The sequence below is a fragment of the Uloborus diversus genome, chromosome 10 (genome assembly GCF_026930045.1).
Source record: "Uloborus diversus isolate 005 chromosome 10, Udiv.v.3.1, whole genome shotgun sequence".
In the NCBI taxonomy this organism is placed as follows: Eukaryota; Metazoa; Arthropoda; class Arachnida; order Araneae; family Uloboridae; genus Uloborus; species Uloborus diversus.
In genome coordinates this window covers 111563742-111707920 of record NC_072740.1, presented here as the reverse complement: position 1 = coordinate 111707920, position 144179 = coordinate 111563742, and the positions used below count along the sequence as shown (strand labels likewise).

At 32.6% G+C, this 144179-nt stretch overlaps 2 protein-coding genes across 2 annotated transcripts in view; both read right to left on the bottom strand.

Moving 5' to 3' along the window:
- Positions 1 to 53669: 53669 nt before the first annotated feature.
- On the bottom strand, positions 53670 to 120418 carry LOC129231463 (CD9 antigen-like). Its single transcript, XM_054865788.1, has 7 exons — positions 120244 to 120418; positions 66548 to 66745; positions 64607 to 64687; positions 64137 to 64235; positions 61408 to 61503; positions 60126 to 60209; positions 53670 to 54956 (listed from the first exon to the last, which is right to left on the bottom strand). The coding sequence occupies exons 1-7, from the start codon at positions 120310 to 120312 to the stop codon at positions 54888 to 54890; spliced, it is 696 nt and encodes a 231-aa protein (XP_054721763.1). The 5' UTR covers positions 120313 to 120418; the 3' UTR covers positions 53670 to 54887.
- A 13047-nt stretch (positions 120419 to 133465) lies between these two features.
- LOC129231132 (uncharacterized) overlaps positions 133466 to 144179 on the bottom strand; it is a 124820-nt gene continuing 114106 nt past the window's right edge. The window contains exons 3-4 of the mRNA XM_054865379.1: positions 142513 to 142665; positions 133466 to 133677 (exon numbers count right to left, since the gene is read on the bottom strand). Of these exons, the coding sequence (XP_054721354.1) occupies positions 133466 to 133677; positions 142513 to 142665 (365 nt within the window). The remainder of the gene's footprint in view (positions 133678 to 142512; positions 142666 to 144179) is intronic.

The window sequence follows — 144179 nt, the reverse complement described above, 5'->3', positions numbered from 1 at the left end:
AAAAAAAGAAAATCCTGAATTACTTCAAGTTGCATGAATGCAGACTCCTCGCTGGTGTAAAAAACGCTTTTGGCTACCAGTTTAATGATTAACTGAGTCTATTTATTAAGTGTATCGTCATTAATTCGGCTAAGGCTCGTCCGGGCTGACTAAACTCTCAGTGAAAGAGAGTGTATGTCTTTGGATCTTTGCAACAAAAGAATTTCATGCAAGGGAGATGTTTAGTTCTTACTTGCAATTCTGCCCTTGTGCATTGGCCATTGATGCTTCTGGAGCTTTCCAAGTAATCCTGGAAGGCTCTAATCAATTGAATTTCTACCGAATTTTCTTTGAAGGATCTAGACTGGCTTTAACCGGTGATATCTCCATTTTCTTCAGAAAGATTCAAGGCAGATTTTCCTAAGGTTATTGATTTTTAGCGGAAAACGTTACCGGTTTTTGCAAGATATGTTACTGACAGACATTGGGCACATCAGATGCCCATTTTTTTCCAAGAACATTTCTGTATAATTTTTTACAGTGCAGTAGGAACTGTACATAATGATTTTTGCAGTACAACCATGTCCGCTTATTGGAATGTCGGTTAAATGTATCGCTTTCTTATTCAGGTCTCCTATTTTCTCGGATCTTGTTAAACGATCCGAGAATTTTGTCATTTAGTCTAACTTAGTTAATGACTTAGATTTGAAACAATTTTAATTAAAAATTATGTTTTTACTATTTGCTTCTGTAAGCCTCGGGGAATATTTAGTGGAACACAAGGTTTTTTATTTTTAATAATAATAATAAAATATTCCGTTTAATATAAATAACTTTCAACGGACCAAACCGTTGCAATATGTGATTTTGATCATGGATAATGGCATATCTCGCTTATTAGAATAATTTTCATGGTGAAGAATTGGCTATTTCATTAAGCGAGTTCGCACTTTAAATTTGTTAAACTGAACATAATGACAGGGGCTGGTCATCTCATGAGAAAGGAAAGTGATAGAGCTGCTTTGAGAGTTTTCAATGCAGTCCCATTTAGACAACGACCAAAGGGTAGACCGGAAAAGAGATAGTTCGACTTTTTAGACTCCTATTTTAGTGTTATAAAGATTGAAGCTGGAGGTCCATGGCTAATAGGAGAACAACCTCGCTGAATCTTTTAGAAAAGGATAAAGCCAAGAACGGGCTGTCAAGCCAACGAAGGTCACTATCATCTGACCTGTCCGCGATTTTAGACTGTATTTATCTATGCAGTTATACATGTAAAATGGAGAGCTGTTGACGACAACAAAAAACATTTTATCTTTTTTTGTTGCTAACTTACAAAACTGCAACAGTTTTTTCTACATATTGTTTTCTGAGTATAAGTTAGTATATGTTACTTCTTTCTTGGCATTAATTCAATTCTGAAAATTTAGTTTGCTGATCGCGAAAATAATATGAATGTTACAATGACAAGTTTTTATCTTTTCTAAATATATCAACTTCAGCAATTTAAATACCAATACTTTCGAGATAAAATATTTTCTTGTCGGTTAAAGTAACTTTTTAGCATTATGTCTCAAACTGTTTTGTATTTTTACGAAACATCAGCGATTTAGCTTTCTTTCCACTAATTTAGAGCTTTATTGATGGTTCGAATAAGACCATTTCTAAGAAAAAAAGGAAAATTGATACTAAAAGCTTTCACGGGAATACTTCCTAAATTAAATTAAATGCGAGAAAACCGTTTAATAGTACTTTTCCGTAAGATTGCAATATATTATTAGGTTATAATTTATTGTTGAGTTTCTAATAAAGTGATTAATTTACCGGCAGTTCTGCTTTATTGAATCATGCCAAAACTTGAATTGACGAAACAAAAAATACTTGAAACGAGGAGAAATTTTATTTTTGATGTTATTCTAATAGAATATGATTTTTATTTTATCATATTTTGCATACTGATATGCGTTTATAATTATAAAAATTTGAGTCATCAGAATGAAACTAAATTTTATATATGTAAGCTATGATATTCGTAAAAGAAAAGGTTACAAAACCATAGCAAAATGATCATTTATTGAAGTAGAAATCACAGAAGAATGGAGGTTTTACCACCTTACTGAGTCAATTTTAGTTAAGTTGAGTTTCCTTTGTAGTGCTGCTGCAACGTCTCAGGCCAACTCAGGGCTTCCTTACGAGTACCAAACAATACTTTATATGCTTGTATGTTTGTGTGAGTGAAACAAATTGTTATTAACTAAATCGTAGTGCCACTCACCTACCTTCAATTTCCAAGTAACAACCTAGGACATTTTATAGGCCTGAATCATGTTAATGACCAGACAAAAGCTTTAACCTACTTCAGTATTTTCAAAGTTTCTTGTATCGCAAGCCCTTGAATGAAAGTTTTTGCATCAAGCTTTTTCTTTGTCAGTTCTTGTATCATTTATATTAAGTACGTATCAGCAAATAATACATTTGTGCAGTAGTTTCATAACATAAGGGAAAAATCACAATCAAAAATTCTTATCTTCCTTTGTTGTTGGGCGTGGATAATTGTATGGTATACTTTTAGTTGAAATGTAGAACAAAACTTTGCAAAATAATTATGATTTCATTGTTGATTACATCTTTCAGTTATTTCCTCTTCCTAGCCCTGAAGTAGCAATGTTATTTCGACAAGTTGAGAGATATTAAAATAAATAGGTGGTAGTAAAACAGAATGATATTAGACATAAAAGAGTCAATATCGACTTTTTTAGTAGAGCAAATAGGAAAGTTAAATTAAAGTAAATTAATTTATTTCGACCCAGTGAGTATGTTGATTACTCTTTGACAATTCGATTGGTGATCTAGTTGCCAAATCAACTGACAACGTCGATCAACTAGCAGCGTTGGTTATAATTGATAGGTGATAGTCATACACCGGCCGTTTTATAGTTGTTTCGATATCAGAAACATAAACGTTTTTATTTTAAATTAATTTTTAAATGGCGTATTTGTGAAAAAAAAATGGATTATTTGCCCCTTTTTGTTACTTTGAAAATTATTCTGCGCTTTTTGAAAATTCGTAAATAAAAACGTTTCTTAATACCTTTAATAAATATGTTGGGGAAAAGGGGGCACATGTGAACACAGGATGCTTTACTAAGATAACTTCAAGCAAAAATTCTCAGCAGTTTACCAGCCCAACTTGTTAGTCAGACCATTTGAGCAATTAGCCATTTTATTTTTCTGTGATCACAACTTCTTTGCTTTAGCTTGAGTTGTTTATAATTTTATCACTGTCATCGTCACTTTAAAACATATTTTAGACTAATTAATAAGTTAAATTTAATCGTGGCAAACCATTTTAAGAACATTTGAGTGTATATATGTCAATGTTTAAAATTTTTCATTAAACTATGAATTCTTCATGTTTGAAAGTCAGTTCTAAGGTAGATTTTGTGGCACTTGTGAACAAAACATCTGGGACACATATGAACCGGTCCTATATCCTATTCGTAATACATCCTATTCGTATAGGATATTATAAGTGCTGAAAAATATTTTTTTCTCTATAATCACTTTGTAAAAATATATAGTTCAATATTATTATTTTAAAAAATTATTTATTTACTTATTTTAAAAATTATTTTTTTATTTAGTAAGTGATCAACCATTTAGTATTATTTAAGAGTTACAGATAATATTAAAGACAAAATAATTATTTTCATTTAATTAAAAACGGAAATTCAAAATGGTTTTAAAGGTTTAATTATCATACTTTGCAAGAAGTTTAAAAGTAGTATATACTGTAAATGCATTTATTTTTGAGAGCAGCAATTTTTGCAATCACGACGAGCTCGTGAAAATCATGAAAATTAATGCCTGACGAAAATAAGTACTTAAACAGTAATAAGAGTAATCCTTACACAATAAAATATTCTTCGTACTATTTAGTCTTGCTGTTTTTCTTGTCTGTATGATCAGAGTCTGCAACGAAATTTCAAAGTTTGATAATGAGTAGGGTTATACACTTTGAAAAAAAAAATCTTTTTGACACAATTACTGTTGAAACTGACACAGCATAGATTACAAACCCTTCAATCTAATTGGTATGCACGAATATATTTCATAATGAAGATTTTTTCCTTTTAAATATTATGCTTGTCCTGCGATTTTTAATCCTGCTTATCTGTTGTGTCATGTGTACATGTGCCCCCTTATAAGAACACATGAACAATTGAAGACATTTTAAAATATATATATATAACGTATAAAAACTTTTTTTTTTGAAAATCTCAAAAAGAAAAAAAAATCATTGACACAAAGAAAAGACTATTCAATTATAGGGACGGTTTTGCTATGACAAATAGATTAATATTTGTTATAAAATAAGGAACTTCAAAAAAAAATAAAATAAAATAAAATAAATGAAATGAAATAAATAAAATCGCATGTGACCATACTTCAAAGCTTTTTTTTAATGCATGCAACGTTTACCAGAGGGACAGGCTAGATATTGTAACACTTGGATTTTTACGCAAAATCAGGATGAATGACATTCGAACGCAGGCGCGCAATTAGTTTAAATAACTCCTAGTAGTTCGCTATTGTATACAGCGAGGTGATATTTCTCCAATATCGTGAAAGATTAAATTAAAAAACGGCATCGCACACACAATCGAGTTTTGTTTTTAAAATATTTTCATTTTTCCTTCTTTCTCTCTTTCGAAAGTTTTCGAAAAACTAATGTGAAAAAACCCTTAATTTTATGCTAAATCTGTGTATAAAGTTCACTTAAAACCGACAGAAGAAAAAAATTAATTCACATGACGCGAATATTTCTTTTATTAATGATAGGACAAACTAAAATAATACGAGTACCAATGAAATGAGAGTTTTTCTTTAGTGCTAAATTAATCAATTCTTAATTTTATTACACAAGCAATACATAAATTTTTTGGAAAATATACAAGCTGATAGAACATTTAATCTAATTATCGCCACAAATTTTTAACTTTGAGACAGTCATTATAACGCATCATATTTGAACCATGATATAATTGAAATTTTTATTCAAGGATTTTTCAAACTGCAAATCATTTAAAATACATTGTTTATGGACTAACATTCAGAATATGACATTTTTTGAACTGAAAAAGAATAAAATCATCAGTTCTTCAAAAAGGCTTGAAAACGATTGAGAAACTAGTTCAGATTTTCGATTTTAAACTTGTATGTACAAGCACACGCTTTAATGCAACCCTTAACTAAGCATAAAATGCATGAAAAGTTACTTAACTTAAAAAACGTGATTCTTTGACTTTATGGTATTTGAAAACAGAAATTAAAACGATGAAGGATATTCCATATTGAGAAATTAAACATTGTAATGAATAATTATCAAAAGTAAGTTTTCAATAAACTACTATTGAAAAGTTATCTGACTAAAACCAAATAACTTAGAATAAAGTAATTTTAATGAAAATGTAAGACATATTGCCCTATTATAGCGTCTGAAGTTTTATCTCTGAGTCGGAGGATCATGATTAAATGTGTGCCATATTCCTTCGCGATTTAAAATCCACCTTTTAGGGACTGAAGGTGTATTAATGGAAGTAGAGTTACATTAATGACACTGCTTAAATCATTTGACACATTTAAAATTTAGTGCATCAGTCCTTTTATAACAGCTTTCAGGAAACGTAATGAAAAATCGATATTTCTCAGTGGATTCTGGTTTGAGTGCTCTACATAATTTTCTTCTGTACAGAAATTGAACACAAGCTAAATCCAAAGCAAAGTGTACTCGGCAGCGTAGCAATATTTTAGTCCATGAAATTATTTGGGCGTCCTACAGGTAAGTTGAATTGATATTTAGGACATTCTAACTTGAAATTTAGTATCAAACAATGAGTAGTAATTCAAAAATATGGCATCGTAGTTTTTGGTTATATGAGTTTTTTCTTAAACTTACACTTATCTGCAAAGTGCAGTTTTTTTAAAGATGAAATTTAACCAATATTGCATTGTAATTTTAAAATAGTAATTTGTGGCCAACTTTTGGAGAATAATGCTTCGAAATTTCATGGTGGATTCTGGCTTGAGTACTGTACATAATTTTCCTATGAACAGAAATTGAACTGGACTATAATTTGGAGCATAGTGTTTCAAAGGTGGCCCATTCTGTGTAGCACATTTTTACTAAAAGGGGAAAAAATGGTTCTTGTATGCTGCAAAGTTTCATAAAGATGGTTGTGCTTTGAACATCTCGAAACTGTACACGAAATGTGTCTCTGTCAATAATTATGTAAATGAACGGAAAGTGAGATGAGTTAAAGACGAACTTTAAATGATTTGACCGATTTAAAAATGAGCTAAATCGTGAGTCCAGCTATTGAGATCTCACATTTCACTTTGTGAACGGCTTAATGAAAGATCGATATTTGTCGATCGTTTCTGACCTTAGTGACCTAATACCGTTTACCTATATTCAACTTCTTTATTCTTTAATTTCAATAAAACATTATCTTGCCGAAAGTGACCTCCACTTCGCGAGTCCATTAAGATGCTAAAACAGGTTTCCTGCAAGCCATGAGTTCACTTTCACGCGTTCTTCTGCTAGTAGGTAATTCTGCAAGGATTAGGATGACGTGAAGAGGCTCATAACAATGCTGATGCGTGAACGAGGACGTTAATCTACGTTCAATGCTCGTGAAAATGAGTTGTTGAATGGAATGCCTTTTTTTTTGTACCTCTAGTGAAATCATTTATTCAGGGGTGCTCCGATAGGAGGTCACTGTGACCTCCTAAAAATTCCTTATTCACTAAATTTAGGAGATATTGTTGCAAGATTAGAATTTTTTAAATGCCCAAATGCCCTTTTTTATGAGATGTACTTAAGAACCATTCATTAATTACGTAAGGATGATTTTGGGAACGTTTGACTCCCCTCCCCCCATGCGTAAGTAAGATTTTTTGAACCCTTCCCCCCATTACGTAAGATTTCATTTTGTTTTTCAAAACAATAAAATGCTGTTAGGAAAAGATCAGTTACACTAAAACTCTCAGTTTGACGTAAATCAAAGATTTTTATACTTCAACAAATAAAAAGTACATTATTTTATTGCTCTCGCTGATGTCGTGGTTGGTCCGCGTTATCTAAGTACTTTAAGTACTGTTACACGTAACGTAATTAAATACGCCGCGCGTAACAAACAAACATCTCAATACAGTTCTTTGTCTGATGTGTACGAATTTTACGTCACTGGTATCGCTATTAAATGCTCAATAATTAAATTATTTTCAAAAACATTTTTTTTTGTAAATAAATACTTACTAAAGAGTTGGATTTTAGATTGAATGTTTTTCCGACATTTTTTTGTATATGATGCGCTACTAATTCAAAATAAACATGCCATAGCGCGATTCTTTTATTATACTTTACACTACTCATTCTTTGTGAAACAAGCAAAAAGCAGCTCATCCTAATGCGTTTTTTACCTTCCAGACGCAAATGATTTATGATATCTGCCAAACCACTCGACCTCGCGATTTCTAATGTAAAATATCGACTAGAAAAATATTACGTAAGAATGAGTTTACCCCCCCCCCCCTCCAAAGTAAGGGTATGTAGAGATTTTTCCAACCTTCCCTCCCCCTCGGGACCCTTATGTAATTAATGAACGGCCCCTTATGTGTGCATACCCATATTTAATCACTTGGCAAAGTTTGGAGTTAAAGTTTGGAAATTGAGAATTTACCCCTACCAAAAATTTACGTTCGGTACGTCCCTGGATTTATTTAATGTGATATCAGACTCTTTGTCTTGGATAATCTTGGAGACAGTATGACATCTCGGAAGAGTTATTGAGGGCAAAGGGGTAATCCCAAATAAGAGCGAGTGTATAAACGCGAAGTATTGATTTTACAACCTTACTTCTTTTCTCAGCTACTTTCTTTGCTATTGCTTGCGTAATTACGTAATGAATTTTTCTGAATTTTGAACGAACATTATTAGACGTGAATAGCTAGACATTACACCGAAGTATCAAAAAATGTTTTAGAAAATTTCCGCTATGAACTTGAGTTTAGGTTTTATTCAGAAAATTGCTTCTAAAATGCTTATAAAATAAGAACAAGGAATCGTGCATTTTAAAAAAAATTGCGGCTTTGAAGGTTACCTTTGTATTTATATGGTTATCAGCAAGGCTCTATATAAGAAAGTGCTGCTAATGAGAGGGTCAAAAAAGACATGATTAATTATCGGTTCTTTATTCTTTACTAAACTTTAGAACAAAATACTCTCATACAGTTTCCATGAAAATTCAAAGTTGCAACAAGGAATTGGTTAAATCTAGCAAAAGTTTAGCTGCAGCCATCAGGATAAGTTTCAGCAATTTAATGGTGATTTTACGAATAAAATTTTCTTGGCAAAATGTTGAACTAGTTTCGTGGAGGAAGGTTAAACCACTTTTTAAGCTTTTCTCTAGCAAAAAATGATTTTAAAAAATCTGCTCCGATGTGATATCGATATTATTACTAAAAACATAATACCACTTCGGATTTTTTAACAAGTGATTAAGCGCCTATCATTGTTCAGTGGAATTTCTCTGCAATCAAGGATGTTCCGGTTACTTTTGCAATGCTTATATCATTTACCTATCGTACAAAACTTCATTACGTTTGAAATTTCCAATGGAAGGTAAACATATGTATGGTTTTCTACTGCTGACAGACATAAATATACTAACGATGTACTTGCAATAATAAGTGTACTTGGATGACAGGTGTTCAGTCTAAATGTTCTTCAAAAATTCTGCTGGTAAAGCCATGTGAGAAAATTTTAATTCCCTTTCAACTTTTGCAAAATAAATATAATGCGTTTGGGCGTTAAACGGTAAGGATTTATATGAAGCGCTTAAGTACTGAGTTTTTTTTTTTTTTTTTTGTATTTTTGAGGGAACAATCGATACAATAGGAAACACTAAACTTACATAACGTATACGGTAAAATGTAAAAATCATAATTTGATAGGAAATAATTCTTTTTCTGTTAAATCTTGATAATTAACGGGTATGCTTATAACTCATACACGGAACAATCCTTATATATTATTTCTGTAGCCTGTTTTTGGTTTCTACGCCAGATTTTCCTCAATTCTTGATCGATTTCTTTGATTTACGGGTTAATTTAAAGCTTATTGTGCTGGCTACTGACGAAAAATAGACCCACGGTCTAAAAATTGTTTTTTTCAGCCGAAAAAACCTGTTTTAAAGAACCAGAATGAGGTTTTCGGTTAAACTTATAACTTTAATTTGCGCTATGACCGACAGAGCTGAATAGCTTGATCGGCAGAGCGTTCTCTTCATAACCAGGAGAATGCGTGTTCGGGCCCACGTCCGGACAATCTGCAACAAAAAATTAGAGAAATATCGCGCATTATATTAACACTTAATGAAGTAAATAACAACTGTGAAGGAAAAGAATAAATGAGAAGGAAACGCTCCTTGCTGATATGGAAACTTGAAGTGACTTTGTGGTAAATTACTTCGGAATTGTACGTTTTTTTTTTCTTCTTTTTAAGCTTTGGTTCTGGTAAGAAAATTAAAGCATAATGTAAGCGAAAATATAAGTAACAGGTTTAAGATTTCAGACTACAATAGAATTGTTTTTTGTTCAGAAAAAAATAATAAATCGTATGTTGAAATATATATTCTTCTAATGAGTTTTTGACTCTTTGTACAAATAAAAAAATTACTATCTCAATTTGGAGGGTAAAATATATATTTTTTCTTCTTTTTGCAAAAAAAAAACAGCTTATCACATTTTTACTACATTCGAAAAGCTACGCGTAAAAAAGAGCATAGTTCAATTTATTTTGTATTTTAACCGTGCTGTTGAAGGATGAACACGTGCTGCCATCTAAGTCATAACGGTTTAAGCAGCCTCCGGTAACAAATTGTAAAAATTTTCAAGAATAAAAAAATGTTTCTTCAATATCTTAACTTATATATTATTCCCTTCTCATTTTAAAACTTATCAGGCTGACTAATGAAGAAAAATAGACTTACGGTCGAAAAATCAAGTTTTCGGAAACGCCCCTTGCTGTTTCAAAACCTTGATGCTGCCTGTAGTTCTTATGCATTTTTTAAAAGCAAAGTTCTAAAGCAGTTTTCCATTTTTTACGTCGCTTTCGGCAAAAAAAAAAAAAAAAAAGCCTGTGTGTGTGTGTTTATATTTTAATAAAGCTTAAATGCACTGGACTTAGTTGTTCGGTTAAATTGATAAGTTTTTTTCGGTAGAGCGTTCGGCTGTAAACTATCCGAACTTCGGGCAAGTTTGGGCTGTCCGTGAGAATATCAAATTTATATTAGTATTACGCATTACATGTACTCATAACATACAAACGTAATAAAATAAATGCAGTGGGAATGCTACTGGTGTTTCGACTCCTTTATGCAGGCTACAGTTATCATTCAGATAAGTACTGTTAATCGAAGTGTTCTTCCTTTTTTTTAAGCTTTGACTACATCCAGACCACTCAGCATAATGTAAGCATAAAAAAGTATTAGATTTACCTAAAGGAAATCTTTTTTGTGCAGAAAAACATTTTCATTGTATGCTGAAATGTAGATGTTTCTAATAGTAGTGTTCGACCTTTTGTACAAATGAAAAAATACTACGCCAAATTAAAACTACGAGTTTCATCCAGTAAACCTTTAATTTTTTATTCGCGCGAATACGATATAAAGCATTAAAATTATTATCAACTTCATTAGCAAGAAATCATTTTCTACTCCTCTGCTTTCTGCTGAAAAAAAAAAACATTTTGTCTACGTTCGAAAAATTACACTTAAAAAACGGATTTAGTTCACCTGGTTTTGGTTTTGAATTTTAAGTGTTCGATTAAAAGAGAAACATGTGCGGGCATTTAAGCCGTAACTCATAAAGCAACCTTCTATGTGAAATAGTTCAATATTCAAAGATAAAAACACTTATTTTCAATCTAATTTATTACTTCTCTAGAATGTTCGTTACAATCGCTACGTGAGATCTTCGTCATTCTTTAATCAAATTCCATGCTTTTCGAATAATTTTAAATCGTATCATGCTGGTTAATGACAAAACATAGAAGCATGATCTTATTATTATTATTATTTTTTTTTTTTGGTAAAAAGCTTTTTTGCTGTTTTTTACTGCGCATTCCTTCAATGAGTAGCTTTCGAAAAGGAAGGTGCAATTGCTAGGTTTGTTGGAGTGTCGGGCTGTTAATCAGAATGGCGCCAATTCAAAACCGTGCCAATAAATATGTCTTTAATATTTCTTTTTTTCCCGTCAGATGCTCACATGGGCAGGACTGTATTTGCCACAACCTGTTTTATTTACATGCACAATTATTGCTTTTTCACGAGTCACTACTCAGCCACACTTTTAATGATATTTATGTTTGAATTGAAAATATGTACGACCAAAAGGTGAGCGATGATCAAATTATCACAACGTTGTACTTAACGAGGTTTTGTTACTGATGTCTTTAAATTACATGCCTTCTCTTCTGCGCTTACTTTTTTTTCGGTTCTTCTTCATAATGTTCTTCCTTTGAAATTCTGAAAGAGCGAAATACCTTATGAAACGATTCGAAGCACAGTGCGGAGTTCCGCACGGGTCGACTAGTACCTCTTAATAATACTTTTCCAACAACTGTCACTTATCGGTTAAAGCAGCAATAAGTCTATCATTACTATAGGAAATTATTAAGTTCCTGCTCTTAAAATAAGAATTAGGCATCACTCTTAGCTTCCTGGTTAAAGCCGCAATGCTTATCATAAGAGATAAATTGTACGTAACATAAATAAACTGCATTGTTAATATCACTTTTATCTTTGCTTGCATTACTTAAAAATAGACAAGAAAAACTATTGCATAATGTTTTTTTATTCAATGTAGGGGTTTAAGGGTTTATTTTTAATATCAATAATTATAATCAATATAAAATACTGCTTTCAAACCTCGACGAAAATAATACTTCTCATTCATTTATCAGTTCAATCTTTCAGAACTCATGGAATTATTACTATGATTGTTGTAAATATACACCAGATTTTGAAGATATAGTCGCTGTAGAAAAGTTAACTACCAGAAACTAAATATATTGTTAGTTTTTGTTACGCATGAAAGAGACAAATGTTATTTTAGTTTGATGAATTGTTCAACCTTTAGAATGAGCTGACTCCCTTTGTAGCATGCCTTTCAGTAGAGAAAGGAAGAACCATTATATTTTATCATTAGCTAACTTCTTGAAGAAGCTGTCGGAAGAAAGTGCTTTTCCATAAATTGAAGCCAAGGAACTAGTTTTCTTTTTCTTGTAAGTATTTTGTTTTATACTGACCCCGGCAGTGCCAAACAAAAGTAAAAGTCTTTTCATCTTTTTTCCTCTTCCTTATTTTTATTTTTTATTTTTGGTATAACTGATTGAAAGCGTGTTGAATTTGTCAGCATTTGTCTTGATACGGGTAATGCGGAAGCATTGTTGCCAATCAATTCGGTTCTGAAAAAGGTATTTTTTATCAATCAGAGATGCTCCGCTTGGAAAGAAATATATTTATGCGAAATTTATTATTATTATTTTAAATCTAGACTCTGATTTAAAAAAAAAAAAAAAACTTTGAGACCGCTTGGCTAATATTGGTTCTTCTAATGTTTCAGGAAATGTTAGATTTTCTCCGATCGAAAGCGTGTTGAGTTTGCCAGCATCGGTTTTGATACGAGTTAGGCGGAAGCATTGATGCCAATCGATTGGGCTCAGTAAAAATGACTTTTTACTAGCTTTACCTATACTTATTCCAACTATATTTATCCGAAATTTCATTTTATTTCTTATTTTTTTACTCTGAAAAAAAAGTTTTAAAAGAAATAATTCGAGCTTTTTAAAACTTTTGTCTCAATTATAGTCATTTAGGGTGACTTTGAGCTATGTCGATTACATCTACGAAACTTCAAATTTTTAGTCTATCTAACTTATTTAAATTAAAAAAAATAATAAAATAAATCCGAACAAAATGGAAATTAAAAAAGAAACAGAACAAAACAAGGAAAAAGTATCAAGAAAGCGACTGTTGTACACTCCTGTATTAGGATTTCTAACTCCTTATTTTAGAAAAAAAAAAGCTATGAATGTTGTAAGCAGCTACTGATATCATTCAACAAATCTGAAATTACTGTTGGAAACTTTTTTTGATGTAAAACGAAATATGCAATGTTATGAATGGTGCAAATCTTATAATGTTGTGAATAAGAGGGGATCAGGGAGGGGGGGGGGGGTATATATTTAGAAATTTTATTTTTCTGCTTTAAAGTTTCACTATATTTATTAAATTAACTTATTTTGCATCCCATTGCTGACATGGCTCAAAGTTACCCTAAATGGCTAGATCGCCAAAAACCAGACTAAAGATTTATTTTAAATCAATTAAATAATTATTGTCTCTACATTTTTCAAAACTAAACAATACTGTAGGAGTTTTTCGTCCGTTTTACACCGACAAATACAATAAAAATTCTTAAAGTATACGCAGGGCGTTCTTCACATTTTAGCTTGTTTACTGGGTAGTGCATGAAAAGAACTGTTTGTAAAAACTTTAAACATGCGTGGTTGACTAGTATTATTAGCATTTTTTCGTCCAGGACATGAAACTGCCCATTTATCTGAAAATGGCCCATATCCCAGGTAGCACACGTCAGTTCATAAACGTTTTAAAATGGTTGTCAACGTTGTGACAGCCATTTTAAAACGTTTAAACGTTACATGCACTACCTGGGTATATAACATTTTGGCATCGGTAAATTCCCAGCTCGTCGTCGGAGAAGCCAGAGTTAAAAGTCAACAAATCAGAGTACACACGTAAAGCTGAATGTCTAATAATAATTTCAAAGAATTGTCCAAACTACAATTGTTTAGTAATATTCAAGCTAATTACTCGTTTCGTCATTATAGGCAAAAGTCGAAAGCAAATGATTTATGGAAAATAGCAGTCATAAATCGAAAAGTTGCGATGTTTTCGAAATGAACGCAACAAAGTAGGTAACCCTTTCAAGTGACCTCCTCTCAGTAGTTGTGTTGCCAAAACATCTGCGAACAAAAAAACAACCTGGTCGTAAATTAGCAGCTTACAAGTAAGAAATATGCTCCATTCGAAAGAAATCAGTTGAAAGATGCTTTGAAGTAATGATGCAAATTCTGCTCACAGTACGCAGTTTTTGAAACTTAAAAAGAAAGTCTTGCGCGTAGAACGTGGATTACAGCCAACAAGTAGCATTAGCTTGAACTGGTGAATGATTTTGAAAACTGTGGACATTAATAATGGTGGAACTCCAAGGAATTATCTGTTCTCACAAAGAACATGAAGACCCAGGTTCTGTCACGGTCTTGCGGCTCATTTTATTGCTATTAGATAAGTTATGTCTTATGTGAACAGGAAAAGTATGGAGGAGCGGGGGATAGCCCACAAATGCTTGGCTTTTAAGTTATATTACCAATCTTAACATGACGACAGGTAAAGACTTGCATGAAACTAGGAGAAGACCAAATGTTGTGAAAACAATTATTTTATGCAAGAATGCTGATATTTAAACCTGTGAATTCATATCAGAGAGTAAGAGAGAAACATGTTATTTTGGAGTATCACAAAATTGAGTCGAAGTCATTTCTTAATACGCTAGACCGTGTTATTGATAATTATACTAAGGGGTCCCCTAAAAAGTGGTGCCTAGGTCATTTGTTGACGTGTCGAACCGAATATTAATGAAATATGCGCGATATTATTGGGTTTTCTTTTAAGAAGATGGGTTCAAAGTCATTTTGTCAAGCATGAGACCCCACAAACAGTTTTTGTTTTTTTTTTTGCAATTCAACAGATATTTTTTTAATGTCAAAATGTTTAACTAATTTAAATGCAAGATATTGTTGAGTTATTGAACCAAATTAATTATTTAATTTCTTAAAAAATATAATTTGAAAAAAAAAGTTCAGGTTATCTGACATTGGAATCCACTTCAGCTGCCCTCAAATAAAATGAAATGAAGGTACAATTTCCAGTTACTCTCAGCAGAAAAGGAGCAAGTGAGTACAACAGAACCAAAAACATTATATTTTGTGGCCACTTCTCGTTTGATTACAGTAGCCGCTTTTTTAGGTACAGAATCCGTAAGGTTTTGCAACACTTCTTTCGTTATTTTACGATGCCAAACGTCGCCGATAGTTTCCTTAAACTTTTTTCTGCAGTTTCACTTCAACAAATCAATTCAATTTCAAAAATACTATTTTTGGTGGTTTATCTTGAAAAAAATAATAGATTTCTCAAACTTGCATCATTTTTGACCAGTAGCGTCATATGAATTATCTCGGAGCATTAGGGGTTACATGAGATTTTTTTTTCTATTTAGGGCAGAAAAAGTTTATATGATGTATAATAACAGAAAACAATTCTAATTTATCAGTGCTGAAAGGTGCTCTCCTTAGGTACAATTAAAAAAATACGTAATACTTTAATAAATTCATAATCTCAATATTTCTCGCAAGACTCAGCGGTTTCTTCTGAGGTACAGTAGAACCTCATCCGGACTAATGAGGGAACCAGGTTGTCCAAATTAATGAAAATACGGATTAAACAAAATAACTTATAAATTGAACCAGGATACATAAACAAACTACTGTACATAGTAAAAATTGTATTTTTAATTCAAAAGGATGAAATAATATAAACTTGCTTCAGAGAAAATTATAAAAGTACATTACAAAAATACATTATTGCACTAACTCGCCTTTAAATGACTGTCCAGGTTAAGTGAAATCCGGTTTAACAGGGTCCGGATCAATGAGGGTTTATTGTACTTTCTTCTAATATAAAATAAAACATAACATACCTCAATTAAATACAACAAAAAAAAAAAACCCTCAGTTTTCTTCCTCTGATAGAACAGTGGAAAGAAAAGGTAAATAAACGTAAAATCTGTACATTTAAGAAGCTCTCTGCTAAAACAACTTATCAATTACTCAATGTTATTAAAATATTTTGACTTCTTTTTTCAAATTTACTTGTTACTTTCTTTTTCATGAGATTTTATTTTTATAAGCTTCTTTTTTCTTCTCTAAAACCAAGCAATCGTGTAAAGACGTTAAAAATGCAAATGAAGTTTGTCTAATAGGGACAAGTTTTTAATAGATTACATTAGGGAGAACCTGGGAATATTTTTAAGGGAAAGTTTTCTCGTAATAGGTTTCTTTTTTATCGGAGAAGGAACTGAAATCTCATAGAATGCGATATTGCCACATATGTGAGTGACTCGGTGTTACTCATTTCATTAAAAAATGATGAGAGTAATCGAGAATCGATTACCCCGATTGCAATACTAAAAATTGATAAACTCTATTAAAATGAAATTGGATGAAACACTGAATTTCAATTATTGGATTAATTAGCTTTAATACTTTTTTTAAAAAATCCTTTGAACAAATGAGAAATACACATTTTTTAAATTCTCAATTTTATGGCAAAATAATTCTTTTAGACTTAGTTGCATATTCAATTCGATTGTGTCCGATTCGATCGAGTTCTCTCTACCAGTAATAATGTGAGAAATTTCCTTCTGGGAAGGGCAAAATAAATTTCTGGCTGTGCTATTGGTAGGGTACAACTGATCGTAGATATTCGATCGAATTATATTAGAGTTGAATATGCCTCCTAAGTCCATTGCGATTATTATTTTTTTTTTTTCTGAACATCATTCTCACAGAGACATGTTATGTTCTTTTCACTACAGAGGACGTGATTATCTTGTTATTTATTTTTTCATCTTTTCTATTGTATGTAGTGTATAAATATCTTTTTACAAGACACGATGAAATTTAAATATGATGAGAAATTACAATTAAACGATTGGGGTGAAATATAAACCAGAATGATGATTTTAAACGTGCTTCGTTATTTAGCTTTTATAGTCATATGTACTATAATATAAAAATTATCAATTTGAATAAAGGTTAATGTACTTTATTAATGGTACATATACCATTAATGAGGTATATTAATGTCGAAGTCATATAACTCAATTTACATTAATTGATGTCGTAGTTGGAGTTAGAGAAAGAGTCGACAGAATGTGAAAAAGGTACTAATATTTTTAATTGCCCCACTTTTTAATTTAAGAAAGTCGGCGAGTGGCAGACCATTATTCTTGATATTTACTATGTCTATATTTCTAGATCTAAATTAATGCTTGTATTTAAGTCCAACTCTATCTATATCTGTATTAAACATTTTTGACTTGAGATCTTACGGCAGTCTGATTTCATTTTTTATAATCAATATTTTGAATAATATCGTAAAACAGCAACCAAATCACGTTGCAAATGTTTCAATACCCTTGACATGTCACACAACGGCAAGAAAAGTGACACAAGTCAATATTTTAGAAAAACGTACTAACTATTGACTTAAAATCTAAATTTAAAGCTCTTTCTTGCCGTAGTACTTTCAAAGGGAACTTAGATATTTGGTGTGTGTGGCGTAAAAACAATATAATCAACAGTGACACATCAATAGAAACTCATAATTTAAAAGAAAGCTTTTCGAACTTTAAGCAGGTATTGTTAATTTACACAGCAAAAACTATAACCATTAAACATCCCATCATAAACTATTTGCACGTATTATAACATTTGAGACTAAATCACTTAAAACTACTATTGCGTAAAACTTTGAATTTCTCCAATGTTTTTTTTTTCAGTTGTGTCACTTTTCTTGCCGGGGTGCGATGTGTCCATATTGACGAATCAGTAACTTTTAACTCAAGTTTCATGTTTACAACTAGTCCAGAGCTGCCAGCTTTTGAAAAGCTAAATTAGTAAAAAAGAGAAATAACAACGTAAAATTTCAGGTGACTACATTCATGTTTTTTTAATGTTACAAGAAATCTCTTTTTCAATGCAAAATAAGTGAGCTTATCGATGAAAAGACTCGTAACTCAAGACTTTTGTTCGTAGAAACTACGATTTTTTCGTAGCAGTTGGCTGCTCTGCCAATGTCTATCTCAATCAGTATTAAAATGTGAATTTTTGACTAGAGGTCATACCATGGTCTGATTTCCTCTTCTATCACCAATAGAGTGAATCAAGTCATATCAACTAACTCGCGTCATAAATGTCAAATAGCTTTGATCCACAGTATTTTTCCAGTCACGAAGGTTGCAGAACGAATTAGGAAACTCGGTAATCAAGAACATTAATTTTCTTCATCACATCTACCAGAACGAGACGGGAATTTCAGTAAAAGTTGATGATAGAATAAATGTGGATTATCTCCCGTTCTTCGGCAAGAAGTTTTCCTCCATAATGCATGGAAAGTGGCAGCTTTCGGACTTGGCCATTAGTGTAACATAATTAGTTCGCATTATATAAGTCATAAGACTAATTCACTAACTCAATTTGACTGTACTTACATAATTGTATTATTGCATATTTTAATCTATTTAACTTATATCATTATTGAAATGCTCGTAAAACGTTGTATGATTAGTTCTCAAAGTATTTCTTTATTAGTTCTGTTAAACAAGTGTGTTTAAATGGATTTTGTTTGATGTATCGCGCATGAAATCTCGAAATTGAGATTTATCTTGCTTGAAAATGCATTTACGTCTGTAATAAAGTTGAATAAAATGAATAAATTTTTAAAAATAACTTGGCGTTATTTGTTTAGTTTGAATTATGTATACATAAGTTCAAGAATGGTGAATTATGTAAGAAATATTAAAAAAAAAAAAAATCTGTTTAAAAAATAAAATAAAAAAATACTACTTCTGATTCATCTAAAGTAGGCAACTAGTAAGTTTTTTTTAAACATTCGTGGACACTTTAACCCTTTTGTAGTTTAACTGGTGCACACATATGTATGAAAAATTGAAAAACGGAAGCTTAGAAATAAAGGTTGATTAAATGAAGGTTGCTTCACTTAATTTAGGCTTAAATTAATTGAAGGTTGATTTAAATACTGCGAGTATTTAAAGTATCCAATAATGCGTTGTATACTGTTAATTGAGAGTGAGATTTTACTCATGTGTCAGCAACTAACGCAGCATAAATCAATATCTAACGTAACAATCATCAATATATTATATATTACGCATGAATACGTAACGCAAAATCTAACATCATCTGTCAGAACATGCGGCAGTCCCTCATAACATATTTAGCGCGGTTCTGGTAACTTGATGCATGACCTTGGACCAGTTTGCTTATAATTGGGTTGAAAGAGGCGAAATTCTTAGATTGGCACAACGCCAATAATCGTTATCGTAACGAAAACTGGCTTTTCACCCCCTTGGTTTAATAATGGAATTTTTTATGCTTCAACAGATCGGTAGTCAACTTATTAGAGGCATACTTACATACCTCAATTCCAATCGTAATACGCATGTGTGGAAAAAGAAACAACGTAAGAGTGAGAGGATGGTAAATGAGATTTTAATTGCATTAACATAACACCACATTGTAGTTGGAGTGAATGTTCAATAACAACTTTGAAATGGTTGTAACTAAGCAGAACCCAACTTGAGCAAAAATATACCATTTTACAACAATATCAACTTTGTATTTCTTGTATGCTTTATCACGTTTCTTTTATTTCAGTAAATTTAAAGGCAATTTGACTCTCCTTCAGTAACTTTTGTGACTCTCCTTCAGTAACTTTTGTGACCCCGCGTTTCATTGAAAATTAATTTTTTTAGACAATACCTTGCTTTTAAGCACGACCTTTAAAATACGCACTATCCTGCTGAATGTCGCGCTCTGTAATTCGCAAAAGCTCATTGCAAATAAATTCAAATGTTTAATTATCAAAATCATTATGTATAAATCTAAAGTTTTAATGCGTTTAATTACACTGTATTACGTTGAAAATAACTAAAAATGTTAAACAGAGCTTTCGTTTTGGACCAAAACATGATGTTTCTGTTTCAAGTCAAAGTTTTGTTAAACATTATGCAATAGCAAAATTGAAACATTATGCCACAACAAAACACACAATAAAAGCAATAACGTGGTTCAAAATGTTATGAGGAATTTATTATTTCTTCTCGATCTCATAGTTTATTTGACTATTTTTGGTAGCTTCCCCAATTTCTTTTTCTTGTTTGCTGTATAGCTGTACAACGTACTAATACTCAAAACAACTTTTCCTCTTCGATTGAAGCGAGTTCACAGGTTCGCTAAGATACACGTACGTAACTTGTAACTCAGGCAATGAACGTTGAACAACAAAACACAAAAACTTGTCTTCAACTGCAATTAACTTTAGAAAAACAAAATTTCTTTTATTTTACTCTTTGTTTTTGTGATCTAATTAAGTGTTTTAGTTAACGTATTTAGGTCAATAATCCAAAGCAAATAAGAGAAAATAACATTGATCGCGCAAAGAATTTTATTGCTCGGATAAAATATTTAATTTGTCCTCGGAAAAAAGCTTTAACTAGTTTTACACAACTATTTTGCTTTCTTTTTCATTTTCTGCAAAAAAGTGCATGTAAAAAATTTCTCACCGTTCTAACTATTCTTTTAAAATTTTAAGATTTCGTTTTCAAATCATGGTTTAAATTGATGTCAGCATTAATGAATGATTAATTAATACGTATGTGTAAAATTAGGAAGATTTTCATTAACTCATACATCTTTTAAATTCTTTACACAGGAAATGTCAAACGAGCATGACTAAATTTAATAAAAACAAATGAAAATGGATTTAACAGAGCAGAAAATTTATCTTGTCAAAAATTAACTGATGTTTTAAATTTACTCTTACATTGGTTCATGCAGACAAAAAATATCGTCATTTTTTATGATTTGTTATTTTACGGGTACACATATTAGATACGGGATTTCTGCTTGATCTTGATTATTCTAGTGTACTTGTAGATACATCTATTTGTTTTTACGCTCATTCAAATTAGAAATTTATTGCCTTTGGACTAAGACTTTGCTAAATATTTTTGCATGTATGCATAAATTTATAAAAGAAACTACGCATTTTTTTTTTTCATTTAGTAATTTGCATCATTTAAATTCTAGTTTTTATTCCTTTCTAAATTAATGTTTTGAATTGTTAATTCCTTATGCCTTCACAAAAATTATTTTTACTAAGAAGTAAGATTTCATAAAATCAATTTCAAAATTTATCATTCGTCAAAAAATTTCTAAAGCGGTTTTTATAAACTATACCATTTTACCGCATACCTATTTAAGTTATAATTTCATAACTTTTATGTTTGTTACTGAAATTATAAAATAATGACGAAAATTTAATAGTTTATTTCTATATTGTTACTTTCGTCTTTACATTATAACTTTTTTGATCAGCTGGGATGATGAAAATTATTCAAGGGACTTGTGATGCTGTGACCTGCACAATAAATAATGTTTCCTGCAGGAATCATTTTTGCCACGAGTTTTATTGTTAAACTACGGAATGTTTTAATTATTCAATTTTAATAAAATATCATTGAAATTTACTATTGACTCATTTACCAGGTTGTAATACTTCATAAAAAAATGTATTTAAATGAATGATTCCTCAAAAAAGTTTTTTAAGAGTAGTTGTTATAAAGTAATGTTTCAATCCGAAGAAATGACAAATTTAATTTTACATTTCTCTATTGTTACTTTTGTCTGTATTTTATCACTCTTTTTCTTTACCAGCTTGACTAAAATATTCATTGAACATGAGCTGCTGTGACCTGATTTTGAGCGACAAAACAATGCTTCCTGCTAGAATCTTTTTTTTTTCTGGTTTCGACCGGCATTCATTCATAACAAAACTCAAAAGTTTTCCTACTTTAAGTACGCTATTTTTGATTCTGACCTTGGATTAGCTGTCAATTCTGCATTAGAATTCTATTGACCTAAAAGGGCTCATTTTACTAAAGAAAAAAGTATATTTCGTTAAATAGTATTGCCGGTATATACAGGATACTTTAACACCTGATTACTTCAGAAATATTCAATTTATAAATAACAGGTTTATATTACAATTTCCCGAATTCAGTATGGTATTATCTGTTTTTAACTTATTAAATGTTCTTTTAACGTATACTTTGAACTTATTTAACGTATCATGCTAAGCAAAAGATTTGGTTTAATACTTAGGATATAAAAATGAATGCAACACAAACATTTACGTTGCATCGTAAGTTATATTGCATTGCACATAATTTTTTTGCAAAATGATTTGGAATTTGCGTGAAATACACCGCCAGCTCAGTCATTTCCAGCCGATGACTGCAGTTTCGTGCTTATTAGCACTCATCAGCCCGGCATAGGAAAGTGACTGAGCTGGAGATGGAAAACCTCCTAAGGAAGCCAAGACTGCCAAACAAACGAGTGACCGAAGCAATGGTTCGGTTCAACAACCGAACCATTGCTTCGGTCACTCGTCTGGTCAGTGCGTATTCTGTATTAGCTACCAGTTTGTTTGGCATTCTTGACTTCCTAAAGAGGTTTTTCCATCTCCAGCTCAGTCACTTTCCTATGCCGGGCTGATGAGTGCTAATAAGCACGAAAGTGCAGTCCTCGGCTGGAAATGACTGAGCTGGCGACGTATTTCTGCCTTAGCCCTGGCGATAGGGCGGTAATTTACTTGATTTGGGATTTGTTTGGCCCGGCTCCTGGAGTAAGCAACCTGTGTCACCGCCTAGGGCAGCAGATTTTAGGGGCGGCAAATTTCATGATGGAAGAATGTAAACTGGCAAAAAAAATAAATAAATAATAAATAAATAAAAACTCAAATTTGTTTTTTTGTTTTTTCCTTTGCTGCTCAACTTGCTGCAATACGTGACAATATGCTCGATGATTTAAAAAAACATACATATTAAGACAAGATGGTGGCACTTGTCAACATCTCTTGGGGCAGCGAAATTACTAGAGCCGGCCCTAAAAGAGATAGTTTCTTTTTCAATCTATGTATAGTATTATCATTATATTATGTCGATAGTTCTGAATAGTTTTCAATCATAGACACTAATCAATATCTATTTTTAGCATCAAATGCAAACCGAATTAGAAATGATGAATTATTGAAATTAAAATTTGTAGATCTTCACTTTCTTGTTATATTTCGTTTTTTATCCTCAATACACTTAAAGTTTTTTGTAGCTCATTTTAATCCTTAAAGGTCACTGCACAGAAAACGGTCATTCTGTCCCGCACGTGACGCATTATATATTTAATTAAAAAGTACAATTTAAAAGGGTAATGATCAACATTTTGTTGTTTAAGAAATTAAAAACTCATGTGTGATTTCTTAAGCAAAATATTTCGTCATTACCATTCAAATTTATTAGGTACTTTATGAAATGTATGAATCATCACGTGCGGGACAAAGTGACTACTTTTTTTGTGGAGCGGCCCAATACGCAGTTTTTTTTCCAGTGGTTCAAATTATTATTTCTCAACGAATGAGATATGTTTCTTTTACATTGTAACCTAAGCTTTAAAAATCTAGAATTTGTTTCGTCATTGCTATAATAGAGCAAAAATATTAACTAATTCATACAGCAAATTACAAGAAGTTGACTTTGGATGTCCCGCACATGGTGCATGCAAATAAATTAAATATTAAATAAAAAAAGTATTTAATAAAAATATAACTGCGTCAGAATTATCTTTGTATCAAATGTAAAGATTAAAAACTGTGCTTACTCCTGTTTAAGTAAAATGTTAAGAGTAATGACAAAATGTAGCTGTAATTAATGAATCATTATCCCGCATGTGATGGTTGAATGGCTCTTAATTGTATAGATTTTCCAGCAATTACAAAAATAAGATACGCTTAACAAAATATGTGACAGTATTTCATATTCAACAAACATGCTCCATGTTAAAAAATGTTAAATTTTTATAATAAGTAATTAAATTGAATTGAGTTAAGGTTACATTCAAACCTGTTTTTGTGCGTTAGATAGGGATCACATTAAAAAATCGCATACAAAAATCGCTCAAAATTACACTATTAAGCACCCGTCTTAAAGATAGGTTAGTCAATTGAGTCCTAATTTGTGCGAAGTTTTCATAGACCACACACACACACACACGCACACACACACACACACAAAAAAAAAAGGAAGGAAAAAAAAACAAGACCGTAAAAAAACAGGTTTGGGCGTACTTTTTTAATAACTAAGACATCAGACCCATTTCGCGATTGGCTAAGACATTTCAGAATCAAACGCAGTCAAGTAAGCATTTCTATTGGTGCTTCTGCTTAGCTTCAGCAATAGATCTTTTGGTGCTTTCTAATGCTTCTCAGCATTAAATCTTTTTAGAAAACACTTGCGACAGGCAAAGGAGTAGAAAACTATTGTTGAGATGATAAAGACTACCGTAAAGACGTTTTTCAGAAAAGCGCTAAAGTCATCAAAGAGGAAAGTCAGAGAAGACTCTTCTATATTGATTCAGATTACCCGTCTTTCGAGAGCAAACCGTTCCGATAATGATACGAAGATGAAGATGCAGAGAGTTGGTTCTGATAACAAATTGTTTTTCCGTTGATCAACATGGGGAGATCCTTATATATTATTTCTGTAGCCTGTTTTTGGTTTCTACGCCAAATTTCCCTCAATTCTTGATCGATTTCTTTGATTTACGGCTAATTTTATAGCTTAAGGTGCTGGCTACTGACGAAAAATAGACCCAAGGTCTAAAAATTGTTTCTTTTAGCCGAAAAACCTGTTTTAAAGAACCAGAATAAGGTTTTCGGTCAAAACTTATAACTTTAATTTGCGCTATGACCGACAGAGCTGAGTAGCTTGATTGGCAGAGCGTTCTCTTCGTAACCAGGAGATTACGTGTTCGGGCCCACGTCCGGACAATCTGCAAAAAAAAAATTAGAGAAATATCGCGCATTACATGAACATTGAATTAAATGAATAACAACTATGAGGGAATAGAATAGAATAAATGAGAAGGAAATGCTCATTGCTGATATGAAAACGCTTAGTGATTTTGTGCTAAATTGCACGTGTTTTTTTTTTTTAAGCTTTGGCATTGGAAAGAAAAATAGAGCATAATGTAAGCGAAAATATAAGTAACAGGTTTAAGATTTCAGACTACAATAGAATTGTTTTTTGTTCAGAAAAAAAAATAATAATAATCCTTATGTATTATTTCTGTAGCCTGTTTTTGGTTTCTACGCCAAATTTCCCTCAATTCTTGATCGATTTCTTTGATTTACGGCTAATTTTATAGCTTATGGTGCTGGCTACTGACGAAAAATAGACCCAAGGTCTAAAAATTGTTTCTTTTAGCCGAAAAACCTGTTTTAAAGAACCAGAATAAGGTTTTCGGTCAAACTTATAACTTTAATTTGCGCTATGACCGACAGAGCTGAGTAGCTTGATCGGCAGAGCGTTCTCTTCGTAACCAGGAGATTACGTGTTCGGGCCCACGTCCGGACAATCTGCAACAAAAAAATTAGAGAAATATCGCGCATTACATGAACACTGAATTAAATGAATAACAACTATGAGGAAATATAATAAATGAGAAGAAAATGCGCCTTGCTGATATGAAAACATTCAGTGATTTTGTGCTAAATTACTTCGAAATTGCACGTGTTTTTTTTTTTTTTTTTTTTTTTTTGAAGCTTTGGCTCTGGAAAGAAAATTAAAGCATAATGTAAGCGAAAATATAAGTAACAGGTTTAAGATTTCAGACTACAATAGAATTGTTTTTTGTTCAGAAAAAAAATAATAAATCGTATATTGAAATATATATTCTTCTAATGAGTTTTTGACTCTTTGTACAAATAAATAAAATACTACCTCAATTTGAAGGGTAAAATATATATTTTTTCTTCTTTTTGCTAAAAAAACAAATAGCTTATCACATTTTTACTACATTCGAAAAGCTACGCTTAAAAAAGAGCATAGTTCAATTTATTTTGTATTTTAACCGTGCTGTTAAATGATGAACACGTGCTGCCATCTAAGTTATAACGGCTTAAGCAGTCTGCGATAACAAATTGTAAAAATTTTCAAAAATAAAAACATTTTTCATCAATATCTTATCTTATATATTAATCCCCTCTCATTTTAAAACTTATCAGGCTGGCCAATGACGAAAAAAAGACTTACGGTCGAAAATTCAAGTTTTCGAAATCGCCTCTTGCTGTTTCAAAACCTTGATGCTGCCTGTAGTTCTTATGCATTTTTTAAAGCAAAGTTCTAATGCAGTTTTCTATTTTTTTACGGCGCTTTCGGCAAAAAAAAAAAAAAAATAAATAAATAAATAAAAAATAGCCTGTGTGTGTGTTCATATTTTAATAAAGCTTAACAGCACTGGACTTAGTTGTTCGGTTTAATTGATAAGTTTTTTTCGGTAGAGCGTTCGACTATAAACTATCTGAACTTCGGGCAAGCTTGGGCTGTCCGACATAATATCAAATTTATATTAGTATTACGCATTACATGTGCTCGTAACATACACACCTAATAAAATAAATGCCGTGGGAATGCTACTTGGTGTTTCGACTCCTTTATGCAGGCTACAGTTATCATTCGGATAAGTTGATTGTTAATCGAACTGTGTTCTTTGACTACATCCAGACCACTCAACATAATGTAAGCATAAAAAAGTATTAGATTTACCGAAAGAATTCCTTTTTGTGCAGAAAAACATTTTTATTGTATGCTAAAATGTAGATGTTTCTAATAGCAGTGTTCGACCTTTTGTACAAATGAAAAAATACTACGCCCGATTAAAACTACGAGTTTCACTCAGTAAACCTTTAATTTTTTATTCGCGCGAATACGATATAAAGCATTAAAAGTATTATCAACTTCATTAGCAAGAAATTATTTTCTACTCCTCTGCTTTCTGCTGGAAAAAAAAATACATTTTGTCTACGTTCGAAAAATTACACTTAAGAACGGACTCAGTTCAACTGGTTTTGGTTTTGAATTTTAAGTGTGCGATTAAAAGAGAAACATGTGAGGGCATTTAAGCCGTAACGGTTAAAGCAACCTTCTATGTGAAATAGTTCAATATTCAAAGATAAAAACAATTATTTTCAATCAAATTTATTACTTCTCTAGAATGTTTGTTTCAATCGCTACGTGAGATCTTCGTCATTCTTTAATCAAATTCCATCCTTCGCGAATAATTTTAAATCGTATCATGCTGGTTAATGACAAAACACAGATGCATGATCTTATTATTATTATTATTATTATTTTTTTTTTTTTTGGCAAAAAGCTTTTTTGCTGTTTTTTACTACGCATTCCTTCAATGAATAGCTTTCGAAAAGGAAGGCGCAATTGCTAGGTTTGTTGGGGTGTCGGGCTGTTAGTCAGAATGGCGCCAATTCGAATACGTGCCAATAAATATCTCTTTAATGTTTCTTTTTTTCCCGTCAGATGCTGACATGTGCAGGACTGTATTTGCCACAACCTGTTTTTTCACATGCACAATTATTTTTTCACGAGTCACCACTCAGCCACACTTTTAATGACATTTATGTTTGCATTGAAAATATGTACGATTAAAAGGGGAGCTATGATCAAATTATCACAACGTTGTATTTAACGAGGTTTTGGTACTGATGTCTTTAAATTACATGCCTTCTCTTCTGCGCTTACTTTTTTTTCGGTTCTTCGTCATAATGTTCTTCCTTTGAAATTCTTAAAGAGCGAAATGCCTTATGAAACGATTTGAAGCACAGTGCGGAGTTCCGCACGGGTCTACTAGTATTGAGATATTGGTGCAATATGTTCGGTGTTATCAATGGGTTAGGGAAAATTGTGGGGTTGGAGAAGGTAATTTTGCGCGTCTTAGCGTGAAATTGAAATGTATAAGAAAACTACTATATCGAATAAGTTAATAAACACCTATGTTTATTTTTTGCGAAGTGTTTACGATAAAAGTTTTAATACAACAATAAGGATTTACACATTAAACCCATATTGGTAACGTGGCTGTCAGGGCTTGGATTTTCCCACAAGATATTTTGGTTTCTCGGGTTTTTAGGATTCTGTTTGAAATTTTTTGGTTTTGGGATTATTCATGAAAAAGGTAAAATATAATATTTTTACAAAAAGAAAAACACATTTTTTTTTTTAAATTCAGTAACCTAGATATACATTCACACATGCTTATTTGTTTTTAAAAGTTGTGTTGGTATAATTGGGTTTTCTCTCTCGATCTTGGGAATTTTATGAGCTCAATATTGACTTTTTCAAAAAATCCCACTGGCAGCCTTGATTGATACTGCCTTTGTTTCCACATTAGGACACATTTCCTACATATTTTTAGATTTGTTAACATCTTAATTTTTCAAATAGTAAAACAGTGTATTTGAGATCTGAAAATTTGACAGGTCTCGAAGGATTTGCCCGTACCATATGCAAATTATATAAAATAATAATAAACATACTAATTACGCTTTAGTACTTAAGAAAAAGACTGACTATATATCTGGTTAGGAACTCTTCCACCATAGTTTGTAGTTTTGTAATTACCATTAGTAAAATTTGTAATTAGCTTCAAGAAGTACCTCTGCTTATTCAATGAACGTCTTTTTTTTCTCTCTATTTGCTTCGTTGGCATAGTTCTTCCTCGATGATTAATTTAAACCAGCAGTGATATTAAGAATACATCCAATTCAGTTCTCGTTTATCCCTCTACGTTAGCTTGTTTTTCAGTATCCAAAATTAAATTTTATACTGGAATCTATTCACAAATTGTTTCCCAATTTATTCCATCGCATTCAATTTCGTGAGCTTAAAAAAATTTTTGGGACCACTAAATTTTTAATTTTTTGACAACATTTGTTTCTATTTTAAGTTTTCTAATGCATATCGTTTTCATGGTATGCATTACTTAAACTTAAATGACAACTTAAAATATTATGAAGTAGAAAACATGCCCAACATCTATTTTGAAGCTTAAAAATGTATTACATAATTTTGGGGGACAACTCTTTTCATACAATACATTTTTCATAGCGTTCAATTTTATGCTTTTCATCACCGTCATCAATTTCTGTACTGTTTTTCTTTTATTTTTTAATCTATTTCTGCGTCCATTTTAAAATTTTCTTATTTGCAACGTCATATCAAACTTTACGCTTTTCTAGAATATATTTAACAGCACTCTAGTCAAAGTTAAATATTTTCATCTACCACATCAATTTCTCTTTGTATTTTCTCTTCATCTCTGCCGCCAGAGGGACTGAAATTTATCATTTTCCCTATCGTTTTCAGTTTTGCGTTTTCTCCACACTATCCCTGATATAGCTTTCAGTATAAAATTTCCACCACAATTTATTAATAACTTTTGAGCTGTTTTATATAAAAAAAAAAAACTGCTTTCTTCACTTTAGCTGCAAATAGTTTTTAATTTTATATGCATCGAATATATAAACGAAAAAATAAAATTATTAAATATATTGGAAAACTAAAATGAAATAAACAAAATAATTTTAAAAAAAAACAGTAAATAAGTAAAACACGTATTATAAACGAATGATTGACTAAAAAACATTATAGAAATTATAAATGAATTAAAATTTTTTATTCTCTTATAGGACTATATAACAGCGTAATGTATTCTGTAATATTATTTGGTGTTTAGAACTAGGATTTAATCTTGGTAAAATTTTTAATCATGTACTTGGTTCAACTTCACGTTTTGGCCCTAGGATAGCTTGAGGGAAAGTAAAGTTCAAAGTGCGATCTGTATGTTTTACAATAAATGCTTTTACGTCGTGAATACAAGCTTTCATCTGCTCTTTTTATTATTAGTTTTTCTCATTTGTAAGAATTTCTATGACGGCATTCATTTTTAGCGACAAAAATTTGAAAAATTTTAGCTATTGCTATTAATACGGTAAAATCTTCCATAAAATCTCTCAAATTTAATTGCGTAAATTAGGATATATATATATATATATATATATATATATATATATATATATATATATATAAATAGTTAACAATTTTTTTTTTCCTGTAAGGATATCGTACTAAATAATTTACGTATGCATGCCATGCTTTTACTAAAAATTCAGAAAATAATTCGAGATAAAAAAGCTTAAGTCCGGAATAATTTTCATTTAAAACAACAATGACAAACTTACCGTAAAAAACTCGACATCGTATCCTTATGAAAAACGTAGAAGGCAAGTATGACCCCATGATCAAATAAAGCCGTAAGGTTGAAGTTCTCCCAAAAATATTCACTCCAAAAAATCAAATCTTACAACTCAATAAAAACTCCCCTTGTCACATCACTCTGTAATGCAATAATCACCACGTGTATTTAGTAGTTCTAAGAGCATCAACATAAGTATCAACCACCGAGGCATCACTTTACTATCAATAAAGAGAAGAGATGAAAGCCACAAGTTGCTAGCGGTTAGATATGCGGAATGCAACTGAAGTCGGTAGGAAATGAAGTTTACCGCTTGAAAGTAAAACGCTTGAAAAAACAGGAATGAGAAAATTCCCTACGTCTCTGACCGGAAAAATCCCCAAATTATTTGTTTGGCCGAAGCATTCACTGGGCACATCTGTGATGTCCTTGTGAAGTTTTTTTTAATTTTTTTATTGGAGGTAATGGCACAAAACGGGACTTTTGCTTGCGCCGAATGTTCTACTTCAAGACAGTGGAGATTATCGGAGACTGTCATTGATTTGTTTATTCTCTTTCTTTTGTCAAGTTACTGAATATAATATCTCAACTATGACAATATCGGATATTGCTTTACAAAGCTATTTTTAATCGGACTAGTTTCACGGATTCTATGATATTTTTGGAACCTATAGTTTTTTATGTTTTTCCACATGATGAATGCTTTCATTTCTGACGGTCGTTTGCAGGTTTTGAAAAACTGTCACTTTTTATTAAATTAACTCTCTCAGGTCAATTCTCCTTTTTTATCTCAACTATAAACTTCTCGGATGTAATTTTAAAAAATTATTTTTAATCAGACTAAATTTACGGGTTGTATGATTTTTTGGAACCTCCGGTTTTCATTATATTTTTACATATGCTGAATGTTTAATGTTCTTAGAAACGTTTAAAGGTTTTGAATCAGAATTATTTTTTAATTAATTTTGCACTCTCAGACCAAATTTCATATCTCAACCATGAAAATTTCAGATATTCCTGTAGCTTTGCAAATATATTTTTAATCTGATTAGTTTTGAGGATTTTATAATATTTTTAGGACCTACTGTTTTTATTATGTTTTTCCTCATGCTGCATGATTTATGTTCTGACGGATGTTTGCAGGTTTCGAATAACTGTCACTTTTACTTAATTCTACTCTCTCAGGTCAAATCTCCGAACATTGTATCTCAACTATGAACTTTTTGGACCTACTTTAAAAAAGTTATTTGAAATCAGACAATTTTTAGGATTCTATGATATTTTCGGAACCTCTCTCGACTTTTTATTAAGGTTTGACTCATGCCGACTATTTTATATTCTGACGGACGTTTGAAGGTTTCAAATAATTGACACTTTTTATTAATTCTACTCTCTCAGGTCAAATATCCGAACATTGTATCTCAACCATGAACTTCTCGGATGTAATTTTAAAAAGTTATTTTTAATCAGACTATTTTTCGAATTCTATGATATTTCCGGAACCTACAGTTTTTATTATATTTTAGCACACACCGACTGTTTTATGTTCTGACGGATGTTTAAAGGCTTTGAATCAGAATTACTTTTTATTAATTCTGCTCTCTCAGGTGAAATTTCAGAATATTATGCCTAAATTAAGAAAATATCGGATATAGCTTTGCAAAGTTAATTTTAATGATATTAGGTAAACGAAGTCTATGATATGTTTGGAACCTGCAGTTTTTTTTTTTTTTTTTTTTTTTGTCGTTTTTACACATGCCTAATGTTTTAAGTTCTGACGGACTTTTGAAGGTTTCGAATCATTGTTGCTTTTTATTAATTCTACTCTCTCGGGTCAAATTTCCGAATATCATATCTTATCTATGATTTCTTTGGGTGTGATTTAAAAAAAGTTATTTTTAGTGAGACCAACTTAACGAGTTTTATGATATTTTTGGAACCTCCAGTTTATATTGTGTTTTTATTCATGCCGAATGTTTTATGTTCTGACAAACGTTTGAAGGTTTCGAATCACTGCTACTTTTTTAGTTCTACTCTCTCATGTCAAATTTCGGAATCTTTATCGCGACTATAAGCTTTTCGGATATGTTTTTACGCATGCCGACTGTTTTATGTTCTTCTTCAAACGTTTAAAGGTGTCGCATCAGAATTCATTGTTATTATTTCTGCTCACTCAAGTCAAATTTCGGAATATTGTGTCTCAACTCTGAAAAATATGCGAAGCAAGTTTTAATTGAACTATTTTTACGGGTTCTGATTTAATTTTGGAGCCGACAGATTCACCATAATTTTCAGTATGCTGAATGTTTCATGTTCTGCTAGACGCTTAATGGTTTCGAATCAATGTTACTTTTGATTAGCTTTGCTCTGAACTCTAACTTCTGAATATATATCTTGACTATAAACTTTTTGAATATAATTTTACAAAGTTCTATCTAATCGGACGAGCTTTATGAGTTGCATGATCGTTGCTTACAGTTTTACCGAATATTTAATGCTTTAACAGGTGTTTGAAAATATCGGATCCATGTAAATTTTTTTTCATTCTGCTCTGGCAAAATGTCTTAATTTTATTTTCCTATTTTATGAATTTAGAGCTATTATTTATTAGTTATAATTTTAAATGATTCAAATGCATACTAAATCAGATACATTAGTTAGGTTAAAGAGTTTTGTATTATTTTGAGAGCATTTGGCTACGCCTATGCAATTTATTTCATCATTCTTATATCGTCAAAGCTTAAAGTAAGTCCGCTAAATGCATTTGACGAATACTGCAGCCAATTAGTTTTCGAGATTTTTAGTTCATGATATAAAACAATTTTCAAGCTACATCAGTAAACGTACAGTTGAAATCAAGGAGTTTAGTTTGAAAAAAGTTTTCTATAATTATTCTAAAGTTTACATTGAAAATACCGCAAATCTAATTTTAAGCATTTTATAGTGATTTTGCTTGAACGTCGATGAAAAATTTCTGGTGAGACGTTCATGTTTTTAAATTTAAATTTACTTCTCTCATTAGATGAAAAAAACTGGTTTATACGATATTTAGAATTTTCGACTTAAAAAAAAAAGAACAAAAAGAAATATATATATATCGAGAGAAGAAGTGAACGAAAGTCGGATCCTTAATTCGTTTTCATCCGACAACTTCGTTAATGTGTAAAAATAAGATAGGTTGTCCAAAGATGCTATGCTTTATTTAGTTGCTCAAGAATTCTCTAGCTGCAAGCTTCTTGTAAATTATTTTATAAATAGCATTTTCTAATTTAGTAAAAAATGAGGAAAATGCTGTTTTTAGAAAAGTACTCCCAATTAAGAACCATCTACGTTTTGAAAAAAATAAATAATAATAGTCAGCAAAGTTCATAAATAAAACCAAATTATGGCATAGATCTAATTTTTTTGTTTATACTATAAAGATCTAGAAAATGGAAATATTTAAATAAGTACAATGCACTGAAAAACTAATTTTCAAAAATAAAAAAGAACTATTAGATTTTTTACCAGAAACATATATTTTTTCTTTCTATAAAACGGGTTTTTTCTTGTTATTGAAAAAACCTTACAGTTTGAATATATGTTTATTATTTATTTTTTGTTCTAGTCAAATCAAATTAATTCTGTAAATTAGAATAATGCGCGGAAAGTTTATATGAAAGATCAAATAATGGTTAAATTGTTACGCTGGTACCATATTTTCTTTTTTTTTCTCGTTGAGCTTTGTTTTATGACAATTAAATCACATTTCGAAAACGCGTTAATTGTTCTAACTTGATCAAATTTATTAATTTTGTCTATTTTCGTATTTCTGAATGGGAATTGAGAAACATTTTCCCTAGTGAGCCTGCTTAAAGAGCACTATCTCAAATTAATATGCATTAAAGTGTTGTATTCAAACCCTTATTTTCGTGTTTGAAATAATTGAGGATTTGAATAAGTTGATTGTCACGGGATTTAAATATACCTGTTTAAAATGGATTAAATGCAAGTAGTCGAAAACTTCAGTTTTATCAGGATAACGATTTTACAAACATTTTATGAGGTACCGAATTCGGAGTTAATTTATTTTAAATATTTTACAGTTTGAATATTTTTTGTAAATATTTAAATATAATTTAAATGTTTGAAATGCAACAGTTACGTCTCAGTGAAACTCATGCAAATTACGTGGTATCCACTTCTTGATAAGATGTGTTTGACATATCAATAGGATTAGATTGAAAGAGTGCAATCTAGAGTGGAAATGAAATATAATGTTCAAGCTAGAGATTTTTCATATGAACTGACGCTGTTGGGTGCTTGTATATTTCAAGTAAATTATACGAGTTAATTTTATCCAAGTTAGGTCAAATATAGTCTCACGTACAATTAGTAACCCCTCGTTATATCGCTCATTCGGATGTAACGCGCTTTTCCCTTGTCTCCCGAAAAATTACATTAAAAAATGCCGCTTTGCATTTGACGTCAAGGAAAAAAAAGTTATATTTTTCAGAAAAAATATTCTCTTTTTTTTTTTTCAAATTTTATTTCCATGAACAACATAGGTATGTTTCCTTTCATAATTCGTGGCAGTTTGAAATTCTTCTTTCAATTCGTAATCCACCATGCAACTAAAAAATATTTTAAATTATCTTTTCACTTTAAAAAAGCAGTAGGTGAGATGTTTTTGTTTTTATTAAGAAAATTGTTTTCGGATGCCTCACGCTTTTTTTTTTTTTTTGCCACCTGACAATCGCGCGGTAAGCACATTTACATATTATTTACTTGTGCGTAGTATGCATATATTTTAGACAATAATTTAAATTTACTTTTTAGCTCGGAGAAATAACTACTTCATCATAATTACTCAATTCCTCTATCCCTTTTTTCTTCAACTATTTTTGTATTGAATTAAAGAAAGAACTTTGGACAAAGTGTTTCTTTTAGATATTAAATTCAATGCCTTTTTAACGATTCGTACTTTAGAATTATTCGTTTTACCGGTAAGTTTCAGTTTCATATTTTGAAGTGGAATATCCTCTACAATATTATCCTTCAATTTAGAAACATAATCAGTACCCTCCTGTTCCATGGCGCAACTGGAGGGGTGTAGGGGTCCCCTTCAGAATCCTTAGTCGAATGTTTTTCAAAAATGTTTACTATTGAAGGAGGAAAAAACACGTGTTTGGAAAACAAAGCGGTTTTATTAAGGAAAAAATAATAATGGTGGGGTAAAACTTTAATTTCCTTAAAAAAGAAATCTTTGAGTTAAAAATTGTCAATAGTTTCAGCTAGTTGGTCAGCTACTCCCCTTCCGTCCTATTTATTTTATTTTTTCCTTATCATTTTTCTTTTTTCTAGTTCGCCTGAAAATAAAGTTTTCAGAATGCTACTCCGCCGAATCCCCCCCCCCCCGCCACCAAAAAAAATACGAAGCATCTCAAATTTCGTTTCCAAATTTTCAATTTTGCAAAATTTCACGAAAGAACTCGAATACGAAACAACATCGCATGAAATTCTGTTCGAAAATCACTTAAAATCACGTTTTTAGAGCTTCAATTTCGAAAGATTGCCGGCCCTAATGTTACCAAATATGATCTTACAATCACGTTTTTAAGACTTTAATTTCAGAAAATATGCGGGCGAGGGTCTCCGAACCTCTTTCCTTAAATATCATCAAAAGCTAGGTTTTTCAAACATGACTTACAAAAAATTTAAGTTTGAATAGCCTCTGAAATACTTCCTCCAATATCAAAGAACAATGCTTAGGTTTTGGGACCTTAATTTTATAAAAATTACCAGGAGGGAGCTCCAAAATTTGCTTGTAAAAATCTTCAAAATTGTCTACAATTGCGTTTTTGGAAGTTCAAATTCGAAAAATTGGAGGGGAGAAAAGGAATTGATTTCTATCTATTTCTTTAAAAAAAGAAAAAAAAAAATCGGGTATAATCCCAGAGTTCCATCCTTTATTCTAACGTCAATAAATATAGCCTAAAATCAGTATTTAAGGCTTCAACTTCTATAAATTTCCGCGGAGTCCCTTGTACCTTTTCCCCCACAACACCAAGAGAGACCGTCTAAAATTGCGTTTTTCAAACTACAAGTTTCAAGATTTTTCTGGGGAGAACCCCCGGACCTCTCTTATTAAAATATATTTTTTTTTCAATTTCTGCCCCCCTAAAACTATTTTCTAGTTGTGCCACTGCTCCTGTTGTCATGTTTTGTCAGGCATAAACGTTTTGTTAATTGTTCATCACATAGAGATTAGATAGATATTCAAATTGGCTTTAATTTAGACATCAAAACATTTTATTCTTCCAAAACACATTATTAGAGCATCAGAAGAGCTGCTGTACTCGGAATAATTTCGAGAAATGAAGTAAAAACGTACACCATATTGCGAAATTAAATATTAACACATTATTTTATGTATAAATTAAATGTCAAATTTTTTTTTCCATTTTATATTTGTCTACAAAACCTCCCTTTAGGTGTTAACTATATTTTCTTCGAAGGCCAGAGCATAAAGGCGCTCAAAAGACATTTGCACGATGGCGCTGATCAGGCTTGGCGTGGTCCTGCTTTTAAGCAATGAATTTTTTGGAGTTGAAACAACTAAATGTATTTTTGCTTACAGCATCATGGCTTAAGAATGATATTAGGATATTTATATTTTTAGACAACTTATTTATATAAAAAACAGCACACATTATAATTCTCATTCTCTTTCGTCATTTGAAACTAGTAATATCGTCATTTTAATTTTATAACTAACTTTTTTCTTTAACGGCCATTTTTTACAAGTAGGAAGTTTTTGCCTTTTAAAATTTTATAATGTAATTAGTTCAGTTTATTTCACAATTATTTTAAAGTTAAATGAACCAGAAAGTACAATACTTTTTATCATTCTTTTTTTCCCTGTGCAGAATTTCTTGAAAATGCTCCTGTCGTCAGTTGAATATGCTACCTCGTACTCGTTTTATAAATAGTTTCGTCAATAGAGTCCAATCTGATTGAAATTTTCTTGCACACCGCACAAAAAAAAAAAAAAAAAAAAAAAAAAAAAAACCAAGACCGCACAAAAACAGGTTTGTGTGTATTTAATTTCAAAATGTGCATTAAGTAATTTTTTTCCTAATATATCTTACGTGTATGTGTAGTTTCTAAAGCAAAAAACTTTTTTTTTTAAAATTTTTTAAAGATTACTTTTGACGAGAAAGATAGAGCTGTCACGTGAAGGACAAAATGTCTGATTTTCTATGGAATGGTTACTATTAGTTTACTATTGGAAGTTTATAATTAAGTGTGAACTAGACGTTCGTACATTCCGGATGTAGATTAAAAAAAATAAAAGAAGTATATCATTTTTTTAAAAAAAAAATTAGGATTAGAAGTATAAAAAAAAAGTGAGCGAAAATTCAAGCTACACACATTTTTTTTTTACAAAAGACATTTGTCATGTGTTTACATATTTCAATAATCGTTGTAGCGTGACTGCTGAAAAAACGCTACTGGTATTTAAAAACGGAGTAATCTCTGCATATAAAAACATGGATTTTGCCAAGCGTAGAATGCTTGCGATAACAATTACATATACCTAATGTATCATCCGGTTCTTGACAAAGAGTCAAATCGGTTGTCTTCGGGATGGCGTCGCTCCTCAAAGATGCTGTGTACCAAAAATAGGACAGTAATACTTGGTTTTCACAGCCCTAATTTCCCCGTACTAATAAAACTATCTTCAAAAAAATAATTAAATAAATAAATAAATAAATAAAATAAAACAAAATTAAATTAATATAATTTCTACACGAACAAACTTAATACTAGTTCTCATGCTCAGAACGTATACAGATCTAACAAATCCAGTTTTTTAAGGATATCAATTTCTGCCTGAAAAGAAAAAAAAAAAACATTAATAATATATTGTTGTTTTTGTGTGAGGAAGGGCCAAAAGAAACAATGAAAAGATCTACGATTTTTCTTCAGCGTTTAAATAGTTCATCGCTTAGTGTATTTAAGCCCATGTGAGAGAAAGTTGAAAGGTCGGTGTGGCAGATTGGTAAACGTGATGGGAATGTCAAATCTTGTACCTTGCTGTTAACACAATAACCAGAACACTTCCGCAACACAAATTGGGTGCAGTCTTATTGAAAATCGTTGACCACGATACTGAAGAGTAACCAGGCATGGGCTCTAATGTTGGAAACTGCACGCAAGCATGGTAAAACTAATTCAGTTTAATCCCCTTTATATCAATTTTTTGTCGCTTTTATTTCAGTTCAATAAACGTGAGTACTTTTCGCAGAAAGTGTTTTTTAAATACATAGGGTGTTTTGACAAAGAGGTTATACCATGCAAGGTGAACGTATTTAATTAGGAACCTTCGATGGTATTCTACTTTGAGTACATCAGTCTTCATACACAGCTACGGATTGTTAAATCTGTATCCAGGATTGTATAACGCGACACTCAGAACTTCTGCTTTTACTCTTTTTGACAAGTCAATAAATATGTATGTTCAATGAGTGATTTTATTATTTAACTTATTTCCACTGCTGACAGTCATTTTGATAATCGAATTTATTTTTATCTGCTATTAAGACTGAGTAAACATTGGTTGTCTAAAGAAGAGCGGTGTCGAAATAAGACAGATGTACTACAATCACCGCTCTTATTTTGCCATAACCGTTTTTAACATACTGTATGTTTGCATATGTATATTTATGTCTAAAATTTTTATATTACTTATTGAAATAACTTCGCTGCTTCACCTCTGTTTGCGAAATTAATATCAAAAAGTTGAGGTAATGTCTAATGTAAGTGACAATCAATCAGATTGTGCTGCCATGCAACAATTGCAGAACGATATAGATAATACTGGACCTCAAATTTCAGTTAAAGTTTTTCATTTTCAGTTCCATTGCAAGATTTAAAATTATTATAGTACTGAGAAATAACTAACAGGAGCGGAAAATCTCGCCTCAGTACCTAAAAGAGCAAATGAACATCTTTATCATCAGCATAATTGAAGGGTTTGCAGCAAGAAAGAGTTAACTCCGTTTTTTGGTCGTTTGGTTCAACAAGGAGTTATCCCCAGTTGATAGTTCTCAGGTTATTTGCTAGAATGAGTTAGCTGCTTTCTTTGCTTGGGGGAAAAATGCAGTTAACTCCAGGCGATTTCCCAACAATCAAAAAATGGAGTTAACTCTTTGTTGTTGCATACCTTTCAATTCTAAAAAAACGTAAGCAAAAAACGCGTTTTGAAGGAATATTTTTTAAACGAAAGCATCCATCCAAAATCCATGATTTGCTCTTTCGCATAATCGTTCAGAATCAACAAAAATTCTCACTTACAAATAATCTCTTTGATGCGGAGCATATTTTTTCCAAGGCCAAATTTCCAACCTTGCCTGCTACGAATGGCCTTCGAAACTTTTCCTTAGTGACTAAACGAATGGAATCTAGTTCTGGAGCAAAGCACAGATCAATACTTGAAATACGATTAAGAGCTCTATTTTTTTTTTTTTTTTTGAAAATCCATTTAGTTAACAATGAAGTAATCGTGCTCTAAGAAATTTCGAAACTAAACAAAACGGGATTCTTTATTTAGTAATTTAGAATTTAGATTCGTTAACTGAAATGTTGAGAAATCTTCCGAAGAAGAGTAGCATTGGTTTCTTGTTTGAGGGCACACCCAAAATAGCTTTTAAACTATTTTCAAGCAAAAGAAACGAGTTTTCTCTCTGACGCTGAAATGAAAACCAAAGAGATTCAGTTTTGCAAGCTTGAAAGATATGAAATAAATACATGCCTTTGAGCGAAAAAGTAAATGGGGATCAACAACGTTTTAACGCACAAAATTTGCAGATTACTGCATGCACGTGTTTTGAGGTTTCATGGAACCTCTTTCATCCAAAAACTCACTATTTGCATTGAAAAAGAGGTTCCCTGAAACCTCGAAACACGTGTATGCAGTAACCTTCTAATTTTGTGTGTCAAAACGTTGTTGATCACCATTTATTTGAAAGATATGTTTGAAGCATCAAGTGAAATATTAGGAACTATTGAAGAGTCTGATAAATTAGTAGGGAAATGTGAGGCAAAGTTTCAAATGTTATTTCAAAGTTATACTTATAAAGGCAACCGAAACCTTGGAACCTGAATTTTTAACACTTTTTACTGTTTTGGATTCGCGTTACTTACTTATTTTTAGTTTACACTATTAGTTAAAACTTGGTTTTTAGATATACGCTACTATTTGAAACCTGGTTATTAGATTTACACTATTTACTGCAATAGATCTACACTATGTACTGCATTAGATCTACACTACTTGCTGAATTTTAGATCCAAACTACTTTTGCGCTTACCCAGTTACCAGTTCGTAAAGCGTTCGTATTAACGTGTAATCCGTTTGAAATAATGAGCAATAATTTTCATCTTTTACATAAACGTTTTCATGTATTGTTATCGTTTTTAGCTATATTTTAATATTACGAGTAGTTTTTAATAATGATTTCAACAATAGTATCGTGGATTTATTTACTTATTTTGCGTCCGCAAAATTTGCTTATCCGAGGTTACCGTGCAACCATATTCCGCGGATATTCGGGAGTTTACTGTTAATAACTAAGTAAAAAAAAAAAAAAAAAACTATATTACCACCTAAAAATTCTTAGGTACCAAATCGTGCTGTCGAGTACTTAAAAGAAACAAATCCACGTTTTAAAAAGCTCAGTCAACAATTTTCAGTTTTTCCGAGCATACCATGCGTTACGTCTTGCTTCAACTCATTATTTTTAGCAAGTTGTTCGCGTAGTTCACGAAAAAAGAAAAATAATAAATAAATAAAATTAAATGAAAAAAAAAAACAAAATTCGCTGAGAAACATTGTTTGGTAAAATTCTTTTATTTGGAATTCATTGTAAATAATAGATATAAATTTTTATTTTAATCGCGCAAAAATGGAAAAAAAAACCCCTACAACAAACTCTTTTCATACTTTCTTAGCTGCCTTAGTTTAAACTTAATCCCAGCTAAAAACAACATTAAATCCCAGAGTCATGGAAATAGCGTCTTGTAATAAAATTCTAATTGAAGCAAGAGAGAGAGAACGCATTTTTACAGTTAGGTGATTATAGTTATACCACGGTAGATCTTCGTGTAAAGAATATGCTCTCGATATTAATAACATTAAAAAAAGGGCGTATCTACTGCATCTTGTTTTGTACTACCTACCAATATTATGAAATGTCGGATAACTGTCGGAGAATATAAAATATCATTAAATGTTCTATCACACTTTTAGTTTATTACGTAATGTTTTCGCTAATATTTCATTAATTTTGCATTTACTGATTTTTTTTTTTTTTTTTTTTTTTTTGAGTTGAGACAGTGAACTCTGAGGCATAAATGCGTGAAAGTTTATTATATACTACGATTTTAAAAAGGTTCATAAGGGCCTATCTTCTTACGTAGGGATTTTTCTTTCAATAGGGATAATGTTTTCCAACTTTCAACAACTTTTGCTCTGAAAGTAGAACGCGCAAGGTAAGCAGGTTTCTCTTAGCTTGTATCGGGTAAAAAAAATAAACAAACATTTCTTCTTTCTTCTGCCGATTTATGCTAAGATTAAGATGGATAATTGCGACCTTAAACGCCGTAAATACAGCTGAATACTTCTTCAGCATTTGAGAGAACTTGAGGAATTTGCATTTATATTTAGATTTTTCATATTAAGTTTACCAATTCATTCATATAAAAAACAACCACAGGATGGTGGTTTTGAATCAAACACTAAACTCTTGGTGCAAAAACTGCGATTACAATTTCTCTAGCAACAAACTCATATTTTTGAAGTATGGCGAAATGAAAGCTCGCAATCAAACTGCAATTTAGGGACGTTTTTGAACAATACAAAGTCATAATTTTCTGGAGTATTATTTCTTACAAAATGGGGGCTTATGTTTATTGAGACGTCAACTGAAAAATAAACCGTATAACTACCACTCTGAAAGTTTGCTCTTTTGCCAATTTAGTTCAAACCATTCTTGGCTTTAACGCGCTAAGCTTTCAGTTAATAGAGCTATGTATAGTTAATGTAGGTTTTATTCGACATAAATGTACTCTAAACCGGTAACTTCAATGAAAAACGTCTTATTTTGGCAGTCAACATTTTTTATTGCAGCTTTTTTCACAATTTTTGCATTAAATAGTTCTTAAATAAATGATGATTTGTATTAGTTATCTGATTCTATGTAATCTGGGACCTTAGTAATTTAATATTACCTGAAATAGACAGTTCTTGATTTACCATGCATTAATTTTTTTAAACTAACAAATATTTTTTATATCCGTTTAAATTTTATTTAACGGCTGTCTTCAAATTCCGAAAATTCTAAATTTCTGAGTTCTAGGTTTTGCACAAAATTTTTCTATAGAAACTACATCTCAAATCCATATATCTAACCATAAATTGGCGTACTAAGTATCGTTGATTTCTATAACATGTTAGAAAGCATTAATGAAATAACAAGTTAAGTAACGAAGTTTATTTTAAATCATTTGTAAATATTTATAGAAAGTTTTTATTTATTGTTTCAGAAGAATTTAAATTTTTCGCATGCAATAAAAACTGTTGATAAATCTATTTACTTATTGCTTACAAAAAGTGCTGAAAAATGACTCCTTTGCTTCCACATCCTATTGTCTTTGATTCACTACTCTATCTTGTAATTGCTTTACGAAATCTAGTCCATGCTTCTGTAGCGTTATGTACAGCACAATAGCAAACTTATATCATTTTGCAAAATGTGATGTAACTACAATGATGACTGCGTTTGATCAAACGGGAAAGTAAAGTTTATCTCACTAATTTAGGAAAATAACCTCAATCTTCGGAAGTTGCAGTGTCATAGGTTTCTGGGTCATGAAATTCGGTTTCATGTGTTAGCAACTCTTCGCACTTTCTCCTTATTTCACTTAAAGATGAAGACGCAGAGACTCTGTGTAAACTCATCTAGACAAAAAACAAAATGTGCTAAAGTTGTCCATCCTTTGGCACTGATAATAACTGATTTTGCTACTTTATGGCAATGGCTTTTAAACTTTTGACTCCTGAAAGCTTAAGGTTATAATATTTTATTCGGGAGCAGTGTTCAACCTTCAGAAAAATGTCGATAAAATTATACGTTTTTGACTCACGGAGCCTTTAAATCTATAAGGTTTTTAGAGTAACAGCATCCTGCACTTTGATAAATGTAGATAAAAATATATTTTTTTTTGGCTCATTGAACCCTTAAAATTATAAGGTTTTTTACTCTGGGATCATCATCCTACCCTTACACTGTAAAAAAATTCCGAAACATTACTGAGTATTTCCGTGTAACATTTCGTGTTTCAAATGGTTTTTATCCACTTCCTGGAAAAATAAAGTATCATTGTCAAAAAGTTTCCAGAATTGCTACAAAATGTCCGAATGCAGACTACTCTCTGTTGTGAAAAATAGCTTTAGCTCCCAGTTTAAAGATTAACTGAGAGTATTTATAAAGTGTACCCGCTTTCGAACGACTGCGGCCCGTCCAAGCTGATAAGGTATCCAAAGGGTGCAAACCAGTCTGTGGACAACGTAGCTTTGCGAGGAATTGCCAGGCAAGTAAAGTTCTTCATACTTCCTTGCAATTCTGACTTTGCTTTGGCCATGTTTGCAACACTGCTTTTGGAGCTCTCCTGGAAACGCAGGAAAGTGCCAAACTATTACAGTATGCCCACCTAAATTTACTCTAAAATTTCAGTGATATGAATGGCTTTAATCGGGAAATTTTCCTGAATATTTCGGGAAGCTTCCAGGATAATTTCAGGAAGGTTACTGAAGTCTAGCGGAAAACGTTCCTGGTTTTTGTAAGATATGTTACTGGAAGAAATCGGGCACATCAGCTGCCCATTATTTTCCAGGAACGTTTCTGAATCGTTTTTACAGTGTAGTAATGAAATAATACTTGAATTAGACCAAATGTTAAGGGCACCTTATGGAGAAACAAGTAACAACAACAAAAAAAAAAAAAAAAAAACGTATCTTTCGCCAACTTTTGCGATAATTTTTTTTTTCAAGTTTTTATTTCATTTGCACTTGTTTCGTATGATATCACAAAGGAATCAACCTGAAAAGATAGCCCGAAATGCATGCAAAATTTAAACTCTTAGAAACACGGAACAATATCACCTGACTAGTCACGCGTATCTCTCACACTATTCCATACGTATAAATTTTTGGCCTAATCTCACACATGACCCTTGCAAACCTAGCGATCCTATCGTTTCGGATTATGATTTGGGGTATTTTTACTTCCTTTTACAGAAAAGGAAATAGTAGTGCATTCGCGAAAAAAATTTCACTCAAAAATCGACCTTAATTTCCATTTTGCTCACTCCCGAATGAATGGTGATTTTTTTTTCGGCTCTACCACACGTGGATAAGTGCCTAAGAAGGTATATACACGCGAAATATCCATTTTGTGATTCCCGGGTTAATTACAACACGTTTTCTCATGATGTCTGTATGTACGTATGTATGTATGTATGTATGTATGTGTGGATGTGCGTATGTGCGTATGTATATCGCATAACTCAAGAACGGTATGTCCTAGAAAGTTGAAATTTGGTAAGTAGACTCCTAATTAGGTCTAGTTGTTCACCTCCCCTTTTGGTTGCATTCGGGTGTTTCTAAAGGGGTATTTTGCCCCTTTTTGGGGGGAAATCATTGTTAATTTCGATGTAAATTTAAGTGGGTTATAATTTGGCGAACATTTGGAGAGATATCGCCAGTCTTTTGGTCGTCAAGTTTTGTCGCCAACTTGGCGACAAATTTGGCGATTTTTTTTTTTTTTTTGGTTTCAATTTGGCCACTGTTGGTGATATTTAGAGAGTAAACTATTGAATCACATAAAAAATGCCAATAATGGGGAAATGACATTAAATTGGAGTAAAAGGAAGTCATGTGATGCACGCATCAGCTCGTTTTATTGAGTTTAGTGTTAGAACAGAAGTATTGTATATTTGAGAGGTAAAGAACGATTGTTTAAATAAGTTTTTGTTGCATTCGATTTCCTATGTTTTTACAGGAAGTTTTTATTACCGCAGAGCACCGTTTAACCGCATTTCTAGGGGCCATTCCCCCCCCCCCACTCCTCCAAAAAAAAAACGCATAATGTTTAAGCCTAAAATATTAAAATAAATAGAAAATCGAGTTCAAAAAAAAAAACTTACGTAAACAGGCACGCGTATTTTTTAAATACAAACAGCAGATGTGCGGATTGACTAAAAATGAGGCGCCAGACTAAAAATAAGGGAGGTGGAAGACTAGTTAAAGTCAGACATTCGTATCACTATGTGGCGTAAAGCTATTAAACGAAATTATCTCTTAGTGTATCTCTCAGATATGAGCTTGCTCTGAAAGGTTAATTACCTTTTTCTTTCTTTTTTCTTTGCAAGATTATGAAAGTTTATCTGAGATTTCATAACATGTGCGAACTATAGTAAAAATAATTATATAAAAAAAAGATCTCGGATAAATAATGAAAATTTTTTAATTAATATACAATTTGCGCTGAATAGTTAAAGATTGAAAAAGATCGCTAATTAAGAATCACAGTCGTGATTGGCACAATCCATGCCTTTATTGCCAAGCCTTAAAACATATTTGGAAAATGGCTCTCTTGTTATTCAATCGATATCCAAAGTTTGTTTCCTTAGATATCACTTCAGTTGTCTCAAATGCACAATGCGGGTTGGCTCATATTCTAACATCAATGATTTATAAACTGCTCCCGTATTTGAAATGATACGCAAATGAATTAATCCATACAGTTCAAAACTTGAAACCACTTGGTTTTATCTAATGGAGCTGTTTAATGTGATTCTCTGAAGTCTGGAGATTCGGTTTAATCTTGAGCTTCATTACACATATCTGAAATTTCTGAATATAATGAATGATATTCAAATCCATGAAAAGGCTAAAATAGTGTTTTACTGCTTAGTTTTTAGCGAACTTCTCGTTCAGGATTAAGGTTGTGTTCAGACTTATTTTTTATGTTATGTCAAAGCACTTGCTTTTAATTAAGAGCTTTTGATATATCATTAGTAAATTCCGCAAACAAAGCTCTGATCGTGAACTTAAAAAAACTATTAAGCAATTTCAAAATTATTCAGCATATTCTACTTAACACATTAAAAGAAAAAAAGAAAGAGAAAAGGAAAACTTAATTACGATTACTAAGCTTTTGAGTGACAACTTGTTTTATTGTTGTCGTCAAAGCAGAGATAAATAATTTAAAAAGAAATTTATCATACAAATTTTGAAGGTCAAGAAACGATCTTTGAAGTTAGCAGCTTAGATTTTTGAAATTGTAATGTAATTATACATGTAGATACTCGTATATCTTTGTAAAAGGAATTTTCTTTACAATGTGGAGATGAACTTGATTGATATTTCTTTAGCAATTATCTGGAAACATTTGTGATCTGAAATTTTTTTAACACCTATACAAGAGTGTTTTACTCATTGAAAATCGGAAATACATTCCAAAAATTTGGTCAAACGCATTTTCATGCCTTTTTTTTTTTAAACTTTCTTCCTTCGCTGCCATTCTCCATTTCATCCTTAGTTCTTTTATGGAATTGATCACTGTTATCATATTTACTGTTTCGTATTTCCTCCGAAAGGTATTTTACTTAAAATGTCAACGAGTGTTTTCAGGTCCTGAAAAGAAACCCTAGCTATATATCACATCCCCCCCCCCTTGCCAGTATCTCTGACTCAGGGGGTCATGGCACACTAACGAGGTACGGGGAGATATACCGTATCTTACGGTGAGCAAGACCCACACATTAAGGGGTAAACTACCAGCTGGGCTGACGCCCAGCACGGGGACCTTCCCCGGCGCAATAAGCACCAAGCGCGTCCGTAGCATGATACGACTATCGACCGCCACACTCAGCCGTGCGGGGGGCCCGCTACGCGGACCCCCCGGGCGGTGGAACCTAAGGCCCACGGCTAAGAGGTGGGGTGTGTGCGGAGAAAAGTATCTCTGACTCCAATACGTGTATAGTTGGTAAAAGGGAATATTAAAAGTTAATGGACGCGTGTTTAACGTCTTAAATTGATGTTAGTAAATTGGTTATATCACATGTTTATGTTAGCTTGTGTTCATAGGCGATTGGTGCACCAAAATGAGGAGGGGGTCAAAAGAAGAGTGAGAGTTAGAGAGCGGTGCTTTTGAAGCCGATTCCTTTTCTTCGATTGGACTTTAACAATGCTGATTAAATGAATTCCAAAAAAACAAAATGTGGAATATCGCCTCAAAAATCAGAACGAGTGGTCACCGTAGATTTCCTATTTCCAATTCAAAGTTCCATTCTTGTGAAATAACATGAGAAAAGTCCATTTCGTCGGAATTTTTAGTTTTTTTTCTTTTGTGAAATAAATCAATCCACTCAACATAAATTCATTTTTCTATCGATCTTTAACTTGTGAAAAGTGAGGGGGAAAATCCCTTTCTTTTGGAAGTTAGGGGTAGTTGCCTTCCTTCCCTTCGTACGAGTCGCCTATGGTTAGAATTGAGCAATTCCAAAACGTTTCTATGAATTTTTATAGTCAAACAGACTTCATTTTAATTTGATCTCAGATAATTGTTTCGGAATTCAGTTAGCATTCCTGTAAATGTTAAGGAACATCATACAAAGATACCATGCACACAAAAAATTTAAAATCAGTGAAAAAAATCAAAGTGGTAATAACCAAAGTTGATGAAAAAATTCAGAAAATGTCGTACATGATTAGTACTATTTTCGTGAGAGTAATAAAATCTAATTACCTGCTCTGCAACTTTTGCCAAATACCTAAAAATATTCTTTAAAAAAAATATTCGTAGCTTCTTTAATGAAGCTCACTATAAATGGGAACAGTTTTCCTATCCTATTTAAACCGAATAATTTAAAACAGCAAACAAAAAGACTATTTAAGCAAGCATATTTCGTTGTATTTATTAAAGCAGTTAAAATACCTTCAAAGAAAATAAAAGCATCTTTCATTATGAACAGTCTCATCTTGAAAACTGAAATATTTTCAAAACATTAAAATAAGAACTAATTTTAAATCTGAAACTAGGATTTCTTTAAAAATAGTTTTAATGTGCTTGAGCTGCACGAACTTTTGTCCGTGATTTCCTTTCATTTTTAAAGCAGTAAAAATATAAGTTTTCTTTGAGAAAAGTTTTTTACATATTCAGAAAAATATTTCTACCATTTACGGAAGAAAAAAGAAAACCTTCCGTGTCATACGGACGAAGCTTTTGTGTAATTTGAGAAACCATTTGATTCACAAAAACAGACTAAATAAACCTGAAATTGAGCTCATGCGTTTCTGGGGAATTAATTTTTTTTTTCACAATGTCTTTTTTTTAAAGTCATTAGCAATTGAAATACTATAGACTATAGAGACTAACCAAGAAAGAGGATATTTCAAGTAAAAACATAAAATAAAAAAAGCGCATTAAAACAAAATAAATTTGAATGGTAAAAATAAATCCATTGAACACAAGCCGATAAACGTTTAGAGCAGTTCTTGTCCGTCTTTATGTGGTTAATTTCTCTGTGATGACTCAAGTAAAATTTATCTTGTTGAGTATTTCTTGTACTAACTCTTAAATATATTTCCTTTTTCAAGTTTCTATTATTTCTTTGAGCTTCAAATAAGTGAATTGTTCTTTCAGTCCATGATTATTCAAGATAATTATGCATCTTTTCACATAACTTCTTTTTAAGAAGTAACTGAAGCATGTATAATCATATTATTGCTTTCAAAATGTCTAAACACATTCCATGAAAAAAAAATCAAAATATTGTTTTCGGTCATTATATTTAATTCTTCGAATGTTTTGTATGTTATTTTTAAAGTGTTTTATTAACTGGAGTAATAATGAAATATTCTAAACTAACCACGTACATATTATTACAAATACCAACCAAATAAATAAATCTCAACAAAGAAATCGCTTCAAAAATTATTTTTCTATAAGCACCAAACAAGCGCTGATATGAATTGGTCTGTGCATATTGGGATTTCTATAAGAACCTTTTCTGCAAGATTTTAAACTAAAGCTTACAATAAGTCGTGCAAGGAGTATGGCTTTATAAAGACCTGATCCAATGCAAGTTTAATACATTATATAACCGTAATTGTTACCTGAAATCAACATTTAGTCTCTTAACTTTGAGTTCAATGTGACCTATAGATAAGATCACAAATATATTACACCAAAACTATTTTACACAGCATTTTAGTTTTTAAGAAAGTTTTAAAGCAATTGCTGATATTTTGTGTCTGTAGCTATGTTACAAACGCTGCAATGACGACGCCTCGCCCTTTTGCCAAGACTTCACGATCGTTGAGTTGTTGCGACGCGTGTATTAGATCTGCAGACCGCAACCTTAAACAATCGCTTCAAACTTTTCTTAAAAACTAAAATGTTGTTTAAAGTTGTCGATAACTTGGTGACTTGTTTTACATTCAACAATTTCTGGCTATGTGTGCATGTAGAGCGTCAGCAGTGCGTTTGCGAGCATATCTCATCCCGGCAACGAAAATGAGGCAACTCTTAAAAAAACAGCTATAATAGTAATCAAGTTATTGCTCACCAGTAAGTTTGTTTAAGTGATTTAGTCTCAAATATTACAATAAATGCAAAAAAAAAAAAATAAATAAAAAACATGTCATGTTTACTAGTTTGTTTTTGATGTCTAAACTAATAACGCAAACTAAAAGTTCGAAGTTTTTTATTCAAAAGTATGAAATTTTAGTGGTTTAACTGATGTTTATATCATTTTTAAGCTACCACGCATCAATTATGTAAGCTACATAGCGATTTTTGTGGCAAGCAAGAGCATTAAATTTAGATTTTAAATCAATAATACGTTTCTTTGAAAATCTCGAGTTGTGTCCTTTCACTGTAAAAAAATTCCGAAACGTTACTGAGTATTTCCGAGTTACGTTTCGGGATTTTAATGGCTTTTACCCACTTCCTTGAAAAATCAAATATCCGTGTCAAAAAGTTTCCTGAATTGCTACAAGTCGCACGAATGCAGACTTTTCACTGTTGTTAAAAATATTTTTAGTTCCCAGTTTAAAGATTAACTTAACGTATTTATAAAGTACATCGGCTTCAGTTCATATACGGCCCGTCTATGCTAATTAAGCTTGCAAAGGGAGCGAAGAAGTGTGGACTACTTTGCTTTGCAAGAATTGCAGGCGGGTAAAATTCTCGTCATTTACTTGCAATTCTGGCTTACCTTTGGCCATGTTTCCAATAATGCTCTTGGAACCACCTTGGTAATTCAGGAAGATGCCGAGTTATTATATTATACATTCCTAAGTTTAATCTAAAGTTTCAGAGACACGACTGGCTTCTAACGGGAAGATTTCTGAATTTTTCAGGAAACTTCCGGAATAATTTCAGGAAGGTTACTGAATTTTAGCAGAAAACGTTCCTGGTTTTTGCAAGTTCCGTTACTGGCAGAAATTAGGCACATCAGCTGCCCATTATTTTCCAGGAACATTTCTGAATCGTTTTACAGTGTTTCGTTGGCGGAATGCGATATGTACTCTTGCTTAATTAGATGCTTTTTATTACCCAGTAAAGTTTTGACGCCTTGTTCATCTTGAGTAATAATTTCAAAATCAATTTTTTAGATGTCTTAGTGCTGCACTACAACAAAGATAAGTTTCTTTTGGAAAAATATATCAGTCAGCAATACGACAAATATGTTTCTAAATGTAATAAAACATAAAAACCACAACTGAAAGTGAAGGTCAAAAGGGTTAAGTTTAATGTCAATAAATTTCGTCGCTTCCTAGTTGAAAGAATCTGAAAGTGATATGTCGGAAACTGAAAGGAACTTCACACTTTCCTGATCTGCTGTAATCCGTAACGGAATGGAATGTTTCTTCAAATTGTTCCATTGCCATTATCTCCAGCAAGTAGAACACCCTGACAAGATAGCATATCATCCGGTTCCACCTACGATTTATTCGTGAGGAAGAGTACGTAAACCGGAAAAATTTTGCAGGTTCTTCAAGGTAGGGCCAAATAATAAACGATTTTCTCTTCGCTTTCCCTTTATTTTAAAGCCATATGAAGTTGGATGGTAACTATCATGTGTTTGGCCCACATATGCGAAGAGGAAAAGCCTTGTGCTATAGCGCAAGCCTTGAAGATAACAATGCAGATGAAATAATCTGTTAAGTTGATACTTTTGGAAACAAAAGAGCTATGATCATTTTTTTGTTCGGGACGAACATATTTTTTTTTTTGTAAGCGTTAAGAAATCGTTGTGTTGAGTTGCTGAATAGAAACATCATTTATCGACCATGTTGTTGCTATTGTAATTTTTTTTTTCTTTTGATAATATTACCGATTGCTTTATTTAGAAATATCCATTGTTTTGCAACTATGGATACGTGCATGTTACTTTTTTCTGGATGTCTTATGTTAATTTTCGTTCAGATAAAAATGTAAAAAAGGTCAAATTAATGATTAAATCCAAATTTATTAGCAATCTTATACCAAATTTCACACTAATACATTCCTGATGTAAGGATAAATGACTATTCTTATTCTTCTAAGAAATAAACTTTTTGATGTAATTGATTACACGTAAAATCATTGAGCTATAATACTGTTAAAGCTCAATATATAATATTTCGGTACTTACACATAGATTTTTACTCTTCGTGAAAGTTGCAGTATTATTTAATTAAATTATGTTTTGATAAGCAAATATTTTAAGGTTATTGAGAAGCTATTGTAATTTTCATCATTTCCAAATAAATTACTTGTAATTTTTCATAAAGCAGGTAATATTAGAATTAGTTGTGATTATTTTAAGTATAGTAAGAGTTTAATGAAAACTGTTTAAGATTCACTGAAACATTAGATTTTTACATGATGAGTTACTATGTAAATTACACAATTTTTTAGCAAACAGAAAAAGTAAATCGCAAATTTCAGATTATTGCGAAGTACGATGTCATGTGAAGTACGTAATGTTACTTCATTGTAAAAAGAATATTTTTCTAAACCTTTTTCTGAAAAAAATCTACACTTTAAGTCTTTCTATTCGCTTTTTGCATATTACCTCTTAGCATAATAATAAAATCACCTACAGTTAAAACTTAACAATAACTTTAACCTCCTAATATACAATGGCTTAAGAGAGATGTCATTTTTTCCACGGGCGATTGCAGTCTCCGAGATGTCATTCACTTCAAGTACCACTGCTGACTGACATCTTTCAGATGTCATTTATTTCATGTGTCATTAGTGACTCTTCGATGTTTCTGAGACGTCATTGTACGTCAAGGAGTTATGAGCAATACAGCAAAGAAAGCACCACTATTTTGCACCACCATAGCTCAGGACAAAAAGTTATTAATTGAAGTTTTTAAACGCTATCGGCCCATACATCGTCTTTCTAATATCGTTTTGCAATAACCGGGCTGGTATTGCTTGTCTTTGTGACGAAATATTTAAGGGAAAAACTGTTACTTCGTTGAAACCTATTATTTCGAAAACGTACAGTTGAAATATCTCAAATTTTTGGATGTGCTCCCTCGCCAACAGTATACAGATTTGGATTGATAGGTAATAGTTTGCTTTTAGTTCATTGCGCTTGTTTTATTGGATCCCGTGTTTACAGAAGTTTTTTTTTTTTTATTGAGGCAAGGCCAAAGACAGAAAATACTGGTAATCAGGAAGTTTCATTCAAAGTTTTCTTGGAAAAATGTTTTGGAAGTTAAATTCAGAAGAAGACGATTGGGAAATATTTTTTCTCTTTCATTTTTGTTAAACATTTAAAAACTTCGAAATTTGTTTTAGAAACGTAAAAGAAATATTTTAAGATCCATATGTACGTTTTTTTTAGTAAATAGATTATACATTTAATTATTAATTTATTACTTTTGCTTCTTTATCCCATATCACTTTTTTTTTTAGATTAAAAATAATTGCCTAATAATATCTTTTTCGGCTACTCGTACTTGTTATTCCTATTCAAAGTTCTATAATCTCTGGTTTGAAAAATCAAGCCTTTTTTTTTTTTTTTTTTTGAGAAACAAAAACTGGTTTTTTTCTGTCTCGTTTATACCACTACTATGCTCTAACTCGTTTATTTCTGACTATTTTATGCTGTTTAGATTTCACAAGTTTCTCCTTTCTGGGAAAAACATTGCTACCATAAATTTGCATAAGTCATATAACTTATTCCTCTCCGCAAGGGTTTCATATGCAGAAAATAACAATCGTGGCTTATCTTGTGTAATTTTTATTTAACATAGCCTATCTTAAAAGCAAATTTGCAATTCAATCTGTAAATTTTTGTAATATAGTTAAATTTCTTTGCATAAATTGAGTGAGTAAGCAAACAGTGAAGTTTGTATGACTTATTCCACATATAGACCAATAAACTTATTTTTACGAAAGAATAAAATATTTATTTTTCATACAGACATAATGATTGCATTAAATACACATTTGACAACAGTGAATTAAGAGAAAAACCTTCACAAAATAATACCATTGTTCGCATTCCTGTTTGGAATACAAAAAAATGAAGAAATAAAGGAATATTACGAGTCTTTAAATTTTTAAATACCTACGCTCTACTCAAAAATTTGTAATTCTCAAAATGCCTGTCAATACACTTCTGCTCTAAAAGTCATTGAAGATTGTTTCCATGCATGTTTTGAACATTGTTTAAGAATAAAATGAATATTAATCTATTTTAATGCAATAAAAACACATTTAAAATGGTAGAGAGGACATCCAAAAGTGTTACTTTCTCATGCAAAATGCCGTCATTAAAAACAGTTCATCGATTGGGAAACTAGGGTATGAGTTACATGAGAAAGAAAAGTGTGAAAACATAGACTAAAAAAAAAAAAAAACATTTGAACTCTCCGAAGAAATTATATTTTCCTTTCTCATACAATAGAGAAAATAGCATTGACTGCTAGTTTTTCAATAGGAGATAGTTGAGGAAGAATGCGACGGCTGCATTTATGCCGTAGTAAAATCTGAAAATTATTTCTAGTGTTTGTGCATTTAGCAAGAACTGACAGTGGAAGTAAACAAAGCGACTTGATACTTGGCGAAATTTTTTGGCGCTGGGATGATTGGAAACAGCGACAATCAGACAAGCGGAATGTTTGCCAACAGAATCGCCAATCTAACGAGTAGTTAATGAAAGTGGCAAATTTGGTGTCAAGCGGCAACCCTCTTTGTTTACTTCCTCTCTCACTCTAAGTGCAGTTAAGTCCAGTAGACGTAACTGATTTGAATCAAACAAGAGTCTAAAGCTGCTACGTCTACTGGACAAGCATGAAATATTTTTTCATATTTTATCTAGGCATAAATGCAGCTGTACCATTTTTCCTGAATCTAGCCAACATATGCTAAAAATGTCTACATTGCATGATTAATAATTTTCTCCAATAAAATGCAAATAACTTAACAATTGCTATTTTATTCATGTTATTTATCTTTTTAAACATGAATATGAAAAAAATCTTAATATTCATCCAATGAAAAACATGAAATCTTTGTCTGCCATGAAACAAACTAAAGTAATGACGAAGAATGAACACTGCGTTTTAAATGTAACGTTGGATGGATTTTTTTTTTTCATCTCTTTAGGTTTTATCTCAATAGGCTTGCGTGGCGTCTTCGCGTAATATGCAGAAAAGGCAACCCGTAAATATAAGACTCAGAATCTGGAAAAGAAAACAGGGAAGATTATAAACATGGAAAATAATTTCAAAATAAATGATGCTGTAAAAAGCAAAAAAAAAAAAAAAAAGGTTTGATAAGTTTTTTTACGGCAGTTTTTTATTCACTGTACCGAGGCAGAGTAAAACAATTTATTTAACTGAAGTTCTCTAGTATATTTAATGACTGAAAAATCAGTCAACAAATAAACGTCGTTACTTATAACAACAGATATCTTTGCACCAATCCCTATGTGCAAAACATTTCATATGTGCAAATACAACATTTCATTGAGTTAATAGGCAACTGTATTCTTCCGACATCACTTATAATAAATAGGATATTTTGGGGGCTTACTTGAGATTTGGAGTAAATGAGTCCTGAAATTATTATTTTTTTAACTACCGTAAACTGGGGCTACATGAACCCATGAAAAAGTGTTTAAAATCCTCCCTGGTCCTATAAAACTCAATGTATATCAACTAGAAAGAGGAAATTAAAAGATCGTTCACAAAGTAAGCGCGGGCGTCCTGTAGTATTTGTATCGAGGAAGAGCAAGTATTAAATAATATCAGAGAAAATAAATCCACCCAAGCCATTAAAGAGAGGAGTTTTCATTCTTTCTAATGTTTAAATAATGCGCATTTCAATTGGTTTTAGCTGTAGTTAGATTATATTTCTATTTGAGAAATTATGTTCGCCTAAAAATATGTTTTTATGAATGTACGTTGATTTTATATTAATTTATATAAATAATTTGCAATTTATATTAATAATTTGCTCACTAGAATGTATATTTTGAGTTTCCTTTCAAAATCATTGGTCCCTCTTGATACCACCACCTGTTTTAAAGCTTTTTCGCTGAGTGGGTTCAAGTAACCCCAGCGCGGGGCTACTTGAACCCAATTTTTAAAAATAGAAAAAAAATATATATAAAGAGGTGAAATTGTTGTTTAAAAAAGGCTTAAGGTGGTAGCAGAACGTCTGAAAAGTGGTAAAAACAAGGTTATCAGTGCACATAATGGGTTTAACCAAAAATTAGTGTAAAACTCGCAAAAAATATGAACTTTCGGGTCCAAGTAGCCCCAGTTTACGGTACATAATTTAATTCTGGGGCACAAACTGGATTTTAAAACACGAAAAAAGAAAGGTAATTGACTATATGTTAGCGTTGTTTGAAGCTCAGGTTTGATATTAACCTGAATTAATAAGATCAAGGTCTTTTTAAGATAGTACTCCGTCATCGATGGCTACAGCACAATTTCGATTTCTGATCCAATTGCGTAAGAACAAGAACGCCCAGTTGATAGTGAGATTCATAGCAAAAGAGGGTCACTGCCCAGTGTTTCAACACTGAGGCGTGTTACGTTGCGTCTGGAAATAATACGTAGTATGACATAATAAACAATAGTGATTTAGTCTGAAAGGAGGCTTGAGAAAATCGGATATTAATGTAAATATGAACTTCTGGTTGCATCATTTCTAGAAAATGATATAACCTTTTATTATAATTTGCCCAGCATGAGTCTAATTATAATATCTTGTGTTCTGTATAACTCCTATTGAAAGTATCTTCAATAGAAGTGATAATTAAAAAGCCATAGCATTTCTTTTAGGTTTTCATTATTCATTTTTTGAGCTCAGTGGTACAGGGTGAATCTAAATATAATACACATTCTTGAAGTTGTAATGAATTTATGTATTACAATATAAATAAATTTAAAAAAAAGACACAATTTTGTCAACGAAGGTGAATGGAGGGAAAAAATTGTTTAGCGTAGGTTCAAAGAATCATTATGGCTGTTTTGAATTATGTAAAACTAGTCGACCCGTGCGGAACTCCGCACTGTGCTTCGAATCGTTTCATAAGGTATTTCGCTCTTTAAGAATTTCAAAGGAAGAACATTATGAAGAAAAACCGAAAAAAAAAAAAGAAGCGCAGAAGAGAAGGCATGTAATTTAAATACATCAGTAACAAAACCTCGTTAAATACAACGTTGTAATAATTTGATCATCGCTCACCGTTTGGTCGTACATATTTTCAATTCAAACATAAATATCATTAAAAGTGTGGCTGAGTAGTGACTCGTGAAAAAGCAATAATTGTGCATGTAAAAAAACAGGTTGTGGCAAATACAGTCCTGCCCATGTGAGCATCTGACGGGAAAAAAAGAAATATTAAAAGAGATATTTATTGGCACAGATTCGAATTGGCGCCATTCTGATTAACAGCCCGGCACCCCAACAAACCTAGCAATTGCGCCTTCCTTTTCGAAAGCTATTCATTGAAAGAATGCGTAGTAAAAAACAGCAAAAAAGCTTTTTGGCAAAAAAAAATAATAATAATAATAAGATCATGCTTCTATGTTTTGTCATTAACCAGCATGATACGATTTAAAATTATTCGAAAAGCATGGAATTTGATTAAAGAATGACGAAGATCTCACGTAGCGATTGAAACGAACATTCTAGAGAAGTAATAAATTAGATTGAAAATAAGTGTTTTTATCTTTGAATATTAAACTATTTCACATAGAAGGTTGCTTTACCAGTTACGGCTTAAATGCCCGCACATATTTCTCTTTTAATCGAACACTTAAAATTCAAAAAAAAAAAAAAAAAACAGTTGAACTGAGTCCGTTTTTTAAGTGTAATTTTTCGAACGTAGACAAAATGTATTTTTTTTTCAGCAGAAAGCAGAGGAGTAGAAAATGATTTCTTGCTAATGAAGTTGATAATAATTTTAATGCTTTATATCGTATTCGCGCGAATAAAAAATTAAAGGTTTACTGGGTGAAACTTGTAGTTTTAATTTGACGTAGTATTTTTTCATTTGTACAAAATGTCGAACACTGCTATTAGAAACATCTACATTTCAGCATACAATGAAAATGTTTTTCTGCACAAAAAGGATTTATTTTAGATACATCTAATACTTTTTTATGCTTACATTATGCTGAGTGGTCTGGATGTAGTCAAAGCTTAAAAAAAAAGGAAGAACACTCTTCGATTAACAGTCAACTTATCCGAATGATAATTGTAGCCTGCATAAAGGAGTCGAAACACCAAGTAGCATTCCCACTGCATTTATTTTATTACGTTTGTTGTTATGAGTACATGTAATGCGTAATACTAATATAAATTTGGTATTCTTTCGGACAGCCCAAACTTGTCCGAAGTTCAGATAGTTTATAGCCGAACACTCTACGAAAAAAACTTATCAATTTAACCGAACAACCAAGTCCAGTGCTTTTAAGCTTTATTAAAATATGAACACACACACAGGTTTTTTTTATTTTGCCGAAAGCGACGTAAAAAAAGGAAAACTGCATTAGAACTTTGCTTTTGAAAAATGCATAAGAACTACAGGCAGCATCAAGGTTTTGATACAGCAAGAGGCGTTTTCGAAAACTTGATTTTTTGACCGCAAGTCTAGTTTTCTTCATTAGCCAGCCTGATAAGTTTTAAAATGAGAAGGGAATAATATATAAGATAAGATATTGAAGAAACGTTTTTTTATTCTTAAAAATTTTTACAATTTGGTACCGCAGGCTGCTTGAACCGTTATGACTTAGATGGCAGCACGTGTTCATCATTTAACAGCACGGTTAAAATACAAAATAAATTGAGCTATGCTCTTTTTTAAGCGTAGCTTTTCGAATGTAGTAAAAATGTGATAAGCTATTTGTTTTTTTCCAAAAAGAAGAAAAAATATAGATTTTACCCTTCAAATTGAGGTAGTAATTTTTTTATTTGAGCAAAGAGTCAAAAACTCATTAGAAGAATATATATTTCAATATACGATTTATTTTTTTTTCTGAACAAAAAACAATTCTATTGTAGTCTGAAATCTTAAACCTGTTACTTATATTTTCGCTTACATTATGCTTTAATTTTCTTACCAGAGTTAAAGCTTAAAAAGAAAAAAAAAAAAAAAAAAAAAAAAACGTACAATTCCGAAGTAAATTAGTACAAAGTCACTTCAAGATTTCATATCAGCAAGAAGCGTTTCCTTCTCATTTATTCTATTCCTTCATAGTTGTTATTCACTTAATTACGTGTTCATGAAATGCACGATATTTCTCTAATTTTTTGTTGCAGACTGTCCGGACATGGGCCCGAACACGCATTCTCCTGGTTACGAAGAGAACGCTCTGCCGATCAAGCTATTCAGCTCTGTCAGTCAAAGCGCAAATTAAAGTTATAAGTTTAACCGAAAACCTCATTCTGGTTCTTTAAAACAGTTTTTTTTGCCCGAAAAAACAATTTTAGATCGTGGGTCTATTTTTCGTCAGTAGCCAGCACCATAAGCTTTAAAATAAGGCGTAAATCAAAGAAATCGATGAAGAATTGAGGAAAATCTGGCGTAGAAACCAAAAACAGGCTACAGAAATAATATATAAGGATAAAACAGATTATGATTTCAAAAATAAGTTAAAAAAATTATCGTGATGCACATTAAACACTATAGCTATAATAACACCGAAACGTGTTCTCTCTACTTTTGGTTTACTATGCAAACAATTTGCAATCTAAAAAAAAAAAAGGAATTTTTAGTGACAGAAAAAAATCATGTTTATATGTTTAAAACTAATATTTAATCCATTTAACTCAGTACAACGCAAATATATTATACATTTTGGTTAGAATATTGTATGAATCATCCATTACAAAGCAATATTATAAAACAACTTTTTTGAAAGTACACTGATAAAAATTATAGTTTGTATAACAGTTTCGACTTTTACAAGTCTTTCTTGCCATAAATATTGTCACTGCATATATACGAGATACATGCAGTGTATATTATATATACAACATATAATTTCAGAATAAATTTATTCTTCGTGACGCCTAAAGCCGCTAATGATTGCACGTGTTTATTATGATTGAGAGCAATTTTTCTGGAATTCAGTTCCATGAGCAAAAAGTTATTCTGGTGTGAAGAAAATAAAAAAAAAACTGCATCAGATAACTGTTTTGAATAAAAGTCTCGCGGTACAAGTTCAGGGTTTTGCAGTTGTAAATAATTTTAGCAAGAACAAGTGTAACCATCTAATTGAATGGTATTTAGAAATATTGCTGGTAAATATGAACAATTAAAATGCAATCGGTATTGATAATGAGGATTTTATAAAGATTTATATCAATTTATGTAAAAAAAATGTTCGCACCTGTACTAGTACCAAACCGAGAGCTACACCGCCAATTGCGCCAGCTTTCTGCTCCAGATAACGTCTCAAATTCTCTCCACAACCCTTCAAATAAATAAATTAAAAAATAAATAAATACAATAAAAAATATATCACTATATTTCTTTAGAATTCAATGACATTAGCAACGTGACATAATATTCTTCAATTTTATTCATAATTCAGTCAAGTATATAATCAAGTAAGAATCAACTTTAGTTGCGTTCATTTATTCATGCAAAAATAAAATGACTTCAAGTGAGATTGCTTGACAAATAATAACACCTGATTTACCGCAAGGAAAAACATTATAAAGCTTCCTTGGAAAATATAACTATATCTATCTAGGTAATCATAATTTTATTTTTAATGCTGGATATAGGGCACCTGAAAAAGCATGTTTTTTTTTCCTACGTAGTTGCTAATTACATCAATACATATGATTCATCTTTATCTACGTTTCAATTATTGCTGAAGGCGAAAATTTTGCGACAGCAAAAATCAATTGACAATTTCAGCCGCTAAGCATGCAAAAGCTTTTGAGCATTATCTTGTAACATTGTAACAACAAGCAGTAACTAAAGCTAGACCTTAGGTATAAGTACATGCAAAATACCGACAGCCCGGTTATGACATCAAAATAGACTAGTTTCGTCCTAGTTATGGCCTCATTTCTCTGGAGTAGTCAAAAACCGAGAAGGAGGCAAAATTTCAATGGCATAACAGGGCAAGGGGTTTTGGTATTTTGCATCGTAACACTATTTTTCTCAACATGCAATGGTGATTGTGAACCTTAGAAGCGTACAGGGCACAATTTGCATAAGAGCTCACGGTACTGCAGTTCCCGTACTTCTTTTCAATTTTATGTGAATTTTCTCATCACAATGTATGCATAAAAAGAAGATTTAAAGAGCATAGAACTTCCTCACGTTTTTTGTTGGAAATTTAACCATACGCTCATAGAAGTACTAAACACATATTTCTAAGCGATGATATGGTGCTCTTTTAAACGTTGAGTACGCCGGTGGTAACTTACGACGTATCCAGTGAAGATCGTCGAATTTTCAAAGACGGGGCAAGTCTTAAAACTGCTGTCTTTACCCATCTTCCTCCAGGTTTTGATATCACGTTTCAACGAAAAGAACACATAAATAGGGTAAATTTTCCGCCCCTAGAAGTTGTCGCTCGAGGGAAGAACCCTGCTTTCTTCCCCCTAGAATCGGCAATGCAGGTACCGAAAATTTTTTCATAAAATTATACATACGTGAATGAAGATATTGTTCGTTCTGTCACTGCTGCAAGATTGGGGTATGTCATCTTCATGATAATCATCTTTATCTCTTCCTCCACAGCATTCCAACTAAAAAAGAAAGAATGTTGAAAATGATGTTTTTGGCTGATGAATTATTTACAACTAAAAATCTGTTTTTTTATGAAAATGGTCCAACAGGTTCTATCTCAGTTGGCACACTTTTCGCTTCCTAAACGGTTTGAAATGCTTGTTAACGTTGTGACAACCGTTTTAAAACGTTTATGAAACGTTTAAACAAATGTGCTATTTGGAAGGGTAATATTATTGCATCTATGATTCGCACCTAGTTTTAAAAACTAGCTCGCTCGTCATCCTAAGCCTCATATCTAATTCTTACTTCAAATATTAATGATTTGAGATAAATAAATACCTTTGTGCTGAACAGTAGAGTAAGAAAAAAACAACGTCAGAAAAGCACAAATTCGCAGATTACTGCAGACACGTGTTTCGGCGTTACAGAGAACGCCTTTTTCTACGTTTCCTGTAACGTCGAAACACGTGTCTGCAGTAATCTGCGAATTAGTGCTTTTCTGATGTTTTTTTCCCTTACTCTATTGATGATTTGGTTTCAAAACATCCACCATTTATTTATTTATTTATTTATGTATTTACTTTTTTTGCTGATTGACAGCATTCATTCATGAAAAATACATATGAAGTTCCAAAATGACTAGAAGTGTCATCTTTAAATGGCGTCACGGGCCACGCTGTCAATATGTTATGGTTGACGAATTTTTGCTCTTTATCTGAGTTGAAAAAATAACTCATTATTTGAAATGCTGTAAGAACTCCTCGTTTCTTTTCCTTTTTGAAGTGCTTAAATATTTTCTGATTCTTTCACCTTAACAATTTGTGCATGTTTCAAAAATTGTTTTAAACATAATAGATTCCATAAAAAATTAAAAAAATATATGTTGGACTTCATACGGAGCTCGTAAAAAAGGGAGAAAATAAAAATTTTGCGAAAATAGTAGTACCTAGTTTACAGTAGTTATTTGGCATTCATAGTTTGAAGGACAAAAATATATTTTTCGCTTTTTTCTTTCGCAATTCAGTCTCGAAAGGTCAAAATATGAAACATATGTAAGAGCGAAAGCCGAGAAAATAATATTGAAATAACTGGCAAATCATTCAGAAATTTCAATTTAATTATGTAAGTCATATCCGATTGTGGAGGTTTATTCCTCCGAGTTGCAGATAGAGTTATTGTGATTTTGCAGTATTGCTTATTAAACGAACTCTGAGTTTCTGCATTTAGAAACTACGAGTACAAAAATGTTCATTTTTTTTACCTACTGCGTAAATGAGAAAAAAAAGTTTTTGTATTTATTGTAATAAAAGCAGGGTACAAACGACATGATACCTAGTAATTCGTTTTGTTAACTTATTCAAGTTTCAACATTCTTCTCGTCTTGCTTTGAGAGCTTGCAAAAACCATTTAGATAAATCATAAAAAGGAAACTGTTTTTACTGCCATCTGTTGCCGAACATTAATATTAGTTAAGAAATGCTTTAATGCTTTTATTTCGTTCGAGGATCAATAATTTTCACCGACGTGCGGCTTATTTTAGCAAATTGCTGTCATTAATAAATACGTTTTTCTTTTTAGGCATTTTTGAATTTCTTTCTTTCTTTTTCTTTCTTTTTTTAACGTAACTGAAACAGTGAACGCACTCTATAAAAGTATTTAAGTTTTTAAACAAAATAAAAACAGAAGGGAATTTAATTTTTTGCTATTTTAAAAAACTTCTGTTTTCATTTTGTTCAAAACAAAATGGCATGAAAAATTGTTTTTTAAAAATTGAACTGTAACATGAAAGTTAATAAAGCTGTTTTACAGTTAAAAATTTTAAGTAGTGGTGGATTGTCACAATTGCGAGGGGCTTCCAAAATCAAAAGAGATGCAAAAATGCACAGGGTAATTGTTTTAATTAGTTTTGTTACGTATAAAAGGGCTCTAATAAAATGTAGTGCCACAAGCCCCCAAGCCTATATAAATCCACCCCTGATTTTAAGACTAACTATTAACCTAATTATTAAGTATATGTAAATTATTATTCACTGCCTGTTGTAGGATAAATATTTTGGGCTGTCAAAAATTACGAAATTTTGTTGAATGTTGAAAAAAAAAAATAAATAAATAAATAAATGTTTTAAGCAGAAATATTTACTAAATTAACTACCATTGGAAGATGAAATAAAGTTAAGAAGTGTTTTTCTTAATTGATAAATATTCAAGATGTATTTTTTACAGCGTGAAGTATTTTCGACATTATGCACTGCTGTGGGAAAAAAATGTTTTCCTTTTTCTATATTCCACAAGTTGCCAAGATTTAAAAAAAAAAGTTTAAAATTTTCGATTATGCTTGCTTTGGGCAATTATCAATTACTTCTAAAGACCCATTTTGAAGATGTAGACTTAGAAGTGAAAATACTTAAATGAGTTTATAGGAAAGGTTAAGAAACTACTTCGCCACTTTTTAAAGTGTTCAAATGAAATAGAAAAATTAATTAATGTAAAAGCTGAAGTAAATAAAATACACAATATTTTATTTTAGGCAAGCTTCTAATAATTTTTAAACATGAAGCTGGGATAAAGTTCGCATTCGCCAGTAGATTGTCGATGAATTCAACGACAATAATTCTAACAAATTTCTAAAAAAATGCCAATTTTTACGTACGTGTAGTTGCAAGAGCTCAATAAATCTGCCAGAATCTCCATCTCCTGCTATATATTTGTCAATTTGTTCTTTTATGGATGTCGTCAGGAAATCTTGAAACTAACAAAAGAGAAATGTAAAATGAGTAAAAGTTTAAAAAAAAGTAACTGTTTTTTGTTTGAACGCTCAAACAATTGAGAAGTTTAGAGCAAAAGGGATGTAAATCATTAAAACACGATATTAAGCTAGTGCATAGCATGGATTACTAAACTACTTTTGCACAAAACACCACGTGCTGCTCGATTTTGCGATTCCTATGTATGGGGTAATGATTGAATCTAGACTCAATCACTGTCACATGAAGTCGATGGGGTTAAGACAAATTTCTGATGGTGAGAACACAAATAAAGAAAAGTGACTTATATTGATCTCAACGGCTGAATTTAAAACATTGGATTTAGAATGAACATTTAAATGAAAAATAATAATACCTTCTCTCCATCTGCATGCTTCCACACCAATCCGGTAGCTGCTAGTTCCATAACTACGACCAGAACCATAATGACGAAATACTAAAGAAATTGCAATGAATAATTAAAATCAACTTAACATGAATTTTAATTATATTTTGGGTCAGTTGGCGTAAAAGGAAAGATGGGGTAAGCTGCTGAGGTATTTCACTCACATAAAACTATATTCCAAAGTTTTAAATTTGCAAGACACTAGTGATGCCTGTTTTAACTTATGCATCCGAAACTTGGACATTTATAAAATAGGAGGAAAGCAGAATTCAAATTTTTGAAAGAAAGATTCTGCGAAGCATTCTTGGTGCTATAAATGAAAATGGTACTAGGAGAAGACGATTCAGTTTTGAACTTATATACAAACAACTTAACACCACTAAATACACGGTGTCCTGAAAAAGACTGACTGTTTTCAAAAATTTATAACAGGAGAACGGTTAATGATAAAAAACAAATTCTTGCAGAAAATGTACGTGGTGGGCGCTAAATTTTTTCCCTCAGAGTTCCAAATTTTAGTTCAAAAATGTGTCAATAGATAGCGCTGCACATAGTAAGCCGGTAAGTCAAAAAAGAAGAATTGAAATTCACCGATTTTTCCTCCGATTGCGAAATGGGATTACAGCCAACGATTGTTTGAAAATATTCTTTTGTTCTTTTGTTCATTATTTTCGAAAAATTATGATGTAATTTTCTATATATATATTTTTTTAATTTATAGGCTTACTATTTGCAACGCCATCTATTGGAAATAATTTCAACTAAAATTTGGAACTCGGGGGGGGGGGGGGGATTTACGGCCCACCACAAGAAATTTTCTGCAAAAATTATTTTTTTATCATTTACCGTTTTCCTGTCATAAATTTTTAAAACAGCCAGTCTTTTTCAGGACTCCCTGTATATTCAAGTTAACACAATGTACTCGATGGCACATGTGATCCGAATGCATAATGTACACACAGTAAAAAAGGTATTGATTTTTAGACCAACTAGAACCAAAAGGTCATGAAAGCCACCGTTCAGATGAACCGATTCGATAGAATCTAAATTTCTCGCAATAAATGAAAGAAACTGTAAATCAAAGATTAATCAGTTGTCGCTATGGAAAAGTGTTAAAAGGAAGGCATTGACCCATAACTGGGCTATTTAGTCAGTTACAATGATGATGATAAGTTACAATTCACTGATCTTTCGTAATTTTATGAAAAATAGTATCTTAATATCAAATTGTCAATGTATTTATGAAGACTCAATGACAAAACATTTGCAGCATACAGAAGCAAAATTAATTTAAAACATTGAAGATGTTCAGGAGATAAAATATTTCAGATTATCAAACCGCATACAGCAAACTCAAGTCAATATTTGAAAGTGGTATCTGATATTAATTTTTATTATATTTTATGTTTCATGAGTCTCGCTTCCACCTCATGAGTCTTGCGAGAAATTTTAATTTCTGTTAAGCATTTCATATTTGATCATTGATGATGAAAACATTTTGTCTAATGCATCACAACATCACATATATGTGATACAGCGATATATATATATTTTTTTTTGTCTATGCGTTTAATATAATTTACTCTGATCTCCTTTATGCCCTCGGCTGTCTTGATCGTCAATATTTTGGATCAGAGCTAATTTCGTCAGTCATCGTAACATAGCATGTAAATCTATATATAGTTATTTCTGTAAGCCAAGGTTCGCATACGCGGATTAACGGACGTTCGGAACACAAAAGTATGGATAAATATTAAAAAGTCAATTGCGTGAGGGAAATATGAAAGTGGAAAACTATTAAAAGTAAAAACTGTTATTTTTATATTTCATTTCAAGTTATTTTAGATAAAATGCACAGTTCAAATTATTGGGGACCTAAAATAGTGCATACGTTCATAAGGTGTAACTTACCGTAAAAAGCATACAAGGACTGTCCAAAGCTGCTCCACAACATCCAAAGAATCCAATAATTAGGATAATGACACCAAGTGTAATTACAACGTAACAAGCTTGATAGTACTGTGGGATGTTCATACCATTATGGTACTCCCAAAAGTCAGAATCAGCCCTTATCCAGATTCCGATACCAAGAATTGCACCTCCCATTACCTATGAAAAAAAAACATTATTATTGCTGTACTTTCTAATCTTAATAAGTTTTCAACAACTATAACACTAAATTATGTAATTATACGAATGAACTGACATTATTGAAATACTGTCCAACCACGTTTGCGGTGGGAAATTGTAAGGCGACCAGGACGACTTTATTTGAATAAGTCTATCGGGGAGAGAAGAAAAAAATTGATGCTCGTGTTTCGTTCATTTCGAAGAGCCTTTGCTTCGAATTCTGCGAACTGGCATCTCTGCAAATGATGTGTCCGTTTTCAGCTGTAAGCCAAACATTTGCCTTTATATATCACTGGTGTGGTCGGAGTACATTTATTTATTTATTTACTTTATCATTTGACAATTGGCAAATTCATTCCACAAACCGCTATTTAGGGTTGGTTTGACCAATAAAGTTTCAAGTTAACCATGTTTCAGCGACGAAACGATGATATAGGCTAGTTAAAACCAGGCAGTTCCATTGGTTATAGACTAATCGTCGGAGTGCAAACTTGAGTCAATCCGATTAAATGTATTATCATACTCAAGTATACCAATTAAATTCCGATGCATAAACTTTGCATTTGCTCAAACCCTGAATAAAAGGTACACGTACACATGCTTAATCGTGAAAAATTAAATCATAAATATTGTGAAATGTTACTTAAATGCTGGCAATATTTAACCAAGCAGAAAGTCAGTCTGTGTGTATATGTCAGATTTTATTTTAGCTCAAGAATCTACTTAAGTTTATTGAAATGAAAAACCAACGTAACTGAAGCCCAAATAAGCAAAAACAACAACAATGGCTACAAATCTCTTAGCCTAAAAACTACGACCTACTTTGGCCCAGCATAAAAATTTGAGAAAAACTGCCAGGGAGACTTGGAAAGAATAGCTAAAATGAAGACTGTAAACAGGAAAAACACAAGGAAAAAACTGCAATTCTCTGCAACGGATAAGGAGATTGCCGACTCAATTCATCAGGGCTAAGTTAAATGGCTTTTATTTTGGAAGATGAAGAGGAATTGAAAGTTGCAGGAGGTTTAGAAAAAGGTTTACCCAGCTGCATCTACTTCTCACAAATATTGTAAAATTTGTTGGGAAGTTTACAGAATTGTATTATTGTATAATGGAATGAGCTCAGGTTTCCAAAAATAGCTGTTCATGCGGAGAAGGAGCGAATGTTGAGAGCATGGGATGAACGCAAACAAAAAGATTTGGAAGTGACCGAAAATTTAGGATCTTTTTTCTTACGTATGGTGATTCTTAATAAATTGTTTCCACCTACAAAACTAATAAAAAGATGACTGTTTTTCGTCGGTAATTTCTGAGACAATAACTAGGTATGCATACACATGTTAAAAAAAATAAATAATTTCCCTCAAAACAAATATGTTTGACACAAACTTCTTGCAAAATGTTTTTTTTTTTTCAAATAAATATTTTTCCCTGAGAGCACACGTCTTTCTTTGACTCTAGTTAGTTCTACAATGATTTTAAATGGAGAAAATCACTTTGGGTCAAAGTAACTCAAACGCAAGGGTAACATTGGCCCAAATAAAGAACAATAGTTAAGAGTAAAAATAGTGGAAATAAACTGATCACTATTCAAAATTTAAATTAAGAGATCTCTAGATGTGTAAAACAAGTTTCCACAGCTTGAAAATATGAATAGTTACAGAATTATTGAGAAAAGAATAAGAAAAGTTCCAGAATCTGTGCCAAAGTAGCCCACGTTTACGGTACTGGCAGAAATTGCGTTCATCAGCTGCCTTTTATTTTCTAGGAACGTTTCTAAATCGTTTTTACTGCAAAGAACTACACTGTAAAAAAATTCCGAAACGTTACTGAGTATTTCCGTGTAACGTCTCGGGATTTCAATGGTTTTTATCCATTTCCTGGAAAAATCAAATATCTTTGTCAAAAAGTTTCCTCAATTGCTACAAGTTACACGAATGTAGACTTCTCACTGTTGTGAAAAATATTTTTAGCTCCCAGTGTAAAGATTAACTGGGCGTACTTATAAAGTGTATCGACCTCTTCTTGCAAACCGCCCGTCCATGCTGGTTAAGCTCACAAAGAGAGCGAATAAGTATGGGCTGCGTTGGCTTTGCAAGAATTGCAGGAGGGTAAAATTTTGAATATTTTCCTGCAGTTCCTGCTTAGCTTTGGCCTTGTTTCCATTACTGCGTATGGAACTTCCTAAATAAATCAGGAAGGGGCCAAGCTATTGCATTATACTTACATCTATTTACCCCACAGTTCCTGAAACACGATTGGCTTCAAACGGAAAGATTTCTGAAATTTTCAGAAAGGTTACCGAATTTTAGCGGAAAACTTTCCGGGTTCTTCTAAGGTATCTTACTGGTAGGAATTAGGCACATCAGCTGCCCATTATTTTTCAGGAACGTTTCTGAACCGTTTTTACAGTGTAGTCGTTGCAACATTTTCTGTGAAAACAAGTTCGTTAATTATAAATATACACTGACCTCAAAAAGTTAAGGTACAACCCGTTTTTTGTGTCTAATTTGCAAATGAACGAGTGTAGAAACAAACAATTTGGAGGATATATGCATTAAATGCTTTTTATTGAATGCACCATAGAAATTTGTATAAGGGTATTGCAAAAACGATTTATAACGAAAAAAAAGCAATCTTTGTGGAAAAGTCCACTCTTGAAAAAAAACCGAACATCACAGTGCTATGTAGTAAAATGTCAGAGAAACACTACAAAAATGAGTTCTAATAAGAAGTGTGTCCCCCTCTAACTTGAATTCATTGTCTGCATCGATTTTTCATGCTGTTTATTAAGTTGTCTTACACCGGAATAAGAAGCGAAGACCAAACACAGAGTAAGCCTTGTTCCAGCTCATGTAACGATCTCGGAGGAGGATTTAAAGCATCAATCTGTCTGCCGAGATAGTCCCAAAGATGTTCTTTTGGATTCAGGTCTGGAGTTCTGGAGTTCGAGCTGGCTATTGCATTCGTCCCAAACCGTGATCCATAAGATACTCCTCAACAAGCCGAGCTCGCTGAGATAGTGCATTATAATCCATCAGAATGAAGCATTACCAATAGCACCAGTAAATGGGCGGACATATGAAGCAAGAATCTCATCCCGACATCTCAGACCAGTCAGAACTCCTCCATGGAACTCATGCAGGTCAGTGTGACCACCGAGCGAGATCCCTGCCCAAACCATGATTCCACCACTTCTATACCTGTGGTCTTTCAGCAGTTTTGGATTTATGGTATCTATTGCGCTGTTCCCTCCAGAACAGTAGCCGTCCTGAAGCACTCTCCAATGTAAATCTGGACTCGTCTGTGGACAGCACAGAAGCTCATTGCTGCCGGGTCCAGGAAACATGTTTTCTTGTCCATTATAAGCGGATCCTTCGCTGTAATCCTTTTAGGGGAACACACACCCAACTGGTCATCTTGCATACAGACCTGGATTGTGAAGACGGTTTCCAATGTGTTAGCCGAGATTCTTCTTCCTGTTGCTACAAAGTGGTCTGCAACGAGTTGCGACACAGTAGTGGTTCTTCTTCTTCGGGCCGAAAGAACTAGAAAACGGTCTTCTGCAGGTTTGTAGCTCGTGGTCGGCCTGGAACAGGTCTTCCGGACACAGAATCTTTGGATTGGTATCGATTCTAATGTCACTGAGCAACACTACGAGACACATTGAAACGTCTAGCAGCATCAGCCTCAGACAATCTCCTTTCCACTCATTTAACTGTTCTCCACCTTAACGAATCGGGTAAATGACGTCTCTGAGACATTTTCTAAACTCTATTGACTATTGTCACCGAAACTGCCAACAACAGTTGAAAATTAACACAATTTAAACACAAAACTACGAAAGCTCGATATTTGCATATTTTTTCTCACTCGTAAAAATATGTTCTTTTTTATAAAATGAAAGTGCTAGCAAATTTTTTTTTTATAAATGGATTTAAAGTTCGTTACTATCATTCATGCAAAGTATGCATTTTATTGTTACTGCCATTTTTTTAATAGTGAGCTTCGAAAAACATCTTATACCATAACTTCTTGAGGCCAGCGTATTTCTGGCAGTTATTAAGCTGCATAATATTCAAAGGCCTTACTGATGGATACAATGTTAATGCTTTCATATTTGTTCCTTACAAAATTTAACTGTAATTGTTTACTTCTTAAAAAATCATAATCTTTTTGCATAAAGCAAATCCAATTTTTTTTCAAAACCTGCTTTGTTCACTTCCGGCATTCGATAATATTATTTCAAATATACATTTAACTCAGCAGCTAAAATAATTCAATAAATGTCTAATAAATCAAGTGTATTTTGTCAAACAGTAAGGTATAGGGATTAAATAAAATACAGTAATTTTTTTAATTGAAAAATCACTAACTCATGCATTTTCTCTTCATTATTTAACTGAACAAGCGTAACAGAAATAAATTTGATCTTCCCGGTGAAGTTTGTTCGAAGTAAATCTAGGAGTGAGACCAATATTTGGACAAGGTTCTAGTTCCCCCGCAGAGACTAAAATTCTAGTTTTGCAATCAACGGGCCAAAAAACTGAAAAAAAGGGGGTGGGGGCTTTATGTTCAAAAAGTGGTGTGTAATGGTGGAAAACGGTGATCATATTTCGATTCACAGGATCTTATTTCATTGAAACCCACTGTCTCAGAGATATCTCTTCGCGCTTCTACGCCGCAGATCCGGGTTCGCTGTCCGGATTGGGCACTGTCGAATCCGCCTTTCACCACTTCAGCCTATAAAATGAGTGGCAAGCGATTTCAGAAACCCTGGGGGTTCCACGTTCGCTTGACCACCTAAACTTGCACCCCAGAGCCCTCGTAGTCATAAACTGAGATGGACACAGTAGACCTAATCCTTAAAACTAAGGCGTACCACTAAAAGATGACGTGAGGGGAGAAAAGTAGGCCCTGTCCTTCATGGACTGTTGCGTACCGAAGTTCAGTTTAGGATTCTTTCATAAAAGAATCAGTAAGAGTAGTATCAGAAAAATTGTTCATGCACCGCGGAGACGCTCTTAAGATACAGAGATCGTACAGAGTTCCTAAAATGAGATGACTTTAAACAGGCTTGAAGTATATGTGCACACGTTTATCAAGGGAACCACAGGAATAGTTTGATAAGAGTCACCGGGGGCAAATGCAAAGATGACACCTGTCATACTGTTGTCTTAATCTTTTAGTTCTTTTTGAGTTTTATTCACGCGACTTCTATATTCAAACAGTAGCTCATCGAACATCCGTCCGACTTTTTGAAGATGCTTTCCAAATGGCCCATTTTTTTCTTATGAAACGTACGAAGTCTTTCTGATGGGAGACATTGAAAATAGTTTAAATTATGGAGTGGTCAGTTTTTCCATTACTAAGTAAAATTGCTACAATTCAGTTTAAAAAAAAACCGCATGCTCATTCTCAGTTTGCCTGGTGATTATGGTTAAACTTATGAAACTTTTTTCAGTTCCACCGCTTTGTTCGGAACATATAAACATACAGAAAAGCCGCTCTATCTCTCTCATTCTTTATAATATCATTAGTAGTGATGCCACTGTGCATGTTGACAAAAAAGTTTTCATACAAAGAACTTTTTTGAATAGGTGCATTAGTTCTGGAACATATAAACATAAAAAATAAACCTCTCTTTGTAATACACTGCTCAAAACAATTAAAAGATATTGAGGTTTTGGGTTGATTTTGAACCTGGAGAACTTTTCGGAGGATTGATACATTATCGACAGACGTGGTAAACTATGTGAGACATAAAATACATTTGTATGGCAGAAAAAATACTTGTTTAAAAACTTTTGGGTACAAAAGGGAAAAAACGCACTTTGTGCGTGTGAGAAAGGCGAGAAAAAGTTAAGGGTCTTCTTAAAAGAAAATCCCTTTTAGTAGGGGGTATGGTAACCCCGGACGGCCTGCAGTTTAAAACACCTCTGAGGCATGGAATCAATGAGGCTATTAATGAGGGCTGGGGGTATTCTTCCCCACTCCTCCTGAAGAGCTCTTTCCAGTTCTTGGACAGTTTGTGGAGGTGGTAGGCTTCCGGAAACTTGTTGCCTAGAATGTCCCAAACTTTTCTATTGGGTTCATATCTCGAGAATACGCTGACCATTCCATTCGTATGATTCCTTCCTCCAAAAGAAAATCATTCATCAAGTTAGAATGATGTGGTCTGCAATTGTCGTCCATTAACATGAAGTCACCTGCAATTGCTGCAGGGTAAGGGACTACAATAGGTCTGAGGATCTCATCCCCACTTTGGCGACCGGTCAGAGTTCCATTCGGAAGGACATGCAGATCGGTACGCCCATCAATGGAGAAGCCAGCATGCACCATCGCACCAGCACCACCAAATCTCACACTTTCGGGCATGAACGCTGGATTTTTTCTAGTGCCACGTTTCCCTCAGATGAAAATACACCATTATCAGGATAAAGACAAGAACAGGTCTCGTCAGAGAAAAGAATATTGCTAAATTAATTTCTTCTCCAATTCACATGCTCTGTTACCCACTCCCTGTAGACCGACGCTGTCTCGCAGCTAATGTGACACACACCATTGGTCGACGAGAATACAGACCTACAGCGTGAAGGCAATTGTGGACAAAGAGCGAAGGTGTCGTTATAGTGGAGTGGCATTCATACTTCGGTACCTCCGAGCCGTTAAAGCTAAATAACGGTCTTTATTGAGCGTTATTGACCGTCTGAGACCTTGCTCTGATCTTCGGCCAGCATTTCCAGTCTCTAAAAAACGTTTCCATATCCTAGAAATTACACTTTGCAAAATTCCAATAGCTTCTGCTGCCTTGGCTTGTGTTTGGCTCCCCTCTAGCTTGCCAACCAACTTTAGAAGCTTCTCATTCCATTAAATGAGTTCGTTGAGGCATCTCACCCATCGAAACAACGCGCTTACTGAATGTCGATCATTCTTTTCTGCTTTGCCTTACAACAAGTTTAGAGCGAAGTCTCATTCGCCGACGCTAAAACGTCGTCTTCGGCGTCAAACTCAAAATTTGCATACTGCGGTGTTTGAAATTATGAAAAAATTGTATTTGTAACTCCCTTCTTCGATTCTATGCAAAAAAAAAATTGCTAATACCTTTTTTTGTACAAAGACTTACAATATCCTTTAATTGTTTTGAACAGTGTATTAGAAAAGAGAAAAAAACCTCAAAGGGGAGCACAAAATGCATGAAAAATTACAGCTTTTAAAAACAATTAATATCGTCTATCTGCTTGAACTTCAAAACTTGTTTGCTAGAAGCGAATCCCAGATATGATTCATTTGAATAAATTTTGATGTATTAACATTCTGCGACTCTTAATGGCTCGCAATATCCAAGGCTAATGGAATGCTACATACCGTATCCTCTGCAGCCTCAAATACACGTAGGGTTTTTGCGGATCTTATGCTGACATCGCGATTTTTTATTTATTTCCCATTCCTTGTTCCAATCCCCTAACGTTCAGCACAAGGGGAATCTTGAACTCTTTTAAAGTTATCAAGCGCCAAGCAGTGCTTGTGTTTACATGTATAAGAATATATCAGTACGAAACATTAACTGGTAGCGATGACAAACTATTGGTTTCACAAAACTAGAAGAAGTATATATATTAGGGTGGAGTGAAAAAAATGAAATTGAAAAATATGTAAAGCTTGTATGAGGAAAATTTGCCTCTTACCTAGTCTATTTATCATACAAAATTTCTGCTAAATCAAATAATATCTTTAGGTGCCCATTTGACTTTGAATTTTAAGTAATTAGCCTGATTTTTCACCAAACTGGCGAAAATGGAAGAATAAAATATAATTATCTATCATTTGAAACTTTGAGTATTTGAAATGAAACTCTTGATAAACAAATACTTAATATATAGTTAGTTGAATTACTTAGGCGATTGCGAAATCGCTTTCAAACGTGTATTAAGTGCGCTAATCGCACATGCTCTAACAGCGCCCTTTCTCATTTCGTTCACTGGTATTCACTGCGTTCTTCGTTCTAGTTGGTTGTCTCTTGCTCTTTTAAAGTAGTTTATTTAGTTTGAATTATTTCAAAGCATTAAATTATTACTTCAAATGTAAAGGAAGACGCTGTTTTTACATATAAACAACTTGAAAGGAAAAAAAAAAACAATTATAAGTCAAGATTTTTCTTTAGCATCATAAATAAGAATAAAACTTCCAAATGAAGTATAGGATGTACTCCGATAGATCAACGTCAATTCATATCAATGCTGCTTTAAAAGATAAATGAGTTTGGTAAGACCTCATCTTTAGTTCAATTTTAGTCTCCTTATCCGAAGAAAGCTATTTCTTCATTGCAGGGGAGGGTGGGGCAAGATGTGATACATAACCAAAAAACAGTTGTAGGGGCAAGTTAAACTCATTAGTCAATTAGAAAACTACGTCATTATTATCTCTCAAGTATTATAAAAGTATAAAATTTGACTCAATATCCTATTTCCAACAGAAAAATTTTGACGAAGGTTTAAATTAGATGAGTCAAAATCCCATCTTACCCTACCAGGTGGGGTAAGATGAGATTCAATGTTTGCATAAGTCATAAAGGTGAGCAGCTTCATCTTCCTCATCCTCTTGTCCTGCACACGATCAATGGGCCTATTTCTTGCATTCGCAGCACTTAGATTGGGAATATAAATGTCCACAGTAAAGGCATTCGACATCAAAAGGCTCAGACCACGATGAAGACTCGGATGGTTTCCCTTTAAGTACAGTTTTTTGTTTTTAATTTTCCAGTCTGGTATTCTTTTGTTTTTATCTTTTGACTAGCCAACTTTCGTTGCTGTACTAGTTGATGGGGTTAATGAAAAAATGTCTTTAAAATCCCTTTTTCACGTTTCGTTTCTTCTTTTTTTCCTCGGTCTTCTCCTCTTCCCTGCTTAGATTTTTATATTTTCTTCTCTTCTCTCTCCTTTAATTCTATTTTCTTCCGTTCCTTTTGAGCCTTCACCACAAAAAGTTCCGTTCTTTTAGTCCGCAAGAAGGTCTCCTTGTTTCAAAGAAAAAATAGTTTTCATGGAGCCCAAAGGCTTAACTAGATCTAAACTTGTGGTTTCATTATTCGTATAAATTTTTCCAGCTGTCGAAACCGTAAGAATACCTCTGTCCAATTGCTGCTTTTAGCTTCTTTCACTTTTCTATGAAGTGTAGCCCGTGGTACATTATAAGTTCAGGATGCTTTCTGAAATCCCATTTCTCCACTCATTATGCATTCAATAGCCTGTTGCATTGATTCTAGTTACCAAATTCCCATATTCGTCTTTCTTTTCACTATCTTAAGAAATCTGAAAATAAAAAACAAATCGCAATACATGTGGGGTAAGATTAGAGAGTATTCCATCATGCCCCTCGTATAATATCTCGTCTTGCCCCACTGACGCGATTTAGCGTGTTCACTGTCGACTCAAGTTCAGGTTAAAAATAAAATTACATTAAATCACTGTAAATTTATCCTTTAGAGTTGCGGATTACGATTATAGGAGAGTACAAACGATTAGTAAAATCGTACTCATCAAACTACACTTGGAAAGGTGTTCCAACAAAATAAGAGCATGGCGAAACGCAAGAAAATTGAGAGAAAAACTTTATGCACTACAAATGCAGCGCACAACCAGGTTGATTCGACCAACGTGGTTTCTGCTTCTCCCAACGCAACTACATGACTACTTTTCTGCTAGATATTAGCACCCACCTTGCTAAGAGCTTCAGTATCTCATCTTACCACCCCGCTATTCCATCTTGCCCCACCTTCCCCTAAAGAACTCAAAGAAAGGCTTCTAGGCTGCAAAGGAGAGTCAAATGGGACATGATTCAGTTGCTTAAACTTATCAATGGGAAAGATGTGGTTACATTTTTGCATAGAAAGCAGGACAAGGGGTCATTGTTTTTAGTTACTCAAATCTCAGACTAATCTGCAAATTAGGAAAAATTATGACTTTAGTAGGGCTGTGGGCACATGGAACAGCTTACCGGAAGCGGCTGTAATGAGTAAGGGATAGCTTTAATAGGACCATTGATCTTTATTGGGGCCTAATATACTCACTTAGGAGCAGCCTAACAGGGCCCAGAGCCTCTGGTCGTCACATTTGTATTTGTATTTTAATAATTGCCGAAGAAGATTCCTCCAAAGAAGTTGATCATTGCAAAATCATACAGAAAAGAAGAAAAATACCCATTGACATAAAAAGAAAAATGAGGAATAACACTTTTCATAAGAATATGCTGTACTTTGACAGTCGAAGGTGCACTGTTTTGATTCAAATTAAGGAATGAAAAAATAAAGATAGAAAGAAAACAGAATACCAAGTTGTTTCACTCTCATAATTAAATCGAAGAATGGTATCCGTGTCACTCCTATATGTCTGGTAGCTCGCATAACATTAAAATAAGCATATTAACTTTATGAAATAAAATATTAAAGTTTTTAAGTTACGTGATGTAGGTTAAGAGCGAACAGTGATCAACACAGGTTTTAACAGTGGAGTTATAAGGAAAATTTAGATTTTTATTGGGCGTTCTTTACAATGGTTTATTTATGAATCTCATACAAATGAGTTACAATTACCCTATCTACTGCAACATTTGAATGGAAATACTCGCTGGGACAAAAGAATATTGTTTATAAATTAAGAAAAAACTGGAGTCCTGTGAAAATATGACTATAGTTAACTTTTAAAAAGTAGATGTATCTTTGGCAGAGGTAGCGCCTTATGAACTTCGTACCGATCAATGGTATGTCTACAAAATGTGGAATGTAATTTCAAACTAAAATATTTCATTCTGCTTGTTAAGAAAGAATACAGTCATTGTAGAAGGTTAACGACAACAAATTGAACTTTTCGGTTATATATTTCGAGAAAATATCCGTCAGAGAACGTGAAAGTTTCAACAAAATATGTTGTTAGAATTCTATAATATTCAATCTAAATTATCACGTCGGATTGGAAGTAAATACTTTTACAATGCACAGTATAATAAAATAACGTAGTTATGCAAGAAAATATTCTATTGTCATTGCTGACCAATCAATATAAAACGCGAGAGGGAGCTGGGCCTTTAACAGCGTTAAAAGGGAAAAAAAATAGTTAAACTCGATAACTATGTTTAAGAATTCACGATTCCTACAATAAATTTCAATACAGACAACTATTTGACTTTAATTGACTTGAATTAAGTTGCATTTATAAACCTGACGCTGGTCTCACTTACAATGCTGAAGAAAAACCTTGACTTGTAATTGTGTTTTTTCTTATTTCTTCTCAAGTGGCCTATATGCAAAAACAGAGTTTTCATTTACATTTGAAATTATAACTCAATATTTTGAAATCATTCAAACTAAATAGGATGCTTGAAAAAAGAAAGACAACCAATTAGAAGAAAGAGCGCAGTTGATAGCAGTGAACGTAAGAAAAGGACGTTGGCAGAGCATGTGCGATTTACGCGCTTAATGCACGTTGGAAAGCAATTTCGCAATCGCTTAGTTCATTCAACTAACTATACATTAAGAATTAATTTTTCAAGAGTTTCATTTTATGCATTCAAAGTTTCAAATGAGAGGTAATTATATTTTATCATTCCATTTTCGCCGGTTTGGAGAAAAATCTGACTAATTACATAAAATTCAAAGTCAAATGGGCAGCTAAAGATAGGCGATTTAGCTGAAATTTTGTATGATAAATAGACTTAGTAAGAGACATTTTTTCTGCATACAAGCTTTATACATTTCTCAATTTCATTTTTTTTTTCACTCCATCGTAATAATTATGCATAATTTATAGCCTATGTCATTCAGTAAGAACGCACCTTTCATGTAGTGAAAGAATTTTTCAAATAGTTGCAGTGGTTCCGGAGATTACCTCGAACATATAAACATACACTGTAAAAAGATTCAGAAACGTTCATGGAAAATAATGGGCAGCTGATATGCCCAATTTCTACCAGTAACATATCTTGCAAAACCCAGGAACGTTTTCCGCCAAAGTTCAGTAACCTTCCTGACATTAACCTGGAAAATTCAGAAATCTTCTCGTTAAAAGCCAGTCGTGTCTCTGGAAAATTTGAGTAAACTTAGGGAGTATAATATAATAGCTTGTCATCTTCCTCACTTATCAAGGAAGTTCCAAGAGCATTATCGCAAACATGGCCGAAGCTATGCCAGGGTTGCAAGTAACGAGAATTTCACTCGGCTGCAATTCTGGCAAAGTAGAGCCCCTTGAAAAAGACAGGCTGACTTATCCGACATTTTGGTTCCAAGACAGAGTTGGATCCAACCTCGTTTCTAGTATTTATAAATACGTCATAATATTCGCTGGTTGCTAAGTCGTAAAATAATTGATGATAAGTTGAGTAAAATGTCACTTTAGGTAAATTTTGAAAGATAACTTCGTTTACAAATTCAGCTAAAATGTATCGGGAAATGTTTACGGTAATAAACCTCATTTTCATACCTTATTTGTTTTTAATTTGTATTAATTAAATTGTATTCATCCACAGAATAAAATAATCAAACATCAATCGGGCAACACACCTAAAGTTTAGACACCAGTTTTCCGCAATGAGGCTTTTGTACAAATGTTTATTTTTTTCGCCCGATAATTTTGGAAACAAAATGTCGGATAAGTCAGCTCCCCTTATATAGGAGCCTTATGGCAAAGCAACGCAGTCCATACGTAATCGCTCCCTTTGGGAGTTTAATTAGCATTGACAAGCCGTAATCAAACTGAAGCCGATTCACATTTTAAATATGCTCGGTTAATCTTAAAACTGGGAGCTAAAACTATTTTTCACAACAGTGAAAAGTCTGCATTCGTGCAACTTGTAGCCATTCAGGAAACTTTTTGACAATAATACTTGATTTTTTCAGAAATTGGATAAAAACGTTTAAAATCCTGAAACGTTACACGGAAATACTCAGTAACGTTTCGGAATTTTTTTTACAGTGCACAAAAATCCACCCTCTCTCTTTATTATTTTAGTATAAATATGTGTTTTAGTCAAAATGATTCAGGATTTTTTATAGTTATATAGTGTTTACTCTTTTTATCGTTCTTAATTCTTGAACATTTTTTGTCGAAATTTTAAAAATCAGCAGGAGATTAAAAGTGAGTTTAAAAAGATGTACTTTTCTACACTGTAAAAACGATTCAGAAACGTTCCTGGAAAACAATGGGCAGCTGATGTGCCCAATTTCTGCCAGTAACATATCTTGCAAATTCCAGGGACGTTTTCCGTTAAATTTCAGTAATCTTCCTGCTATTATCCTGGAAGCTTTCTGAAAAAATCAGAAATTTTCCCGTTAAAAACCTGTCGTGTCTCTGGAAAAATAGAGTAAACTTAGGAAAGTATAATAAATTAGCTTGGCATTTTCCTGTTTTATCAAGGAAGTTTTAACAATATTATTGCAAACATGGCCAAAGCTACGCCAGAATTGCAAGTAAGTAAAGAGACGCTCACTCGCCTACAATTCTTGCAAAGCTACGTAGTCCATACTTATTTGCTACTTTGGGTGCTTAATTAGCATGGACGAGCTGTGATTGAACTGAAGCGGATACATATTATGAATACTCTCAGTTAATCTTAAAACTGGGAGCTAAAAATATTTTTCACATCAATGCGAAGTCTGCATTCGTGCAACGTGTAGCAATTCAGGAAACTTTTGACGATGAAACTTGATTTTTCCAGGAAGTAGATAAAAACTATTAAAATCCCAAAACGTACGAAATACCCAATAATGTTTCGGAATTTTTTTACAGTGTAAGAAAAAAAAATCCTTAAAAAAAAAAAAAAAAAAAAAAAAAAAAAAAAAAAAAAAGCTCTTGCGCATGAGAAATTATTTGGAGTGGAGAAAAATGATGATTGATGAAGGGATTTATTAGCTTTACTTTCTTTATCCTTCCAACCCTATTTCCTATTTCGTTTTTATTTCTCGTAATGGAAAGTTAAGTAAGAATTATGTGTGCTTATAAGATAAAATATATTGGGAATTCGGGAAATAGCATTGTTGAACAGTAAAGATATTTATCAATTTTGAATTAAGTTTAAGATTGTGCTGTGAGCTTACCATCTAAAGTTCTGTGTGTCTACTACGGACAAAGCTGTTTTGGAACTTTCTAACCATCTAATAGTTCAGTTGACTTAGCGTTTATGATCCAAAAAAAAAAAAAAAATACCCCCATGACTCTTTAAAACTCTCAAACGTGTTATAATGCATCATCGTATTTACAAAATCCACAAACATTTTGTAATGAAACTAATAATGGTATCAAGATAAAACGTTTTTTATTTTTTGATCTTGATGAAATAATTAACACCAAAGCTTAAATGCTAGTTTACTATTTTTCAGAACTTTCTTAAAAGTCTAGATTATTATGTAACGCAGTATCGCATTCACAAAAACTGTAAAATATTTTTTTTCCAGTTTCTGTTGATGTAAGCTCATCCATAATAATAAATATTTATTTGTTTATTTATTTATTTGAGCAAGGTGAAACAATACAGTTAACATCAAAACTAAATGCCATTTTAATACTTTGAAGAACTTCTTTAAAACTCTAAAACACGACGTAACGCAACAACGTATTTAAAAAACCCACACTAAAAGAATCCGAAACGTTACTGATTATATCCGTGGAACATTTTGGGATTTCACAGGTTTTTATCAAATTCCTGAGAAAATTAAGTATCTTTGTCAAAAAGTTTCCTGAATCGCTAAAAGATGCACGAATGCAGACTTTTCACTGATGTGAAAAATGTTTTCGCTACCAGTTTAAAGATTGACTTAGCGTGTTTATTAAGTGTATCGGCTTCAGTTCGACTACGGTCCGTTTCGCTTGACTAATCTCCCTATCAGAGCAAATAAAGCAAGATTTGCAGGCAATTTTGCCTTGGTTGCCTTAATGCTTCTAGAGTTATTTTTGGCAACAGAAGTAGTTCTAATCAGTTAACTTAAACTTTCCTAGTTCGTCTTGAAGGTTCTCGAGACATGACTGGCTTTAACAGGGGAGTTTTCCCGATTCTTCAGGAAGTTTCTAGGATAATTTCAGACAGGCCACTGACTTTTAGTGGAAAACGCTTCTGGTTTTCGCAAGATATGCTACTGACAGAAATTGGGAATATCAGCTGCCTATTATTTTTCACGAACATTTCTGAATTGTTTTTACAGTGCATAAAAATTGTAATCATGCTTATATGATATCAATCTCACCCACGCTTAAAAATACAGTTGATATGAAAACTGAAATTGCAATTTACTTTTCGAGTCTTTATTTTTTTATAATTTGGAGCTGTGAATTACACACAATACTGCACCTAAAATACTTATAATTTTCTCGGTTATTTTGGGGCAAATTAGAGTTTGCTAACACACGTTTTGTCAATCCAAGGAAAAAATTAACCTTTCCCAAAATCTTACTAGTAGTAAACAAGTCTAAATAATATGTCTAATTAATCTAATTTTTACAGACACCAAAAATCTATTTGCTCTTGCCTTAAATGCTTTCAAGTAACTCTGATGCTCAAGTGTCATTTTCACTGTAAAAATGATTCAGAAACTTTCCTGGAAAATAATAGGCAGCTGTTGTGCCTAATATCTACCAGTAACGTATCTTGCATAAACCAGATACGTTTTCCGCAAAAAGCTAGTAATCTTTCTGAAATTTTCCTTGAAACTTTCTGAGGAATTGGGAAATATACCATGGTAAAGTCAGTTATGTCTCGAAAACAATTAGAAGGTTCAATTTAATTGATTTTTTTTTTCTTTCCAATGGGGCTGTATAAGAGACCGACCTCAAGAGGCGTCTGGGCCATAACCAGACCAAGTGCGCTCCCCAACAATGCATCAATCCTTCGTGTGTCACCATTAAGGCGCTGATGCATGACACAGTAGTGTTTTTGAGCCCAATCTCCACCAGATGGAGGCACCTGGGCTCTCATTTAATGCAAAATTGCACTAGGAGTTTAATTTAGTCGAGGGATATTCTAAGCCAAACGAATACCAAATTGATCTTTTACATGCCGCATAATCTCACAACATGGACGCTGAAGATTTTCTGCATCTCGAAAATCCACCGACTGGCCACCCAGGTCAGAACCTCGGTCCCCAGGCGTAGAAGGCCAGTGCCTATCCATCATGCCACCAGCCGGCTTTATGTAATTGATTATAACCTTCCTGATTTCCCAAGAAAGTTCCAGAAGCATTAGAGCAACCATGGCCAAGCTATGTGAAAATTTCAAGCATGAACCAAGCTTATTTTTTTGCCTGCATTTCCTGCCTTGCGAAGCTGCAGCTATCCGGGGACTTATTCGCTTCCGTTGGGAGCTCAATCCGATACACTAAGTAAATACACTCATTTAATCTTCAAACTGGTTGCTAAAAATATTTTTCACAACAGTGAAAAGTCTGCATTCGTGTAACTTGTAGCAGTTCAGGAAACACTTTTGCGAAGATACTTGATTTTACGTAGAAATAGGTGAAAGTCTGTGAAATCCCGAAACGTTCTACGGAAATAACCAGCAACGTTTCGGAGTTTTTTTACAGTGTTGCACATCTTTAAATTATTTTAAAATATCAAACTTTCTAATTTTTAAACTATAATAATTATTTTTCTCGGCATCAGTTTAAGAGGATGAAATGCGCCCTTCAATATTGGGTTCCTTAGAAGGTGCAATGCAGTTTTGTTTTAAATTTTAATTACAAAAGTTCAGTAATGAAAGTAAACTTTGAAGGAAAATATTTTAGAATAAGAAATCTAAAACTGATGTGCTTCAGGATTTTTCTGAAAAGACTATTTACAGGAGAAAATCACCTCCAGCACTCAACTTCTTCAAGTGAATATTAATTTTTCCCCCTTCATAACTAGTATCTGATTGAAGGAATTTTGTGTTGAAGAGGTTGTATGATAAATTTCGTAATTTTTCGTAAGCGGGTCAATTCTTTATCTTTAGTAACTCAGATTACCTTTTTCAAATCATGAATTTTTCCGAAAGACAAAACAACAGCAGAACTATAGTAATAAATTATATAAGTTTTTTGAGTCACTAAATCTAAATATGAATAATGTTCTCCTTATCAGTCCAGCTTTAAGTTTACTTCAAGATATGAAATTGAGAAAAAGTAGTGTAGCAAACGCAATCCTAGTATATTGAGGCTCTTGAGATCGGATAAGTTTTAATTTTTAAGTCACGAAATTCCAAACGTTAAGCTCCGAACCCTTGGTGAATCAACAACTGATTATATCATAGTCGTTTTTTTTTAACACACATCCTAATCTAATCTACTCCAAAATTTAACAATATGAAGAGGGTCGACAGTGTGGTGTAGTAGTTAGACGCTGTTTTTTTTACGATGAAAGGCGCAGGTTCGATCCTGGCTCCAGCGGGTGCATTTTTAAGATGTATGAAATCGACAGCGTCCTTGTTGTATGATTATGCGGCATGTAAAAGATCCCTCAATTACTCGCTTCACTTTGAGTACTCTTGGTAAATTTTAATTCGCAGTTAAGTTTCGTATCGAATAGAATGATGTGCTTCCATTTACATAGATCAAGCCATATAAGGTGCCCATACTAAAGAAATTTTTAAATTTAAGTAGCAATGGATATTTTTCCCCTATTTGGTATAAGTTATAATTTGAGTATCTTCGTACCACCATTTTGATTTTTTCTTTCCATTAATTCAATTTAATTGGTTAGCGATTGATTGTCAACAAATATGACACCCAAAACGATTCCTAATCTTTAGTATTCGACGATCTTAATTGTATCAAAAATGACAGTTATCATCCTAGGATAGTTTTTGTTAAGTTTATAGATAAAGAGATGCACCTTCTGTAATATTTTTTTCTATGCTCTCTTTATCTGTTTTAAAAGTAAAACCGATAAGAGTGGAAAAGTAGATTTCTTACATTTCAATTATCTGAACCCTATTCGGTATTTTCTTAAAGGACCGTAAGACAACATCTGCTAATAAAATAGCTGATTTTTAGAACATTTTTGACTATGTTTTTACGAATAAATGTTTAAATGAATGTAATTTTCGGCAACATATGTATCACATGTAGCATGAAAGTGTATTGCCTAAAATAAAGGCAAAACTGGAACTGTACGAAAAATGGAAATTAATTCTCACAGCTGACGTTCACGTAACACCATTATGAAGAATGAAATGCGGGTACTTGAAAATTGTAAGGCAAAAACAAGAGTATTTCAGGATTGTCAGGACATAAAAAAAGTCCTTAAACTTATTTCATTGTTTCACTTATCAGTTGATGTTTAACTGTTTCATGAGCATTCATTAAGGGTTTATTTTTAATACAAAAATTGATGGGTGAAGTATTATTAGTTTTGTTATTTTAATTTTTCTGTTTGGATTAAGTTTGAGTATTCTCAATGTTGCAACATGCTTTATATATCAATACTTTTATCGGCCCCTACTTCTAGCTTGGTGCTTTAAGATCACCTCATAATTTTCATAAAGAAAAAAAATTCTTGGATCAATTGGTAACTAATAACAAAAAAGGTAGCAACTAAGTTAAAAGCGTGTGCTGGATACAAGCAACTGGCTAAATATTTGAATTTTCATATCTAGTACACATAATGTATTTTTAACAACAATGATATAAAAATTTGCTCAGCAGAAATTAAAGAAATTTGTTGTTTTCTCTTTTTTTTTCGAAAAATCGTAATGCTGAAAAATCCTTAATCGGCCGATTATCAACAGCCGGTAAATAGGTAATTGGTAAACAGTCAATTTACTTATCGGCGTATCTTTAAACTTAATTAAACTGAAGAAATTTTATACCTTTAGTTAACTATAAATAGCTTTTCAACATCAGGAACTATTTGAGTTGTCTAACAGTTTTAAGTCTCTTAAATTAAGTTCCACTTAGAAAGAATCGTGAAGACTGTGACACTCCAGATCATAACCGTTCGCATCATTCATTTTTGACCACAAACCAGATAGATAAAATTACTAACATAATATCAAAAGATTAAATCAAAGTTATACTGAAATAATTTTAAATTAAAGAGAAAATTCAAGGGATGCACGAGTCCGCAGACGATTTCACTAAAGATTCGACAATTTCTTTTGGTCGCCAGTGGCAAGTAGAAACAGATTTACTATTCCCTACTCCTTTCTTTCTAATTTCCTTATTTTTGTAAATAAAAGAATAACTAAACAAAACATTTCAAATTGTTACTAACATATCTAAAACTAAAAACTTATCACTTTAAATGAAGACTTAAAAACTAATTAATGACATTAACTTGTGATAAAATAGGCAGAATTAGGAAAAGGGGCGAATAGGGGACGAATAATATCAATATTTTTTGTCGTCACGTTTATTTACTCAGTCGCCATGTGGCGAGTGACAACCACTCGGCTTGATATTTTGGGTTAATGCTATTTTTCTATTTTTCATGTTATGTCCGTTGCTAAAATCTCATTAGTATTGCTAAAAGTAAGCGATAAGGAAGACTGTTTTTAAGACGCAAAATAGGTTTTAAAAATAGATTCATATGCCGTGATAAAATTGGAATGCATCAATTGGAAATACATCTCAAAATAACGGTTGGAAATTAATTTCCAACAGTTTTAAGAATGCTTCAGGAAATTTAACCAACATTTTGTGAAACCTTCAGATGATTCCTCTTTCCATCAAAACTATTAATCCAGAGATTTGAGAAGTTTTTTATCTTTCTTTCAAGCAATGAGGGGGAGAGGGAGGGGGGGGGGCATGCTTCCCTTTCTCTGCGTTTGCCAGTACGTGAGATATCTTACGAATGAAGCGATTTGGGGTTTGACCATGAATATAGCGCAATGTGGTGTTTACAATTTTCGTTATTCTTGGGGCAATAACCACTTGTCCGTTGCGAGGCTAAAGAGATAAAAAAATATTTTATCTCGGTTTCACCTAAGCATTGCTCGCATTGCGCCTTATCTGGGTGACAGAACTGGAAGGTATGTGTAGATACATCCCATTATTCAGTTTGAACTAGAAGATAACAGACTGTTCTTGAGGGCTTTCTGTTAGAATCGGGAGTTTTTTCCTTCTGAGTCATTAAAGGTGCTTTGGAGTAGCTGCTGCTGTTTATTTTAACGTGCATTCAAATGAGCTTCGTAAATGCCGCTAATAAGTGCATTAATTACCGCTGCTTACTTGAACGTGCATTCAAATGAGATTCGTAAATGCTGCTAAGTGTGTAAATTACTAAGCATATCCTGCCGACAGCCAAAGTGGTAAATCACAAAAATTTGAAAGGAAAAAAAAAACTTATAGAATTAAATTCAAAATTTAATGATGTTTCTTACCACAAAACTCTGAATGTTTAGTTTACTGAAGTAATGCGTGGTGGTGTATAAATGATATAGCCAAAAGTGACACTTCAATAAAATTTCATAATTTGGAAGAAAATTTTTCAAACTTTATTTATATACATTTAATTTAGACTACAAAATCCACCAGTAAGTGTAGCAAATACTTTGCACCTACTGTAGCATTTAAGATGAACTCGGCTTAAAATTGCATTTCTAAAAAATTCCATTCTTTTCTTTCCCCTGAGATTTGCAAATATTTTTGCCGGTGAATCATATGTAGGGAAATGTGGGGCAAAGTGAAATGGTTAAGGTGAGTGATTTTTTTCAAAATGAACAACTTGAAAATGTTGTTTTGAAAATTACAGTGCATAAAGAAATAACATTGTATTTTATAATAAAACTTGCACTTGAAATAGCATTTTTCATTTTTGGCAGTAAAATTGAACCTAAAAAAAGTACAAATTTTTTCACTTAATTTTTTTTTATGGGGCAAAGAGAAAAATAAAATATTTTTTCTAAATGAAATATTTTCTATTCGGTTATAAAAAATATTTTTGATCAAATTAATCAGTAAGCAGAAGGTTGGATGAATAAATGGAAAGATAATGAAACAATAAACGATTAATTAAATTAATTAATTAATTAATATATGAAGGGAAAAATGATTCTGTAAAAGAGTGAATGAATAAGCAAATAAGTGAATGAAAGAATAAATAAAAGGGTTACCAAATGGAGTATTTTTTGTAAATGAGTTAATTAATAAATACGTAAGTGATTTATAAAATGATGGAATGTGTGAACGAAGTAAACTATTTCACTTTGCTCCGCATGTACTTGGTTAGTTCTACAAAATATTTAAAATACAAATAAGCTTAATATTGAATAAACAAATACTGAACCGAAAATTAGAAGTTCTCAATTAATATTTTAAATGCTAATATAACAAGAACTTTGTCACTTTATAATAATAAGAATATTATACAACTTACAGCAAAATATTAAAGTATGAGTATCAATTTTTGAAAAATTGCCTGCATCATCATATGCTTTAATCTTCGGTGGTATTCTTTTCTTGACTGGAATAGACTACACGTACGTCTACATAGTTAAAACATTACCAGATAGGTGGCGCTAAAAGCAAAGTTAAGAATTCAACATTTCCCTTAGCATCGCTATTTGACTTTGCCCCACATTCCCCTACGTAGAAAGATTTTTGACACTTTTCTGAATGCATCTTCAAATGTGAATTGATTTTATGGTACATAATCTTGGAACAATGATTTTATTTTTCAAAACAGCACATAAAAATTTTATGAAATGTTAATAGTAAAGGAAAATATTTTCGCCTCAAATATTTTTCGGTAATTTTTTCAGGAAAAATCATTGCGTTTAAATTATGAAAAAACGTTTAAATCCTATCCGCATTGATGGGATTCAAATCATTTAGAGACAGGAACATAATGTTTTCTAGATTTTTTTTTTCTCTGAAAGCGGATAATCTGTTGAATGAAAACGTAAACAACTCTTTAATTGAAAAATTCTTCACAAGAAATTTAATGCATTATAATACTTAATAAAAAATCTTATTCTCCAAAACATGTTTCGACACGATACTCCAAAAATGTTTACGCAAAAAATAACAATGAACATTGCATTAAAACGTACCATACAATAAATTTAATAAATAATACTTAATACTTGTGACATACTTATTCCCACTAACAATTAAGTTTTTTATCCGAGAAATTTTCATTATTAAACTTTAACTTTTTAATTCTTGTCTAGTTTCACTTTGCGAGAGGTCAATTTCTCATTTTAGCTCTATATTTTTAAACCCTGGTATGTGGAACTAGAAAAATTTTGAGAACTGGCACGTGGGCACCGATGCGTACCGGCTGAATACCAGTACTGAAGTACCAAGTGACCAGTACCAGTACCAGTACCAAATGAACCTAAGGCTCACAGCTAAGTGGTGGGGTGTGTGCGGAGAAAAGTACCAGTACCAAGTGGCATTTATTGTAGTATCATGTAGGAATCACGTTCGTTACTAGTTTTAAAAAACTGATATCTAGTTAAATGATATTTTGTCATTTTAAGCATAGTTATAAAAAAATATATATATGCATTGTTAAAGTAATGAAGTTCAACTCGGTATTTTTTCAATTTTTTAATATCAAAGAATGTTAAAAATGGAAATATCAAAAGATAGTTGATTTACAGTTAGCAATTTTTTATTTTAATCTAAATTGTGTTAAGATTCCATCGCAACGTGTTTTTAAGTGAAAATCAAAAATTCGCCCCGGTTGCTGGAAAAAAAATGCTTTAACAGTTATCGTTTCAGATTTATCATTAGCGCTTATCATTTGCATTATCTACTAAGAACTCTTCTTGATAAATACAAATCTTAAACTTTACAGGAATTTATATTATAGATGTGGCTAGAGAAAATCGTTTCAAAAAAAAAAAAAAACCTTTATTTTAACAAAAATAACATTTTTTATGTAAAATGAATATGAAAAAACGCATATTTTAAAGACTTTCCTGTTCAAAGAAAACTAAAAATTACTGGAAAAGTCATATTGCATGTAACTCTTCATTACAGGTGTTTCTACAGGTCCTCTTTTTAAGTAAAGCTACAGAAGATGCTCCTACTGCAAAGACTTAGACGATTAAGTCATGTAATAATTTCTAGATGTAATTCAGAGCTGTTAAACCCATTGAAAAAGTAAGCCAAAAACGTACAGTTTGTATCTCAAAATATGCAAAAATATCTTGTGCATTTAGTCTTGCCTTAGGAGTTGCAAATATTGCACATCTTGCAAAAAACAGGAACGTTTTCCGCTAAAAGTCAGAAATTTTTTTGAAGAATTGGGAAATATCCCCCGTGAAAGCCAGTCAGGTTTTGGGAACCTTCAAGAAAAATTAGGTAGGTGTAATTTCATCAATTAAAACCTTCCTGAACTACCAAGAAAGCTACAAAAGCATTTAAGCAACCATGGTTGAGGTAGAATTGCAAGGGACCAAGAATATCAATCGCCAGCAGTTCTTGCTCTGCAAAGTTGCAACTATCCAGTGACGTATGCGCTCTCAATATTGGGAGCTCAGGCAATCTGGACGAGCCATAGTAGAGCTAAATCGGATACACTTAATAAACACGCTCAGTCAGTCTTTAAAATAGCAGCTAAAAATATTTTTTACTACAGTGAAAAATCTGCATTCGTGTAACTTGTAGCAATTCATTGCAACTTTTTTGCATTGCAAAGACACTTGATTTTATGGGGAGAAAGATGAAAACTAATGAAATCCCGAAACGTTCTATTGAAATATTCAGTGACGTTTCGGAATTTTTTCAGTGTAACGTACATGCGACGGTAGCTAAAGCAGAATATTAAGCAAATGCCGAACAGTACATTTTCTTGTTATTCTGCGACAAAGATACAATATCGAGAGGCTGCATTCTCCCCTCGTGTGGGACCTAGTCAATCTGGAGGGATCGTTCTCATAAAAACTTGTTTTTTCACAGGAAACGCGTAAAATCCATTGAGAAGTTATAGATGGAGAGAGTGCAACCCTACTATCGCGATACGCCAACAGTATCGTGTGACCTGGGGAGCAATTTCGAGTTGACCGTAACCGCTGAAGAAGTTTTCAATAGCTGAAGCCATGCATGATAACAACCTTTAACTGTAGAAGGGAAAAATTAGATTTATAGTAATAGTGCAGTATTCTAGCATTGTAAACTGTGAGGAAAAAGCCACACCAGGAGGTCCAGTAACTTTTCCCTAGCATGTACGAATGTTTTTTACTTCTAAATAAAGAAAAAATAACATTTATATGCATTCAACGAGTACATATTCCACAGTTGCCTATAATTTTTAAATTTTTGTACTTATTTTACCTATAAAAGTTATAAAACATTATATATCTTGAGTGCAAATAACATTTCAGTTCGACAGAAGCAATTTTTACTTAACTAGTAATTATTTTAACGGCTCTTAAGCATTTTGTGTACATTTGCTTTGTTGGCGAGTATCTTCTCGCCAAGCTCCTGTGAACAGCAGATGCGCAAGAATCAAGATTTGCTATTTTTATGCTTCAATTTAAATACTAGTTTACCTGCGTATGAAATCATTTCAAAACATTGATTACAATACATATGAATCCATAAATTTTCAGGCAATAACAGAACACTTTTAACTATTTGTACATGCCCGTCATTTCAGGGAATAAACATCAAAATACATGAAAAATGCAATTACATTATATTTTAAAATCCGGTAAGAAGTGGGGAGAGGGAGTTTTAATGATAGGTCTGTATTTGTATCTGTTATTTGATTATTTATTTATTATTATGCGGTAAAGGAGTTGGAGCCAGAGTTGCTCTGATTTGTAGCCCCGACTTCATAATAAGCACCGTCTCGTCGTCTGAAAAATATTTAATGCCAAAAGAGCGATTGCGTGTCAAAACGCGACAACTTCCCAGCCAAACAAGTCACCTGACTTGGGAAACATTGGGTCCCAAGCTTACTTCACTGAGACATTTGCTATGGCTCCCTCCATTAGTATTCCTTCTCAATGGTAAAATCCCAGAACGTTGGCGGAAATAATCTATGACAGGTTTTAGTTTTCTTACAGTATACGGCATCACCAGCTAGGAAGCGAATTTTTTCAAGGAGTTGTGAAGTGCGGCTCTCTAGTTTTCCCACTTTCAATCCCTGCAACAACATTTGACGCTTTGCTTTTTAAAGGAATGTTGTCAATCTGTGTGTGTCATATTTTCCCATTTATTTTATTTATACAAAAAAAGTGGAAAAGCGAAAAAGTGGAAAAGTGTGAAAATATTATTTTTCATGTGATGTTTTGTGCATTGTTGGTATTGTCTCGAAAAAAAAATTGTAGAATTGATATCAATCACAATTTCTAAGAAATAATAAATTATTTCAAAACCAAACTAAAATGTGTGTGTACCACATAAACATAAGTTAACCTCTTCCGTGAGTTTACGAGAAGAAATTAAAACAGGAAAACATAAGAATAATTTAAATAGAAAGAAACGATGTTTCGCAAAGTCATTGAAAAGCTATGGGCATGATCACGAAGAAAATCCTGCTTTTGGCATCTTAATATTTATCAATATGATAGATGTATCTACCAAAACTGCTATATTTGTTGATACTTAGTAAGATCGTTATTTGTCAAAGCCCTGGACTAGCTACTTTAGTAAACACGCCCATCACTGAATTATCGAAGAAGTCGAATATAAGCTCTAAGTAGTATAGGGAACCGGTTATTCATTGGTAAAGGAACGTTTCAAATGCCAAGGTTTTATTTTAAGCATTAGCTTGCGTAAGATTTATTGATTTAATTCAATCATTTTTGATGCCTTTGTAGCAGGCAAACTTAGATGTATAATAATGTAATTCGATTCATATTTCATATAATTGGGCGTTTTATTTTGGTTTCTTCTCTTTTGATTTTAATGCAGACGATATCTTAATAGGGGGGAACCTTAGAACTATCTTCTGCTACTGAAATAATGAAACTAAATAATACCAGACTATGGTATGAAAAATCTGGCAATAAAAGAAGGGTAAAGAATAATATATTAACTGTTGAGTGCAAAAGTGGTGTAAGTAAATAAAACAAGATTTTGAGTACATCTGGCAATAAAGAAAATGAAAATAATAATAAATTAACAGTTGATAGCAAAAGTGGTACAAGTAAATAAAATAGGATTTTGAATAAAATAGGATTTTGAGTAAACTAGACAGTAAAGGTAAGATAAATAATAATAAGTTAACAGTTAAGAGGCAAAGTGGTGCAAGTAAATAATGCAGGATTTTGAGTAATTCAACGGCCTTTGCACAAGATACTACTGCTGTTCCGTTTTACGACTGCTGTCAATAGGTAAATGGTTGAACCTAGATTTGCACCACTTACACATGAAGTAGGGTGAGGTTAAAACCAATTTCGGATGGTGTAAATAAAAATCATAATAAATGTGACTTTCCCCACTTTTGAGTTCAATGTAACAAAAACATAGTGAAAAGAACTTGAAAATTTTGTAAAATAGGAAAATTCGTATTTTTGTGTTTATTTTAAACAAAAACATAAAACCATTACAAAAGTAATTTTTTTCATTTTCTTTTCGTGAATTATTTTAAATAAAGAGTGCATGTGAACACCTTAAACTAACATGTGTTTCACAAAATGGTTTCGTTGTCTGATAAACGTGAGTACTGTTTTTTTATCACAAGTGAAAAAAAAACCGTTTATAACCATTTTTATACTTTAAATCAAATTGTCTTATGATTCCCCTGACATGTTTTCAAGTGAAAAATCAAAAAGTTGCTGAGGTTGCTGGAAAAAACTACTCTAACAGTTATCATTTCAAGTTTTATCATTAGCGCTTATCATTTGCATTATCTACTAAGAACTCTTCTCGATAAAATCAAATCTTTAGGGTTCCAGGAATTTTCTATTATAGATGTGGCTATAAGAAATAATTGTAAAAAAAAATCTATATTTGAACCAAAATAATATTTTTAATGGAAAAAAGATACGTCAAAACGCATATTTTTAAAGACTATCCTGTTTGAAGAACACTAAAATTGCTAGTAAATATCAAGAATTTTACTCGCCTACAAATCATGCGGTTCTGGCAATGCTACGTGGTCCACGAACTTATTCGTGCCCTTCGGGACCATAAAAATTCTGGACGGGTCGTGATCGAACTGAAGCCAATGCACTTTGTAAATACACTCAGTTAATCTTTAAACTGGGAGCTAAAAATATTTTCACAAGAGTGGGAAATCTGCATTCGTACAACTTGTAGCTATTCAGAAAACTTTTTAACAATGAGACTTGATTCTCCCAGGAAGCGGATAAAAGCTATTTAAATCCCGAAACGTTACACGGAAATACGCAGTAACATTTCAGAATGTTTTTACAATGTAGAAGTTTAGATTATTAAATCATGCATTTATTTCTACACATAGTTCGGAGATTCCAAACTCATTAAAAAGCAAGTATACACTGTAAAAACGATTCAGAAACGTTCCTGGAAAATAATGGGCAGCTGATGTGCCCAATTTCTTCCAGTAACATATCTTGGAAAAATCAGGAACGCTTTCCGCTAAAAGTCAGTAACCTTTCTGAAATTAACCTTGAAACTTTCTGAAGACATGCTTCACCTGCCCTGTTAAAGCCAGTCACATCTCTAGAACGTTCTAGAAAAATTAAGTAGATTTAGTGCAATTGATTAGAACCTTCCTAATTTACCAAGAAGGCTCCACAGAAATCAGAGCGACCACGTCCAAGGCTATGCAAGAGGGAGCCAAGCATATCTTCTGCCTGCAATTCCTGCCTTACAAAGCTGTAGCTATCCATTGACATTTTCGCTCTCATTGGGAGCTTAGTCAATCTGGACGGACCGTCAGCAACCATAGGCCGATACACTAAATAAACACGCTCATTCAATCTTTAAACTGGTTGCTAAAAATATTTTCCACGACAGTGAAAAGTCTGCACGCGTGCAACTTGTAGCGATTCAGGAAACTTTTTTGTGATGATACTTGTTTTTACAGGGAAATAGGTGAAAACGTGTAAAATCCCGAGACGTTCCACGGAAATAAGGTTTAAATAAACAATTAAATATGGACCACAGAGACCACAAAGTTACAGGTGTCCAAGATAACTTTTCACATACAGTAGATAAATGATCAATTGAAGCTGAATGAAGAAGATAGAAAACAAATCACTCGGAATGCGGGAAATGAATAAAAATTATCTAAGAATAAAGTTAATGAAGTTGATAAACCCGGCACCCACCCCGTTATCTTAGAATTAAGTGAATGTTTGACATTTTAATATTGACGTTGAAAAAACATTCAATAGTTTTCTTCATATGTTTATTATTTACCGACAGTACAATAAAAAAATCCTACGACTTCTATTTAACAAGGAAACTATTTCAATTTGATTTATTTTTCACGTCATTTATTTTTTATTAATCGCAGATGGTGAAAACATTCAACTAAGCATTTATGAATAAACAATACTCAAAAACTCCTTTGAACGTGAAATGAGATTTAATTTTGCTACAAACGTTGGGAAGAATTTACTTTGTGCTTTTTTTTTTTTTTTTTTTTTGCAACCACTTATGTGCTGTAAAAATCAGAACGCACAACATGGCTTTAATGACATATTCTCAAATCTATAGTATTCCTATTAGCAAACGTGACGTTTTAACGTTTTATGAACGTTTTAAACGATTTTCACTACGTTAACAACTATTATAAAACGTTTATGAAACGAAAAGATGGCTTTGCTTGAATTCAGAATTAAAAAAGAACAAATTTGAGTTTGGGGAAAACTCTTTGAGGTGCATCCGAACCTGACCTTATACGGCAATCAAAAATTCGTACTTCTGCAACTTTTCGAAACCTGTGATGTACAAATAAAACATTGTTCTTCCGTGTGTAGGCAGTAACTAAAAATTTTCGATTCTTCATTTTTTTTTTTTTTTTTCATTTTTGTCATCTTTTGTACGTTATCTTTATTGTACAGTCATAGAAAAAAAAACGAAACACTTTTAATTATTCAGCCATTATACATGCTAGGTAGGAAAGAAAGGTGTCATCCGACTTGGTTTAAAGTCTTCTTTAAAACTACGTAGGTAAAATTTTGATAAGGGACCATATACAAAGCAAAATGAGCACCAACTCTTGATTTTCGAATGGGAACCCCTAATTTTTGTTACATAATTATGTTTAGACCACAAAATACAGCCAGGGTACAAAATTTCACTGCATTCCGTGCAGTAGAACAGGAGTTATTAACGAAAAACGTTTTAGGGACCGTCACCACATTGAAAACGCTTCTTTCAAGGTCACGGCTTAAACGGAATGTAAGCACTTAAAAAATCGAGATTATTCAGCTCAATTCATGATTTTTTGAATTTCTCTTTTTTTTCCGTAATTCGATACTTTTTGGCCGATTATGTAGCAGCAAAAAGCGATTTACAGTCGAAAACTTTTTTTTTTAAAGTTAAAATATTTAAATATTTATTGATTTTTGTCTATCTGGATTAACCTAAGAAAGATGGATGGGGTTTGGCGGGTCCATCGTATAGATCGTTGTTTAGTAAATCGAATAATGACAAATTAAAAGTAATGGAACTTTTTGCCTTTTGTAATATGAACCTATTGGATTGCTTATATAATCATTCAGCAAATTAGCCTCATAGAAATGTAAATATGCAACCTTATAACTAGAAATATGATGTGAATATGTTTGAAAAATGTATTGCACCTATGTTACAGGTTTATTTTGGAATGAACAGAAAGTCTTTTGATGTAAAATGGAATTGCGCGTTTTTAATTTCGCAGAACATCGGCAGAAGTTTGGGTCATCGAACACAAAAATATAAAAAATGTACCGCACTACGTGGTAAGACGCAGCATTAAATAAATTGGAGACTCGAGTGAAGCAAGGTCAATTTATTCCGTGAAAATTTGCTCTAAATACATAAAATGAACGAAGTATCAATCTAAAAAATAAAACAGAAACAGAATATAATTACCCGTTAATAAGCAAACCGTTCATACTCGAACTTTATTTGGGAAAAATTTGGTTATTTGAATTAACACAGTGGACAAACACAGTAATAGTTCTAGCGGCTTTTTTGTAATAAAAAAAAAGAGACTTTGTTTCAAATCCAAATTTGATGATAAAGATCATAATGCGTGGTATTATTTAAAAAGCATAACACAATCGGCGGTTTTAGTTAACATATAATGTCTCTTAAAAGCAATTTAGGAAAGTAATTTCCCAATGCTGTTTCTAGCAACGAGATTCGATATGGTCCAATCCGTAATTTAAAAAGACAAAAGTTATTTTAGCTTAAACCAAGGTAAACCGAAATCTGACTTCTTGTCATTTCTCCGATTTTGCAACATTACAAACAAAACTTAGCATTATTTGATTTTGTTTCGCTACATATCTGCAAACTAACTTTTTTTGTAATATCAGGCAGGCGCGCCTATAGCAATACTATACACAGCATACCCGACAGGTGGATTGATCTATCCAGCCGAAACTACAATTTCGTCCTCGCTGTAGATTTCTCAGACTGGAATCGAAACTAATCGTGCGAGAGGCAGAAGTCACCTTATTGAAGCTGAGAGTTCGAATAAATTGGTAGGTAAAGTAAATTTATCTGCTGTATGTTTAAGGCCTCTCACTGGTGAGATAAATTTTCTTCATCCACCAGTTTGTAGGCACTCTCAAGCTTCAATGACATGGCACCTGCTTCAATGTTTGGTTAAATCTAGTTCAGGGCAGTTGTGCTCATTATTAAGACTCACAGCAGCCATCGAATGGGATAACTAAACCGCAATTATATCGCAGTAAAGACGCGGGCCACATTCAGCCTTTGAAGCTGGTGCGTGTGGCCCGTTGTTTGCTTTAAGATTAAGATCAGAAAGTAGGATTAATTCCAGTGTCATAAAGTTGGAGCCGAATATTCAAATATTGGATTCTGAAAAACATGCATTTAATAAGATAGGCATATAGTAGTTGATAACAATAATTTATTATAACTCTTTTTTCGTCGATATTTTTCCATGTTATTCAAAAATGAAAATAATTTGAAATTTTATCTTTTTCTTGCGAGGATGATTTTAAAGGAAATACACGGACAAAATGACCGAGAAAGTAAATAGAAAAATAAGTATTTTAATTACAGTTAAGAATAGACAAAAACTCAACTTAATCTAACACGCAAATTAATGTTTTGTTAAATCTTTGACGAAGTCAAAAAAAAAAAAAAAAAGTTCACAATTAGCTACAACTACTACTTTTGTGCAGAATACAGCTCAAAGCACGCGGCCTACTAATGCGACTGACTTTTCCCTTCTTACATCTTAACACATTGAAAATTATTTGAACACTATACAAAAAATAATAATAATAAAAATAATTTCTAAAAACCAGTAAACTTATCTAAGAGCAAATATTTTTCACCCATCTGAATACTGTTAAAGTCGAAACTTCACACTGTCGGCTATTTTTCGAGTGCTTTTTCCCGATTTTGGCAAGGCAATAATTTTTCCTTTTAGTAAATTATCACCGGGAAGAGCCATTAATTCTACACTGTCTATTGCAACATGACTAGCAAGACAATGAGGTTTTGTTGTATGTTTCTGTGAAAAAGTTGTGCATGTTAATTTTTTTGATTAATCACGATTGCTTATTGCTTTCATTTCACCGTCCTTGATGTTGTGGTTCCTTTTTCAGCTTGACCAGCACCACCGCCCACCGGCCTCTGCAGGCGCGGCTCCGAGCACTGCCTCCTGAAATCCGTTTCTCTTGGTCGATGGCGTCCATGTCCTGCACACACTCGCGCTCATACTCATACACACACACACACACGACTTCACACTCATACACTCACACACGCCTACGTGCATACACACAGGTCTATGCACGTACACAAGCCTACTTCACTTACACACACAACTATGCACACGTAACCGTCCAGGATAAAATAAAAAATTTAAATTAATTTGAATTCTGAAATTTTGAATTCAAATTATGTTTTTTGCAATCATGAACTGAGACCCTACTCATTGGAGTTATTGTTTCTGGAAACAGCTCCTGTCCCCCCCCCCCAAGCCTGCCTCTCCTCCTGGGCGTGCATAGTTGTGTGTGTAAGTGTGTAGGCTTGTGTGTGTGCGTAGACCTGTGTGTATGCACGTAGGCGTGTGTGAGTGTGTGAGCGTGCGTGTGTGTAGGACATGGACGCCTCCGACCAGGAGAAGCGGATAGCTCAAGACCGGAGCAGCCGCGCCGCGCCGCCTGCAGAGGACGGTGGGCGGTGGTGCTGCAGAGGCTTCTGGTCCAAGCTAAAAAAGGCACGGAACATCAAAAACAGTCAAATGAGAACAATAAGCAATCGTGATTGCTCAAAAAAAAAAAAAAAAAAGAAAAAAAAAAAAACAGAAGTATTTTAAGTGTAGCTTTTAATTGAAAAAGTTCTATAAAATATTCTTTTATTAGACAATGAAGTAGTGTTTCGCATTATTTAAACATTGACGTCTGAACGATATCCACAAAAAACTGACGGTTGCAATATTGTGTTGTTCTTCTGCAGAGACAGCGAAAAAATTTATGTATTTAAAAAATTCATAGACGGCAACCTCTAATATAGAAAAACCACGTTATAATTGGTTTGCTTATTTTGTTGAACAATTTTTTTCTTTTTTCACGAAGAAACCAACTTTCATAATTTCTGTTTTAAAAAAGTATACGGTCCCCTAAAGTAGGAAAAAATGAATTTTTAAGCATAGCGCAAAAACTACTAAATATTTTGAGCTCAAATTTTGGATTCCTACATAAAAGCTCTTCCAGATTGTTTTTCTGTTAAAATTTAATATGGTTTCAGATCATATTTTTTTCAAAAAATATTATAATAATTCATAAAAAAAATTAAATTTACATTTTTGATGTTGTAAATGATGTTTTTATTATTGGGTCGATTCATATTTTGATATAAAAAAACAATCTTTGCCGTGCCTAATCTAGTTTTTGTGTTATGAGTAAAAATATCAAAATACGTTTTAACATTACGAGAGGAATTTTTCAAAATTCGATTCTGAAGTAACGGCTGGATCGAGTCAAACAAAACTTTGCATACAAAGTTAAAAAAGGATGCTGATCACAAATATGTGATAAAAAAAGGGGATTCTCGTTGAAAAATTTGAAGTTGATGCTCGTTTTAATATGAAGACGACCCCTTAACAACAATTTTTTACCATAATTATGTAGAACTTTTTATTTCTGAAACAATGACACCTTACACGTGTCTCTAGTGTTAATAGTCTTTGAATACGATCGAGTGTTTGTTTTTTTTTTTTTTCTATGACTGTACAAGCTCGCTTATTTGGTTTCTGCTGAAGAAAAGACGCGAAAAAACGTCAAATTCCAGCATTTTTCTATTGTTAGTATTGAATCCACCACACATTTCTTCTAATATCTCGAAAACTCATTTCTGAAGATACTGTCGTTTACCTTCACACGGCAGTGTTCTTGGCTATGCATGTTTGTCTGTCATATCGTGCACAGTGTGCAGGTGGTGACAGACAAACATACACAGCCGGAAACAATGTTTTTTTTATGTATATTTTTTGAGGAGGATGGGGTTATATTTATAAGCAATACAATGAAAGAAATGCTCAGTTTCCGTATGGATAGAAGTATGACTAACGTCAGACTCATTTTTATGAGGCAAGTATTAGTGTTAAAATTCAAAACTGAATTAACTTAATACACACTTTGAAAATTTTAGGTCAGGTTCTTTTAAATACCTGCTCATAGTTCATTAAAAATTGCAGCCCTCAACTTTTGCAAAAGTATGACGTGAATTTGCACTAAAAAAAAATCCGAAACGTTACTGAGTATTTCCGTGTTACGTTTAGGGATTTCAATCGTTTTTATCCACTTCCTGGAAAAATCAAGTATCACTCAAAACGTTTCCTGAATTGTTACAAGCTTTGTAGCAATTCAAGAAACGCAGTTGCATTCTTCACGAATGCAGACTTTTCACTGTTTTGAAAAAGATTTTTAGCTCTCAGTTTAAAGATTAACTGAGAGTATTTATAAAGTGTATCTACTTCAGTTCGACTACGGCACGTCTAGACTTATTCAGCTTCCATAGGGAGCAAATAAGTCCAAGGGTTACGTAGCTTTGCAAGAATTGCAGGCGAGTAAAATTCTGTCTTAGCGTTGACAATGTTTGCAATCCCGCTTTTGTAGTTTTCTTGATAAATCTGAAAAGTGCCAAGCTGTTATATTATACCTTAAGTTTACTCTAATTTTACAGAGACACGCCCGGCTTTTCAAGGGAGAGTTCTAAAATTTTCATAAGCCTTCCAGTTTAACTTCAGGAAGGTTACCGAATTTTAGCGGAAAAGGTTCCTGGTTTTTCCAAGACATGTTATTGGCAGAAATTGGGCACATCAGCTGCCCATTATTTTCCGTGAATGTTTCTGAATCGTTTTTACAGTGTGGGAGAAAAAAAATAGTAATTCCGGATCTAAGTCTAAAGATCCGCTAAGAGTTCCCATTGCTAATAAACAAGAGACTGAAGTAATTATGAGCTTGAAAGTTACAATTCATTTGTAGGGGAGGATAGAGATCAATAAGACAGGGAGAACAGTGACACAACAGCATTTTTTTCTGTCCAGATTTTTCTAGTCTGGTAAAACTTTTGAAAAATCAAGTCGACATATTGTGAACAATGTTATGGAAAAAAATTTGCTTTTATGTATCATGTAACAAAAATAACTCTGTCATCACATGCAATATACCGACAGCTCGGTTATCCATCCAGAAACTGCAGTTTTGTCCCTGTTTTGGACTCACTAGTTTGAAGTAGGAAATAACCAAGCTGGACGGTGATGTCATCTCATTTAAGGCTAAGTTATTCCCTATTCTAGACTGATGTGTCCATAACAAAACGAAGCTGCAATGGGATATACAGGATGTTGGTGCACTGTGCGCAGTTGTGGCTTTGGGGTGTCAACTCACAGTTTAACATGTCCTCATAGTTTGACATCGAAGTAAAATATCTCCATTGTTTTTTGTACTGTTTCAAAACTGTTAGATGAACTTTACAGACTGGTGTTATTTAATTTTACATTAGCCTATTCACTAACTTTCATTTTAGCAGTAGAGTGTAAATGTGGTAAATTTTCTTTGTCGGAGTCTAGCAGCTTTTGAGTTAATACTTTTCAATGAGGGAACAGTAAACCAAGACTAATGAGACACCATTAATTCATAGCTCACACGACACTTTTATATTAAAAGTGGAGAAATTATACATTGACTCTAACTTAATTACAACTAGCATGTTGATGAAAATAATAATAAATAAAGTTTTAAAGCATTGCACACTGTTAAAACTACAGGTTGCGTTTGGCACCTGTCAGGGGTGAAACGCTTGTTCACCAGCGACACCCGATAGAGAGCCGAAATTGCACCCTTAGCAACGGTGAAAAACTGACTCCCTTCACCCAACGTGCACCGTAGGTGAAAGATGGTACCCTAGGTGAGAAAAATGGCACCTTTACTGCTTCCTATAGGGATTCCCCCCCCCCCCCCGTGTTGTGTGCGTTTTTGAATACAATTGTGTTTTATTTATTTTGATTTATATATACGAAGACATTTGATCACATTTCAACTTTCGAACATAGTTTAGAAGTGTTCATGACTTTAATTTGCCTGTTCGTGCACTAACTTTCTTATATTCACACTTGAATTGCTCAGTAATTAATATGCTGTTGACAATTTTTACTATAATCCGTACCGAAAATGAACAGGGAAAGTATTTATCAATCATTTGCCGGAACAACCACAAATATTAGGTAACATTAGATTAGAATCATAGGAAAATAAAAGCGTTTCATAAACGTTTAAAATTTTAATCGAGCGTAACTTATCAATACTTATAATAAGATTCGATATTTGAGTATCCTTATGCGTACAAGATAAATACTAATTTAAAAGCCCTTCTTTCCAATGTCAAGTTTTCCGTTAGATTAAAAATAAAAACGAGTACACTGTAAAAAAGATTCAGAAACGTTTCTGGAAAATAATACGCAGCTGATGTGCCCAAATTCTGCCAGTAACATATCTTGCAAAATCCAGGAATATTTTCCGCTAAAATTCCGTAACCTTCCTGAAGTTATCCTGGAAGTCTCCTGAGAAATTCAGAAATCTTTCTGTGAAAAGCCAGTCGTGTGTCTGGAAAATTAGAGTAAACTTAAGAATGTATAATATAATAGCTCGGCATCTTCCTTATTTATCAAGGAAGTTTCAATTCTTTACCCCTGTGGCACTCCTGGTTTTAACAGTGCACCGACAAAATAAGGATAAATGGAAAATGGAATTGTGACTGTTATTTCTACATAATACCATATAAATATTTCCATTTCTTACTTTTCTTTTCAAATTATTATTTTTTAATTGTTTCATTGCAATATGCTAAATGTAAGTAAACCATATAAGCTATTTTGCAGATTTTGAGAAATAGACAGGAAAGAAGCTGTTGTACTAGTGACAGACAAATTTAGTGAAAGCATTCCATCCTTAACAAATGCTACATCACAAGATGACACTTTAAGCCAATTTACAAATCCAAAATCATATAAATTATTTTATCTCAGTTTCAAATACGTGGTAGATGTTACTGCAGTGTGTCAAGACTAGGGATTGCAATACGGGACCAAAAATGCAATAACGGTATTCGGTATTTTTTAACGTGATACTGGAATACCTTTATTAATACCGGTATTAGAAATTTCTCAAAAAACCATTCAAAAACATTGTGTTTCGTTGCCACATTTTATTATTTTGTGCAAAAGGTGCATTATTTACTTATTGTGAACAAATAGAAAATGAAGCAACAAATGTCATAATGAAAAATCAATAATAGCAAAAAATATAATGCGTCCATTGAGTTGTCACTAAACCTAGAACTCATTTCAGTGAACAAACTTCCTGCATATGAAAATATTCTTTCTGAATTTGCGCAGGCCGGTGATACTGTTAAAAATGCGCAAAACACCTCCTAAAGTTGCCTGGAAGTCCTTCATCTTCAAAGAATTCGGTTTATAACTCGTTGGTTTTGAAAAAAGCATTTTTGTGAGCATGTGTGTTTCGTTTGTAGGGTAGTTTTTTTTTAAACATTATTATTTATAGCTAAGTGTAGCTCTTCTTCGAACGAAAATTCTTTTCCTGTATTAATAGCATCTACGATTTCCTCCTGGTCAGAATAGGTTTGTGTTTGCTTCCCATGAACCCTTTGGTTTGAAATGCACATTGAATTTGATCTTGTCAAATTTTTTTCTTTCTATTTAACGACTTTCTGTATTGAAGACGGCTTTTCACGGTCCCATATGGCCCACTATAGTTTTAAAAGCATTCTATTTATGGACGCTTTCTACTTAAGGACGATTTTTTGTGGTCCCTTGAAAGTCGTTAAGCAGAGAGCCAAGTCAACTGAAGTTGGAACATATCTGAAAATATGTTCCAACTAATTACCTCTTTGCAAATGTTAAAGGCATTATAAATATTATCTGGCTTGGTATAAAGCTTAATAGTCAGATAGAATAGGGCGGTCATTCCAAGCTCGTCAGCTTGCGAGATCGAGATTTTCGCTCACGTGATCGATTGTGACGTAGAAATGTCACAAAGTTCTATTCTACTCAAACCTAGCCGCAAGCTGAGTTCGAGTAGATTAGAATACAACTTTGCGACATTTCTACGTCACAACTGATCACGTGAGCGAAAATCTCGATTTCGCAAGCTGACGAGCTTGGAATGACCGCTCAGAACGTCAATACCAGTGACAACAAATTACTGTTTGTTATTCTAACAAGAAAAAGCTTTTTTCAGGAGTCAGTATAGTTTAAAAAATGTTTTAAAAATATTTCATAAAGAAATGTTGCACTTGATGGTTGGAATAAATTTTCCACAGCACAAACACATTCGTAATTACACAATTAAAATTTATTTTTACAAGAGGACAAGTTAAGGATATGGAGAAAATAAAAAGAGTCTTTTACATAAACTCATGAAAGTGCGCTTCATCACACCATCTGGTGAGAAAAATACCATTTTGTAATCTTTCTGCCTGCTTTTATTCATTGATATTCTATAAATCCGTCCTTTTGAAGCCAAATTCTTACTTCAATAGATTGATTTTGGTACTGCCTCATGGAAATGGAAATTTATATTTAAAACATCAGTAGATATCTAATTTGTTTAATATAAAACTCTTTAATTAAAAATTCTTATGATTTTTAGCTAATACCGAAATTACAGGTATTCCACTCCATCAAATGTCTGTATTACACTGTAAAAACGATTCAGAAACGTTCTTGGAAAATAATAGGCAGCTGATGTGCCCAATTTCTGCCAGTAACATATCTTGAAAAAACCAGGAACGTTTTCTACTAAAATTCAGTAATATTCCTGAAATTATCCTGGAAGCTTCCTGAAAAATTCAGAAATCTTTTCATTTAAAGTAAGTCGTGTCTCTGGAACTTTAAAATAAACTTACGTAGGTATAACATAATAACTTGGCACCTGCCTGATTTATCAAGACAGTTCTACATGCAATATTGCACACATGGCCAAGGCTGAGGCAGAATTACAAATAAATAAATTTTACTCTCCCGCATTTCTTGCAAAGCGACGTTGTCATTAACATATCTTGCAAAAACCAGGAACGTTTTCCGCTAAAAGTCAGTAACCTTTCTGAAATATTTAGAAATCTCCTTTGTTAAAGCCAGTGGTGTCTCGGGAATCTTTCTGAACAATTACGTAGGTTTAACATGATTGATTTATCCCTTCCTGATGTACTAGGAGGGTTCCCGAAGCATTAGCGCACCCTTGGCCACAGCTGCGCGAGCATGCTCTTCTGCCTGCAATTCCTGCAGCTGTCCAGTGATTTATTTGCTCCCATTGGGAGCTTAATCAATCCGGACGGGCCGAAATTGAGCTGGAGCTGACACACTGAATAAACACGCTCAGTCAATTTTTAAACTGGTAGCAAAAAATATTTTTCACACTAATGAATCGTCTACATTCATGCATCTTTTAGCAATTCAGGAAACTTTTTTGCGAGGATACTTGATTTCACGGGGAAATAGGTGAAAACCTTTGAAATCCTGAAACGCTCCACGGAAATAACCAGTAACGTGTCGAAAATTTTTTACAGTGTACGAAATTGCAAAATAGCTTCAAATGCCGGTATTTGGTATACCAGTATACCGGTATTGCAATCACTAGTCAAGACGATAGGAAATTAACGACTCTTGCTTATTCGTTTGTGCAATGTCTCCCTCAGTTAAAATATGACTACCATTTTCTTCCACCACGTCCCTCTGTTTGAAAATTGCGTACCCCATTTTTTCAGTTTTCGACATTACTACACACTAGCTGTACTAAATACTGGTTTTAATACACCTGATATTTTTTTTACAATGATTTGCACTTTTGCGCTTATTTTAATTAATATATTAAAACATTTGGCAGAACACTTATTTAATTAAAAAAAAAAATCAAAAAAAGGTTGTTTTTGTCCATACTAGCCCCATGTCATGGGACTAGTGTGGACAAGCTGAGGCGCTAGTGTGGACAAAGTGGAATACTAATTAAGGAACGTAAACAGTGGATTTAGAAGAATAAATAAATAAGTGTTATATAACCTAAATAGCAGATTCATTAGCAAATGATAACCTTAACAAAGAATGTTTTAACTCACAATAAAAGTTTAAGATAATAATCCGTAGCTATATGAATTGTCTAAAAATAAACTAATTTAAAAGACAAATTAAAATGTTCAAAAGCTATTCACGTTCATTTATATAGTAAAATAATAGTTTAAAAAACTAAAAAACTCGCTTTAGTAGCAAAATGAACTAAAAAGTTAAAAATAATCTTTGGATGACAAGTATTAAAGTAATTGGCCAAACACTTAATTTTACTGTAATGAAAAAAAAGCGTGTGGGGCTGCCTATTTACATTTTTGCATGGATAACAAGTGGAAGAAATTTAAAACAACTGATAAGAAGCCCCCCCACACACACACTTTCTTTCTATTACAGTAAAATAAGGTGTTTGGTCAATTACTTTATATACTTGTCATCCAAAGATTATTTTTAACTTTTTAGTTCATTTTGCTACTAAGCGTGTTTTTTTAGTTTTTTAAACTATTATTTTATTTTTTACTTTTTAGTTCATTTTGCTACAAAAGCGTGTTTTTTAGTTTTTTAAACTATTATTTTTTAAATAAGATTTAGATACTAATTATTGCTAACACTTGCAACTCTTAAATGAAATCTTTGTGCTTGTGTTCGATTTTTATAATGGAATGTATCTTAGTATTCTTTTGCATTATTTGCATCAGACGTTTTGAATGTTTTCTGGTAAATTCATGTGCAAACCTTGTTGCACTCCGCAACTCTGATTTGTACGTTGTAAGTAATTCTAATAAGCCACTGGCTATTCGTTGAAAGGAAAGTTGGACCCACAAACATACCCACAAACATACAAGTTAAACTAATAAAAGTGTGTTAATTAGAATAAACTAATAAATTATTGTTAATAAATTAATTTGATTACAGAATATTGCATTGTCATCAGGTCTGAGGTTGCATTCCAGATTTTAAAAGAATCCGATCACAAAAAGTGGGCGAAAATTGAGTTGCAAGATTATAAATTTAATTTCGGTGTAGACGGGATTAGAACGCACCCCCAAAGATTCCCGGAGGTGGACGTCAGCGAAGACCCGCGCCTTAGACCGCTCGGACACGAACGCTCATAAAGTGGTAGAATGTACTAACAGTAATCAGCCACTAGCTCTTAGTTCAAAAGAGAGTTACTGACAAACATACAAGTGAAGCTAATAAAAGCGTGTTAAAAAGAAAAGGTATTTTAAAGCAAAAGATTTTTTTTTTACTATTTTACACTATTATTCAAAATATCAACAATAAATGTTTTGTGACATGCAGAATAGAACATGCACTGTAAAAACGATTCAGAAACGTTCCTGGATATTGATTGGCAGCTCAAGGGCCCAACTTCAGCCAATAACATCGATAGCAAAAACCAAGAACGTTTCCCGCGAAGGCTCAGCTACCTTCGCGAAAATTTATCCTTTAATTTTCCTGGAAAATATACAGCGTCTCACGTGAGAGAAGGACTCCCATTGAGAGCTTAGCCTGGACGGACCATAGTCACTAACAAGACGAAGCACTTAATAAATACTCTCAGTTAACCATTAAACTGGTAGCTAAAAATATTTTTCACACCATTGAGGAGTCTATATTCGTGCAACTTAAAGCAATTCAAAAACCGTTTTATCAAAGATACTTGATTTTACGGGGAAATAGGTGAGAACCCGTGAAATCCCGATATTTTTCACGAAAATAATCATTAACATTTCGGATTTTTTTTACAGTGTGCTACTAACAACATTTGGCAATGGTAGTTTCCCTACAATTTCATTTCACGATATTTGGGGCATATTTCTTCCATCGTGGAAAAATAATAATTTTCTGTGCCTCAAAGAACTATTTTGTTCACCATTTTCCCGGAAGAAATGCATAATGAAATCTGCTGATTTTTATACGGTCTCCACTCGTCCAACATAGTGCAAAATGCAGTTTTTTTTTTTCATAAACTTGACCAACACAAAGTCATTAAGGCTAATGTCAATGATAATTTGAATTATAAAAAATAATAATAACAATAAATGTGTAAAAATGACAGAATTCCTTGCTTACCACCTTTGAATAAGCAAACTCATTAAATAAACAAAAGGCTTAAAAATGTGCAAAATCACACAGAATCCGTACCTAATTATCATCATTTTATTATTTTCAATAAATCCTTTTATGAAGCAATTGGTAAAGAATTAAATCACAAAATTTAATAAATAAAATCATTAGTAAAAGAACTCATCGCTTTACAAAAATCAATCTTGTTTCGTAAATGAAAAATAAAATATGAAAAAAAGGGGCATAAAATTCTTTACAATTGAATGAATACTTGACAAAATTAATCTAATCAGGCAAATAACATAAAATATATTATATTTAACTCCTTATTTTTTTCTCACTCAAAGCTGTAAGAGTGTGGGGCATGAGTCCACAGAAGCCTCATTACCATGTGTCCACAGTAGCCCCATCACCGTGTGTCCACTCTAACCCCAAGGGGCATTGTGTTCTTTAAAGCCTTTTAATTATTAATTAAAACTATACATAGCAGAACTGAATATCAAAATATATATTTAATAGATTTATTTATGATATATTACCTCTTTTTTCTTGAAATAATAAATTAAAGCAGTCTTAAGTCTAATAATTAAAAAAAAAAATCAAGAATTTACTTCTCTACTAGGAAAACCTTCTTTTGTAATTTGCTACTGAACTATCAAGTGTGTTGTCATAAAACTACACATGGAAATGCATGTTGATGTTGTCATTATGCATAAATTAACAGAGAAATTTTGAAAAAACAAATAACAGAATTTTTCCAGATGTCCACACTAGCCCCCTTCTCCCCTATCACGCACTACTACGAATATGCAACTAATCAAGTGACATTTTCAAATACCTCGCCCACTTTGATTGCTCAGAGTAGGCGCACCAGAGAGGACACACTATGAAAATGAGCTTGTATGGCCAAGTTTGTTTTAACTATTTACATAATTCAGGTTAACTATCACACTGGTAGTTTAATGCTTGTTTAGAAACAGTAGAATAGAGACTCTCAATAAATGCCTCTCTTCATCAATAGATTCACCTTTAAATGTTCCCATATTAACTACTTTGAAATTGGAAATTATGTACCGTAGATTGATTACTGACTTTGATGAAATGCACAGAGTATGTTGGTGAAATATCTTCAGCAGTAGTTTCGAAGATGCACAACAAAAGATTTATGAGTGCAGCAAATGTTTCCAATTTTTATCAGAATAAATGTCTTGCTCAATTTATATTTTCGGCATAACTAATTACAGGCAGATATACCCGCAAAAGCATTGACTTGTTTTATATTTGAGCAGATCCGTGCGATTATGCGGTTTGCGTCATAATACTTTACAGGTTCATAAAAATTTTTATGACATGGTAAAAAAAAGGATTTAAGAAAAATAATAATAATTATAAAATAATTTGAAATCTCACACCTTGAATTCAAATTATGTTTTTCGCAATCACAAGTTGTGACAAGATCCTACTCATTGGGGTTATTGTTCCTAGAAACGGTTAATGTCCCCCAAAGCCTGCCCCCTTCTCCTGGGTGGTTTCGTGTATGTGTATGTGTGTTGACAGTGCTGATGCATTGATGGGGACAGTGGTGGAGGACCAGGGACCGGTGGGCAGTGGTGGAGGACCAGGGACCGGTGGACAGTGGTGGAGGACCAGGGACCGGTGGGCAGTGGTGGAGGACCAGGGACCGGTGGACAGTGGTGGAGGACCAGGGACCGGTGGACAGTGGTGTTGCAGTTGCCCCGGCCCAATATGAAACGAGCTGATGTGTGCATCACATGACTTCCTTTTACTCCAATTTAATGTCATTTTCCTATTATTGGCAATGTTTACGTGATACAATAGTTTACTCTCTAAATATCACCAACAGTGGCCTAATCGAAACCAGATTTTAAAAAAAAAAAAATCGCCAAATTTGTTGCCAAGTTGGTGGCAAAACTTGGCGACCAAAAGACTGGCGATATATCGCCTACTGTCCTCCAAATTATAACACCACTTGAGTTTACATCGAAATTAACAATGATTTCCCCCCAAAAAGGGGCAAAGGATTCCTTTAGAAACACCCGAATACAACCAAAAGAGGAGGTGCACAACTAGATCCTACTAGGAGTCTACGTACCAAATTTCAACTTTCTAGAACATACCATTCTTGAGTTATGTGACATACATAAGCACATCCGCACATGCGCACATACATACGTACATACAGACATCACGAAAAAACTCGTTGTAATTAACTCGGGAATCTTCAAAACGGATATTTCACGTGTCTATACGTTCTTAGGCACTTATCCACGTGTGGTCGAGTCGAAAAAAAAAAACCAACATTCATTCGGGTGTGAGCAAAATGGAAATTAAGGTCGATTTTTGAGTGAAAATATTTTTGCGAATACAATGCTTCCTTTTTTGTAAAAAGAAGTAAAAAGTGTAATTATAAATAATCGCTGAATTTCAGTAAGAAAAACGAACTTCATGTGGGGTGTTTAGTCGTTTTATTAAAGAGATAGCAATGCCTTTCATTACTAGAGTTCAATGAGTGTATCATTTGCGGGCTTGGTTGAACTTGATTAAGGTTTAGATGCGCGTCGAGCGACATTCGGTGCACACATTAATCTCTGGTAATGAAAAGTATTGCTTTCTGTTAAATGAAATGATTACCCTCACATGACGTTTGTGTTTCTTTCTTTGACGATACAGCGATTACTTAAAATTGCACTTTATTTATTTATTGTTTTTCATTTTTCATTTTTTTACGATGTCAGAAAAAATTCTTGCACCTGTCAAGTATTATGGTGCAAACCGCATATTCATAAAACAATTTGTTGTTTTTCTATGAATTTTGCAGTGCAGCCAGGACTTTCTGGAGACTCTGTACCTTAGTTAAACGGTTAAACTCTTAAGTTTAATATTCTGGGAATAAATTGCAAATACCCGTCACACCCGTGCGAAATTTTGAGAACGCGGTAAGCATGAGGAAAAATGGCATATATACTACGCGTCTTATCTTGGCATAAATGAAATAGCCTTAACTCAAAACACTACATGTACATGAATAAAATAGAAACATTTTTCGTTTAGTTTTGACAATTTGTTATACATAATCATTTCATGACATAAAAACTTTAATATTAACCTGCAGCTCACATGTATGTTTACTCATCTGTGACTGATAAGCTTGAGGGCTGCTTCCTTTAGAAAAAAGTTATCCTTGCTGATAAGAGAAAGTTGTATTCAAATATGTAATATAGGGTTCCGTCATCAAGGATGTGAAGATCACTCGAAACGTTAAGATTCACTGAGCTGCTCAAATTGCACTATTTTTCGTTCTTTCATCGCAAGGCTGCTTAAAATTCCTTAATATGCATGAAAACCAATTCCCATGAATTTTCCAGTTCTGTCGTTCTTTTTTCTCACATTTTTTTTTTTTTTCGAATCGGAGGTAAAATTTGGTGTTACTCAAACAAGGCGTTCGAAAAATCCCTCACATATTTTAAAAATGTATAGAAAAGCAACAAACTGTCGTATCGCTACGCATGTTTGCATCATAAATACTACATAGGTTCAAGAATTTTTCATTGCATCGTAAAAAAAATGTAAAAGAAGGAAAAGAAAAAAGAGAAAAACGAAAGAAAAACAAAGTAATTATAAGTAATTTACATTGGCAGCTGTATCGTCACAGTAAATTTTTTTCTTTCTGTGAAGATACAGCCGTCAATGTAATTTACTTATAGTTATATACTGTAAAAAAATTCCGAGACGTTACTGGGTATTTCCGTGTTACGTTTCGGGATTTTAATGGCTTTTATCCACCTCCTGAAAAAATCAAGTATCAGTGTCAAAAAGTTTCCTGAATTGCTACACGTTGCACGAATGCAGACTTTTCACCGTTATGAAAAATATTTTTAGCTCCCAGTTAAAAGATTAACTGTGTGTATTTATAAAGCTTACCGGCTTCCATTCAATCACAGACTGTCCTTGCTAATTAAGCTCCCAAAGGAAGCGAATAAGTAAGGACTACGTTGGTTTGCAAGAATTCCCGGCGAGTAAAATTTTCGTTAATTGACAGTAGTTCTGACTTAGCTTTGGCCATGTTTACAAAAAGGCTCTTGGAACTTCCCTGGTAAATCAGGAAAATGCCAAGCTAATATATCATACCTTCCTAAGTTTACTCTCACGACAGGCTTTCAATGGGAAAATTTCTCAATTTTTGCGGAGGGGCTTCCAGGATAACATCAGGAAGGTTACTGAATTTTAGCGGAAAACGTTCCTGGATTTTGCAAGATATGTTATTGGCAGAAATTGGGCACATCAGCTGCCCATTATTTTCTAGAAACGTTTCTGAATCACTTTTACAGTGTAGTTTTTTCCTCCTTTTTTTACGATGTCATAAAAATTTTTGAACTTGTGAAGTATTATGGAGCAAACTGCATGTTGATACGACAATATGTTACTTTTCTATAATTTTTTAAAATGTGTCAAGGGCGTTTTGGACCCCATGCATTATTTGTACAAAACTTTGCTCTACACTGTAAAAAATTTCCGACACGTTACTGGTTATTTCCGTGGAGCGTTTCAGGATTTCAAAGGTTTTTCACCTATTTCCCCGTGAAATCAAGTATCCTCGCAAAAAAGTTTCCTGAATTGCTAAAAGATGCATGAATGTAGTAGTGTGAAAAATATTTTTTGCTACCAGTTTAAAAATTGACTGAGCGGGTTTATTAAGTGTGTCAGCTGTAGCACAATTGCGGCCCGTCCGGATTGATTAAGCTCCGAACATGAGTAAATAAATCACTGGACAGCTGTGGCCAAGGGTGCGCGAATGCTTCGGGAATCCTCCTGGTACATCAGGAAGGGATAAATCAATCATGTTAAACCTACGTAATTGTTCAGAAAGATTCCCAAGACACCACTGGCTTTAACAAAGGAGATTTTCAAATATTTCAGAAAGGTTACTGACTTTTAGCGGAAAACGTTCCTGGTTTCTGCAAGATATGTTACTGGCTGAAATTGGGCACATCAGCTGCCTATTATTTTCCAAGAACGTTTCTGAATCGCTTTTACAGTGTAGGGCCATTCTACGGAGAGCGGTCATTTTTCAAACATCACTGTAAAAACGATTCAGAAACGTTCCTGGAAAACAATGGGCAGCTGATGTGCCCAATTTCTGCCGGTAACATATCTTGCAAAATCCAGGAACGTTTTCCGTTAAAATTCAGTAACCTTCCTGATATTATCCTGGAAGCTTCCTGAGAAAATCAGAAATTTTCCCGTTAAAAGCCTGTCGTGTCTCTGGAAAAATAGAATGAACTTAGGAAGGTATAATAAATTAGCTTGGCATTTTCCTGATTTATCAAGGATGTTTTAACAGCATTATTGCAAACATGGCCAAAGTTACGCCAGAATTGCAAGTATGTAACGAGAAGCTTACTCGCCTACGTAGCGCGCACTTATTTGTTACCTTTTGGTTCTTAATTAGAATGGACGACCCGTAATTGAAATGAAGCCGATACACTTTATGAATACTCTCAGTTAATCTTTAAACTGGGAGCTAAAAATATTTTTCACGTCAGTGCGAAGTCTGCATTCGTGCAACGTGTAGCAATTCAGGAAACTTTTTGACGATGAAACTTGATTTTTCCAGGAAGTAGATAAAAACTATTGAAATACCAAAACGTAACACGGAAATACCCAGTAACGTTTCGGATTTTTTTTTACAGTGATGTAATAACTCATATATTTCGTTAAAAATAATAAATTAAAAAGCTAATAAGCGAAATTCTGTTAATAAGTTTGTAAAAAGTTAATAAACAAAAAAAATGTATGTTACCTTTTAAAATTTTTAAAATGCGTACTTTTTAATAACACTTATAATCTGCCACGTGAAGGAAAGTTGACGTTTTTTTCTTCTGCGGAATAGCCTTATACATACTTTTTTCAACGGTTTAAATTATTATTTCTCAGCAAATGAGGTAGGATTCCTTTATATTCGAACCTTAGCTAACAGAACCCACAATGCGTTTTGTTATTGCTATATAATTAGAGCAAAATATTAACTAAGCCATGCAGCAAATTATTAGAAGTTGACTTTAAATGTACTGCATGTGACGGGCAATCGCAACGAAAAATGTTAAATGAAAATACAACATCATTAACAGTGTCTTAGCACCGAGTTTAATGACTGAAATATGTGTTAATTCTTGTTTAATTAAAATATTAAGAGCTGTATCAAAGGGTTTTTACTGGGTGTCTTTACATCTAGAAGCTCACACCTTTGAATTGAAAAAGGGGTTCCTTGAAACCTCGAAACACGTGTATTCTGAAATCTGTTTATTTGTGCTAAACAACGTTGGATATTTCCTGTTATTTCTCGGCACAAAGGTATTTATTTATTGCTTAGGTTTAAGGTATATCTGCACGCGTTTATCAAAGGGAACCACAGGAATAGTTGACGGTAAGAGTCAAAGGCAAAAGCGAAAATGACACCTCTCTCAATGTTGTCTTAATCTTTTAGTTCTTTCAGAATGCATTATGGGGCAGACCTTTTGAAGACACTTTCCAAATGGCCCGATGGTATGACGATGAACATTAATTTGCGTTTTGGTACTATAGGCGAGTCGCTGATCGGTCGCTAATTTGGTTGCGTGATAGGAAACGTACTCATTCAGTAGGTTGAAATCGTGTATCAATCTTTTTCGAAACATATTAAAATACAAAAACCGCTCTCTCTCTCTCTCTCTCTCTCTCTCTCTCTCTCTCTCTCTGTATATATATATATATATATATATATATATATATATATATATATATATATATATATATATATATATATATATATATATATATATATATATAATATTAGTATAGATTTTATAGTGCAAGCTTGCGGTTTTCAAGCAAAGAAGAAATTTTTTGATTAATTGCAGTGGTTCCGAACAGGAACATATAAAAATACAAAATAAACCCTCTCTCTTTAAGATATAAGTAGAAATAAAAAACCTTAAAGGGTAGCCCGAAATGCATGCAGAATTAAATTCTAGAAACACGGATTAATATCTTCTATGTACACTGCTTGAATTCAAAAAGTTGATTTGCTTGAATCAAATCTCAGTTATAAATCATTTGAATAAATATTGATACATTAAAATTCTGCTACTATATTTGGTTCGCAGTGCCCAAAGCTTAGAACGCTACAAACCTTATCCTCCGCAGCCTCAAATACATGTAAAGGTTTTGGCGGTTTTTGTACCACCAACGTGATTTTATTTCACTTGCTTCTATTCCTTATAGCATTCAGTTTAAAGGAAACCTTCAACTACTCTGTCGTTGCAAGTGTGAGACAATCAGCGCTTGTGTTTACGTATGTAAGAATAGATCAGTACGAAACATAAACATACAATAATCCGCCCTTTCACTTTATAATATTAGTATAGATTTGAGAAAAAAGGGGGAGATGAAAAAGACAACTATAGATCTCGAATAAGTCACATAATAAATATTAAAGAAATGGCAGTTTTTGCAAAAAGTCAAAATACAGTCTTGTTTCATACTTTCTTTTCGCTTTTGCTTTTCAATTAATATGACAGGGCTTAAATCATGGGCACATATTCACAATTTTTGTAAAGTTAGTGCAAAAAGTATTATCGATTCCATAGGTAAAAATTCTAATTTGGGAATTTTTAAACGCGATTTGTTTATGCGCACTGTAACCATATGTATGTTTAATTAAGATTTAAATGAGTCATGCTGAAAGTAAAGCTTATTTTTCAGAAGAAAAACTAAAAATACATCTCTGTCTTTCGTTCGGAAAAAAAGTTCAAAGTAAAATTCGATGATAAAATACATTTTAGTTTATTTGATCTGGTTGGTGACATATTAATGTAAATAATTACAATATTTTTGCGCGTTTTTTAGTATTATTGATGAGTTGTTATATAATTCATAGCAGTAGCCTCATTGTGGTAAGTTTTTGCCTGCATAAAAATGTAATATATTGTATATTTACAAAGCTTTTACGAATTTGTTATATGACCGTTATTTTCGTTATAAACATCATGGCTCTTAAACAGAAAAGCTTCAATTAATTTCTCATGGTTGCAGTCGTTTGATTTATGTGTGCAAAATCCTTTTTATGATAATTGTTTACAATTGTAAGAAAGCAGTTTTCTTTGTCTTTATTTTTTCAGCATACGTAGTATAAATCTGTGTCGTAAGAAGTTTTTTTATGAAAAAAATAAAAAATATGTTTCTCGCTAGGAATCATAAAAATAGAGAAATGTAAGAGTACCCTCATAAAATCTTTTTTTTTTTCACGTCCGGATTCATTTATATTGCCGGCCACACCTCAAGCTCATAAAATAAAATAGTACTTGGAAACTTTCAAGAATGTATATCAAGCATCATCTAGTATAACGTTTTTAAAAGTTTAGGTTTTCCACTCTGCAGTAGAATCCGTTCAAAATAAATACTATAAAATAATCTGACTTTCCTCAGTTTCAGTGTATTTTCATATCAAAAATTTATAAAAACATATTTATTCCTGATTTGCACTGAAATGTAGTTATTTCATTTCAATTTAACTGGCACAGTAGTACAGAACGTAAAATTTACCCTATTTTCACCAATATGATTTCTTAAGAAACCGAGATGCATAAATTATTTCATTGTTACAAGAAAATGCAATTTCCTGTAACTTGATACACCCATATACTTCCCTTACAGCAAAACTATAACTATTTTCTGGTACATTTCTATGCCTCAGAGCAAGACTAACGTAAGTCACATAATCGCTATTTTACAGGAGAGCGGGAAAACGGTCGCATGGTGCATAAAAAGGATTCGACTCGCGCTCTTTTAACACTGGTAAATTATAACGAAGGATTTTTTAAAGGATTATGTTCCCATGGCTCGATGCGGAATGAGATTCTACAAACAATGCACTAATAAACGGAAAATCGCAATTTTTGGATTTTCTTTAGTCTGGCTTTAAGGAACAGATTTCAGTAATTAAAATAATAGTTCATTAATTTTCAGAGCGACTTTAAAGAAACAGTCGAAAACACAAAATATTTTCAGCTGCACCATTGAATGAAATAAATACATCACTACTCATTTTAAATTAAGAAATTGCATTTTAATTTAGTTTGGAAACTAAAAAATCTGTTACTGAATTGCAATGACATGCATTTATTGCGTTTTATTTTGAATAATTTCTTCAAAAAAGTTCAAAATTTACAAAAATTGTGCTCACCTTATTTTTTTAAACTGCAAAACGAAATTGTCTTATTAAGGGGGTCCGGGACACAAAAATCGTCAAATTTTGCAATTTTTTCTTTTATTATTTAAAAAATTACTCCGTTTCCTCTGCTTAAAAAGACGTTTGAATCGTTTTTTCTATCTTTATTAGAACAAAAGATATAATTCTTGTTGTTTCCCGCACCTAACTAATGCGTGTTTAACTTTAAAACTTTAAACGCGTTTTTCTCCATGATGCAATTTTTCCAGATTTCTTGCATTCAAACTCTTATAAGTCAGGAACCAATGAAGATAAAGTAATGAAATTTGGAGCATGTCTTTTTCAAACATTTTACTTTAATTTTTATTCGGCGATTTAAAAAAAAACGTTTACTGCAAAAAATATGATTTTTTTTAAAAAAAGTATCTTCGAATATTTCGAAATTTTTCTTCAAATATTTTTAATTTTTTATTGAATCAATATTTTTAAAATCGCCGAATAAAAATTAAAGCTTAGATATTTAAGCATACTTTTTTGAAAAAAAAAATGAAAATTGACCAACAATATTTTGAGTTATAGCAATTTAAAGCAACCCCATTTTTTTTAAACAAATTAAATTTAAATAAAAATTTTTTTTTTCATATTTATGTTGTGATTTCGCTTATTAATTAAATGGTGAATCAGTGTAAAAAAATTCAAAACTCTAAAGTATATAATAAAAAAAATTTCACAATGTGTCCCGGACCCCCTTAAGAGTACCATTGCATACCATTTTCTGGATACATGTAAATTGCCTTTCGCACATAAAAACTGTTTACCCTCAACAAAAAATGTGATTGTTTTGTGACTTATTCCTGGGATTACATGCATCAAGATATTACTTGCCATGTTTTTAAAATATTCAACCGGAACACCGGAATGTCCCCCTCCTACCCGGTGTTGCGGGTATTCAAAAGGTTTCAAACCCTTGGCTGTTTTTGAGGAAGTATTTTAGAGGATATTTCATTCTCAATGCTATGAGAAAATGGTTACTAATATTTAACTTTAATCAGGGGTATTAAGGGGGTCCGGGACACAAAAATCGTCAAATTTTGCATTTTTTTTTTATCATGTAAAAAATTACTCCGTGTTTTTCTGCTTAAGAGGAGGTTTGAATCTTGTTTCTATCTTAAATAGAACGAAAGATATAATTATTTTTGTTTCATGCACCTAACTAATGTGTACTTAACTTTAAAACTTTAAACGCGTTTTTCTCCATGATGCAATTTTTCCCGATTTCTTGCATTCAAACTCTTATAAGTCAGGAACCGATAAAGATAAAGTAATGAAACTTGGAGCATATCTTTTTCAAACAGTTTGCTTTAAATTTTATTCGTCAAATTTGAAAAAAACGTTTACTGCAAAAATTACGATTTTTTTAAAAAAAAGTATCTTTGAATTTTTCGAAATTTTTCTTCAAATATTTTTTATTTTTTATTGAATCAATATTTTAAAAATCGCCGAATAAAAATTAAAGCTTAGATATTTGTGGGTAATTCATTGAAAAAAAATTGAAAATTGTTTAAGAATATTTTGAGTTATAGCAATTTAAAGCAACCCCATTTTTTATAAAAAAAACTAATTAAATTTAAATAAAAATTTTTCTTTTTTTCATATTTATGTTATGATTTTGCTTATTAAATAAATGGTGAATCAGTGCAAAAAATTTCAAAACTCTAAAGTATATAATAAAAAAAATTTCAAAATGTGTCCCGGACCCCCTTAATAAATGACGCAAGCAGATAAATTTAAACATTTTATTCCTTACACGTTAATACTTAAAAGTTACTGAAGTAAGAAGCACTTTAAAAGATGAATATAAATTTGAACGATATTTAGACGTACTTTCCTTTGGCTAAAACTTTTTTAGAAACTCATTTCTGGTTTTAATCTTGTTGTAAAAACCTTCCCAAGCAAATCCGATATTAATTTCATGTGTCAATGTTACAAAAGACAAACTAATAATCCTCAAAAATCCTTCACAATTCATTTCTTTTTGATTTTTAGTCATACACAATCAAATTTATCCTTTACTGGGACATGAAGTAAGCCGGCCGGGACATCGGGATTTTTCTGAAAACCGGGACTGTCTCGGTCAAACCAAGACGTCTGGCAAGCGTATAAGGTAAAAATATATATAAAGCCTTACATATGTAAACATTACAAAATGTTTTAATGCAAAAATCCAATTTTTCTGGGGTATAAGGATCTCTATCTCACCAGTTAAGAGCTGAAACCTTTATTGACAGTCATTTGAATAATTCAATTTACACTCCAATAACTTTCAGAACGACATCCAAGTAACGATTAGTAAGTAACGTACTAATGAAAATATTGCGTATTAATTTTCAGTGGCATTTTAAATTCAATACAGTAATTAGTACAAACACTAACACAAAAGATTGATTTAAATTTAGTACTTTAATACATGACAACATTACTCCTAGTAACCTTAATTGTAACGCACTTTCTTATCTTAAAAACATTATTTCGACGCTTGTTTAAACAAGTTCAAAAAAACTTACCCAGATGACAAAATTTATCATAAATATTATGTATTTCATCCATGCTGTTGCAGGATCAATATATGCCATTTTGTATTCCAAATAATCCCGAAAAGGTGAAACTTAAGATCCACACCCAACAGAAATATGAGTTCCAACAACGGAAATGAATTTGAAGTGTATCATCAAAGCACCTCTCCACGCATTACGGTTGTTACGTGAGATACCGAGAAACCTGAGGCTTATCAAGAAAGTGCAAAGTTCAGTAAGGTAAAGCATTTCATATCAAAAGAACAAGAAACACTGATAGGTGTAGCTTGGGGACGCTTGTTGGCTCCATGCATCCAATGCTCTTTGCACGTTTATGTGTAAAAACATTCGTTTTGTTGTATTTTAATCCATGGTAATCCACATGTAATCCACTAACTTTGTGCCTGAGAAATTTGTCCAGTCTTTTATTCGTTTTTTAGTTTCATTTTTCATTTATCCTTCAAAACAGTTTTCAGGAAGCATTGGAAAGAGTGGGCAATCTTTAACTGGTGAAGTGATATTTTTGTAACGTAAGTGTTGAGGTAGGGTGTATGTAATGTAACCCCAACATTCTATTTATTGTGCACTCCTCAAAATTTAAAAAAGTTGGTCCATTTTATAATGCCATTAATTTTAATGTGGGCAATTTCACGATTGACTGACTGACATTCTTGAAGCGAAACGACAAACAACTGTGTCAGTTGTATGAAGAGGGCTAGAAGCATATGAAAATATATCGTTTTTAGCAAGGGGGCACCCTCCTAAATATTGCAAAGACGCTAAACCCCCCCCCCTCCCAAAGGCAAGAGACCTCCCTAAAGAAAAAAATAACCCTCGAAATACCCCCCTAAAAATGTCAATGGCGCACTAGTCTGCGCCCTGACCCCCCCCCCCCCAGGTGAGCACCCCTGAAATCTTTAGCATAAGAGCCACCAAGCTGTAACTATCATAGAGGATTAGGTACATTATCGATTGGCTGTACTGCCATTGCTAAGCACAAAAGTCGTATCTGCGCTTCTTATCAAAATTAAGTTACGGTCACCAAGTGATTCTTTGTCACATATTTTACCTAAATGCAACGTTTGGTGGTCATTTGTGAATGGGAAATATTTTTTTAAAGTTTTTGAAAAAGTGGCATCTGTATCAAATACATGGAGGCACGCAACTTTATATATATATATATATATATATATATATATATATATATATATATATATATATATATATATATATATATATATACTAGCTGACCCAGCCACGCGTTGCTGTGGCGAAGTTGTTGGATTAAAATATTATTTTACTCAATATTTTGATGGACTCTAATTAATACTTTTAGTAAAATTTAAAATAGTCTAGCCAATTTTAAAACAAATGAGATTGATAATGTATGTTTAGGCTGAATTAAGTAATTATTGAATTTAGTAAGTATTAACTAAATTTTCAATGGTTAAAGCACTATACTTACGCTTAATAAATTTTGCAAGTATGACTTCAGCCAAAAATAAAAGCAGAAAACCTTGAAAGTGATATTAAATATCGAAACTGATTGTAATATATCAGAACGTAGAAATTAAACATAAACCAACATACACTTTTAGAATGTACGCTAAATTTTATTCATCTCAATTTATCTATAGTTTGTAATCAATAACTTTTTTACAAAATACACTAAATTAAAAACATATAAAAATTAAATTTTATAAATGAAGTAGATTACATTGACATCGATTTATTGTTTCTATTATTTGAAAACTAAAAATTATCTAAGCACTAAGTTGCGCTCAACATTCGTGCTTAACCTGTCTTTTGCTAACGCGAATAGGTATGATAACTTTCCCACTCGCGAGTTGGCGATAAACACAGGGTGTTCTGAAAAAGACTGACTGTTTTCAAAAACTTATAACAGGAAAATGGTTAATGATAAAAAAATAATTTTTGCAGAAAATTCGTGTGGTGGGCACTAAGTTTCGTCCCCCAGAGCTCCAAAGTTTAGTTTAAAAGTTTTTCAATAGATGGCGCTGCAGATGGTAAGCCTCTAAGTCAAAAAATAATTATTGGAATTCACCGATTTTTCCTCCAATTGCGACATGTGGTTGCAGCCGCTGGCAGGCATTTAAAAAATATTGTTGTGAAATTTTATTTATTAAAAACATTTTTCGATAAACTATTAAGTAATTTTCTGTCTTTCTTTGATTTACGGCCTTACATCTGCTGCGCCATCCATTGGAAAATTTTTGAACTAAATTTTGGAACTTTGGGGGACGAAACTTACGGCCCTCCACATGAATTTTCTGCAACAATTATTTTTTTATCATTTACCATTTTATTGTTATGAATTTTTGAAAACATTCAGTCTTTTTTCAGGACACCCTGTAGTTGCCCATGAGAGAAACATGTAGTTTTTCTCATGGTAGTCTCAAGTCCAAACCTAAAGTAGACATTTTTTGGTCTTGAGATCTATTTATGGTCTTTTCAAAAGCTAAACAAATCCGAAATTGAAGCCTTCCAAATGTGTTTGAAAATTATGACGCCTATTAATCGCTTATGTGGCAGCACAAAAATTTCTCCTTTAAACTTTTCCGTCAAAATTGTAGAAATTTTGATGAAAAAACATGTACCGTTTCATAATCTAGGTGGGTTTAAACTGAAAAATAATAATTGGTAATCGAATTTTCAACCGAAAATCGTCTAGTTAGCATTCCTGGTATATCCAGGGAATTTAAAAAATCAGTTGAAAATGTTTACGGCTTTGTTTTCATCGACAACTGTATTGCCCTGTTCAGCATAACGGTAAGCACAATCTGATTATGATTTTTTTTCAGCTGTCAGTAATGGCTCATTATTCACAATAATTGTAGCTAAGACAGCGTCATTGCACTGTTTTTTCTCGTTGCAAATTAGTGTCAACTAAGTCGGTGAATAATCGATTAGGTGATATCACACCATAATGACTGAACAACAAATTTGAAATTAAAATGTATAAATCTTCAATCTACACTAAAGCTTCATTATACATCTTTGATGTAAAATCTAGATTTGGACATCTGTGAGTTTGTTAACTCTATGGAGTGCATCTTCAAGCATTAAATTTATATAATTTCCCATAGAAATGTTGATTTTGTTGGATATTATGTCGTGAAAATTATCTTCAACAAATGACGAATACTGTTTCTCGTTATGCAAAACCTGCATTAGAAAATGCAACTCCTAATGATTGTTTGCTACCAATAATTACAATTCGCGAAATGCATCGTGATATGTATTAAACACTCGACAATTAACGGTCCGCAAATATTCCCGTCTTTTAGGGAATGTTTAACGAAAACAAATGCAAAAACAACATTCACTTTGTTTTGGATGCACAGTTTTGTTTTGGATGGAGTTTTGGTCGCAATGTCTTGGCTTTAATTTTTATTATGCCCGAGATTGATGAGTGTTGTGTTCTTAGATTGCGTGGCTTGCATGATTTTTTTGATTTTGTTCAACACTGTAAAAACTATTAAGAAATGTCCTGAAAAATAATGGGCAGCGAATACGCCCAATTTCTGCAGTAACATATTTTAGAAAAAAATAGGAGCGTATCCCACTAAAAGTCAGAAACCTTCCTAAAACTATTCTGAAGTCTTTCTGAAGAATTGCGAAACCTTTCCGATTCGAGACAATCATTTCTCTGAGACCTTTAGGAGAGAACCGAAGTAAAATTAAAACTAATTGCTTGGCACATTTTTCGACTCACCAAGAAAGTACCAAAATCATTATCGCAACCATAGGCACTGCTAAGGGACTTTCAAGCACGCACAAAGAATTCTACTTGCTTGTTACTCTTGGAATGATACGGAATCCAGAGACTCCCTTCCTCCCATTGGGAGTAATGTCAATCTGTACGAACCACGAAAACAGTAATAGAGTCAGTTCATCACTAAAATTCATTATCCTTCCTGAAATTATCCTGGAATCTTTGAAGAATTCAGTACTATCCAAGGCTAAAAGCCAGTCGTGTCGCTAGACCTTCAGAAAAAGATTTGGTAAGTTGATTAGAATGCTTGACACCCCTCTACTTCTCCACAAAAGCTCCAACACTAATGCCGCAAGCATGGTGAAAGGTAAGACACACTTACAAGCAAGTATCATGGTCTAATTCGTCTGAGATTCCTGCAAAGCTACGGAATCCAGAGGCTCATTCACTCTGATTGCGAGTTTAGTCTATGCAGCCTGAGCATAATCGAACTGAAGCCGATACACTTAATGAATACGCTCAGTTAATCTTTAAACTGGAAATAAAAAATAGTTTTCGCAACAGTGAGAAGTCTGCATTCGTGACGTTTGTAGTAATTCAGGAAACTTTTTGAAGCAGATACTGATTTTCAAATAAAATTGTTGAGATCCTGTGAAATCCCAAATTCTTCCACGGAAATAATCAGTGGCATTTCGGATTTGTTTACAGTGCCTGTAAAATAGCGAGAAACATTGGTAAATAATTTTATTTCTGAGAATTGGGTCAAACACATTAGGATTTTGACAATGTAAAAAAGGAAAAAAACAATCAGGCTTGTTTTTCGTGGTTCAAGTGGTTTTCATAGAAAATATACTCGTTGACCCTTTTCAAGATGTACTGCAAGATGCTGTACGGAAGGGTCTCTAACGCATATGGGGAAGCCAGATAACTTCGTTGCTGTTTTTATGTCCACTCATTGCGTTTTTTTTGGCAATTTTGCCCATATCTCTTACTTTAAATGCTACCTAATAAGAACCTTTAATAACGTATTGGACGAAGTATTTAACGGTTTCACGAAACCGCAAAACTCGACATTTATATGAGCCTCATACGTTTTTAAAAGCAGTGGTGAGTATGGAACTACCCGCTGCTTATCAATTTCAACTTGATTTGTAGAATTTGACATTTACATTGAAAAGTGTGGCATCTATACTCCTCCTTCCTACGGTGATACTGTTGATAACCATCAATATCCGTAACATAGTATCATTTGTAAATTTTCATTAACTTAAGAATAAAATTTTTGAGGATGAATCAATTTGCAGCGCCATCTATTAAGAATTTACAGAATCAAACAATCAATACACATTATTAATGTGCAATAAACATTTTATTTGCAATAAAAAATTATAAAAACCGTCCTATCTTTTAAGTTGGACCAAATTACAGACGCGTACGAAATTTGATAAAAATCGGTTCAGTAGTTTCGGAGTTTACCCCGAACAAACATCGTGACACGAGATTTTTATATATATATATATATATATATATATATATATATATATATATATATATATATATATATATATATATATATATATATATATATATATATATATATATATATATATATATATATATATATATATATATATATATATATAAACAGCAATTTCTCATTTTCAACTCAGATGCAGATACGACTTTTGCGCTTAGCACGGCAGTGTAGACGTTGCAAACCAGAGTACGGAATCTAAAACGTGCTGTTTTACCGTTATTTTGAGGAACTGGCGTCGTTGTTCCATTGGGGAGTTTGGGGGGAACGTTGTCATTATTTGAAAACTATTTTTTCTATTTTGAAATTTTTCTTAATTTTGAATGTCGTTTTTGAAACTATTTTTCCTATCCAAGTGATTGTTGACGTTATTGGAATAATTTTACGCTTATTTTATCAGGGGCATAAATATTTCATTCATTTCTTCCTCGTTTAAAAAAAAATAAAATGAGTGTAAATCTTTAAATTTCAAATATTTGTATCTTTTGGTGGGTAATGTTTGCGTATTACCAACAAAAAACACGTTCAGTTCACTAAGTAAAGAACTAACTTCAGTTCAAATTTTTCAGGAAAAAGCAAAAAACTTTTGCGTTAAGGGGACTCACATTTAGAGAAAAAAATGTTTAGCATAATGTTTAGCAAAATCATTAATTTCCTTTCCACAGTAATTAACCTAGTTCACATCACTACCCTTCACACCTGTCGCCGGTGTCAGCAAAATTCAAACTCTCCTTTAATGACATACAAAATATGAAAATCGTTAGAGGTGTGTAAAAGTGGTTGATTTTTCTTAAATTGGGCTAATGTATCAACCCCCCCCCCCCCCCCCACCCCCCCCCCCCCCCCCCCCGAGTTATGACATTTTTTATATCACAGGAAATGTTAGTTGAATTTATGAACATGGAGAACTGAAATACTTTCAAAATGATGTGAAGGATTTAAACAAAATAAGTTCAGAGAGAGATGTGGCACGTTTTGGTCCACTTTTCTGTCTTTTTTTTTTGTATCATCAAAAAATTAAATGAGTAGTTTGATTTTCTACCATGAACTTCATTGAATATTTCTCATCGTCCCACAATTAAAAAAAAAAAAAAACTGGAATACACCTGGAAAATACTGAGCAGCTAATGTGCCTTTTTTTTCTAATAACATATCTGGCAAAAAAAGTTTCGGGCTAAAAGTTAGTGACCTTCCTGAAATTATCCTGTAATCTTTCTGAAAAATCCAGAAACCTTGCCAATCCCAGTCAGCCATGTTCCTAGATAACTCAGGAACCTTCGGTAATACTTTTATATGTATTTGATAACAGCTTGGCACCTTCCTAATTGACCCCCAAATTGCCCCCTGAAATTGCTCCCAAAGCTAGCTGGATGAAGACGGAATTGCACGCAAGTCCTTCAAAGCTACAATATATGGAAACTTCATCTCGCACCATTGCCTATGGGGCTCACTCAATTCCGTGGGACCGTAATTAAGCTGAACTAGAAGCATTTATTAAATGAAGCATAGTATATTTTTGCATTGGTAGTTGAAATTGTTTTTCACCGCAGTATAAAATCGGTAGCATTCGTAGAACTTGTTGCGAGTTATTAATTTTTGCTTTTCTCAGGAAACTGACTTAAACCCTTGAAATCCCGTAACGTTAACCGGAAGTAATCAAAGATGATTCTGTTTTGTTGATTTATTTTTTTTAAATAGCTGTGTTTCTTTTCTTTTTCTTTTCTTTTTTTTAAAATGGGAAATCTTTTGTTATAATAATTTTATAAAACGTGCCTCAAACACGGGGTATGTTGGTCTGTACTACAAAAATAACTTCTGTATCAATTTTAATAATGAATATTGTCCAATACTTATAATTAATTCAAGTTCTTTTGTTTTTAGCGTGAAAAAAAAAGTTTCAAGATTCATATAACATAGCTATTAGAATATAAAATTGACCAACTACTACTTTTGCGCTATTTATGCCAGAATCATCTACATTTTCTCAACAATCGACACAACTTGAGTCTTGATCAACCTTACTGTTGTCGTTAATAGAATTTCGCTTTTCTAATTCTACAAAAAGTTTCCATTTTTTGTAGGTTTTCTAAAGTGTACAAACGCACACCGGATTTTGGCGTGAAGAATTGTTGTAATAATTTCTTCCTTTATGATTAAAAGTAAACTAAAAGAACTTACTTAGAGAGATGAGTTCAATTCATTACTCCATTCTTCTTTAAAACCATTAAAAATATATTAAAGTTGCAAACTTATGAAAATTACTGATTACTGAAAAAACAGCAATGAAATTTGTTTTTGAAGTAACACTTTACCATGTGATTTTGTTACAGGATTTGTAAGACTATCAGGCTATTTGTTGGTCATAATTAATATAAAAAATATTAATAGTATTGAAATTCTTGAGACTCTTCCGTCCGACGTATCCCGCTGTCCACTGAAAAATGAATCCCCATACATGTAGGTATTGATTAAAATACTTTTTATACCGCCGCCAAACAATTTTGCGCATCTAACCGTTTGCAGCTCGTTTTAAATAAAAGTATTGTATTGTTTAAAATGCTTGTATAATGGAAGATAAATTTTTAAAATTCAATGGATATAAACTGTTTTGAATTAACCTATGTGCAATGTTTTAAATTTTGGAGTTCTGTAAGCAATTGTAAATGCTAATACTCCGAGGGTTTACAACTTTATACATTGATGAGAGTTTTCTTGAAGAGTTTTCATACAAAAACCGAAACATTCGAATTCAAGAATATTTTTGGAAGATTTGACTTTTCTTGTGCTCATATTTCCCTTTTATTATTGTTACATGTGATAAACATTTTACTTGGGTAATATTTTATTATTTTCGCTCTTTTTTACTGTTATGTTCTATTTTTGTTTATTCCCCTGATTTTTCTAATCCTTTCCATTGCATATTAATATTTAAATCCTCTTTATTTTGTTTGTATTTATTTTCTTCTTATATTTCTTATTCATATTTTTTGTGCAAAAAAGACACGTGTTCAGAATTAAAAGAGAAAACATTTTATTTCTCCAAGCTTTGAAAAAAGTCTACATAATCTAACAAATAATATAAAGGTACAAATGAATTTCTTCTTTCAATAAAATGATATATAATACAGTGAAAAAAATAATAGTATCGAAAAAACAATTTTAATACGCTACAGATGAAAAATATTTAAAAAGTGTAATGTGCTTTTATTAAGGCAGTTTTTTTTCCACATTGTTTCACAGTAGCATAAGCATATGAAAATTGAATTGCACATTTAGATACACGACTTTAACTTCGGTATTGAGTTAAAAAATTCTTAAAAACTGTTTAAATTTCTTTGTTTTTAAAAATACATTTTCATATACTCGGATGCATTAAAAGCCATTGCATAAACATTTATAAATACTTTGTATAACTTTTACATTTGGGTTTAAAAATAAATTCCGAAACGCAAATTAGCTTTCATATGCGCAAAATACATAATAATGTACATACAAAGAAAAATAGGTAATAATACCACAGATTGGCGAATATTTTCTTAAACGATAATCATTTGTTTACAAATAAGGCTGTGAGAAGCACAATTATGTAAGTGTTCATTTTAAAATTTTGAGAGAAACATCAAACCATAGGTAGGCTTCTATTGAAAAGTTTTTGTGAATCATGTTATATAGCAGTACCTGGCAGGGCAACTAATAATATCTCTTACCAAAAACCAGATAAGATTTTCTTCTATCATTTTTATTATTTATCTCCAAATTTTTAATTCTGGCACTTTTATTTGTTTTTAGGTGCTTCTAAAATACCCAAACTTTTTATAAATATCAGTGCCTAGATTGCCGTTTTTAGCAGAATATATATATGTCTCTCTCTCTCTCTCTGTAGACGAATTTTGGAAATTTAAGGAAGATGATGCATAAATTGTGAAATTTGTAAATAAGGTCAGTGAACTTTATTATTTCCAAAAAATTTTACATCCTGATAAAACAAAAATCAATTATTTTCAGAAAATAAATTCTTAGTACCATATTGTTGTTTGTAGAGCTGTGATGAGTTGTAGAGTGGTGCTGTATTTAGCGCAATGCGATTCTCTTGTCTTAGGCAGTTAAATAAAATTGCATATTCATTACTCTAGTAAAGTTGCCTCATACTCAAAGGTGAAAGACAAAAAAGGAGCAAGTCTTATGTCAGATCAATAAAAAAAGTTTTTGACCTCACAATTTTCGCTTTTCATAATGTTTACCGTAAAGAACATGTATGCCAAGATAATTAATCCTGCCTATTTTTAGAATGCAATTTTGAGAATTTCTTAAAATATAAACCTGTAAAATATGCAAAAAATAAAACCTTAAGTGCGTTCTTCTAAAGCGTGTAACTTCTCTCCTAATTATAATAGAATCAAAATTTAAAAACCATAGAGCTTTCTATTGGGATATTACGTGACGTTTTTACGACAAATTTTGGTTTCAATATCATTCACCGTAACTTTTGAACCTTTAATATCTCAAAAAACCTCAACAACTGTCAAACAACATTTTTTGTTTTTGTTAAAAAAAATATTCGCCAATCGCTAAATTGTATTTTAAAATGCTTCATCTTGAGATTCCACTTCAAAAAAGGTATTATATAGTACCTTGAACAGTTTTACAGTGTTTATTTACAGCACACGACCTCAATTAGTGCATTCTACAACAAACTGCTATGAACTCTGTGATTGAAATTACTGAAAATATTCATTAGCAAATATAATTACATCATACAAATATATTGAAATGTTTAGCGTTAAATATGAGTAATAGCTATCATATAGCTGGTACACATTTCTATTTCTATAAAGTTTTGATTAAATATGATTGAAAGACCTTCAATTAAAGTCCTCCTTTGATATTGATCTCTCAAAATATATTTTGTTTCAGTTATTAGAAACCATTTCGGACCACTAATTGCTCATAATTTAACCTGAATCACTAATCTTATTAAACGTATAAAATGTACCTTATTAAACTTATATTAACTACCAAATTTCTCAAATTTTGTCCCACAAAGATATGCCATTTTTACACAGATTACATGCCCGTAAGTAGAAAAGTACCTTTGTATTGGAAATAAAAGTATGAAAACATAAATAAAGCTCTCAAATTTTAATATTCTTATTATGATACATAATAGTTTCTTATCCTTGAATATATCACAATTAAAAGCCAAGGAGTAAAATTCCAGTAAAAAATGCAAATGAGTAAAAATGTCTCATTTAAGCAAATGAATTGAGCTTAAAGGAAAAAAAAAGTTGCTTTTGTTGGATTAATGGAATGTTTGTTTTTTTTTCGGTGTTTCTCCGCAGATTTTCTAACCAATGAACTTCAACAAAATACTGTATTTTTTTCAACAACGTGTTTATGGGCATAGCCTGAAGGGAGCAGTGAGGGGCAGCTGCCCCAAAATATAACAAAACCTCTGTTTTCCAAATATCGCCAAAATGCAGTTTTAGGACTTCAATTTCGAAAAATTTCTGAGGGAGAGACACATAACAGCTTTTTATACCCTCATCAGACCAAAAATAGCATAAAACGCTTTTTAGAGGGAGAGTAGCACTATAATTTCAAGCACTTTTCAAGGTTCGCCGTAGAAGGAGGGGGGAGGGGTAAATAAAAACTACTATCTTGTTGAACCTATGCTTGCCCCTCCCTAACGGGAATCCTGGCTACGTCCATGAACGTGCTACACATGAAAATTACTTGTGTTCTATCACTGTAAAGGAAATGCAAGAAGTTTGGTTGTTTTGAATTTTTGTAATGCAATTTGTTGCGTAAAAGTTGATTTTTTTAAGTAAGCTATTAATACAGTTTACTTTATACCGCTGCAAAATATTGATAGTTTGTCAATGTAGGAAATTTTAATATTCCATTGGAATTGTAAGGATAATTTCACATTTATCAAACTATGTGTTATATTTCTTACGTTTTAGAAGTTAAAAAAGAATGCAAATTCTTAGTGGAATTTAGACTGTTAATCATTCGTTAATCATCCAAAAAACGCTATTTGCGCTGTTAAAATCTTGATTTAATGTTTTGTAAATTGAATGCAAATGAAAAGTTCTGTGCGTTTTTGAAAGCCATGATTATAAATAGAGGACGATTCTACTTCGCCAAAGAAGTGATAATGAGTAACATTTCAGGCACCTATTTGTTTTTTTGTTTTCTCCAATATAAATACGTTCTATTTCTCATTTGAAACGTAAGTTCAAAAAACAAAAAAGCTTAGCCAAAATGTAATCCCTAAAAAAAAAAAAAATTATGTTATCTTTATCCCTATCTAATCCCTATTGGGATAAAATCAAATTAGTCCTAGTCGATGTGAAGAAGCACGAATTTTATTCACAGATTTGTAACTTAGAATTATTCCAGGGGCTAGACAATGGGCATTAAATCAAATTATATCAATAAGCAATCAAAGTTGCACACACTTAAAGGGAAATACTTTAGTTTTTCAATTTTGGGGGGAGGGGGGATCAATGGCCCCTCCTGACTACCCAAAAATGATGTGCCAGGTTTTCAGTAAACGACAGTCGATTCATTCAAACAAAAACTTACATGATTAAAAAGTAAATAAATAAATTGGGACCTTTTCCTGAAAATTTTTATTTTGGAATGCCCCCGAAAAGTTAAAAGTTTCCTTTGCCAGGTTTTTTCGATATTATCTTAGTTAAAATCAGAATTATGAGCAATTTTTGCAAATAAATGGATAAATTGATTTAAGAGCGATGCATTTTTCAAGTTGCGAATATTTACAGAACTTTCATCTTGCATTGGAATACATTATGGAATATTTCCTTACTTAGGTTAAAACAGTTCGTCTTGCTAGTAACATGAAGACAATGTGCGCCGTCAATTTGGGAGCGAAAAAAAAAGAAACCTTTTTTTTAAAAAAACTTGCTCAAAAAAATACCATCTGATTTTACCCCTAACCAGGGAACCACATGAATAATGCAATTAAAAAAAATGTTGAAATAGGTAGCAACTGAAAGAGCATATTGAGACTTTTTTTTCGACACAAAAAGTGTTTGCCCTCATACTTCCGTTATTGAGATATAAGGTCTAAACGTCCGGCAAATTTTTAAGAAAAGAGCCAAATTTTTGGCGAGAATTTAAAGGCAAACTTCTCGCCGAAAATTTCACCATCTGCATATGGTAAGACATCCATCTGCAAAGCGTGTAAAAGATGTCTCCTATTCCTAAATAAAACTCGCTAAATTTGGCGACTTTTCGTACAATTTCGACACATTTTAAGGCCTTATATTTTGATAACGGGGGACACGAGGACAAATAATTTATGCATCCAGAACCATGTTTTACTATACTCTTTCAAATGTTTTTTTTTTCATTATTGTACTATGGTATGGTTTCCTGGTATGTGTATAGGGTTTTAAAAATCTGTTTACAATTCCAAGTTAATTGTATTTATATCCAAGTAAAGAATATCCGAAAACAAATGAGGCTCATTTCAACGGAAATTTTGAAAACAATTTCTCATTGCAAACTTGCAAAATTTGCAAAACGCCATCTAAACAGAAATTCTCTCACAAATATGTTACAATCCAATTACATAGTCACAAAACGAAATGAACAGAATAGAAAGCTCTTGGATTGTTTTGAAACTGTATTTTCATGCACTGTCTGCTCTATGCACTGTTTTATTCCAAGCTCGAAAAGGAGTATTTTCTAATAGAAATGAAACTTTTGATATTAATTACTCTTTCTTTTAAATTTACAAAACATAATTCGATTTTTTTTAAAGTAGTTACCCTTTCTTTTACATTATCCAGGCTGTATTTGATTTTGAGTTTGCAAAATTACTCGCATCACAAGCTATTTACAGATTATTGACACTTGATCAGTCATAAATACTGTGGCAGTGATGAATGATGATTATGTCCTTTCCATTCGTGTTACTGCAGAATGCGTTGTCGGTTTGTTAATAGCACAAAAAATGTAAGAATCACAACCACATAATGCAAAGCCGCTTTGCCCGATGAATTGCAAAGATCTTTGTCACAAGTACATCGAACAAGTCTCCATGCAACTGTAGTTTCAGTTTGACAGTCGTTGGTAAGTTTATGACCATCTTGCAGACAATTTCTTCTCCACTGCTCCATCTCATCTATAAAATGAAAAAAAAAAGTAATGCATGAAAATACTGAAAAATTATTGTTTAGGTAACAATAGAAGCAATACTCCACTCCCAAAAAATATATTCAAAAGCAAAACAAAGAAAAACACTGAGCATTCACCCGCGGGCATTCTTTTGAATTTTTAACATCCTGAAATTCAAATTATGTTTTACCTAATCACGATTTGTGATAGGACCCTACTCGATGGGTTTCTTGTTTTTACGAATTGCTGCAATCGCGATTAAAATTTCGAAAAACATAATTTAAATTCAAGACGTTAAAATTCAAATGAATGCCAGGGCAGGGTGTTGTTTCTGTATGAAGAGGATTGTGTAAAGTCTAGAGGGTATAAATCAAGTTGAGGAGGGATATGCTCGGGGAGGCCCGTGGGATAGAAATAAAAATTCAAGTGAATTTTTCATATTCAAAATTTCTGTGTGAATTTTAAAAATTCTGGGTGAATCTCAAATTTACCCACCCAGGGGCTGGGTGTTGTTTTTGTCTGAAGAATATTGTGCAATGTTTAGAGGACTGGGTATAAATAAAGTTGAGGCTTGTGGAGGCCATTGGACCCGAGGCGTTTGCATTGTAAGCATGGTAAAATAAAATTTAAAAAACATCAACTACGGTCAAGTTTAAGCAATGAGCTACCGTGATTGTTTAAAAAAAAAAACAAGATAATATCCAGGTATTACACAAAATTACTTTTACCGATATCTTCTGGAATGCTAAACTAGACACAGAAATGTATGATTTTATGCTAATGGCTGGTTTTTGTAGTCAATCAAAGTTGAAATTCAGTATTTTAGTTATGAACCAATATTGATTGTATCGTATATATGCCTACCACGCACTAGTGAAGTAAATTTGTTTATAGTATTGTGGGAAGAAAGATCATTCAATTCAGATTTTAAATCAATCATCATTACGTTTTTTACTTCCTTTTACAAAAAAGGAAGTATTGTATTCGCGAAAAAATTTTCACTCAAAAATCGACCTTAATTTCCATTTTACTCATCCCCGAATGAATGTTGAGTTTTTTTTTTTTTTTTTCGACTCGACTACACGTGGATAAGTGCCTAAGAACGTATAGACACGTGAAATATCCATTTTGACGATTCCCGAGTTAATTACAACGAGTTTTCTCGTGACGTCTGTATGTACGTATGTGCGTTATGTGTGTATGTGCATATGTATGTCGCATAACTCAAGAACGGTATGTCCTAGAAAGTTGAAATTTGGTACGTAGACTCTTAGTGGGGTCTAGTTGTGCACCTACCCTTTTGGTTGCATTCGGGTGTTTCTAAAGTTGTCGTTTGGTCCTTTTGGGGGGATTATTGTTAATTTCGATGTAAACTCAAGTGGTGTTATCATTTGGCAGACACTTGGCGATACATCGCCAGTCTTTTGGTCACCAACTTGGTGACAAATTTGGCAATTTTTTTAAAAATCTGGTTTCAATTTGGCCACTGTTGGTGATATTTAGAGAGTAAACTATTGAATCACATTAAAAATGCCAATAATGGGGAAATGACATTAAATTGGAGTAAAAGGAAGTCATGTGATGTCATCAGCTCGTTATCTTCAAATATTTGATATTTATCTCTATGCTGCCATGCGAAGAACAGATTAAAAAAATATTTCCCATTCGCAAATGACCAGGAAACATTGTATTTAGATAATATGTGTGACAAAGAACTACCTGGTGACCGTATTTCAATTTTGATAAAAAGTGCAGATACGACTTTTGTGCTTAGCACTGCAGCCGGTGAGCGATGTGACTCACTTAAAATAAAAACAAGTTATTACATAAACGTAATAGCTATGATGTAAGTTTCTAAATTACATTTTATAGAGAGAACGAAAAGACAAAAAGTATTAGAAAACATTCTTAAATCATAATCTCTCTAAAATTAAAAGTGATTAATACTGATCAGGAAACAAGAATCTGTAATTGTTGAACAGCAATATAAAATTGCATGATATGCTTGAAGATGGTATTGCTTTCGTAAAGAGATCCATACATTTTCTTTATGATCTTTAGTGTTACGTTCCGCATTGGAATAAATTACTTGAAGATTGAAACTGGTCTTGATTTTTACATACAAACTTAAATAAAACGCATGCGACTCATTTCAAATAAAAAGTTCGTTTAGCAATAATTTGACCTTTTCAAGTTTTTCATACATACTTTTGATGTCTGTAGCTTGTTTTGAGTCCTGATTTTTGCAATATTTGACGGATGTAAATTTTTGCAACAAAGTGTAAACGTGCGCACATGTGCGTGTCGTGCAGAAGATAACCAAAAAAAAAGCTAGTATTCAGGGTTTGATAACTCAATATCATTGAGTTCAGATGTGAGGTAGAAGAAGTGAATGTATTAAAAATGAGAAACCGAATGAAGTTAATTAGAGAACTTTTGCTTTTTATTGGTTCGAGTTACTTCATACAACAGCCGAGGCAACAAGGAAACATATGCTGTGCTAGAGTTGAAAGTTCGATGGACCACATCACTGTAACAGGATGGTCGTTTTACACTGATATTAATTATTATAATGGTCAAGATTATCATCATGATAGTCATAATAAAATATTATTATCGCCGTAGTATAGAAGAATTGGTGAAAATATGGCTTTAAGTGGAAGAACGTGAAGGCCTGTAGATCGAATTCTAGGTTTCTAATGTTGCCAATGCTTTAGTAAAGCATTTAATTACGTAGTTGATTGCAAAACTTCTGTCTCACCCTAGTACTTGATCTTTCAGTTTGATTCATAGTTCATATTTAATTTTATGTTCATTTATTTCATCCTATATAATAATATCCTCGATTTAAAATGAGTGATCAAAAATATCATGTTTTTGAACTAACAAGTTTAATAAAACAAAGACTAATTTTTTATACGCATATAGCATTGACAACATCAACAGACAGATCGCAAAAAAGTGTCTGTTATCGTTTTAAAAGTTTTAAGATTGAATCAAATTGGAATTGGTTTTTAATAAGCATTTTATAAGATTAAGATAATCTGTTTAATTTTAGTAGCATTGTTAAGAGTTAAGAACCAACAATTTCAGAGATAATTGGCAACACACTGTGTGAAAAATGTCTAATAGCTTTTTAATTGCAGAATATTACAACAGAAATGAAAATTTTGTTTTTCAGACGAAAATATATTTTATAAGGTGTTCTTTTTTAAAATCATTTAAAAAGCTTTTTAGTTTTTCTTTTAGTTATTTCTTTTTTAAGAGGTTTTGGAATCAAAGTTGAAATTATTTTAGTGCATTTTATAAAATTAATATCTGTATTTCTTTTTTATAAAATTTTTTTCAAAGTTGAGAGGCTTGGAGGCTTTTCGAGATTTAAAAGAAATGAGATTATTTCTCTAATGGCATAATATTACACAACAAAGTTACAGGCACGTGTCACTAAGACATCTCCGGCGTAAAATAAGTAAATTGCGACTGGTCACTATTTGATCGGTCACATAGTGAAAAGATTAGTGAAACACCACTTTGTGACGTCATCTCACACTAATTTGTAAGTTTCTGCAAATTGGTGATTTTTGTTTTATAAAAATAGCTTAAGAGTTGGAGGGATTTTCGAGCTTTAGAAAGAAATTAAATGATTTTTCTGATGGCATAATATTATACGGCATAAATTTAGAGACTTCACTACGAGTCACAATGTTTACAGTTAGAACCTATAGGACCCTTAGTCACAGTCACAAAGAGACAAAATTGCAACCTCTCATGACACATTTGTTGCATGAGACTTAACTGCGTTTTCGTTGCAAAAAAAATCGTGACCGGTCATTATTTCACATTGTGTAAATATTAGGTAACGCTACTTCCTGACATCACCACGAACTGTAATTTGCAAGTTGCAGCAACCTGTTGATAACTTTACAGCATAGGCGTCGGAACGGGGGGAGCTGAGGGAGTTTGAGCTTCCCTGGAATATTTCACACCGGCTTAGTTCCCCCGGAAAATTCTTGCACTGCTGCTTTTTGCCGTACATTGTTTACCTCAAACCTGATTTCAAAAATGTGATCTGCCTTTTTTGGGAATTTCGGAATTTCTACCCAATGAGCAACAAAAGCAGTGAGCAGACGGAGTGGTCAGTGCACTTGAATTCACCTTCACCTTTTTTTTCACTGTTTCAACACTCTTGATTGCCGAAATGCGGGAAAGTGGACTCTACTCCGCGGCCTGCGAAAATCAGTACCAGTCAGAAGCGTAGCATAACCAAACATTTTTTTTTTTGGGGGGGGGGGGCACCAAAGCCATCACTAAGAAGGATTTTGCTACCCCCCCCCCGCCCAGTTTTTCAGAAATGGCGTCACCAATTTCATATTAGTAATGCAAAAAAAAAAAAAAAAAGCAGAAAGGAAACCTTTACGATTTTAAGAACATGTAATAGAAATGATAAGTGAACAAATAGAATAAAAGTGTCAAAAAGAGTTTTTTCTGCAAAATGTGAAAGCAAATGCAATCTCAGAATATTATTTAGGAACAACCAAGCAAGGTTTCGCATTATGATTTACCTCTGAGGAGCGCTGAAACGAACGTTTCGTACATTTTTCAACGAAAAGAAAGTATTCAGTGTTTAGTACAAATCTATGACAAGCGTCAGTCAAGTAAAAAATGAATACGTAAATAAACCTAACTTCATAGGGGCTGCCGGCATTTTTAAATTTCTTTTTTTCTTTTCTTTCTTTCTTTTTTTTTTTTTTTTTGTAAAAATATCATCATGAAAATAGTGATTAAGTAGAGAAAAATATATGTGCCACCAAAATACATTTTAATTAGAGAAAAAGTTGAAACAGAGTAAGGCGAGACTTAAAAATGTCATGACTAGTCACACCACTGCTAGTGCGCTAGTTCTAAGTGTTTAAATACAAAAGGCGAAATTAAACGAAAATTTTATCGCGATGTTCAGGATACATGACATCTAAAACAAAAGAAAGTGTAAAAACTAAGATAAGCCTGAACTACCAAAAAATTCAATTTTTTTTTTTTTTTTTTTATTGACGGGGGCCGCAAGCGCTTGTATTTCAAACAAATAACAATATAAAGCTAGAAATTGAAAATTTCATTATGGAAAAACCAAACCACTTAAATAATTGTGGAAATGAATAGCACCTGAGAGCGAAGACACATTGGCTTGGTTGGATAAAGCAGCGTGCTAATGAGGGAAAGGGTGGGAGTTCAAATCTGGGCCGAAAAATATCGTTTTAATGGGCTTTTGTTTTTCAGCAGAATTTTAATCCAAGTTTTCACTAATATGCAAAATTCTAAGCTGTATATCTGTTGTTAAAATCAGGAAACAAAACATTGATTTTAAGAGGGTAAACCGAAGTTTGACTTTGCAGAAGGATAAATTTCAATTTATTTTGCTGCTTTACTACGCATTGCTTTGGTCTATAGCATCTCGAGGTTGAATTGAAATCAGAAAATTCTTCCTTTGAACTCGAATGCTTCGCGTGGGTCAACTAGTCATCTAAAATTGCGTTTCTGGAATTTCACTATCGGAAAATTGCTGAAGACGGGACTATCATCTAAAACTGCGTTTTGACAACTAACTTCGAAAATTTTGTTAATGAGCTTCAACCCCACCACCTCCGCCAATATAATTTAAAATAATCTTAAATTTCGTTTAAGGTCTTACCATTCAAATAATTACTGAGGTAAAGCACCCGAAAACTCACCCCTAACATCATTAAAAGTCAAATAAAATTGTTTTTGGAGCTCCAATTTGGAAAAATTTCCAGTCTTCATAACGATATCAAAGATGGCACACAGCTGCGTTTCTTAGATTGTTCATTTTCGACAAATTTCTGGGAGGGGAGGGCCCGGATTTCTCCTCTAATTAACATCTCCGAATAATGTCTAAAACTGCGTTTTCAGAACAACAATTTTGAAAATTTTTCAGGAAGAACACTAAAATACCAATCTCCTTAAAGTAATTAGAGAAAAAATATAAAATTTTTCAAGTTTCAATTTCGAAAAATGCAGAGGAAAACCCTCCCAGGCCACTTTTCCACCCTAGCATTAACAACACTGTAAAGAAATTCCGAAACGTTACTGAGTACTTCCGTGTAACGTTCCGGGATTTCAGTGCTTTTTATCCATTTTCTGGAAAAATCAAGTATCATTGTCAAAAAGATTCCTGAATTGCTACAAGTGGCACGAATTCAGACTTCTCACTGTTGTAAAAAATATTTTTAGCTCCCAGTTTAAAGATTAACTAAGCGTATTTATAAAGTGTATCGCCTACAGATCGGTTGCGGCCAGTCCAGACTGATAAAGCATCCAGAGGGCGCAAATCAGTCAATGGACTAAGTGGGTTTGCTCGAACTGCAGGCGAGTTAAAACTCTTGATAGTTAGTTACTTGCTTGCAATTCCGCATTAGCTAAGGCTCCTATATAAGGGGAGCTGACTTATCCGACATTTTGGTTCCAAAATTATCGGGCGAAAAAAATAAACATTTGTACAAAAGCCTCATTGCAGAAAACTGGTGTCCAAACTTTAGGTGTGTTGCCCGATTGATGTTTGATTATTTTATTCTGTGGATGAATACAATTTAATTAATACAAATTAAAAACAAATAAGGTATGAAAATTAGGTTTATTACCGTAAACATTTCCCGATACATTTTAGCTGAATTTGTAAACGAAGTTATCTTTCAAAATTTACCTAAAGTGACATTTTACTCAACTTATTATCAATTATTTTACGACTTAGCAACCAGCGAATATTATGACGTATTTATAAATACTAGAAACGAGGTTGGATCCAATTCTGTCTTGGAACCAAAATGTCGGATAAGTCAGCCTGTCTTTTTCAAGGGGCTCTAGCTTTGGCCATGTTTATAATACTGCTTTTAGAGCTTTCCTGAAAACGCAGGAAAGTGTCAAGTTGTTATATTATGCCTACTTAAGTTTACTCTTGAGTTCCAGAGACACGACTGGATTTAAAGAGGAAGATTTCTGATTTTTTCATGAGGTTTCTAGGATAATTTCTGGAAGGTTACCGAATTTAGCGGAAAACGTTCCTGGCATTTTTAAGGTATATTACTGGAAGATATTGGGCACATCAGCTGCCCATTATTTTCCAGGAACATTTCTGAATCGTTTTTACAGTGAGAAATAATCTAGAATACATTTTTAAGACCACACAAATTAGAAAGAAACATCCTATTTTTGATTTTTGGGCTAATTTCTTTATAATTCTGCAAAAAAAGATTAAGTGTCTAGCAAGCTGGGGGTGATGAGTCAATTTGGCATTTAAATATGAATAGCATGTGTGCTCCAGACATAACTAAAAAAGATTGCTAAGGTTGTTTGTACTTGTGCAAATAATTTCAACTTTCCAAAAACTTCTCATTTTAAGTTATCTGACCCCTCAGATTATACTTTACGAAGTTACAATTATTCTTGTTTTTTTGCTTTCTAAATTACGGTTTTTTGGTCACTTACAGATATATTTTCATGACAAAATTGTTACTTTTCATCTACTATTGCAGAAAAAAACCCAACAATATTATTATATTAATATTTTATAGTTTCTATCAAAGACTTTTACAAAAACTTATCTGAACAATATAATATATAACGAACACTTCAGTAACAAACACATTTCCAACGTTCTGTTTCTCTGCCCTCCTGTTTCATCTATTCGCATTTTTCTAGTTCTCAGAAAATAAGAAATTCTTCTAAATGCTACGCTGTCGAAGCCTCCCCCTTTCCTACAAAATTATTACAGAGCGAGCACCTCAAATTTTGTTTTCAAGACTCCGATTCCCTGAAAATTACCGGAAGAGAGTCCCTGGATATCCTGCCATCCAACAACATGGGAGATTATGTAATGTTCCGTTTTTGGGACTTCAATTAAAAAAAAAATTGCTGGGCCCCTAACGCTAACAAATATGATCCACAGTCGCGTGTTTTAGCGATTACAATTTCGAAAAAATTAACGAGAAGGAACCTCTGAACCTTTTCTGATAACACCAGTGAAAAACGCTCTCTAGTAGAACTTAAAGTTTAAAATTTTCCAAAGTAGAGCCCTAGTACAGTCCTTTCCTCTGACATCATTAAAGGTTGTCTACAATTACGTTTAAGACTTCAAAATCGAGAAATATTGGGCGGGAGATGTAAATCGATTCGAAAAACCGATCGAGGACAATCCTTCGAGTCATATTTTCACTAAAATCAACAAATATGGTATACAATCGCGTTTTTAAGACATTAATTTTGAAAACTTTTCAGGGAAGGTATTCAAAAATTTTCTCTCCTTAACATTACCAAAGATCGCCTAAAAATTCGTTTTTAGAACAAGAATTCTGAAAAATTTCCGGGGAAGGATCCCCGAAACTCCTCTATTTCTACGTGCTCATCATCGAGTACTAACTGACCTTCTTTCAAAACCAGAAGTTTTATCACCTCATTCTCTCCAAAGACAATTGATACAAGGTAAAAAAAGAGATGAAAGCTTCAAAGCTAATTTCATATTTAGAAAAAAAAAATTAAAGTCCAACCCCAACCAATTATTTTAAGGGGCCACTGCTTCTGCCCCTTACATACCAGACACTTCTCATAATGTGTCCCAGCTCCCCCTACTTCTACAAAGTTCCTACGCCTCTGCTTTACAGGAATTTTTCGTGACGTTAAGAGGACATTTATAATCAAGCAAACTTTCACACGCAAGCACCATTTTATACATTTTGTTTTTTGGATTTTGCACTACAAATTCCTACAAAAACCATTCCAACTAAAATACACAAAGGTAAAGGAGACTTTTTAATCAAGCAACAATCTTACTCACCATTTGCATCGTACTGAATCACAGATTCACAACCCAACGTGCATTCGTCACTGTACACTTTTAAGTGCTGAAAGTTTTCTTCTGTACATTTGTCAGTTCTGTTATTCCGATCATCTGGTGAGAAGCTACATATGTAGCATTTGATGCAATTTCCTGAAAGATATGAAAGAAGTAGATAAATATACCCTCAAAAGTACTTTAATTAAAATACTAATTTATGATAGCGATGCAAACTTCAAAGTTAACAGAATGTTTGTAAATGGTCTAAACCATTAATTTTATAAATTAAAAAAAAATAAAATTGCAAATATATGATATTAAACTGAAAGCTCCATTTTTGAGTGCTCTTTAGAAACAGAGGTATGAATAGGTATCCTCAAACATGCTCTTGACCTGTCACAAAAAATGTCATTTTTTTGCATTTATCTTTCACTATCGGAAATTTCTGTAATCAAATGTGATGTTAAAGTTCCCAAGATGTTATTTCTGATTCAAAATTGATTAATAATTAATTTTAGATTAGGATGAAGCGAAACATTTAAAAGAAATCTAACTAGTAGGCATATTAGATTAAATTTTCTTTATTATATTTCATGTTTCGAGTCAAACAAAACTAAAAAAATAAATAAATAAATAAAATTAGAAAAATTAAATAAAAATCAGTGAATCAGAACAGGACTAATGCGGAGAAAAAGTTATCCACTGATAGACCACTGTTCCTCAAACTCTAGGGAGGGGGGAAGAACATATTATGTCTGAAGATTCAAGACTAGAGTTTGAGTTAAAAGTTTTCATTATGCTTTAATGTGTCTAAGGTAATGATAGGTGACTAAAACATTTAAAAAACAAATGAACATAGTTGATATTTTGAAGCCGGTGGACTCTCTTTCCAATAATCTTTACCTGTAGAAAATTTTTATGATTTAATTTCTTCTAGTAAAATGTTTCAATGCAAAATTTAATGCGGTAAACAAACTTTATTTAACTAATTAGACAAGATGCAACTGTTAAAAAAGACAAGTTTGTTTTCAAACCTCATTTGAAAATAGTGTCATCGTTTATGAATAACTAAAACGTGTTTTGGAAACAAACAAATTAGCAAACAGTTCACAGTACCTTATAATACTAAGGAGCAATTTAATAGAGATGAATCGTTATAAAAGTGACCATCTTAATGATTCTTACTTCAGACTTGCTTTGGAAGCAAAACATAATTAAACAGTATCATTTATGAGTCTTGGTCTGGAGATTTTCCTTTTGACACAAACTGCTAAAGCAAGTTTTCATATTGTCTCTGGAAAATTACTTTTGCCTTCTGCTTTGAACAATAAGGTCCTTCTCAAGAATTGCGATAATCAAATGAAATGTAATGAACTTTTAGATGCGAGAAGCGCCACATGGTGTGGCGAAGTAATTAAGGTCCCTTGACGTTGGAGAGGGTAACTATGATTAGCGTTCTTAAGAAATTTATTAAGCCATTTAGGAGGATGACACGTGCTTAATTAATATTCTTTATTTCGCTATTCATATAAAGGGAAACGATGTTTAGCAGATGCTTCAAGGCATTCTGGAGGATTAAGTATGCATGCAATGTAATGTTTATTGACAACTTTATGGCATTATGAATATGCAAATAACTATTGAATGTAAGATTGCTTCATGGTGAT

Excerpts from the sequence above, each read along its gene's own strand:
- LOC129231463 (XM_054865788.1), bottom strand. The coding sequence starts at position 120,312 with ATGGCATATATTGATCCTGCAACAGCATGGATGAAATACATAATATTT. Across the intron at positions 66,746-120,243 it reads TGATAAATTTTGTCATCTGG|GTAATGGGAGGTGCAATTCT; the intron begins GTAAGTTTTTTT and ends TTTTTTTCATAG. Across the intron at positions 61,504-64,136 it reads TTGAGCTCTTGCAACTACAC|TTGGAATGCTGTGGAGGAAG; the intron begins GTACGTAAAAAT and ends TTTCTTTTTTAG.